The sequence below is a fragment of the Ictidomys tridecemlineatus genome, chromosome 3 (genome assembly GCF_052094955.1).
Source record: "Ictidomys tridecemlineatus isolate mIctTri1 chromosome 3, mIctTri1.hap1, whole genome shotgun sequence".
In the NCBI taxonomy this organism is placed as follows: domain Eukaryota; kingdom Metazoa; phylum Chordata; class Mammalia; order Rodentia; family Sciuridae; genus Ictidomys; species Ictidomys tridecemlineatus.
In genome coordinates this window covers 82681566-82825744 of record NC_135479.1, presented here as the reverse complement: position 1 = coordinate 82825744, position 144179 = coordinate 82681566, and the positions used below count along the sequence as shown (strand labels likewise).

Genomic DNA, 144179 nt, shown 5'->3' with positions numbered 1-144179 from the left:
CATATACTGGCTTTACATAAAACCCACACATACTTCCAGATCTCCCACCACCATGGGCCAGGCACCATCCCTGACATTGATTGTGGGTAAGCCGAGCCATTGCCACGCAAGGCGGCTGAAATAAAATGTGTAATTGTGTTCTAAGACACCTTAATTGTTTATTAATTACTCCATAAATCATAGTGACACCTGTGTTTGTGCTCCTGTTAATTCCCTTTCATGAGGTGGGGGATGGAAGTAAGTCCTGCTTTCCCAAGAAGCACATGGCTGAATAACTAGGCCCATAGCTGAGGGATGGAGGGACTGAATGGGGACAGGGACACCAGGCCTCTCAATGCTTCTCCCTGTCAGCCTCCTTACCTTGCTTTGTTTGTTCACTCAACAAATATATAAGCATTCCTTACCCCCTCTGGCCAAGACTCAGCTCCTTTCAGGAAAACACTACCCACTAACGGAAACTGGAGAGGGCAGGGGTGGGGGTAACCGCTGACTCCATTTAGGTTCATCTTCCCAAAAGCTGGTAAAGAGAGTGGGTACTCATATCACAGGTGAGAAACCCAGGCTTAGAGACTTTTATTCAAGACCCAAGGCCTCAACGCCAATTATGTAGCCCTGCTAGAGTTTGGACCCAGTTTGTTTGACTCCCCAGTGACCTAGTTCCTGGTGGGAGAGAACAGCCTGGGAATGGGCATGGAGCTCTCTCGTTAGTCCCTGATACATCTAATGTGTCTTAACATCCATCCAAGGAAAGGCAGGCTGTTTTCCAAATGGTAACCCTCCTCCATATTTCTTAAGGGTCATATCTAAAAGGGAAGTGTATTTTGGTGTCCTGTCCCTCAGTCTGGCCACTGCCTGAGTCCCCCTCTAACTGACCTCCGTTCCAGACAGTCACTCGTGCCTGTCCCTGGGAGCCTCTCTCTACCCACATCTGTTGGCAGCCATCAGCGACCATGCGCCTGGCCCCGGAGAGCACGCGATTGCTCCAGATGGCTAATAGAACTTTATTGCCACAATCATTCTTAATGTGGCTGTTGCAAAGCCCTGTCTGGAAGCTCAGCTCCCGTGGTGGTGCAGCAGGGCCGGGGCCCCCTGCTCTCTCCCTCGGGCTGACAGCACACTTTTGTGGATGCTAAGAACTGGCTCTTGAGAAGACAAGCGATGCCATAAAACCTAGATTGGGGATAATGCTTTCCCCTCAGTTGAGATCGAGACTGTGAAGACAGAAGGGAGCTCTTCCAGCAGAGGTGGGAGGAGGTTCTGTGCTCTGGGCCCTGAGTGTGTGCAAGAATGAAATGTGCTCTGGTGGGTGAAGAAGGCAGGTGGGAAGTATGATCAGCCTCATCCTCTCCCAGTCAGCCTTTCCCCGCCCAGAGGACTCAGCCCCCAGAAACTTTCCTGACCAGCCAATCATTTTCTCTGCCTTTTGCAATCTGTTACTTTCCTTCCAAGCACTTTTCTCCATTTGCCACAATAAACCTATGGGTCAGTTTGTTTAATGTCTCCCTCGGTCACTAGACTATGCAAGAGTGAGTTTTGCTTTGCTCAGCACTATACCAGGTGTCTACATAGTGCTTGGCACCTGAATTCCCAATAAATATTTGTTGAATGAACAACAAGTGAATAAATTCTATAAATGAGCTAAGGTCACTTCCTCCTCCAGAATGATTCTCTTAGGCCTTCCTGACAGAATGTCTCCTGATGTGCTTCTTCGTAGGTGATCTAAGCTTGGAAGGAAGGAGGAAGGAAACTAAGATGCTTGCAGAGGTTAATAGAGTAGTTAGATTCTGGGCCCTGAAGCTTGAGGCTAAGATGCCCAACTCTGCCCAGCACACAGTAGGTACTGAACACAGTACATGAAGTGAACAAATGAGAAAATGTTAGAAATAATTTCTTGACTCCTATGGATGGTAAAGTAAGTGAGTCTATAGGAGAGAACTTCCCAGGTCTACAAAAAAAGGAGCAGGGTGTTTGAACACTGCTTACCATGTTCATGAGGTAATTTTACTGTGGCAGATGTAGAACACTCAACTTCCCAGCCCTGTGTCTCCCCGCTAAGCTCTAGCTGGGAGGATCTGCTCATGGGTTAGCACCTTCCAGCAGGGAGACAGTGAGATGCCAGGCCAACTGTCTGGGCTCCAGGTACAGAGGACATTACAGGTCAGTGCCATGGTGCAGACAAGGAAAAGCCATGAGTCTTGGAGAAGCCTCCAGCAGAACCATCTCTAGCAGGGAAAGGAGCTAATAGCTTGGGGAAGTGGGAAAGCCTCCCTCCGTGTCCTTCATCCCATGGCTCATTCCTCTGCTGGGGCCAGCTGGACCCAAGAGCAGATAAGTCTTGAAGGGCAGGGCCTCACACAGGTGAGAGCCTCCCAGGAGTCCAGGGAACACACCAAGAGTGGCAGGAAACTGCCCAGGGGGTGTGTGGACTGCAGAGCCTGCTTTGATGCCGTAGGACTGTTTTATTCCATCACTGTGCCTATTGTGGGGCTGGGGAGGCCTCCTGAGGAAGCATGGAGTGGGCTGGCAGAGGGGCAGAGGAGCTTGGAAGTGGGGAGGACTTTGAAGACAGGATAGAGGAGGGGACACAGGAGCTCAGGGGGAAGGGGCAGAGAAGATTTATCAAGAGGAGGCCAGCTGTGCCTGAGGAAGAGTTGTGGAGATGGACTATGGATCAGGAGCCAGGAGCTAGGCAGCTGCCCTACAGGCTGGGGATGGCAAGACCACAGAGAGGAGGGGTGAAGATGGCGCTAGGGACTGAGAGGGGTAAGAGGTGATGAGACTCTCTGTATGCCCTGCTGAGAGAAGTAGGAGATGAGAACCAAGGCCACAGATTTGAAACCAGAAAAATCCCTATAATGGGGTATCAAACACCTGGCATATGAAAACCTAGGAAAGATATTGTGATCTCTAGAACTCATCAGGGATTCACTAAGTTTTGTCAAATTAACCTCATATTTTGATCGGGGCTACTTGCAGTCGTCCAGGTAGAGATCAGGGGACATGACAGACTTTGTGAGCCTGGCTTGAGCAAGTCGGAAACCTTGAAGTCTCACATTATCTCTGTAATTAAGATGAAAAAGAAATGTTGCATATAATCCCCTGGGGAGCTGTGATGGTTGAAGTGGGGGTGATGTTAAGGGCCTTTAGATAGGGCAGACAACTAATTCATCATCTGCATGGGCTCACTTTTAGAGGGTGGAAGGGACATGTGTCAGCTGAGTCTTCTGGGAAGCAAATCCTGAGGTGGAGTTAGGAGGACAAAAGTCTTATTGGGGAGAAACATCTGCAAAAGGAAAAGGAAAGAGGAAGTGGGATTGGGTGTGGGGTGGGGGCTGTGTATTCACAATGCAGACCTGCCAGAGTCTCTTCAGACCAAGGGGCAAATGCCAACTATTAGGAGAGTCCCATGTTGGGGAGATAGCTGGACCCTTGTACTCACTTGTCTAGTCACGGGCCAGAATGACTTTTGCTTAGAAGCTGAAGCAGTCCTGAGAGACCTAATAGCTAGCTGTAGACTGTCAGGAAACCATACTATTTCCCCTGTGGGCAGCACATCCTTCCTGGAGAGTACAGGGCACTCTAATAATGACACCAGGCAACAGTTACAAACTAGGACTGTCCCTCAAAAAACAAGACATCTGGTCAACCATGTTTCGTGTTATGGTTTGGATTTGAGGTGTCCCCCAAAAGCTCACATGTGAGAAAATGCAATAAGGTTTAGAGAAGAAATGATTGGGTTCTAAGGGTCTTAAACCCAATCAGTGATTTAATCCCCCTGATGGGATTAACCAGTGGTAACTGAAGTGGTATGGTGTGGCTGGAGGAGATGGGAATTGGGTTATGGCTTTGGGTATATATTTGTATGTGGAGAGTGGAGTCTGTCTCTCTCTCTCTCTCTCTCTCTCTCTCTCTCTCTCTCCTTCCTTATATGAGCTGGATCCCTCTGCCACCCTCTCTCGCATTGATGTTCTGCCTCACCTCGAGCGCTGAGGAATGAAGCCTACCTTCCATGGACTAAGAACTCTCAAACCGTGAGCCCTCAAATAAACTCTTCTATAGTTGTTCTGGTCAGATCGTTTAGTTACAGCAGTGAAAAAGTTGACTAAAATATTTCCAGAGAACTTTCTTAGGATTCAGTCTTTGATTCTAACTTTATTTTAGTTGGCCTTTTTTTTTTGATGTTGCGATTAAAATTTATTTGGGGGCTCCCAGTTTCAGAGGTCTCAATCCGTAGACAACTGGCTCATTCCTTGGTGCTGTGGTGAGGCAGAACATCAGGGTGGAAGAGAGTGGACTGAGAAAAGCAGCTCATCATGATGATCAGAAAGCAGAGAGAGACTTCACTTGCCAGATACAAAATATATACTCCAAAGTCACGCTCCCATGCCCACCTCCTCCAGTCACACCCCACTTGTCTTCAGTTACCACTCAGTTAATCCCTATGAGGGGATTAATTCACTGATTGGGTTAAGGGTGTCATAAACCAATCATTTCACTTCTGAATATTCTTATACTGCGTCACACATGAGCTTTTGGGAGACACCTAATAGCTAAACCATAACAAACTTATTCTCTCCTGGTCATATGCTGTTAATATTTTTAAAACCAATTTCTTGTCTTGAATAAAATATATAACATTCACTGGCAATTATTTACATGCCAGACCTGAACTGAACTTTTTATGTAAATTTATTAATTTAATATTTCTAACAATCTGATGAGGCAGATACGCTATACTTATATATACACTATACTTATATATTACAAAAATTTAAATATGATATAAAAAACATATATTGTATTCTTATATAGTATAATTACGTGCTTATATAATTATAATACGCTCATGTGATAATAACACTCAATTTACAATTTGATGCACAGAAAGGTTACATGGCTTGTTCAAGGTCGTATGTCATATAAGTGGCAGAGATCGGTTTCACACCCAAAGATTTGTTTATGGGGCCTGAACTCATAAATATTTCACAATTTGTAGAATTTTGAATTGGTATAGTCTATGTACCAGAATCCAGAGAAGTTACATAACTTATATTCCTGGAGGTGGTTAAGACTAGTACCTCGAGCCCTGACTTCTGAGTCCAGGGTTTCTTAACTGCCACATGCTCAGCATGCTTATTCAGTTTGTGGATAATAGAAAGCTGCATAGGAAAAATCTACTACTGAAGATCCCATAGTAGCTCAAAAGTGATTTTGACAGGCTAGAATGAGATTTCAAACCAGTAAGACGAAAATTAGCAGAGATACATGTGAGCATCTACATTTAGGTTCAAAAGCCCTGATGGTACAAATGCTAGGTGGAGAAGAACTTGCAGGTTTTGGTAATAAGATCAGTCAGAGGTGACAGGAGATGAGAATGGGGGACACAGTTTTAGGCTGCATGAATACTGTGGCATTCAGATCACAGTAGGTAAGGGTCCTCCCTGTGCATCCCTTCACCCACACTCAGGAAGTCAATTACTAACTTTTTCCTGGCTACCATGTTTTTACAGGGATGGAGACTAGGTCAAGGACCCCTGGAGAAGGGTGACTGAGGACAGAGACTTTTAAATGTGTTGCACGAGAAACGCTGGAGGTGCTGTGGAATGTGTAACCAAGACCAGGTGCACTGTCCCTTGGGCACTCTTGAGTTGCTCTCTGAATGGTAGGAGGCCAGGGCCACCTGCAGTACCTCCTTGGAAGCCCTGCAGAGCTGGGGAGTTTGAGCTCACCTCCTACGTGCATGCATGCTAACCATAATGCCTTAAGAAATTAAAGTTCAAGAAAGTGCTCAGTACTCCATTGTCTCTTCTCCCAGACTCTCCTGGGACTTTTCACTCTCTCACCCAATGAGCTTTTGTTTTGCCTCCATCTTGAGCACTGGCCGAGCCTCCAAGGGCTTGGCAGAGCATGTTCGAAGTCTTTCTTGGAAACCTCACATACGTGGGGGTGGGGATGTGTCCTTTGTGGGGATCTGGAGTTCCAAAGTAAGGGGATGGGGTAAGAGACTGGGAATTTGGGTTGCCCTTTCGGAATGTCTTCTTATAACTCTGTCCCATTTTAGCCTGAGCACATGATCTTACCTGGCTGGGTGACCAGCCTGACTCAGTAAGGTAGTGAACATAGAGGGTGAGCAGAATGGGGAGGGGTGCACAGGACAAGGTCAGCTCGGGAGATATGAGTTTGAGGTGGATGGGTTCTCACAGGTACAAAGTCAAGAAAGGGGACTGTGGCGAATGTGGCTAACTCACACACACATTGTAGTTGAAGCTCATAATTCAAGGAGACAGGAAAGGTATTCAAAGTGGGGTCTGGAGACAAGCAGAAAGCATTTCGTTCTTAGAGAAGCAGAATTTTGGGTCCCACCAATCACAATCTGCATTTTAATAAGATCTCCAGGGATTCCTGGGCATATTTAAGTCAGAGAAGCACTGCTATAAGCCAGTGATTCTATCTCAATGCTGGGTTCACAGTAGAATCACCAGTCCTGTGCTTACTCTGGGATTCTGATTCAACTGCCCTGTGCTGGGACCCAGGAACATTTCTTTTCTTTTTCCTTTGTTCCCCCACAACAGCTTCCTAGGTGATTTTAATATGTAGCCACAATTGTGTAAATCAGCCATTCTTAAACTCGAGTGAACATCAGAATCATGTGGAGGGCTTCTTGAAGCAGCTCACTGGGCCCCCGCACCCGAGTTCCTGATCCAGTAGGTCAGGAGTAATGACCAAGAATCTGCGCTTCTAACAAGTTCCCAGGTGATGTTATTGCTGCTGGTTCCTGGTCCACACGTTGAGAACCACTGATATAGAGTGAGGAGAGGCCAGCAGAGGGCCCCAGATAGAATCCCAAAGAAACATCGACATTGATGAGTTCAGAAGAGAAAGGGAGAAAGAGAAGGAAAGATTTTAGACAGGAAGGCGAGCCAGGAAGGTTCTTCCTGGTCCTTCCCAAAGACTACTTGTGCCTTGTATCCTCATTTTGTTCCAGATGCCCACTCTGACAATGTCTGAGGTAGAGGACTGTGGAATAGGGAAGGAAGTATTTGTTTGGTATGTTCACCTTGGGTCTTGTTTTAATTATTTTCCTTGTTGATTAGGTTATATGACTTGGTTTTGGTTCTGACACTATGATGACATCTACTTAGGACAGATACAGCTCTTAAGTAATCTTCCCACCAGGCAATCCTTATCTAGCAATTCCCTCTCTCAAGAACCTGCCATGGCTCTCCATTCTCCTTTTAAAAATTGATCCAGCAGCTCCACAGTCTTGCAATTTAGCTGCCTCCTCGGCCACCTCCCTGGCCTGTGTTATCAAGAGTCTTCCACACCATTTGCCTCTGGACTGTCTGTTCTACCCGTGTCTGGAGGCCATGTCTGGTCTTTATTTCTTTCAATCCCATTTGCTCTTATGATATTCTCCTATCTTTCCCAAATTATTCTCCTACCTTAAAAATCCAACTTGAAGCTCCTCTGTAGAACATCACCCAGATGTTTTGGGAAGGACAAATGGAGCATTGTCGTTTGTGCGTGCTGGTTGGATGATGTTCACATACAAACACGGGCATTAGGCATTTTCTGTGGAGGTTTTTGCCTTATTTTGGCAGTAATCTCCTGGCTACCTCTTCTTCCCACCATTGCAGGGCCTGGACCTTCTGTTTGGTAACTAGTGCAGGTCTTTGTACATAGTGTGATGAAGCTGTGAGAGGCAGTTGCAGAATTGAGAACACAGGCCCTGGATCAGGTGTTTCCTGAGGTCAGACTCCATTAGGCTTGTAGTTATAAAGCCTCTTAGGCAACCAGAAAAATATGTCAGAATAAGTAGTGAGGGGATGTAGAAAGTATCTGTGGATTAAAACCCAGGGCAATTGGCCCTGGCACCACAGAGTGGGACTCAGGGACTGGTTGATCTCCCACCTAGACTCTCCAACCCAACACCCAGTGTGCCTCGCCACAACTGCCCGGATCCTCAGCAGGAACCACATCTGTCTTTGTGGACCGCCTTAGCCAGCTCCCATTTTCCCTAAATATTTTCAGGAGCTGCACTAGGACATTACAGTCTCAGAGAGTGGTTTCTGGTGAGGGCTGCCTTCATATCCTAGCTGCTCTACCCAGTTATATGCCTTGGGCAGTCACTAAGCATTTTTTTTTTTTTTTTGGTACTGGGGATTGAACCCAGGGCTGCTTAACCAGTAAGCCACGTCCCCAGCTCTTTTTAATATTTTATTTAGAGACAGGGTCTTGATGAGTTGCTTAGGGCCTCACTAAGTTGCTAAGGCTGGCTTTGAATTTGTGATCCCTCCTGCCTCAGCCCCCTTGAGCCGCTGGAATTACAAGCATGCACCATGGCACCTGGCTCACTCAGCCTCCTTTTTTTTTTTTTAATTTGTTTTTTAGTTGTAGGTGGATATAATACCTTTATTTTATTTATTTATTTTTATGTGGTGCTGAGGGTTGAACCCAGGGCCTTGCACATGTTAGGCGAGCGCTCTACTGCTAGACCACAACCCCAGCCCTCACTCAATCTCCTTAAGCCTCAATTCTGTACCTGAAATAGGGTAACAATGATAGTGGTCTCCACTTTGGGAAGATGTGTGAATTCAGTTGGATAATACCCACAAAGAGCCTAGCACTATGCCTGTAGCACGGTTCATTAATGGGAGCTATTATTATTTTATGTATGGGTTGACTCAAGGCTGGGGTTTTGGAGAAATCCAGTTTAGAAATCCCTCCTCTGTGAAGCCTTCCTGACTTCTCTCTGTGCAGCATGCTCACATCCCTCTCTGGGTCTGCACAGCTCATTATGCTCACCTTTATGGATGTTTATCATTATGTTCTCTAGTCACCTCTTCATGGGCTTGTTTTCTCTACAATCACATCAAGGGCTAGAGCACCAGAACCTGTTCTTTCACATGCAGTGAATGTTTGCAGAAATTAATATATTGAAAGTGGCTTCTTCTGCCCTGCTCTTCTATTTTTAAATTTTAATTTAATTCATTCATTTTTAACATAGGCAGTCCCTCCCCATGGCTCAAAATTCACAGTAAACATACAGTAGAAATTCTCCCTTCTTTGCCTTGCTCTACCCCAGAGGCAAAAATGTTATAATTTTTAAATAGTGTATCCTTCCAGAACTATTATATGTGTATGTGTATACAAAGATATGTAAATATTCTGGTCAGTATTCTTTTTGCATCTCAGATTTTCATGACTCCTCTGGCTTGCTGATGAGGTTCTGGAGCCAGATTGCCTGGGCCTAAGCCCTGACTGTGCCATCGGACACCTTTGTGGTTTGGAGCCAGGTTGCTTCATGGTGTCTTACTTTCCTTTTCTATAAAATGGGTGTGTTAGTCAGCTTTTTATTGCTGTGAGCAAAACACTTGGCAAGACCAATTTAGAAGAGGAACTTCAAGTTGACAGTTTCAAAGATTTAGTCCATGGTGGCTGACTCCTTTCCTCTGGGCTCAAGGTGAGGCAGAACATCATGGCCCAAGGGCACAGCAGAGGAAAGCTTCTCTGCCGCAGTCTGGCTGGGCACAATTCACGAGCCACTTGTCAAGCAGAAACAAACTTTATTTTTATAACACATACTCCAGCACCACACGAGCTCTTCAGGAATTCCCTCAGAGCCCAACCACCACCAGCTTCCGGTGAGCCTCTCAACCCCCCCACTCCTCCTGCTCTTGAGGCCGATTGGCTGGGTCGCGTGGGTGGAGCCAAAAGAATCCCCCAATGAGCAGCTCCGTGGTCTGAAAGGGCGAGGAAACAGCCCAGTGAGCATCACCGCAGAGGAGCCAATCAGCTGGCAGCTGGAAGTTTGCTGGGGCCATGGTGAGCCAATCAGCTGGAAGTTTGCTGGGGCCCCTTTGGCTGTGGCTCTCAACGCTTCTCACCTCCTGGTGACTAGAAAGTAGAAAGGCTAGAAGGGAGAAGGGCTATAGGGAGGGTATGCCCCTAGGGACCACCTCCTCTGTCTCCGCCCCACCTACTTACAGTCTATTCAAACCAGGATGGGCTGATTAGGTTCCAGCTCTCACAGTCCAATCACCTCACCCCTGGATATTCCTGCATTAACACAGGAGCTTTTGGGGGGACACCTCACATCCAAACCATAACAATGGGTAGGTAGCAATGGCTGTCCCATGGAATTATTGTGAGAAAACATGTTAAACATTGCCAACGGTGCTTTTGCATAGAGCAGGGCCCCAGCCCAGTGATGTTGGCCATTATTGTGGGCTACTATTCATTCCGTGCTTACTGTGCGTGAGGACCATATTACTGCTGTCATAGTCCTTGTCCCCTTGATTAAACAACAACCTTGTGAGGCAGGGGCCATGATCTCTATTACACAATCTCAGATTAAATACAGTCAGTATCTGTATCTCACCCAGGCTCCCTCAGGCAGTTAATGTCAGAGATGAGATTGGAGGCTAACCCACAGGCCTAGACCTTCTCTTGAGGCTTCTTGTTGATGTCCCCTTCCTAGGGCTGTGTCCTAGGCATGGCAGCAACCCAATAAAAGCTGGCTCACTTGGGGTTTTCCTTCCCAAGGCCTTTGGCTTTTGTTCTGAGGGCATCTGTTCCCGAGCAGGATCATTGAGGCTGTAGATGTGCCCTGTTCTGACCCTCATGCCAGTCTAGGGCCTTATGCTTCAAATCTGCAGTTTCTATGTGGTTCCATGGTCTAAGGGAGTCTGCCTCCCAATTATCCTTCCTTTTTCCTCCTGTTTATATCAGCAGAAATGAAGGAGAGAGAAACCAGCCTTTAACTAGGATTTTATTACCCATTGACCTCAGCCATCTCCATCTATTACTCCCATGCTCTGCCCATTAGTTGTCAGGGCAACGTGGTGGAACTCCCTGCTGGCTGCAGTTGGCTGAGTTTAATTCTCCCCTGCTGCCCTATCGGCTGGGCATGGCGGCCCCGTGTTCTTGCTCCAGAACCACTGTTGGGCACGGCCTTGGAAGAGTAAATCTGGAAAATGAGATGTGTTTGGGGGAAGAGACAGATAACTGCCTGGGCCCCTTGTTCTCAGAGTGTAATTGCCGCCCAAAGTGTGGTTCGTGGGTCACTGATGGAAATCATGAGGGCTGAGAAGAAGGCAGAGCTGTCCACGAGGGAGAGGGTGAACCAGAGTTATGTCAGCCGGGCTGAAGCTTAGCTCTGGCCTCTCTGGCCTCCTGGCAGCTCCTCTGGGCCTGATGATGGGGTCCCTTCATCACCCCTCTCTGGCTTCCTCTCTGTTTTTGAATTCCCTGGAATAAAGGGCACAATCTTCTTCATACCCCCTCCTCACCTTCTCCCAAAGTTTCCAGGCTCAGATTCTCACTCCCTTCCAAATTGTTCATCTTTCGGCTTACAATTGTCTTTTCTAACCCCTGAAACAACTTGCTTTCTTCTTTTCCAGAGTTAAATTTTTCCCCCAACATTTTCTTTATCATTGGCAAAATTCTTGCCTTCAAATAGACATGCATAGTCCGTCCTCACCTTCACCTGGCTCTGTGGCCTCTAGAGCTGCCTGCCTCATCCCATCTATGTGGACTGACACCTGTAAGTCCAGCCCTGGGAGATGAGGAGGAAGTAGATACAATTCTTGTTTTCAAATAGCTCACAATCGAAGAGTGGGAGAAACAGGTGCCTGATATTAGATTGCACACTATGTGTGTTGGGAAGCAGGGAGCACAGATCTGGTGGGGGCAGAGGGGAACAAATACTATAAGACCAGGTCTTAATAATTTTATTTTTTTGAGATAGATAGATAGAGAGAGAGAGAAAGAGGAAATTTTTAAATATTTAGTTTTTAGTTTTTGGTGAACACAACATCTTTATTTTGTGCTAAGAATTGAACCCAGCGCCCTATGCATGCTACTCGAGCATGCTACCACTTGAGCCACATCCCCAGTCCCCTTAATAATTTTATTTTGAGAGCCAGTTTACCAACACACTTCTGGAACATCACAGAGAACAGATTTATAAGTGAAGAAAGAGGGAGAGTGATGTGTGGAGGACATTTGTTTGCTGGGATTTTTTTCAGTTATAAGTGACAGAAAATCAATTTAGAGAGGGGGGGGAAGACTGTATTAGCTCATGTCATGAGGAAGAGGGCATGATTTCAGGCATGGATGAAACAAAGGGTTCAAATAATGTTATTAGGAATCTCTGCTGTTTTAAAAGTATTTCTGGTTCTCTCTCTTTATCTCTCCCTCCTTTTTTGTCTTAGCTCTTCTTCCCATCTCACGAGGAGAGAGGTCCTTTTGAATTCATCTTTCAGTTGACCCTATGCCACTCATGTGCCCCCTGTACAAGCCAGCTCTGTTCAGCAGGATGGCTGTATGCTAATAAAAAAAAAAGAGAGAGAGAGAGATCTTGTTCCCAGAAGTGAAATGGTTTACTGAGCATCACTCATATGGATTGCATAAACAAGCAGGGGTTTCCATTCTCATTTCAGATAAAGTAGACTTCAAACCAAAGTTAATCAGAAGAGACAAAGAAGGACATTTTATACTTCTTAAGGGAAGTATATATATAAGCAGGACATAACAATTATAAATATTTATTCCCCAAACAATGGAGCTTCTATGTACATCAAACAAACCCTTCTCAATTTCAAGAGTCAAATAGATCACAATACAATAATACTGGGTGACTTTAACGCACCTCTCTCACTGCTGGACAGATCTTCCAAATAAAAACTAAATAAGGAAACTATAGAACTAAATAATACAATCAATAATTTAGACTTAACAGACATATAGAATATTTTATCCATCAACGAGCAAATATACTTTCTTCTCAGCAGCACATGGCTCCTTCTCTAAAATAGACCATATCTTATGCCACAAAGCAACTCTTAGTAAATTCAAAAAAACAGAGATAATACCCTGCATTCTATCAGACCACAATGGAATGAAATTAGAAATCAATGATAAAAAATAGAAAATACTGTAACAAATGGAGACTAAATAATACACAATTCAATGCTGAATGAATAGTAGAAGAAATCAAGGATGAAATAAAAAAGTTCTTAGAAGTAAATGAGAACACTGACACGATATATCAAAATCTCTGGGAGACTATGAAGGCAGTACTAAGAGGAATCTTTATTGCACTGAGCACGTTCATTAAAAGAATAAAAAGTCAACAAATAAATAACCTAACACTATAGCTCAAAGCCCTAAAAAGAAGAACAAATCAACACCAAAAGCAGTAAAAGACAGGAAATAATTAAAATCAGAGCAGAAATCAGTAAAATCAAAACAAAAGAAATGAAAAGTTGGTTCTTTGAAAAAATAAATAAAATAGATAAACCCCTGGCCATGCTAATGCAGAGAAAAAGAGAAAACTCGAATTACTAAAATACAAGATGAAGAAGGAAATATCACAACAGTCACATCTGAAATACAGAAGATAATTAGAAACTATTTTGAAAATTTATATAGCAACAAAATAGAAAATATTGAAGACATCAATAAATTTCTAGAGACATATGACCTACCCAAACTGAATGAGGAGGTCATAAATGATTCAAATAGATCAATTTCAAGTAATGAAATAGAAAATGCCATCAAAAGCCTACCAACCAAGAAAAATCCAGGACTAGATGGATTATCAGCTGAGTACTACAAGACTTTCAAAGAAGAATTAACACTAATACTCCTCAAAGTATTCCATGAAATAGAAAATGAGGGAATCCTTCCAAACTCATTGTATGAGGCTAATATCACCCTGATAGCAAAACCAGATAAAGACACATCAAGGAAAGAAAACTTAAGACCAATATCCTTGATGAATATAGATGCAAAAAATCTCAATAAATTCCTGGCAAATTGCATACAAAAACACATTAAAAAGATAGCTCACCATGATCAAGTGGGGTTCGTCTCAGGGATGCAGGGTTGTTTCAACGTAAGGAAATCAATAAGCGTAATTCATCATATTAATAGACTTAAAAACAAGAATCATATAATCATCTCAATAGATGCAGAAAAAGCATTTGAAAAAATACAGCACAACTTCATGTTCAAAACACTAGAAAAACTAGGGATAGTAGGAACATACCTTAACATTGTAAAAGGTATATATGCTAAACACAAGGCCAGCATCATACTAAATGGAGAAAAATTGAAAGCATTCCTTCTAAAAACTGGAACAAGACAAGGATGTCCTCTTTTACCACTTCTATTCCACATCATACTTGAAACTCTAGCCAGAGCAATTAGACAAAAGAAAAAAATTAAAGGGCTACAAATAGGTAAAGAAGAACTCAAGTTATCACTATTTGCTGATGATATGATTCTAGAAGATCCAAAAATTCCACCAGAAAACTTCTAGAACTAGTAAATGAATTCAGCCAAGTAGCAGGATATAAAAATCAACATCCACAAATCAAATGCATTCCTATACATCAGCAATGAATCCACTGAAAGAGAAATTAGGAAAACTACCCCACTCACAGTAGCCTCAGAAAAAAAAAAGATAAAAAAACTATGGGACTCAATCTACCAAAGAGGTGAAAGACCTCTACAATGAAAACTACAGAATACTAAACAAAGAAATTGAAGAAAACTTCAGAAGATGGAAAGCTCTCCCATACTCCTGGATAGGCAGAATTAATATTGTCAAAATGGCCATACTACCAAAAGTAGTATGCAATTAATTTAATGAAATTCCTATTAAATCCCAATGACATTCTTCATAGAATTAGCAAAGGCAATCATGAAATTTATTTGGAAAAATAAGAGACCTAGAATAGCTAAAGCAATCCTTAGCCATAAAAGTGAAGCAGGAGGCATCACAATACCAGACCTTAAACTGTGCTACAGAGCTATAGTAACGAAAACGGCATGATATTGGCACCAAAATAGATTTGTAGACCAATGGTACAGAATAGAGGACACAGAGACAAACCCATATAAATATAGTTATCTCATACTAGACAAGGGTGCCAAAAACATTCACTGGAGAAAAGATAGCCTATTTAACAAAGGGTGCTGGCAAAACTGGAAATCCATATGGAGCAAAATGAAATTAAACCTCTATCTCTCACCCTGCACAAAAATCAACTCAGAGTGGTCAAAGACTTAGGCACTAGAACAGAGACCCTGCACCTAATAGAAGAAAAAAATAGGCCCCAAAATGCACCACGTTGGCCTAGGATCTGACTTCCTTAACAAGACTCCTAAAGCGCAAGAAGTAAAATCAAGAATCAATAAATGGGATGGATTCAAACTAAAAAGCTTCTTCTCAGCAAAGGAAACAATAATGTGAGGAGAGAGAGCTTACAGATTGGGAGAAAATCTTTACTACATCCACCTCTGATAATGCATTAATCTCTAGGATGTATAAAGAATACCCCCCCACACACACAAATAACCCAATCAATAAATGGGCTAAGGAACTAAACAGACACTTTACAGAAAAAGAAATACAAGCAATCAACAAATATATGAAAAAGTGTTCAACATCTCTAGCAATTAGAGAAATGCAAATCAAAACTACTCTAAGATTTCATCTCACTCCTGTCAGAATGGCAATGATCAAGAATACAGGCAACAATGATTGTTGGCAAAGATGTGGGGAAAAGGCACACTCATATATTGCTGGTGAGAGGGTGCAAATTGTTGCAACCATTATGGAAAGCAGTATGAGAATTCCTCAGAAAACTTGGAATGGAACCACCATTTGACCCAGCTATCCCACTCCAAGGTTTATATCAAAGGACTTAAAATCTGCATACTAAAGCGACACAGCCACATCAATGTTTATAGCAGCTCAATTCACAATAGCTAAACTATGGAACCAACCTAGGTGTCCTTCAATAGATGAATGGATAAAGAAAATGTGGTATATATACTCAATGGAACACTACTCAGCTTTAAAGAAAAGAGAAATTATGCATTTGTCAGTAAATGGATGGAGTTGGAGAATATCATGCTAAGCGAAATAAGCCAATCCCAAAAGAACAAAGGCTGAATGTTTTCTCTAACATTCGGATGCTAATTTACAATAAGGTGGGGGGCACTAAAGAAGAGTAGCTTTACCTTAGATTAGGTAGAGGGAAGTGAGGGGAGGGAAGAGGAGGGGATGTGGGGATAGGAAAGATAGTAGAATGAAACAGACATCATTACTGTATGTATATGTGTGACTGCATGACCAATGTGATTCTGCAACATGTACACTCAGAAAAATGAGAAATTATATCCCATCTATGAATATCAAAGTGCATAAATGCATTCTATTGTCATGTATAACTAAATTAAAACAAATAAAATATTTTTTTTAAAAAAAGAGATTTTGTTCCCAGAATGGAAATGGTTTACTGAGCATGGAAAGAACAAGTTTTTCCAATAAGATTCCAGACAGCAGAGAGAGAGGCATGAGGGCCTGAGGAGCCTAAGGACTGTTGAGGTGCTCATTGTGTTCGACATGTCAGGGTTTTCCTTGCATTGCCAAACCTCCAAGGTGTGGTCCCCACCTGGAGCTCCATCCTATCTTGCACCAACCCTCCACATTCTAGAGTTCTCAGCATTCTACCACGGCTGATCTCAGGTGAGCATTTCTTCTTAGCATTCTCACTTTAGTCCTCAAATCAGGCTGCACTATTTTTCTGGGTACACAACTAAAGAAATCTTTACTTAACCCAATGTCTTTTAATTTAATTCCATTATTTTCAAACAGCATACTTCTTATGACTTGAATATTTATTTTAATGAATTGACATTTATCTTATGACCTATAATATAGTCTAATTTTGTGATTTTTTTGTATACTCAAAACAGTATATACTCTGTTGTTGGTTGAAGGGTTCTATAAATGTCATTTAGGTCCAATTCTTTGGACAATGTTCAAGTCTTCTCTATCCTTACTGATTTTATGTATATTTCCTCTATCAATTATTGAAATAGAGTTATTAAAAGTCTTATTGTGGAAGTGTCTCTTTCTATTGGCAGTTCTATCATTTTGTGCTTTCTATATTTTGAAACCATGTTATCAGGTGCATAAATGTTTAGGCTTATAGTTTTTCTTGACATCTTGACCTCTGCAGCATTATAAAATGGTTGTATTCACCTCTGTTCATATTATTTGCTTTAAACTATTCTTTATGATTTTGCCATTCCACTTTTCTTTTGGATAGTATTATGTATCTTCCTTATATTTAAAGTGAGCTTCTTTTAGTCAATTATAGTTGGTCTTGATATTTTTATCTGATATGATAATCCTTGCCCTTTGCTTGGGGTGTTAGTTTATTTGAATGTAATATGATTATTGATAAAGCTAGGTCTTCTGTGTTTTATTTTGGATTGTTTCATATTTTTTATCTTGAAGTTCACTAATATTTTCTTTTGTCACATCTAATCTATTATTAATCGTACCCATCATTATTATTTCTAAAAATCTTAGGTTTTTATGTTTTCATCTCTGGAAGTTTGATTTGGGTCTTTTAAAATATCTTTCATGATTTATCTTTTTTTCTTTTAGTACCAAGGGTTGAGAACAGGGACATTTAACCACTGAGCCACATTCCCAGCCCATTTTTGAATTTTATGTAGGGATAGGGTCTCTCTAAGTTGCTTAGGGCCTCACTGAGTTGCTGAGATTGGCTTTGAATTTGTGATCCTCCAGCTTCAGCTTCCTGAGCTGCAGGGATTACAGGCGTGCACCATGGCACCTGGCCCAATGATTAATCTTTTACTTTTGCTTTTTAAGTTTACGGAATATAGTTCTAATAACAATTTTAATGTTGTTCTAAGCAAATTCTATTTTAGTTCTGGGACATTTTAATTGACTACTGTTTCTCATCATTATCTCATATTTTCCTGTTTCTTTGCCTGCTTGGTTATTTCTTATTGGGTTGTAAGACATTATAAATTTTACCTTGTTGAATGTTAAATATTTTTATGTTTCTGTAAATATTCTTAACTTTGTCTGCAATGCAATTATATTACTTGTGTAGTTTGATCATTCTTGTTCTAAGATTTGTCAGATAAGACCAGAACAAAACTTAATCTAGTACTATTTTTTCCTAACTACTCAGAAAAGACTTTCCTGAGGACTCTATCAAGTAGTCTGTGAATTATGAATTTTTCCACTCTGCTACTGTTAATAGGCACTATTCTGCCTTGTGGGACCACCAAATACTAGTCCCTCTAATCTTTCTGGAAGGCTCCTTCCTTTACTTTAGGTGGTTTTCTCATATATATTTGCTGATTAGTACTCTTATGAGCACACATGAGGGAACTTCTCTTTTTAAAAGTTTTTTTCTCTGTTGTTTTAGATATATATGACTATAGAATGCATTTTGATATATTATATACACATGGAGTATAACTTCTTATATTTATGGTTGTACACTATGTGGGGTTACACTGGTCATGTATTCATATAGAAACATAGGAAAATTATGTCTGATTCATTCTGCCATCTTTCCTATTCCCATCCCCTCTCCTTTCCCTTCATTCCCCTTTGCCTAATCAATGAACTTCTATTCTCCTCTCCACCTATTATGAGTCAGCATCTGCATATCAGAGGGGACATTTGGTCTTTGGTTTGGGGGGATTGATTTATTTTACTTAGCATGATAGTTTCTAGCTCCATCCATTTACTGGCAAATGCCATCATTTCATTATTTTTTATAGCTGAGTAATATTCCATTGTGCATATGTACCACATTTTCTTTAGGCATTCATTTGCTGAAGGGCACCTAGGTTGATTTCATAGCTTAGTTGCTATAATGTGTTAGGCTGCTATAAACATTGATGTGGCTGCATCCTTGTAGTATGCTGATTTTAGGTTCTTTGTGTATAAACCAAGGACTGGGAAAACTAGGTCAAATGGTGGTTTCATTCCAAGTTTTCTGAGGAATCTCCATACTGCTTTCCATAGTGGTTGCACCAGTTTGCAGTCCCACCAGCAATGTATGAGTGTACCTTTTCCTCCACATCCTCACCAACATTTATTGTTACTCATATTCTTGATAATTGCCATTCTGACTGGAGTGAGCTGGAGTCTCAGTGTAGTTTTAACTTGCATTTCACATGAGGGAACTTATGTGTATCTTTGTGTTCTCTTTTTTGCTGTTTATTCCTCTCCAGTAAAATGAATAATCTGGTACTTTCACTGCGTCTGTCTCGCCAACTTCTAAGTCTGTGTCCTCAACTCAAGGTGTCTAGTGGGCTCTCCTTGTGTTCTCCCTCTTTGCACTGTGTTCTAGAAATGCCTGCTGTAACTTTGGGGACCTTTAGCCACCCCCCACCATGTTTGTCTACTGTCTCACAGGGATCACTGACTTTTGTTGACTCATGTTCAATGTGTTGATAACTGTTGCTTAGTATTTTTGACTATTGATCTAAACTAGTGATCTAGTTTGTAATTGTTTCATCTGGAGAGTTCCCCACTACCCAATTTTATCTGGAAGTGTTAAGTTCTTCATTAGGTTTTTATTTAGGTAGTTGTACTTTAATAACTACCAGTTCTTGTTTCATTAATGTTTTCTCTTATTTCATTGTATACTGGTTCTTTTTCATAAATTCCATTTAAAGTATCTCCTAAAGGGCTTTAAATATATGATATGCTTTATGATATTTATTTCCTTGGGCCTAAGATCTTAAATGTATTGAGTTTTTAAATGTATGTTTCATGTGTTGGTATTCTTCCTATATATAGTAACTTTAGGTCAAATGTTAGTCTTTATGGGTGATTTTCCCTTCATATATTCAGGGTTATGGCAGGCTCTGGGCACAAAAGTTGTTGTTTTTTCATTCCTGATATTTTTGAGGGGATTGATCTTGTCCAGAGCATGCAAAGATCCCTTATGGTGGATCTCTACCTACCTGGTTAATTCTCTTCCATTCCTTGTCTGTGGCAAAGTCCAAACTTTGCTTGGTGAGGCAAAAGTTCCATCTCACTTGTCATATTGCATTGGGTCATATAGGTCTAGTTTTGGACTCTACCCAGGATTTATGACTTTGATGGTTGACTTCTAATCTGTACCCTCATGATGAGGTTCTATGTTCTATGGGTTGCTATCTTGTTCTCTGGCTTAGGAATCCTCTTCATAGTTGGTTTGTGGATATCTACATTCCTATATATTAAATAATGATTCCAGCTAGACTTCAAACCATAGCATAAAGTTCCAAAATGCATTTTTTCCCTATTATTTCTGTGCATTTAGATAAAGAGGGGAGGTTGTAGTGTTGGCTCAATCTGCCATTATAAACGTAAGCTCCCCTTAGTGTTTGTGTCACAGAGGACAGCCACTTTCTTTCATTCCTGGAATCCGCTGCAGTGTTTCAGATTGGAAAGGTCTAGTTCACTCTCCTTGCCGGGACCAATATTTTCTCTTGTACAGATTTCATCTGTGTTAAAACCTCCAGTGAGTCCCTTATTTCTTTCCCTTCCCATCTAGCTCATCTGTATGGCTAGTGGCACTTACTGTTATTTGTCCTTGCTCCACCTATCCAACTTGGGTGACTCAGAGGCAATCTGAAGTAGTCACCTCTATATGATGGTCTCTCCCTAGACAGCAAAGGCTTTAATCTCTGCTTGAAGCCTGATTATTGCACTTCAGACATATTAACTCTAGCTGGACTTACTTTTTAGTTGGATATGTTAAAAAAAATGAAAAACTATAAATTAAGCAGAATTGGCATGAAACACCAGGCAGCAACTAGACAGCACCAATTTATGCACTTTTATCATGTTATCTACCAAACACGCTGGTTTTCTGTGTGGCCTTTCACCATGTTTTCCAACCAGAGTTAGATTCTCCTCCCTCTGCCCGCCCCCTTCCTCATAACCTTTACACTCAATTAGAAAGTCAAGAGTCTTCAGGAAACCCTCCTCATGCAATTTTTTTCCCTTCTTTTTTGGCTCTTTTATTTTTTGGTACTGGATATGGAACCCAGAGGCCGTTAACCACTGAGCCACATCTCCAGTCTTTTAAAAATATTGTTTATTACAGACAGGGTCTTGATCAGTTGCTTAGAGCCTCGCTAAGTTGCCTAGGCTGGCTTTGAACTGGTGATCTTCCTGCCTCAGCCTCCTGAACTACTGGAATTATGGGTGTGCACCCCCGCACGCTGCTTTTATCTCTTTTAATGGCCAGATGTAAGAGACATTGGTTCAACCTCCTTTATATCCACTTTCTACTCTATAAACTGATCTCTCAAGGGAGTACTCCCATCCCACATAGGGAGAGAGAGCACAAAATGGGTCCCTTTACATCTTTCTCAGGCATGATAATCCATCTTCAAAAAATGAAAAGCCAAATTTGGCAAGATGGCAACTCCCAGGTCCCGCTCCTAAGTTATAAAACTCCCTATTCAGTGAAAGTGGGACCGAAGGCAGGTGAATCTGCTTGACTTTGGGGCTGTCTCCTGATGATGGGGCCACCCAAGCAATGACAGAATCATTTCATCTTCCTCTTTCCAAGATTCCCTACCATAGGAGAGCAGAATGAAGGTTCTGTTCATTCACTGGAAAAAAGATGGGTTCTTTTCCCTTTAGGTTTAGGAGAGCAGTAGTTTCCAAACCCAGTGGGGATAGGAAATGGATTTCTACAAGGGTGTCTGCATAGAAGGGGTGCTAATTCTTCCAGATTGTATATTTAAAAACATATAGAAGAGATAAAAACATCTTAAAGGGAAATTCAAAATTAGGTTCTAGACAGTGATTTCATCTGGCTAGCAGAACATTATAGACCAGATCTCCAGTTTAGGTTGGAACTTGTCATTTATTTCTTACCCAAGAATGATCTGCTCGGTTCTTGAGTAATGCTGATGCTCTTTGGTGTTTAAAATAATTTCTTCAGTGTTCTGTTCATTCATTGGGAAAAAAAAATGGATTCTTTTCCCTTTAGGTTTTTGCAGGTAAATGCCTGGGTGGGACAAAAATATGGGACCGTCAGTCTCGAGGCTATAAGAATTCCAGAGAGGAGCACATGTTGGATTCAATCACATATTGATTTTCGGCCCAGTAAATTGTGGCTGCTTGGTACAAGGGTAACAAGTACGCTGCGCTTTTCAGAAAAGATGTGATCAGCTTTTAAACAACAAAGAGGAGCTCTGCTGGGCAGAGTAATTCGATTTAAATCCACATGAAAGCCAGTGGTGAGTTTAAAATAAACAAAGCAACATTAAAAGCCACCGCCACGCCCAGAACCTCATGTCAACAATAAAACCGATAGGAGAGTTTAAGCCAGCCAAGGTGAAGGATAAAGAGATCGAATTCCTTGGAGGACATCAGACTAGATTTAGCTGAAATATCTCAGTGACCGTGCAGTGCATTTAGTCATTCCTTTTCCGGGTAAGAAGGAAGAATTCAATACCAAAAGGTCCTCTAATGTGCACCCAGGGGACATAGTGGGAAGGAGGACTCTTTTTTCCTCTAGAAGATCTATTTGGGCACCTGTGTGGCTTTGGGGCCAGGGCACACAAGGTATTTCTAACTGGGGCACCCCCTTTCTGGGTGTAGTGCCTTACCTCAGGTGTCCTAGGTACTCCTCATCTGTGTCTCAGCTAAACCCTCACCCTTTCTGAGCAGAGAAACTGAGCTCGCACCCCTGAGATCTCTGCTGGCGATGCTCCTGACCCCAACCCACCCTTGCAGTCTTGCCTTCTATTCATTAACGAGGGAGAGCTCTGAATCTCCAGTATTTGTGAACCCTGGGATCTCCATCCTGGAATGCACCCCTGACCACTGGTGGGCCCCGCAGGCCCTGGCCTAGGGACAGAGGGGTCCATGCACAGCCTCTCCTCCTACAATAGGGCAGAACTGGTGGAGCAGTTCTTTCTAAGCCCAGGAAGGTGTTATTGGTGTGTGTCTGGGTAAGATTTTGAGACTCTCATTTATGTCTTTTTCTTTTCTGCATTTTCCCCATCCCTTCCCCGTATTCACACAAGGCTCTGTGTTCATTGCCTCAAGGATGGTGTAGGTCAGAGTAAAAGGCGGATGTCAGCAAAATAATTGCCTTCTAGGTCTTTTCTTAAGAAGCCTAATTCTTAAAGGGAAAGATAGATAAAAAGTCTCTTGGAAAAACACAAGGGCAGAATCTCCCCTACCCCCAGCCACCAGCAACCAACCAACTAGAATTTATGCCCTCAGGCTGAGGAGCAGAAGAGGAAAGGGGCTGATGGAATCCAGCATTAGGAAGAGCCAGGGCCAGCTTCCTGGCTGTGCCTCTGTGAGGCAGTGAGGACTCAGGGAAGGCAGATGTGTCATGCAGGTGGGATGCTGCCGTGTCTAAGGAAGATGCTCACATACCAAACTCAGTAATAGAGTGCTGTAAGTCATCAAGGGACCACTTGGAAACAGGCAGAAGAGGCGCACCTGCAGCGCATCAGGAATTATAGAACCAAGATCTTGTTACAGTGCCTCCTCCAATTTATAGGTGAGAAGCCTGAGGCAGAAACTTGTCGAGGCTCAAACAGGGAACAAGAAGCAGCATCAGGTTCTCCTGCTTTTTCCTCCAACTAGTATGACTCAATCAGGAAGGCACAGTGGAGTTCTTGTGGGGTGACCCTCCCTGACCTCAGGGATGTGACCATGTATCTGACCTCAGGGATATCCCATTAGGAAAAAAACAGATCAAGGTATATGGACAAGAGATGATGGACAAATGGCTATTCGAACTATCATTTTTTCCCCCCTCTGGGCATTTATTTAGAGCCCTAGTAGGTACTGAGCCCTGAACAAAGGTCTAAAGCTAATGCCAAGAATTGGCTAGATCCTGTAGCTCTTGAGGTGAGGTGACTGTTGGCAGGGTTCTCCAAAGAAATGGAACTTATAGGGTACCTCCTCTGGGTGTCTGGACTCTGAGGAGAAAAGGACCTTAAACTAACTATATATAACTATATATCTATATCTATATATATGTGTGTGTGTGTATATATATATAAAATTATGCACACACTAAAGCGTATATGTATATATATAAATACATATCTATACACATATAGATTCTAAACACATATGTATGTGTGAATATATATATATAAAAGGAGATTTGTTCTGAGGAATTGACTCTTCTGATTACAGAAGCTGAAAAGTCCCCCAGTATTCCATCCATAAGCTGGAGACCCAGGCAAGTTGGTGGAGTAATTCAGTCCAAGACTGAGGGCCTGAGGACCAGGGGAGTCTGTATTATAAGTCCTAGTCCAAGTGCAAGCAATGATGAGAGGAGTTGTCCTGGCTCAAGTGGAGTGGGCGGGGGGGGGCAGGGAAAAGTGGGTGAATTCCTCCCTCCTCTGCCTTCTGTTCTCCTCAGGCCCTCAGTGCAGTGGACGGGGCCTGTTCACATTGCTTCATTCAACTACTGATCCCATCTGTAAATACTCTCACAAACACAAATGCACCCAGGTATTGGGGCACTCTGATCAAGCTAAGGGGACACATAATTATCACAATGACCACGGGGGCATTACAGGAGGAACCCTGGATTTAATGGGCAGCTTCTGATGAAATCATAGGCTCATATCAGGAATGTGTACTGGGGCTACTCTAGGGGCAGTAGGGCCAATAGGGCTGGGAGCTCTGCACAGGGGCGGCCATCTGATATCCATTTGTACTTCTAGGGTTGAGGGTGCCATTTACTGTGACTTAACTTGTAGAGTTTTCAGAGGTTGAGGTAACTTTCCTTCCATACCCAAGGGAAGACTGGTGCATGCTTCTCTGGGCTCCTGCTTCCACTGACCTCTCTGGCTTGACTTAGGGAACACTGCTAGAAGTGAGCCTTCTGTGTGGGTATAGGTGGCCCTGTGGAATTCATGTAGCCCTGTGGAATTCATGTGGCTCTGGGCCGGTATTTCTGATCATAATAGATGCCGCTGCTTCATGGCTGCTCCCCAGGAGCATCTGGTTTTCTGAAGCCCCGGAAATTACCATAGAGGATTGCTATGCTTTGGGAATTTTGAAATTGTAAAATACCATTCCTGGTATGCTCCTGACCTCCTGGAGGACACCAGGAGGGAGATATAGACCCAGCCGTGGGAAGAAAACTGGCTTTGGGACATGCCCAGCCAAGAATGCAGGCTTCTTTTCTCAGTTTCTTATAGATTTAATTGGAATCCTGGGACAGATTTTTAAACAGTCATGAAATTCCACATCAACTCTCAAGATTCGTGTCTGAAAGTATAAAGCCAGTGTGAACTTGGAAATTTAGAATGACAGTCGATGTTCAGGCCCTACCACAGCCTTGGGTTCCTGTTTGGACTTGGACATCCATGAGAACTGTTACAATGCTCTGACCTGGGAGAAAACCTGTGGGGTCTGATCACCACCCTGTGTCAACAGCCCAGGCCTCTGGCTCCATTGTGACATCACGCTCTGACTGACTTGACGAGGAGGACTTGGTTGTGCAGGAGGGAACCCAGTGGGGACCAAGCTCAAGGCAGACCATGGTGGAGACAGCCCACCAGGTTTAGCGCAGGGCCCTGGCAGAAATCTCCTTTGTCCAGAACTAGAAGAGAAAGTGGAGTTTCCAGGCTAAGATCTGGATTCTCCAGAAGGGACTAACAGAGACAGACAGGGAAGAGGTTCATGAGCAGTTGAGAGCCAGGGCCTCTGGGAGCCAAGCAGGAGTGCACAGAAAACTGAGGGCTAGAAAATGAGGATGTTTTCCAAGACAATGTTCTGAGATGGGGCAATATCTGGCTTTTCTGCACCCTGCTGTGGAAGATGTGGGCCTCTGGCATTATTCCAAGATAAAGGATGGGGGTGGGGCAGGCAGTGCTGACTCACGGCTGGGACTGGATTCCACAGTCCTTCTACTGGGTGACAGAATCTCAGTGAGGCAGGCTTCTGGGGGTCTGTCTCTTCTTCCTCGTTCCCTGCATCCCCCAACCAGTTTGGGAGAGCCGTGATGGATTCTGGTGCCTGGTGCTGAGGGTTGTGAAGGGTTGCTCCCCACAAGGCAGGTGTTGACTTCTTTTAGAACTTATAAAACTCCATCTGGGCCATCTTCAGCTGCTCCCTAGAGGGTGACATGCGTTGTCGGGTGGCCCCTCCTAAGCTTTATTCCAGTGGGAACTGTGAAGGACACAGTCCTACTTGGTTTGGAGACCATCAGTTCTTGAGGGTTTACTGCTTCAGTGAGGAAGCTCCTTTTCGTAGGTCCCCATTAGAAATGATGGAAGAGAAGAACACCACTCCTAGCTCCTGGACTTGGATTTTGGCTGGTCTGTTTCCTGGCCCAGTGATGTTCTGAGACACCAATGAACCCCTCTGAGATGGAGGGGATCATCTATTTAAAATGGAAAAGGGAGGTAGAGATTCTTTCTTTTAGCTCTTAGGATAACGTCCAAACTCCTTGTCACATCCTCCCTGTTCCTTCACGACCCGGTTTCTGCTCACCTCTAGACTTGGCCACTATTAGGGCAGCTCCTTCATTACCGTCTAGATGCCGGCACTGGCCTTCCTGGTTTTCAGGTGACCCAGCTTTGCCCTGGTCCTGTGGCACTTGCTATTCTTGCTCCTGGAAGCATACCTTCTCCTGCTTGGGCTTGTTTAGTCCTTCACCTCCTGGGGCTCTACCTGATAAATCTCCTGGGAGAGGCTCCCTGATCTCCTTTCTGTAAGAGTTGCCCCTTTCCCCTACTCAATAGATTTCTATCTCATTATTCTATTTTATTTTCTCACTACCATCTAAAACCATCTTATTTATTTACTTTTTTGTGTTCTTGTTTAGTTCTGATTTGACTTCTCTCTCTGTGTATAAGGAATGATAATGGGGGGCCTTGCTTGTTTTATTTGTTGCTGTATCTCTAGCAGTGCCTGGCATATAGTAGGTGCTCAGTAAATATTTGTTGCCTCTTTAAACAGAGGTGGTTAATAACTATCCTACCTGCTTTGCAGGCTGCCTGGGAGAATCAAATGAGGTGGTACCTGCTCTGAATGTTCTGTGGCACTGGCCCACGGATGGGGAGTTGTATCTCTCTGTCTGGAAGTCTCTTACCGTGCATCAGAACCCTGGGAACATGAGGTGATGGAGTAGTACAGCTCAGTGTGCTGGCAAAGCCAAGAAAGGGATGTGGAAGAGCATGGTGCTTGTCTTGGAGGTTGGCATATAAAAAAATTGCCATGGCTATTCACATTCTAGACCTATCTTGGAATCTCCGGAAATCCTAGGTTTGAGATATTGGCTGTGGTCACTAGAGAAGCTCTCTCCCTCCTATAGCAAAAGTTCTCAGTGTTCCTAGATTTCCTGAGGGTAGCTGGGTTAGAGGGAAGATTATTGCTTAAGTCTCAGAGACTCTGTGACCTTGAGCAAGAGTTTAACCAGTCTGGCCTTAGCTTCCTTTCTCCAAAGCATGGACTGAGAAACTTTAAAAACTACTAGAACTACCAGTAAAGGAATGCTGGGTGACCTTGGGCAGCCTGTCTTCTTGCAAACATGAATTCAACAAGCTTCTCCTACATTCTGTGTCCTATTGTGTAAAATGAGAAAGCCAGATAAACAGGTTGCAAACTTCTTTCTGCTTTAACTCTCTAGAATTCTGAGTGGAAGGAAGCTTGAGACATTATCTGTTACAGTTTCCATCCACAAACAGCCACTGGCTCAGCCCAGACAGATCTCAGGCTAGAAGCCATAAATCTGGTGGCTGAACCTGCTGGGAAATAAAAACAGTATCAAAACTCATATTTGCATACAGCAGTATCTGTTTGCATAGAGCGATCAAATGCATTTTCTTGCAATGGGAGGAGGCTTAATGGAGAAGAGGCACACCGCTGGAAGCCTCACACCTCCTACATCTCCCCATTTGCTGGGGCACTCTTGTCCATGGCTGGTGTGTTGAGATGGAGGTACTCTGACCCCTACGCTCACTCCATCCCTTAGGTCCTCAGCAAAAGTGAGGACCATATTGGCAGTGCAGTGGGGGCGGGGTGGGGTAGAAGAGCCCCAGATGTGGACTGCTCAGGGGTGATACCCATAAAAACTGGGCTGGCAAAACTCAGTGGAACAGCAGCGCTGAGGGAGAGGAGAGCTCTCTGCCAGACAGAATGAAGAAGTTCCTCATGGGATACTAAATATTTTCTTCCCTTGGTTATTTGTCACGGGGAGATCTCAGCAGGTCATTATCATGTTACCATTTAGCCATCAATTAACGCAAGTCTACCCCTTTGGGTCATTTCTCATAAATCACTCTCCCCATTCCCCTCATTATTTGGTTGTTTCTTTTAACAGCTTCTCCTGCAAGGTAATTTATGGAGAGCCATCATCCAAGGGCCAGCACCACTCTTGTTCTGAACCCAGGGAAAGCCTTTTGTGGAATTTTAAAGGGCCAGCAAAAGAAAAATCCCACAGGTGAGAAATACTTTGTTAAGATTTAACATTTCCAACTCAGGAGCATGTTCTTTCCCTCTCCAGCCCCATCCCACCCACATCAGGGGCAAGGACTCTGGGGTGAGAGTGGGTGAATCATTACATTGGGCATGGTTTGCATTTTCTCACTCCAATCTCATTGTGTTGTTTCCTCTTCATATTTATTACCACTTAAGGTTCATTTATATTCCCTCTCTGTCCACAGTGATCAGAGCAACACCTCCCAAATTAGCATCATTTGCAAGTTTCATTAACATGCTGTTTACTCTCTCTCTCTCAGAACATTAATAAAGATGACCCCCGTGCACCCTACCTCCCCCACCTCAATATATTTTCATTTGTCATCACCCTTTGTTTGCAGACTTTGAGCTAGTTTTAAATTTATGTGGCAGCACTCCTTACTAAGCCAATTTGAATTAATTTTGAGTGTAACACTTTATACCACTATATCAAATGCTTTTCTTATAGCAGCATGCATTCCATCAATAGAATTCCTGCCACCTTTCTACTTGGTATTCAGGTTGAAGGCTTTCAATTCTGTCTGGTATTTTAGTTCTTTAAAAGTCACTGTATCCTCTGTACCAACCACGGACTTTCTCCTAATTTTTCGGTTATTTTGAAATGATTGATGCTATGAAAGAAAAGATTCGGAGAGCTACTTAGGGCAATCGATAGCTTTCATCTTTCTTTCCCATATCTGCTCTTGTAGTTGAACAAGTAATTTTTGTGAAATCCCTTCCCATTCCAGGATGCACAAGATCTGGGCCTTCCTGGGAAGGCCCAAATATTCCTTGCTCTATTTTGAAACTGAGTATCTATTTTGTAACCTGCCCATTGCTTTGGAAGATATTCTCAGTACTTGGCATATGGTGGGGTTCTCAAGAAAAAACAATTTGCCAGTTAATATTTATTTGCCAGTAATATTCATAATACGATGAATTGATCTCCCAATCATTTATGTTTTTCCCCTAACCTGCACCAGCCTTTCCTATTGTGAGGTAGTGAGCAGTTGCAACAACAATAGCAACAAAAACCCAACAAACAAAAGGCTACCAGAGAATGAGAGGTGTACTCTTGTCATTCATTCATTTACTCGTTTATGGTTATTTATGCTTATTTATATTGCATATACTCATTTATGTTTATTTAGACTTTACCTTCACTACACTGTTTTAGGCTCTGAAGATACTGTGCTGAACAGTTCTCTTACACAGTTTTGAAATCTAGACCATGAGCACACCTACAGATATATAATGTACCATCAGATTGCAATAGTTCATGAAGAAAAAAAAAGAGGAATAAATATAGATAGTGAGAGAGGTTTTATAGCATTCTGAGGTTTTTTATTTGTTTTCTTTTTGGCTGGTTAGCCTTTTAAGCTTTAAATCTGATATCTGGGAAGGTGTACAATTTCCAGAAGCTCAGTGGGTAGAATAATTACCAACACAGCACTCTCATTACAAAAGATGGTTAGTCAGGCCCTATTGGAGACCCATCTTGGGTCCGTGTGTGTGTGTGTGTGTGTGTGTGTGTGTGTGTGTGTGTGTGTGTGTGTGTGTGCGTGTGCGCGTGCGCACACGTGTGGATGAATCCACACTGGGCGAGTCTGAACTAGCTTCTGGGATCCTCCCAGTTCACCTGTCTTTGGGAAGACCTGAGGGGTGTTATCTTTCTGAATTTTATGAAGATGAGCAAGGAATTGGTGGAGAACAGTGACCTCACCCTGTGGACTGTATGAGGCACATGGTCTGAAAGCACCAACACTGGATTACAGATAATATGCAGACCAGGAGGGGAAATCTCAGAGGAGGCTACAGTGAGTCAGGCTGAGGACAGAAGTCCTGACTCAGAGAAGGAGGGCTACAAGGACCTTAGCTGGGACTATGCCTTGGGGGGCCACTACTGGCTCTGCTCTGGATCCCTACCAAAAGGGATCATCATCTTTAAGTGAGGTCATGTGTGTGGCAAGTTTCATGATGGCTTTTTATTGTTTTTTGAGTTACTTTTCCTCCTTTTTAATTTCCTTTTCTCTAATACTTCTTTTGGAAAAATAATTGTTCAATATGCCAAAATAAATATCTTTTTGGAGATGGCACCTCCAGGATGAAGTTCAAATGCTTAGCTCAGCTCCCCAGACTAGAACCTTCCCAGTTGCCAAGCCTCTAGACTGTCCCTGGAACCCACCCCTTGCATAGATGCCAAGAGGAACCAAATTGCCTATATTTCTCTCCTGCACTAGATTCTGTCCTTGTCTTTGTGTTCCATCTGAGTATAATGTCCTTTGTCCTTTATTTTCATCTGCAGACTCCCCTAGACTTATCTGACGTGCTTCTTCTTCTAAGACTCAGCCTTCAGCACCCTGGACATCTCTTGACTGTCATTCTAACACATGACCAGTGGGTTTCCCAGCATGACAGGGAGGGACCACGTCTCATTCACTTGTGCATCTGTGTCACCAGACCAAGGCATGGAGCAGGCTTTCAGGAAAAGCTTTATTAAACTAAACTGAAGTGAAAATAAAGAAAGTGGAGGGCTATTAATTTCAATTTGTTCTCGAGAGGACTGAGGTTAGGGATTGTAGGGGGCATGACTGCGGCTGTCTAAGGAGAGCTGTGGAGGGGCTGGTACTGGAGGTCAGGGCAGTGGGCACCTCATCCACCTGACCTGGAAAGTTTCCCAGTTGCTTTCTAAGCACTATGCACTCAGCTCAGCCATCTCTCAGCTCCCAGGCAGCACATTTTATTCAAGATATTTCTGACTTGCAACTAAAAGACCCCCCCCCCCACAGTTATCAGATGGCCTATTTTTGTTGGTGGAGTTTATTCTGTTTGTGAAAGTTCTTATTCATTTTCAAGTTAAATAAGATCTGACTTTTATCCCCAAAGGAACTTAGATTTCAAACCCCTGATTTGAGCAGGATTTTAGTTTGAGTTTAGGTTTGACTCATCTCTTTGATTAAAGGCTTATCTTCTTCTAAATAACATGTCTTAATAGTTACTCTTTCCCTTTCCAGACCTTCTAAATTTAGATAAATGAGACCAATTATCACTTCCAGAATGTTCAGTTTCTACTCTGGTCCTAGAATTTGGTCTTTAAAAGATGTTGATTTTCTTCCTGTGGCATCATTTCAATTGTGTATTTTCCCTCACTGGAAGAGGGGTCGGTTGTGGGTGGGGCCTGTTGGTTGCTTTTCATCAAGAGCCACAAGTACGGGTGTTCAGCCTTCTGGGACCCTGGATGTGACCCACAGAGACCTCGCTGGCTAAAGGCACAGGGATGTCTTATGCAAAGCAGCTGGTGCATGAAGAAGCTCATGAGAGCATTGTGTCTCTGGACACCCAGGTAAGGGCTTTAGAGGAATCTTTGAAAATATGCTGTGGTGACATGAAACCTGCAAGGAAAGCAGATTTCCCCCCCCCCCCAATTCCTTTTTTTCTTTGCCACTTCTAGAGATGATTTTGAAACTTGAATGAGAGAATCAAAGGATTCATATATGATTTCAATATATGTTTATTAAGTACCTTTTGTGGGCAAGGGTTTGAGGGGCTACACTGTGCACATGGGGTGAGCAGGAGGATATGACCCTGCAGTTATGGGGGCCAGGGAGGTTTGTTGCTGGGAGAAAGGGGCAGGGGAATTGTGCTTTGCAGGACCTCAGAACTTGGGGGAACAGTGCAGGAACAGCTGGTGATATTGTAAGACCCAGAAATGGGAGGAACCAGAAGACTTCCTTCCTCAGATGCCCACCTGCCTGCCTCTCTTCACTGAGTTTCCCAGCCCTGTCCAAAAACCCTAGCTACACCCCCCTGACAAGACATGAGTCTGTGACTCTGGATTCGAGGGCCTCAGCAGATAGAATCTACTTTGGGCAGGTCACAGTCAGAGTCGTATATAGGCCCCCAGTCCAAGTGTTGTTGAGTCTGAGAATGTTCAGATCCACTGCTGAATGATCCAGGCTTGATCCCTGGACTCGAGGCTCACAGCACTAGGGTAAACAGATTTAGAAGAGGAATGATCATTTATCCAATTAAAATAGAGTCATCAGGGTGGCCAGCGGGCCATAACATAAGGTGATTAGGATACACATGGAGGAGCTGTGCTCAGGGAGGAGCCGATCCTTGCTTTAGAGGATTTCTGGATGTGCTCAACTTGTCTGTGAGGTGTGTGTGTGTGTGTGTGTGTGTGTGTGTGTGTGTGTGTGTGTGTGTGTGTATGGGCCCTTTTCCCCCCCTGAAAAGCAGGTTTGTGATTTCCATCAGATTTATAGCAGGGTGCAGAGTCTGGAGTCAGGGGATGCATCCCCTGACTCCTCTCTTTATCAGCTGAAGTGGGGGGAGTCATTTGGGCTCTATCTTCATCTACCAGAGGGTAAAATAACAACCACATTCCTGCCCAGAAAATGCACATGATGTTACAAAGTTAAGATGAGAAGTCATGTGGTTTGCAAGCTATATGCCACTGAATGGATGCCTTTACTTCCCCTACTTCCTTTACCCTCACCCCTACCTAGCCAGCTTGCAGGGTTGCGAGCCACACAACCTAGATAGATTCCCCCCCCCACTTTCTGTATTGGGGATTGAATCCAGGGATGCTCTGCTACTGAGCTCTATCTCCTATTTTGAGATAGGGTGTCATGAGGTTGCTAATATTGGCTTTGAACTTGTGATCCTTCTGCCTCAGTAGCTGGGATTAGCTTTTAATTGTCCTTGAACATCTAGTTCCAGAAACACTTCCCGGGCTGCCAGCCTGCTCTCTCTGGGTAAGCTGCCCCTCCTCAGTGCTTCATTCATTGTCTTCTCTTAGCTGACCTCTAATCCCAGACACTCCTCCCCACCACCAACCATCCGCTTCCTGACCCAGCCCTTCTACCCCAGACTGCACAATCCCTGAGGACAGGGATGGTGAACCGGTTGTTTTCTCTGGCTTGTCACAGTGTCGTTTTAATATGATTTTATTCCATCGATAAAATGCTAATTTATTTTTAAATTGTGCTTTAATGAGCTGGCTCCTGATCATTTTTATCTATTCATCAAAGGCAGACTTAGTTCCTTTTACTATGTGTAAATGAAAGTGATAAAATGGAATCCTTTAAAAGCATCTTACTACTGTCTATTAGTTTGGCCTTCCAGCAAATTAGTCTGAATTAATGAGGGTTCTTTTCCCTCTGTTGAGAGAAGCAAGAATTAAGGCAGCTGCATGCTGTGGTGGTGGCAGCCAGGCTTTGTGACCGGGACACTATGACTGCCCTCCTCACTTGGCCGCATGTCCTCTGCAGCCTTCTACCCATGGCACACGCTGACCAAGATGGATAGATAGGTCTGAGGCCTTGCCTGCACAGCATAGTGCTGTGGTTACTGGCTGGCTTACATCCTCTCTTGGCCCCTTTCAAAGGTACTGTCATTTTCTAATCCTCCTCCAGCCCTTTCTTGCTGGCAAGCCATGAAGCTCTGCCTTGTGAAGTTCCCCTTCCTGGCTTCTCCTCTCTTTTGCCTCCTATTCCCATTCCAGGAAGTGCTCGTATTTTCCATCCTCCCTGCTTTCATTTGTATGACTGGAGGGGAGGAAAGGAATTATGTGCTTCCCACCGACTCGGACTCAGCCGCTAGGAGACATCGCAGCAGACTGATGTAATGTTACCAAGGAGGAAATTATTAAAAGGACGAGGCTAATTTTCTAATTCACACCTGGAAAGCAAATCTTGATGGTGCTTGTACAGATCTTTAATGAAATAACATTGTTTAAGAAGTTTCCAGAGAAATTCATCACTAATTGATTTTTGAACTGTGGCAAAAGATAACACAGAGAGATGAGATATTCACCTCCGTGGGGCCTGCTTGACTCCCCCGCAAGCTTTCCATTTCCTTAGTTCTCTTTTCCCGTGGAAAATCGATAACTGCTTCCCAAATTGGCATTGCAGACAGTAAGGCCCACATACAGGCCTATATTTGGATGGGATGTGTTTTCTTTCTGCTTCGGTTTTTCCTTCATTTGGGCCCTGCTGTGAGTTCTCAGTGGAAGATAAGGGTTTCCTCAGTAGAACTGGAAGCTTCTGTGACTCAAGAAAAAGGAAGTGAGTGGGAGAAATGGGTGTGGGCAACAGGTTGTGTGCCCTCAAAAGTGACAGTTCTGTTAGCAAGGACACATGGGTCCAGCCCTCCCCTCATCTTGGGGGCTTTCTCACCCGACTCCATGCATTCTTTATATATACACATATATTCTTTGATAGATACCGCTGACATTTTCTCATTCTTATATGAAATAGAAATAAAGGCATTTAAAATAAAAATTTTGTTTTAAAGAAGTTAGCTTGAGATATGTCACCTAATTAAACACTGAGCACCAGTTATACAAAGTCAGCTCCGTGGTACATCCTGTCCCCTAGCCCTTCCTCACCCAGGCCGCCATGCACCTGTCCCTCCTCTAGAATTCATGAAGTGGATGCTCCTGAGTTTTGGGCTCCTGGGCTAGTGAGAGAGGCTCCTGTTTTCTCACCCTGCAGCCTTCTTTTCAGCTGTCTCCAACTTTAAAGGAATCCTGAGGATCAGCAGGGTCCCACATTTCAGGAGAAACAGCCTGGGTTTAAAGGGCCTCGCTCTGCTCCAAGTCTGGCTTCCAAATGCAATGAGGCAGATTGACTGAACTTGAGGTGCCTTCCACGATCCATTAGCAGTCTTTGCCAGGTCCCTTCTGCTGCATGGAGCTTCATCAGGACCTGTTTTTGCTCTCCCAGAGCTCACAGCTAGTGGGATGGAAGTGCTGCATGAGGAGGTTCAGAACACTGAAATTCTTGAAGGCAGGAGCCTCCTTTAATCTTGGGGAGCCCAGGGAAGATTTTCTGAGAAGGGTTGTCTTGGGTGAACCTGGGAGGAGGGACAGCTGTGTCTGCTCTTTACTTCTTCCCCCAAACAGTCTCATATGTCCTCCTCTCCTCCTGGAGCTCCCTCCCCCACACTGCTCTTTAATATGAAATGCTTCTTTTTATCATATCCTAAGTATCCTCTGTGAGATCTCCCCTCCCCCCATTACAAACTTTCCTCCTGACTCTTAGAGGTCTGCTGGACTAGCTCAGCATGGTGTTGATGATAATAACAGTTCCAAAGTTCACTTTTAAGTTGTTATTTCCATTTTTAAATTTTCTAAAAAGATTAATATAAGGAGGCAGGAGACTTCAGACCTGGGGGCAGGTGGACGGAAGAGGCACCACTGGGGTGGGCATTTCTTTGACTCATCAAATCATGTGTAAGGAGCCATCAACTCTGGCTCCTGGAAGCCTGGCTTTCTAGGTGGTTTGAATGTTGAGCACATCCATGGGAACATGGCCCAGGCATTGTGGGTGGGAATGGAGACACTGCCTGGCTGGTGAAGGCAAGTGTGAAAGTCTTGCTGTGCCAAGCGGATGTTGCCTGAGCCGGGAACACTAGATTCAAGGTCTGTTGCTGACCATCGTGGCCAAGACCTTGTTCCCTGAGTCCCTGTCTCTGTAACTGTAAGGATTGAAAACCAACTCAGGGTTTTTTGTGGCTCAACCACACTAGGAATGTGTGTTTGCCGTATTATGTATCCTTCCTTTTCAGAGTCACTTAAGGAAACCCACTGATTCCATCCCAGCAAGTGCATTGCATCAAGATTATATCTATGCCTCTTCACTTAGTTGTTGAAATAATATTAATAACTCTGATATTAATAACCCTTTGTAATTTTATGGGATTTTCTCAGTTTATAGGTTTTTTTTCTTTGTTGTTTGTCTCTTGTACTGGGGATTGAAACCAGGGGTGCTCAACCACTGAGCCACATCTCCAGCTCTTTTTTATATTTTATCTAGAGATAGAGTCTTGATGAGTTGCTTATGGCCTTGCTAAGTTGCTGAGCTGGCTTTGAACTCACAATCCTCCCTCAGCTTCCCAAGCCTCTGGGATTACAGGCTTGCGCCACCATGCCCTACTACAGTGTTTTTATTCCTAGGATCTTTGGTTTCCAAGTCATTTCTATAAGCGGGCATCTATTGAGCACTTATTATAGGCACTAGAATATCACCTCACTTAACCCTCTCAACAATTCTGTGAGGCAAATATTATCATTTAAACATTTCAGATGAGTAATCTGAGGCTCAGAGAGGTACAATGTCTTTCCTCGGGTGCTGCAGCTAGCTGAAGTCTTTAGAGTTGATTGAGTTCCATTCCATGAGTTCTGTGCCCTCATGTATGTTCTCCATCTTCATCAAGAACTGGCTGTACTCTGTTGCTGTGCAGTGGCAAAGCTGTGGAGGGGCTTCTGTGATTTTAACTCCTAACAGCTTGTGGTGCCAGATCGCTGCAAGATTCCTTTGTGGTTTGATGATGAGCCAACATGACATCGCCTACCTGGATGAAGCTGGAGGACGTGGGATATTGTTGGTGGGGCAGGTTGCTAAGGAGCTGAACTGGGGAGATAGTGTGGACAGAGAAAATGAAAATGGGTAATCTGGTAGAGAGCAGTGCAAAGAGTGGGACTACTGAAGAGAGGTTTGAAGAACTGACAGAACGGCTTTAGAGGAAACTAAAGCTCCAAGGAGTCCTTGAGGGAGGGAAGGACAAAAAAATTATTACTTCTTCTTTTCTTGTAAATTTATTTATTTATTTTGCACATATTAATAATGGGCATATGTGTATATTATTAAATGTAAGAATCATGAATGTAAATCAAGTTAAACATTTGTCTCTTCATATGCTGATCATTTTTTTATGGTTACAAATTTCAAAACAATTTCTTCTGCTTTTTAAAAATATATAGTACATTATCGCTCTCTCTCCTTACAGTATTGGGCAACAGTGCACCAGAGCTTCTTGCTTTTAACTGTAACTTAGTACACATCGATCCCTATCCATCCCCATATGCACCCCCCAACCCTGTCTTCCCTATACCTTCCCAGGCTCTGCTAGCCATCATTCTGTTCTCAACTTCTATGGAGTCAATATTTGTAAGTTCCACATAAGAGTGAAATCTGGGGGGGCACTTGTCTTTCTGTGCCTGACTTATTTTACTTACTATAACGATCTCCAGTTCCATCCATGTTGTTGCAAATGGCAGGACTTCCTTCTTTTTTATGGCTACAGAGTATTCCAGTATGCATATGTACCACAAATTGTCTTTTAATCCATTTATCAGGTCATGGTCACTTAGGTTGTTTCCATTTGTGGTGCTATGGTTCGGATCTAGAATTTTCCCCAAAGACTCATGTACTTGAAATCTTGGTCCCCAAAGTAGCAATGTACAAAGGTGCTGATTTTAGAATAACTGGGTCATGAGGACACCATTCTCATCAAAGGATTAATTCATCAATGCTGAATGGGGTGGTGGAGGGAATTTAAGGAGGTGAAAGTGGGTTAGTGGAGGCATGTTCTTGGGGACTCTATCTGGTCCCTCACTTTCTCTTTCTCTCTTTCTTTGCTTCCTGGCTCCCATGAGGGGAGCATCTCTGTTCTACCACACTTTCTCCACCATGATCTTCTGCCTCATCCCTGGCCTAGAACAATGGAGCAAGCTGACCATGGATTGAAACCTCTGAAATTGTGAGCCTGAGCAAACCTTTCCCCCTTTAAGTTGTTCGTGTCGGGCGTTTTGGCTGTGGTGACAAAGAGCTGACCAACACACTTGGATATTATGAGTAGTACTACAATGAACATGAGTGTAAGTGTCTTTCAATACATTTCATGTCCTTTGAATATATGCCCAGGAGTAGGGTTGCTGGATCAGATGGTAGTTCTATTTTTAATTTTTTTGAGGAACTTTCATATTGTTTCCCATGAGAGCTGTACTAATTAACATTTCCACCAGTCCTGTGCAAAGATACACTTTTTACACATCCTTACCAGGACTGGTTATTATTGGTCTTTTTGATAACAGCCATTCTTATTGGGTTCCACATAAATTCTAGAATCATTTTTTTCCTGGTTCTTCTAGTAAAGAATGCCATTGGTATTTTGATAGGAATTGCATTGAATCTGTAAATCACTTTAGGTAATATAGATATTTTAACAATATTAATTCTTCCAGTTGTGATTTTCATTTGCATTTCCCTTATGATTGAACACTTTTCCACATACCTTGGCCATTTGTATGCTTTCTTTTGAGAAATGTCTACTTAGATATAATGTCCATTTAAATAAATTTTTTAAATACCTTTATTTATTTCATTTTTATATGATGCTGAGGATCAAACCCAGTGCCTCCCACATGCCAGGCAAGCACTCTACCACTGAGCTACAACCCCAGCCCTTAATGCCCATTTTTTAAAAAATATATTTTTATTTGTAGATGGACACAATACCTTTATTTTATTTATTTTTATGGGGGGATGAGGATCGAAGCCAGTGCCTCACATGGGCTAGACAAATGCTCTACCACTAAGCCACAACCCCAGCTCCCCTAATGCCCATTTTTAAATCGAGTTTTTCTTCTATTGAGCTTTTGGAGTTCCTTATGTGTGCTGGGTATCAACCCCTTGCCAGACTGATATAATTCCATTTGTTTAATTCCGCTTTTGCTTCCTGTGCTTTGGTGGTCTTGTCCCCAAATTCCTTGCCCATTTCAGTGTCCTGAAGCATCTTCCCTATGTTTTCTAGTAATTTTAGTTTCAGGTCTTATATTTCCATCTTTAATCCATTTTGAGTTGGTATTTGTAACTGATAAGATATAGTTTTAGCTTCATTTTTCTGCATGTGGATAGCCAATTTTCCCAGCACAATTTATTGAAGACTATAATTTGCCCAATGCATATGGTTAGCACTTTTGTCAAAAATCAGTTGGTTGAAGAGAAAAATCAGTTGACTGTATATGCATGGCACAACTTCTTAGTTCTCTTTTCTGTTCTACTGGTCTGAGTGTCTGTTTTTATACCAACACTGTGTTATTTTGATTACTACAACTTTCCAGTATATTTTGAATTCAGGTAGTATAATGCCTTATGTTTTGTTCATTTTGCTCATGATGTATTTGAGTATTTGGATTTTTTTAATGGTTCCACCTAAATTTTAGAATTGTTTTTATTTTTATTTTCTGGATCTACTAGTAAAGAATGCCATTGGTATTTTAATAGGGACTGCATTGAATCTGGTAAATTGCTTTAGGTAGTATGGACATTTTAACAATATTAATTCTTCCAATTCATGAACGTGGAATATCTTTCTACGTTTTTTGTGTATTTTTAAATTTCTTTCATCAACGTTTTATAATTTTCACTGTAGAGATCTTTCATCTATTTTGTTAAGTTTACTCCTAGGTGCAATTGCTTTCTCAATTTCCATTTCAGATAATTTTGCCATTGGCATATAGCAATACTACTGATTATCATATGTTGATTTTTATCCTGTAATTTTGCTGAATCCATTTTTTGGTTAAAACAGTTTTTTTTTTGGTGTAGTTTCTGGTGCTTTCTGTATACCAGATCATGTCATCTGCAAACAGTAACAATTTGACTTCTTTTCCAATTTTTTTGTCCCCCTTCCCCCCCCCACCTTTTTTTTCTCTTGCCTGACTCTCAGGCTAGAACTTCCCCCCTATTAGATAAAATGATGAGAGTGGGCATCCTTGTCTTGTTCCAAATCTTTGAAAGAAAGCTTTCAGTTCCCCACACCTTCTGTATAATGTTAGATGTTGGTTTAACATAAATGGCCTTTATTATACTATGTTTTTATGTGCCTAATTTGACTAATATTTCTATCATAAAATGATGGTGAATTTTTCAAGTGATTTTCCCACAGCTATTGAGATGACGATGTAGTTTTGCCCTAAAAAGACATCCTGGTGATATGGTACATCATCTTTATTGATTTGCATATATTGAATCATTCTTTCATCCCTGGGGTGAATCCCACTTGATTGTTGTAAATAAATCTTTTTTTAATGTGCTGTTGGATTTGCTTTATCAATATTTTGTTGAGGATTTTTGCATCTCTATTCATCAAGAACATTGGTCTCTACTTTTTTCTTTTTCTTTTTCTGTACCAAGAATTGTTATTTCTTAACTAGTATAAAGGAAAGTGAAGATGGACTTAATGTTAGTGTCCAGCTCAGAATGTGGTGGCAGGCTCTTGCAGAATTCCAATGAAGATGGCACATTGGTGACTCTAGTTAAATTGGAAGTTTGCAGAAAGTGAGAGCTTGTTAACCTCCAGGAAGGATTTCTTGGATGCAAGGTATTTTTAACATTGTAAGAATTACTTGTAGGAAACAGGGTATTGGTGAAGCCACAGCACTCAGTACTCTCTAAAATTTTTTTCCTTTTTTAGTGCATTATAATTATACATAATAGTTGGTTTCATTTTGACAAAGTCATACATGCTTGGAATTTGATTTATTCCCTTTTAGTCCTCAGTACCCACCCCCATTTCCCTCCCCTCTTCTCCTTCCTCTATTCAACTAGTCTTCTCTTCACTTTGTTTATTTATTTTTGATGGTTGCCTTACAGATATACCTAAAAGTATAATTCACTGTGGTATATTTATATATACACATAACATAATTTTGTTAAATTCATTCCATATTTCTTCCCTTTCCTGTCCCTCTTCCCTTCCTTTCTACATTATTCTACTCCACTGATCTTCCCTATCTCTTTATGATAAGCAATCCCTGCACCTCCCTTTTATTTTGTTCTCGCTCCCACAAGTAGAGCTAGAGCCACTTTATAAGTGACTTATTTCATTCAGCAGGATGTTCTGCAGTTCATTGTGTATATATTGAGCCACATTTTATTAATCCATTCACTATTGATGGGCATCTGGGCTAGTTCTATAACTTGGCTATTGTGAATTGTGCTGCTATAAATATTGATGTGGCTGTATCACTGATTTTAGTGCTTTTGTATAAATATGGAGGAGTGGGATAACAAGGTTATATGGGGCACCCAGTACTCTTGGTCAACCTTTCTAAGTTTGAGAAATTTCTCATCTTTTAAGTCTGTGTCTTCTCAACAGAGAAGCCAGGAGTGATGTTTGAGAGTTCCCAGATTCCCTTGTATAAAGTGCAAGTATGATGTTCTTCTAACCATAGGCACCTGTGTCAGGCTTCTGTTAGGAGGTCAGTGATGCTAGGAGGTGCATGCCCAGAGGTACCTGTTCTGGCTAGAGGCATTCAGCATCCAGGGCCAACTATGGCAGATTTGCTGGTAGCACTGCAAGGTGCACAGTGCTCTTGGTGAGACCTATGGTTCCTGTGTTAGGGAGGTTGATGGTGGGGTCCCCCTGGAAACAGTCTGGAAGGTGGTTTTGATTTGTCTATTGTTTCTACCTGCAGAATCTCTCAGAGATCTCCCAGAGAACTAGTACTATTTTTAAATAAATGTTCTTCTTAACTCAGGGAGAGTTTTTTGTCCACAACTCACAAGAACCTTGACTGGTTCAACAGGTAATTGAGAGAGCTTATAGAGTCTCTGGAGCTATTTGGAAATAAGAAAAGCGCTCAGCTGTCAGATCAGCTTGGTTATTCAGGATTCTTGGTCACAAACAACAGAAAGCAACTCTGTGTTTTAAGCAGAAAAGGAATCTATGGGAGGTGCAGAGATTCAATGGCATGCTAGAAAAGCATCTTTAAATGTGGGCAGGAACTTATAAGAGGGAAGCTGGGCCAGGAAGTGCTGCTGCAGGATACCACTTCTTGAGGCATTAGATACCAGGAATTAGATACCCCTGTGGTTGCCATCAACATATCTGACTGTTCCAGGGTTTTCATACCACTTGTTCAAGTTCAATTCAAGGAGCAAGGCAGAATTCTACTCTCTCGGGCTTCTGAGGTGAAATGCTAGGCACTGTACCCACCAGGGTGACACATAGAAAGCATCATCACAAAGAGAAAGACAATCAGATACAGCAGTAATAGATGTATATATCAGAGTTGTTGATAAAGGCAGTCATATGCAGCCTGTTGGCCTTTGCATGGTCACATACGAGTGTGACCTTAGGCCTAGAGCATTTTCTTAAATACAGATGATTTGTCCTCACAGATAGCTGATTGCCTTATTTGGGAGAAATTTCCCTTTCGGGGTTTTATGTGAAATTTTTTTTTTATTTTTCTGAGGTGTGTGGATCATATCGCATCTAGTAATCCCACTGCCATATCTGAACTAGGTCCTTTGCCTATAACACCAGAGGGGTGCATGGAGACCATCTTCCTGTGTTAGCTGTAGGGCTGACCCTGGGACTGTGGGTGACCATTGCTCACTATTGAAGCTGATGTTGCTATGTCTCTTCTCCATGAGAGCACACCATTGTTTTCCAGTGCTTGTGAGTATCTTTCTTAGTGACCTTAACACCTAGAAACCATGTCGTGGGTTGACCTTCCAGGACAGCTGCTCCTGGTGATATGCAATAGGACTCACATTGTCAAGAGCACATATTATGATGACCTCTTAGCTTGAGCTGCAAGAGATAAAGTTTGGACTAACTTCTAACAGGTGGAATCCTGCAAGCAGTTATCCAAAAGAGCTAAAATCAGCATACTATAGGGATGCATGTATATCAGTGTTTATGGCAATGCAGTTCACATAGCCAAGTTATAGAACCAGGCTAAGTGCCCATCAATAGACAATAAAGAAAATATGCTATACATATACACAATGGAATTTTATTCTTCAATAAAGAACAAAATCATGTCATTTTCTGATAAATGGATAAAATTGGAGAACATCTTGCTAAGTGAAATAAGCCAGACTGAGAAAGTAAAGGGTTGAAAGTTTTCTCTCATATGCAGAAGGTAGAGAGAAATAAGAACTTTTTTTTTTAAAAAAGGGGGGATCTCTTGAAAATAGAAAAGAGAACAGTTGGGTAGAGGAAGGGAATCAAGGGAGGGAAAGGATGGATGAAAAAGGGGGAGGAACTAGAATGAAATTGATCAAACTATGTTATGGACATGTATGAATATATCAAAAGAAATTCTACTTTCATGTATGACTATAATATACCAATTAAAGGAGGAAGACAACAGAGGTATAGGATCAGGAGGAGGTAGAATTGGAGGGGAGTAGTACTAGAAATTGAAAATGGAACAAATTTTATGCATTCATGAATATGTCAAAAAGAACCCCCACATGTATGTAAAACTATACTGCTTAATAAAAACATTATAAAAATCAATGAAGGGGCACAAAACCCACTTTTCCCCACCTAATTTCATTGTTTATTTATATAGTCAGTCTCTCTCTCTCTCTCTCTCTCTCTCTCTCTCTCTTTGCATTTGATCCCCTTTTCCCAACTCTAAAGCAACTGCTTGAAAAAAATGGAATCATATGTGCTAAGATTCATCTATCTATCCATCTGTCTATCCATCTACCCATCTGTCTATCTATCCATTCATTCATCCACACCTCTCCTCCCCCAGCAAGCATTTTACTAAACCCTTCTTCTCAACATGCCCCTAGAAGGTTCTGGTGATTCTGAAATGAATGGGCAGCCTCCATCTTTTTTTTTTTTTTTTTTTTTTTTAAAAACAACCCTTATTTTATTTTTATGTGATGCTGAGGATTGAACCTAGCACTTCACACGTGCTGGGGAGTGATCTACCATTGAGCCATAACCCCAGCCTCCGGCAGCCTCCATCTTTAAGGAACTCAGTCAGTGTGGCAGCTACTAGGCAGACAATTATAATAAAAGGTATACTAGTTTCCTATTATTGTATAACAAATTACCATAAACTTAGTGGGTTAAGACCATTTTATTAGCTCACAGTTTTGTAGATCAGAGTCCAGCATGATATATCTGCTTGGGTGTGTCATCAGGCTCGAATCAAGGTGTTGACTAGACTGAGTTCTTATTTGGAGGCTCTGTGGAATAACTCACTTCCGGGCTCATTTTGGTGGTGGAGTTCAGTTCCTTGACTTCATATGGCCGAAGTCCTTATTGCCTGTCATCTGGAGATTTCTCTCAGCTCCTAGAAGCTGCTCTAAGGTCCTTGCTCAGCTTGGATCTCTTTCATGCTTCAAATTTCTCCAATTTCCTTTTTGTGACCAACTGGAGAAAAAATCTCTGCCTTTAAAGTGTTTTGTAATTAGGTCAAGATTCCTGGTTAATTTCTCTATTTTAAGATCAATCAAATAACATATGTTATTACTATACTATATTGTAATATAGTAGATATAGTCATCTAATTATGGGAGTGAAGTTTACTATATTTACTGTCCTGGGGATCATGTGGGGTATGTACCCTGGGAGAGGGTGTTTGTGTGTGTATGAGAAATCTTAGTGTATGTCATAAACTTCTGTCTACCCATAAGTGACCTGTGCTAAGTATGAATATACACAAACAATTATGGGAGAGTGAGAAGGGACATACTGATCCTAGTTTAGGAGGTGGGGAAAATCTCTTTTGGAGACATATCACCTGGAGGACTGTCTTTGGAAAGTTGTCAAAAATTATTCAGTTAATGAAATTTGGGAAGAATTTGGCCACACAAGGTACAGATCGACCACTAGACATTTCCAGCTGGAAGAAAAGATTTCTGAAAAGCTAGAAATGTGACATAGCATGGTGTACTTAGAAATAAGTTTGGGCTCACTAGAGAGGAAATACTTTCCAAGGAAGGGAATGGTGAGGCAGAGACCTGGAAAGGCCCAGAATCGGAAAGAATCACATCTCTGAGCCCCTGCCTTCAATACCTGATTTTGGGGCAGAGCCCAAGAACTTGCATTTCTAACAAGCTAATGCTACTGGCCTGGGACCACAGTTTAAGAACTGCTGCTTTGGGGAATGAATGGGAAGGGAGAAATTCTGTGGACCCAGTAGGAGGCCATGGTATTAACTAGCAGGAGATAGGGGGACTCTGGACAGGTTCAGAATAAGAATACAGAAGGTGGGAGTAGTGTGGGATAGATGGGATTTGAGAAAAGATTTAGGAGGTAGGTGTGAGAGGTGGGGCAACTGGGGGTGGCCCCCCAGACCATAACAGACCTAGTAATCTTAGCCATTACCCAGACCAGTCCTGTCCTGAGGTTAATTATGAGGTCCAAAGAGAGTAAATTACCCCTCAGGATCACACAAGAGTTGATGTCGGTACTAGCAACCTGGGACCCAGATGCCTTGTCCTCCACGCACAGAATTTGTAAGTTAATTTGGAAACAAGATAAAACAAAGTCAGCTACTGGAAACTCCTTGTCATTTTCATTACGCTGGCTCCCAGCTCTCCTGCCCATTTCTTGGCCAACCATGCTTCTGTGGTAAAGGCCACTACAACCTGCATACAAGAGGGACAGAAAGTCCCTCTCCTGGACACAGACCTGTAGGAGGTTCCTGAAAGCGAGGTCAAACTTATCAATGGTGTCTTAAGTCCTCAATCGGATTTCCTTTTAAGCCCGCCCTGCCTCTTGGTTGCAGGAGAATTTTCATGGCTGAGAGAACCTACCAGTGACAAATTTGCTGAAGCATGGTGACAAGATTGGGAAATTACACCATGCTCCTTGAATCTCCAAGGGGACAGATGCTGAACGCGGACATTCCTTTTCACACTCACAAACACTGGAGAGTGCACACGTGTCTGATGGAGATCAATCTCAACCCCCAGAGGCCCCTTTGTCTCACTGAAGCACTTATTAAATGAATCTGTGTTTCTACCGGCAGCTGAGAGTCATCTAGAAAGGGAACACAATACGATGTCAGTCAGTATTTGTTACTGTCAGAGCTTCCTCGCCGTCCGCCCGGCGTTTATTGTCTTTTTGGGGCTCGTTTTATCCATTTTCTGTGGGCAAAGCCATTAATCTTCCTTCTGGCTCGGGCGCTGCGCATCCCTGACAGCCAGGGTCCTGGCTTCCCGGGCTCCTGGGTAGGGACACCTCTGGGCCTCTCAGTGACGGGGCTTTGATTAGAAAGTGAAGAGCGAGCCAAGCCTTAAAGAAGCTGGAAGAGGAGGGGGTGCAGGCATCTGTGGTCCCAGAAGATACCAGGGATAGGTGGGAAAGGTCACCCTGTATTTGAATCATCTGTAGTGCACCCTGACACCCCAATACACTCACTCCTATGCAGAGTCACTTGATAAAGAGGCTAATGAAGTGGAAAGATGTCAGCAGAGCTAAGCGGGCCAGGCTCTCGGGGATGCGCCATGATTCAACCTCCTGTTACCATGGAAACCGGGGAGGCTTGGCTTCTTTCTTGCTCTCCTTCCTTTTGGAAAGTCTCTCCTTGGTAACCTTGACCCTTTCACATTGGCAGCCAGAGATAAGGAATTCCATTTTCGCTTATCTGGTCATGGTTGGCTGGTAGACTCTGATGGGTCTGTGATGGGGGAGGGGTGCTGGCCAGGGGGCTCCCCGAGTGCCTTCATTCAAATGCATGAAGTGGAGGGTGGGAGGCAATAGAAAAAGAACACAGTTAATTAAGGTTGATATTGCAGAGAAGGTTGTTTTCTGAATAATAAATTCTGTGGGCTTCAGAAAACAAGTGCAATTAAAAGAGTGCAGAAAGGAAAGGCAGCTGAAGGACAGAGGGGCCCCGGTTTAGTCAGAGGGTGGTTTATTTTGTTTTTTTTTTTAGTGGGGGGGGCTGGGGTGGGATGAAGTGGGAGATAGAGGCTGCTAAGAGACCCTCACTATTTGGGGATCTGAACACTCAGAACAAGCACTGTGCTTGACAGCGGCTTGCAACAGTCTGCCCACACGAACGCCCTTTGCTTCTAGCAGTGGAGTCATTTTGTCCTTGGCTAATGGAGTAGGGCTTTGAAGCTGATCTAGATGGGAGAGCTGGACTGAGGTCGCTAAGGAGGAAAGGCGTTTCCCTGTAACACAAGCTCAGAAATGTTGCTCCTGGGCAGATGTCTTCCCCGTCACGTTGTACATGGCTCTTCCGTTCAAGTGCCCAGTATACCGCTAGGTTCTCTGTGCCTTCTAGAATAGAATTATTGGTTGAGGAAAATATACTGGTGCTTATCCAGTCAAAGCTTAGCGCCCCTTGGGACGTCATCTATTCTCAGACAGAGGGATAACTGGCCCATGAAAGATGATACTATCCTGTCCTCTGACCCACCCCTTCATAGTAATTATAAAGTCTTACAGAAAGAAATATAGTGTTAGGCTCCCTCAAACATTTTGCTAAATAGGAACCCTAACCTTCAACTAACAACTTCAGGGAGTGAGTGTGTATATTTTAAGGTTATTATTATTATAAAGGCAAAAATCTTAGTAAGTCTTCTTCCTGTGTTATAAAAGCCGTATATTTTTACAACTGGGAATCCGGAAACATATCCAAGGTGTGTGTGTAGGAACTGGAGGTCTCAAATTCAGTTATGGTACCAGGAAGAAGCTCTCTGTGGTTGGAGAAGGTGGCTAGGTTCTCAGGATTCTCCTTTTCCACTGGGAGATGGGATGGAGGGAAACACATTGCCTTAGTCAGCTAGCTGAACAATGACTTAGGAAAAGATTAAAGGCAGAAGGGATTTTTGCCTAGCTTAACAGAGAATATGGACAGAGATTTCCTGGAATAGGAGTTATCAGTAAGGGGACTGGTCAACTAAACCATGCTACATCTGTACATGGAATACAATGCAGCTATATAAAAGCATGAGGAAATGCTAGAATAGTATGGAAAACTTTCCAATTTCTATTATTAAGTGAAAAGAGTAAAGCCAGAGTAGGATGTGTATATATTTTAACTGCTACTAGAAAAAGGAGAAAAATCGAGAACATATCTTCATATATGCTTCCATCTCCATAAGACACTTTGGCAGTACACCACAATAAAAATTTTTAAAAAAAGAACTTAAAATGACCCATGAAGGGTATGAGAATTAGATTGAAAGGCAGAGTTCATATACTAATTTTAGATGAATTTTAAAAAACTTCCAAGTTAAAATTATGAAATGGAAAATAAAAAGATGACAAAACAGGAAAAAATGAAAAATACAAAAAGTCCAGTGATAGTCTACCACTAACTATACCCCTGCCCCCATTGTAAATTTTTTTTTTTAAAGATAGGCTTTCACTAAGTTGTTGAGGCTGGCCTCCAACTTGTGATCCTCTTGCCTCAGCCTCCAGGAGAACAAGCATGTGCTCCCACACCTGACTCTTTAAAAACTATTTTGCCTATACTTGTGCTTTGGAAATTCTTCCTTTTTTTTTCCTATCTTGCTCCTTTCTGTCTTTTCTTTCTTGTCTACTTTCTCCTGTCTTGTTGGAGAAAGGCTTGTGGGAGAGAGAAAGTACATATAATGTAAAATAGATCTTTAAATGTTTTCTGATTCACTTCTAGTGTGACTGGGGTGTGTGGGTGGCAAGGGAGCAGGGGAGGTCAGTAAACCTCTTCTCCCAGAGCCAGTATAAATCTGGATAAGACAATCAAAAGCAACCATTTAGCTACTGAATACAGAGTTGCTAAAATATGCTATGTTAAGTGTCAAGGATTCAATTACAATTATGAAACATACAAAATAAGCAAGAGAATTTGACTCATTGTCCTTAAAAAGAAAGTAGCCAATAGCAATGGTCTTTGAGTTCCCCTGGGTTTTGAATATAACAGTCAACTGCAAGTAAGCTATTGAAAATATGTTAAAAAATAACTAAGAGAAGTCAAATTTAAGGAATTAAACAGAAGCAGAATAATGAGGACACAGTGAATATATAATCTCAAGAAAAAGGTAGCAATTATTTTTTTGAAAGGGTGGGAATCCAGGAGTTGAAAAGGGGAAAAATTTAAATGGAAAAATTCACTAGCAAGGCTAACTGTCAGGTTTTATATGGCAGAACAAAAGAATTTGAAAATTTAAAAATAAACCAATAGAAATAGAAATTGCTTAGTGTAATAACAGGGAGAAAAAAGACAGTTCAAAGAAAATGGAATAGAGCCTTGCCAACTTACATGTAATGTTTATCCCCAAAAGAAGGGAAATAGGATATTTATCCTATTTATCCTCAAGTAGGATAAAACAATGAAATCCACAATATTTTGAAAACCAAAGACAAGGAGAAAATTGTGAAAGCAGCAAGAGATCTCACAGGCAGCATAATTTTTTATGTTGATTTCTCATCAGAAACAATGGATTCCAAAGAGCAGTGGAAGGACATTTTCAAAAATTTGAAAGAAAAAAAAAATCTAAACTCAATGTAACTGTTCTTAAAAGACAAAGGATTAAAAATATCCTAGATGAACAAACCTTGAATTTGTTGCTCAAAGACCTGCTTTATAAGAAATACTAACAAAAGTCCTTTGGGTTGAAAAGATAAGATAGCAGATGGTTATCTGATTTTATAGAAAGAAATGAAGAGCTGTGGAAAAGGTTAAGTGTTTGGAAATTGAACAAGTACTTCTAAATAGTCCGTGTGTCAAAGAAATAATAAAAAAGGGAAATTAGAAAGTATTTTGAACTGAAAGAAAATGAAAACAGGATGTATAATGATTTCTGGGGTATAAATAAAGCAGCAATTAGAAATTAATAGCACTCAAAGCCAATATTAGAAAAAAAAGAAAGGTCTCAAATCAATAACCCAAGCCTCCACATTAATGTATTAGAAAAAGCAGGAAAAATTAAACTTGAAGCAGAAGGGGGTAAATAATGAATAGAGTGAAATCAATGGAATAGAAAATAGATAATCAGAGAAAAATCAATGGCATAGAGTTCTTTGAAAATATTAACAAAATTAAAAGTTCTTTATTAGTTTTCTATAGCTACTGTCACAAGTTACAACAAATTTAATGGTTAGAAAGCACAATATCATTATTTTACAATTCTAGAGAACAGAAGTCTGACCCAAATCTCACTGAGCTACTATCAAGTTGTTGGTGAAGTACATTCCTTTCCAGAGGCTCCATTGCCTTTTCTTCTCATTGCCTTTTCCAGCTCGAGAGACTGCCTGCTTTCCTTGGCTCATGACTCCCTGAAACCTCATTCTTTTTTGTCATATAACTTGTTTTATTCATGGGTTACAAGGATTAGGACACAAAGGTATTATTCTGCTTGACACAAATCCTTAGCTTGACATATGAATAAAATAAGAGAGAAAACACAAACTATTAAAATTATGAATATGAGAGGTGAAATCACTATCAACCAGAGAGAAGTTAAAAGAATTATGAGAGTATTAAGAATGACTTTGTACCAGTAAATTAGGCAACTTATATGAATAAAATTCCAAGAGGGACACAAATTATGAAAACTAACTAGAGAAAATAGAAAATCTAGATAGATAATAATAAATGAAAAAATATAACTAGTTATTAGAACTCTTCCTGCTGAAGATGGCTTAGATATAGATGGCTTCATTAGTGAGTTTTATCCAACATTTAAAGAAAAAAGGCCATCATTCACAAACTTTCAGAAAATAAAGTAGGAATGATTAATAAATTCCTATGTAAGGCTAATGTTACCTAATACCAAAGCCAGACAAAGACATAAAAAGACTCATGTCCTTCGTGAGCATAAATGAAAACTCTTTAACAGGTTATTAGCAAACTGATTTCAGTAGTATGTAAAATGCATCATACAGCATGACCAAATAGCAATTTGTAAAGGTATGCAAGGATTGTTCAATATCCAAAATCAATTATTCTAATGTAGCTTATTAGTAAAATGCAGTAAAAACTAGATGATCATCTCTGTATATCCAGAAAAAGTGTTTGACAAAATTCTAACACCCTTTCATGATAAAAGCTATTCAACAAAATAGGAATATAAATCTTCAACTATATAATGGGCATCTACCCAAATTAGCTAACTCTGTATTTAATGCTGAGAGGTTGAATGCTTTCCTCCTAAGATCAGGAACAATGCAAGAATGTCAACTTTTGCCATATCTATTCAATGTTTTACTATAGGTGCTAGCCACTGCAATAAGACAAGGGGAAAAAAAGAATAAATGAATGAAGGCCTCTAGACAGGAAAAGAAGTGAAAAGTCTTTATTTGCAGATGATATAATCCCATATGTAAAAATCTTAAAGAATGTACAAGAAATTATTAGAACTAATAAATAAGATGATGGGTTATAGCTCAATATGTAAAAATTAATTGTATTTCTATATATCCTAACAAAAAATAATTCAAAAAATAAAAATTTTCTTAATCCCATTCACAGATGTACCTAAAAGGATGAGATACGTAGGAATAATTAGCAAAGGAATGCAGCATTTGTTCAGTGAATTTTCATGCTCAGGAACTGGAAGACTCAACATTGTTAAGATCTCAGTTCTTACCTAATTGACATATAGATTTCATGTAACTGCAATCAATAGCCCAATACTAAAATTTATTTGGAAATATAATGATCTAGAATAGGAAACATAATTTTGAAAAAAAGAGGACCAAATTGGAGAACCTACACTGCCTGAACTTAATATAAAATTACAGTAATCAAGATATTGCACATTGTTATAAGGATAGGCATATAGATCAATGGAGCATAATTGAGACTTCTTATATTTGTTGTGAATTGATTATAAAAAAAGTGGCAAGATCAAAATTACTCTGAGATACCATCTAACACCAGTCAGAATGGCAGCTATTATGAAGATCAACAATAAGTGTTGGTGAGGATGTGGGGGAAAAGGCACATTCATACATTGCTGATGGATCTGCAAATTGGTTCAGCCAATATGGAAAGCAGTATGGAGATTCTTAGGAAATCTTGAAATGGGACCACCATTTGACCCAGCTATCACTCTCCTCGGTCTATACCCAAAGGACTTAAAAAAGCATACTACATGGACACAGCCACATCAATGTTTATAGCAGCACAATTCATAATAGTTAAACTGTGGAGCCAATTTAGATGCCCTTCAGTGGATGAATGGATAAAAAAATGTGGCATATATACACAATGGAATATCATTCAGCAGTAAAAGAGAATAAAATCATGGCATTTGCAGGTAAATGGATGGAGTTAGAGAAGATAATGCTAAGTGAAGTTAGCCAATTCCCCCCCCCCCAAAAAAAAAACAAATGGCGAGTGTTTTCTCTGATATAAGGTGACTGACTCATAGTTGAGTAGGGAGAGGGAGCATGGGAGAAATTGAAGAACTCTAGATAGGGCAGAGGGGTGGGAGGGGAAGGGAGGGGGCAGGGAGTTAGCAATGATGGAGGAATGTGGTGGACATCATTATCCAAAGTACATGTATGAAGACATGAATTGGTGTCAACATACTTTATATACAACCAGAGATATGAAAAATTGTGCTCTATATGTCTAATAAGAATTGTGATGCATTCTACTGTCATGTATTTAAAAAATAAAAGCAATTTTAAAAAGTGGCAAGATAATTTAATGGAAAAGAATAGTCTTTTTAACAAATGGTGGTGAGAAAACTGAACATCCATCTGAAAAAATAAAAATGGACTTAGACATTAACCTTACATCACACCTAAAAATGACTTGAGATGATCCAATATTTGAAAAGAAATAAATTAATAAACTTCTGGAAGAAAACAGGAGAAAATTTTTATGATGTTGGATTAGGCAACATGTTCTTGAATACATGAAAAGCTTAAGAAAAAAAATTGATAAATTATACATATTTAAGATTTCAACCTTTTGCCCCTCAAGGGACATCATTAAGAGAATGCAAGGACAAGCCCAGACTTGGAGAAAGTATTTGCATATAATATATTTGAAAAAAAAACTTCTAGCCAGAGTACATAAAGAACTTTTAAAATTTATTAATGAGATGATAGATCAGTTTAAAAAATGGACAATAGACTCAAATAGTTATTTCACTAAAGAAAACAGATAAGTGGTTATTAGATGAAAAGTGATCAAAAGGAAAGTACAAATTAAGGATTAACTGTGAGACCGATAAAAGGCCACTAGAATGACTACAATCAAGAAAATAGATGGTATGAGGCGTTGACCAGGATGTGAAGAAACTAGAACCCTCTTACATTGCTAGTGGAAATGGAAAGTGATGCAGCCACTTGGAAAATACTTGGTACTTTAAAAGTTAAACAGAAACTAAACATAGGACCCAGGGTTTCTACTCCTAGGAGTCTACCCAATGAAATGAAAACACGTGTCCACCCAGAGACATATGAGAATGTTCTTAGCAATATTACCATAACCTTGGAAATAATACAAAGGTCTATCTATTGGTCAAATAAAATCCATATATCCACAAAATGAAATACTATTCAGCAATAAAAAGTAATGACAGACCGATTCATGTCACAACATGGTTGAATCTCCAAAGCATTATGAAAGAAGACAATAGCCAAAGACTTCATTTTGTATGATTTCATTTAAAGTGAATATTCAATTAAGACAAATGTTATAGGCAGAAGGTCAAACAGCAGTTATCTGGCACAGGGGGTAGGTATGAGGATTGATGGCAAAAAAACTGGATGGAATTTTTTGTTGGGGGGTGGGTGATGAGAATGTTCTAAAACTGGACTGTGGAAATGCCTGCATAACTCTATAGAAGGACTCAATAATATTGGATTATACATGAACAGTGAGTGAATTGTGTGGTCTGCCAATTATACCTCAATGATGCTGCATTTAAAAAACTGATGCATGTCAAAGCGAAAATAAGAGTAGGGAAAATGAGATGATGATACACAAAATATGTCCTGTGAGAGCTTGTATCTCAGACCAAATGTGTCATAGTTTTTCCTGCTAGGCAAAGCATGACCAAAAATCTAGGAAATCAAAGCACCACCATTCTTGTTATTGTGGTCAGGGGTAAATTTCTCTTGCTGAAGTCATTTTACTTGTTTATTCATAAATATTCATTGTATTTCTATTCACGTGCTAAGCACTATGTGAGGTTCTGGTGATATCCGAGTGAAAAGCCATTCGTGGTTTCTGGAGCTGTGGGTCCAGTGGGTCTTCCTAGGTAGGAGTCCTATTAATTTTGATCACATAATTGAGATATGACATTTTATATTCTGATTTTTTACTGAATATAAAATCATAAATTATAAGCATTCAATCATGCTGTTGAAAGCTCTCTGCAACCTTACCTTTTCTTTTTTTCAAAACTGAGGACCGAACTCAGGGCCTTGTACATGCTAGGCAAGCACTCTGCTATGGAGCTAAATCCCACCCCCCTGCAACCCTTATCTTTATTTACTGCAACCTTTAATATAAGGCGCTTCTGTGTTGAGCATTCAACCTGTTTTCAATTGACTATTATTATATAAATGCTCCAAAGGAAGTTTTTGAGTCTTTGTTTTCTTTCTGTTTTGGACTAGAAGAGATATTATTAGATCAGAGTTGTAAATAAGATCCTGATACCTATGGCAAGTGGTTGCCTGGAAAAGTGGCATCCATTTGCAATGCCACCCACACAGTAGAAGGCTTGTTATCATCTTCCCAGATAGTGGGCTTGATTGGCAGGTAAGCCAAAGCCCCAAGGATGGGCCATGGCCTCCTCTGTGGTGAGCAGGTCCTGATCTCTAAAAAAGAAATCTGGGAGCAAAAAGAGCAGAAATAAATCCTGGCTGAGCTCTAGCCTTACTTGGGTGACAAAAAAGTGACTAAACAAGTAACACTCAGAATTTGAAGTGGGGGAAGGTGAACTGGTCCCAGGTAGAGGAGGGTGTCATGGACGTAGCTCCTCACACTAAGCACGAGCAAGGTAAAGAAATGACAGAGCAACCAGGCAAACTTATACAAGGAAAATCAATTATTCAAAAAGTCAGGCATGCATATGGAAAAGCCAGGTGAAGAACCCAATTTAAAAGAAACATAAATTGGGCGACAGAAATGTTTTCCCTATGAATGTTTTCCTTTTAGAGAATAAATTAGTAGGAATATAAATGTAATAAAACAAGAACTCAAAGATGAGATGATAAAACAACAGAATGAGTTGTAAAAGGAGATTGCAGACCTCAGGAAATGAACCGAATTAAAATAACATAAAATAGTGAGGAACAGAATAGACAGAGCTAAAAACTGAATTAATGGCATGAAAGGAAAGCTAGAGATTATCACACTGAATGCAGCAGGGAAAAAGATTAAATAATTAGAAAGGAGAGACAAAGATGATTCAAAATAAGGTAATTGGGATCCCTACAGTAGAGAATGTAACAAAGGGACAGAGGAAGAATTCAGAGAAGATTCAAATCTGCAGCTAGGAGGGTTACCTCATCTGCCATGAAAAACAGATTCAGAATGACAGACATCAAGGACATTTCGAGGTTAAATTATTAAGCTTAAAGAATAGAGAAGGAATTCCTAAGGCATCTGGGCAGAGAGTAGTCTCTGATAGTGGGAAAGATTAGGGCATCCTCAAAGACACTATGGAAATTTTCCAAGTTTGAATATAATAAAGCAGTGTTTATAAAATTCTGAGGCTGAGAGAGACCTAAGAAAACTGTATTTAGCCAAGTAGTTGTGCATGTATGAAAGTGAAGGTGAGCTGTCTTAAATATGAAATAATAGCAGGATCTGAGGGCCCAGGACACCTGCTTGCATAAAACCGAAGCCCTTTACCAATTGAGATCAGGTTTGGCAAGCTATAAAAAGGGACTGGTGGTGAGCAACAAATTTATTTATACAAAGAACTATTTCAAGGTAGATTAGCCAATTTCAAATTACTACTATGAAATACCGGAGGCACCTAACTTAATAAGGAGAAATGGTTTTCCTAGTTCACAATTTGAGAGATTCAAGTCTCAGATCAGGCAGTTCTGTAAGTTTGAATTTCTGGTAAGGGTGCCAGATGGCAATGGCAGGCATGTGTGTTCAGAGTGGTCTTATCTTGAGCCAGGAAGGAGAGCACCAGAATGAGAATGTGCCTGTAACATCAAGAACGGTCCCTTTGGGCCTTTTGGGGGTATGCCTCCAATGATCTAAGGGCGTCCCACTCGGCTCTGCCTTGTAAAGGTCCATAGCATCTCCCAATACTGCCACCCCAGGGGGGATGAAGCATTTGTACGTGGATCTTTGGGGGACACCCAGATTCTACCCTAACCAAATCCCCAGGTGAATGATGGTTTCAGAAGGCTGTTGTAAGAAGCTCCGGTGAAGCCAAGCCAATGTAAACAGTGACATTGGGGGACAGAGGAGGGAGGAGAGATGTTGACAGCCCATCACCTCCCCACTGCTTCTCACAGTGAGCTGGTCAAGACGATTTAGATTTTCATTTAAAAATTTCAGCTGTAATCTCTAAATGGTTTTTATAACATTTTAATTTTCTTTAACCTCGATTTTTAAGGTGTTGATATTTTCTCTTGGGAAATGAGGAAACTTATTTGATGTACTATGGATCTTTCAATTCCCTTTCTTTCCTGTTAAATAAATTCAAGAAAAATTTCATTTGCAAATAATATTCGCAGAACAATCCCGTTTTTAGAAACCTCTGTCTCTTTTCTCATCCTTTTTTTTCCTTTTCTTCTTCCTCTTGCTTTCCTAACTTCTGTATTAATACTAGGGAGATTCTGTAAGGATGATGACGAAATGTTAACACTGGTCATTTCTGATAGGTGGTGAATTCCTGTGATTTGTTGATTTCTTTGTACTTTTCTGTATTTTGTATTTTAAGTGTCTTGCATTTTAAAAATAATGAGTATAAGTCATTGTATAACATTTATCATTGTTCCAAAATGTTATTTATACTCTTGCAGAAAATGTTAAACAGATTGAAAAAAAACAAAAACAAAAATTAAAAAAAGGAAAATCCCTACCAGCCAGATACAGCTACTGTTGGTGGCTCCCAGGAAACAACACTTCTGGGCATTCATGCCCTCCTGTGACCCCCTCCCACAGTGACTCTGGGCTTGCCTGTGCATGATGGTTAATTTTATGCACCAAGTTAAATTGATTAGGCTGTGGTGTCCCATTGTTTGGTCAAACACCAGTCTAGGAAGTTATTTTCTAGATGTGGTTACCATTTAATTCAGGAGACTGAATAAAGCAGATTGCCCTTCCGAAGGATTACCTTCATCCAAGCCCTTGAAAACAAAGACAGGTTTTCCTAGGAAGAAAGAATCCTCTCAAGGTTGCAGCATAGACACCCTGCTATGCTATGACATTCCTCAGCCTGCCTCCCTGAGGAATTCAGTCTCGAGGCTGCAACTCTTACCAGCCTGTTGGACTGCCCTACACATTTCAGTGTTAGCACCCCCAATCACAAAGCTAATTCCTTACAGGGTATCCCTCCCCCTCAATATACATATGTATATGCATATCCTCCTGGAATCCTTCTTTTTGAATTCCTGAACCACTATGTAAAGAGGCCTGGCTGTCCTGCTGCAGAGCTCATGAAGAGAGAGGAAGGAGAGTGAGAGGTTGTGTTAGGGAACCAGCCACTTGAGAGGCCACCCAGGTGAGTGAAGCTCTCTCGTATTTCTAGTCCCTGTCATGCTACTAGGTGATTGTAGCTGCATAAGTGACCCTAGGAGATCAGCAAAACTACCTAGTCTGTGGGATCATAAACAAATTAAAGGCCATGGTGGTGCATGCCTGCAATTCTGGAGGCTGAGGCAGAAGGATTGCAGTTTAGAGGCCAGCCTCATCTCCATAGCCAAAAAAAAAAAAAAAAAAAAAAAAACTGGGAATATAATGTAACTCAGTAGTAAAGCACCAGTAGATTCAATCTCCAGTACCCTCCTCCTGCCCCAAATAAATAAGCAAATTAAGGGTCATTGTTTTAAGCTACTTGTTTTTGGGGTGATCTGTTCCTTAGCAATAGGTAACTTATATAACTACCCTTGCCATTTTAGCATATGAACTTCTAGTCTTTTTATATAACTTTAAAATTTTAATAAAACTGGAATCCTACTGTATTTATAATTTCATAACATACTTTCAGTGATATTCTAAGCAGTTTCTCATGTTATTAAAAGTTTTTCCTAAAGTTCAGTTTTAGCAGATATATAGGTTTTTGACTACTCTGATTTTCCACGTTTACATGGTTCCTAATATTTTGCTATTATAAACAACACTGTGACAAATGTTGGTATATATTTCTAGAATCACTCAGCTAAGCAGCTCCTGCATTTCAGATCCATAGAAACTGTGTAAATTAATAAATGTTTGTTATTTTATTCCACTAAGTAATGGGATAATTTGGTATGCAGCCATAAGTAGCTAACATTGGGCCCTTGGGACTTTTTATTTTTTTTTAATCTTCAAAGTAGGAAAACATATCACAGATTTGGTTCCTTGTAGCCCAAATCTTAAGACTGACCAACTTCCTTTCCTTTTCTCACCTCACCGGTACTTACAGGAGGGAGAATTGGACAATTTACACCCTATATGCACTTCTTTGGCCTGTTCCTTCAAAACAATACCCTCACTGACCTCCTGTATCCTGTCAACTCATTAGTATATACTGGAGTTCCAGCCCAGTTTTTGTAGACATCACAGGTTCAGATTTCTAAATGCCAACCTCATGCCGTCTCCTTTTAGGCTGTTCTGCAGGGTTCCCGATATGCTCTGCTTCAATCCCTTCTACCTTTCTGTTTACCTTGATTGAGAGGTGGGAAGGGGGGGTCATGACACTGTATTAGTTATTTTTTGCTGCCTAACAACATATCCCAACAAATATTTGTCATTTCACCTAACTTCGTAAGAGTTAGGAGTCTGGGAGTCGATTTTTCTGGTACTTGCTCAGCATCTTTTATGAGGTCAAAGTCAAGGTATTGCCTGGGTTGCAGTGTTCTGAAGACTTCCCCATGAGTGGGCAAAGGGTCTGCTCCCAGTTTAACTTACTCACAGAGTTGATGGCGGGAGGACTCAGGTTTTGCTGGCTGTTGGAAGGAGGCTTCCATTCCTCCTCACATGGACCTCACCACAGAGCTGCTTGGTGGTCCTCACAAAATGTCAGCTAGCTTTTCCCAGAGCAAGTGATACAAGAGAGAAGGCGAGGTAGAAACCACAGTGTCTTTGATAACCTAGCCTTGAAAGTCACATGCCATCACATCTCTCACATTCCATTGGCCAGATGTACAGATCAACACTGAAGTTACATGGGAGGGATTTACACAACGCTGTGAATACTGGGGTGGAGTAGGGGTCAGTGGGAGCCATCTTGGAGACTGGCTATCCTAGACATCATTGGTTTTGGTCTTAGGACATGGCCATCGAGAGTGTCCTGCTTTGAGGTCAGTTGTGCCTGTATAAAAGTGTTTGGAGCCAGGTCATTTGATGAGGTGGTTAAAACCAGAAGAAAGCAGGATGAGACCCAAAGTGGTATGCAGGGACAGTGTACATAACTTTGTGTATTTAACGTGAATTGTTGGTTGTGTGTTTGAGTATTCTCCTGTGTAAAGACACAAATAGAAAAAGACTTTAGGAGGGTCTGGAGTGTTGGCTGTCACTGTTGCAGGGACAGCCTTTCTCTCCTCTACCTCAAGTTCAGCCTTGTCTGGACAATTAATTGCTGTTCGTATCAATGTCCTGCCTCTGTCTGGACTTTTTCATGTTGTTCCCTGTAACTGAAGCACTGGCTTAGTTTGAGTAGTTCAGACACAGATCAGAAGACAAAGACGTTAAGTGCGAGTAGTTCATTTAGGAGGTGATACCATGAGCTACCAGTAAGAGACTGGGGATGTGAATGGGTAAGAGATAGATAAGTGGAGGCAGTCAAGCACACAGCTGATTCCTATAGGAAATTGATTATCCCTCTAGGGAACTCTTGCAAGAAGTGTAGAATCTGCCTCTGAGTTATTCTACCTGTATATACAGGTTCCTGGAATACTTCCCCACCAACTTGAGTCAGTCATTGGTTGAGGGCTGCTCCCAGAACTGTTAACTCTTTGGTACTCCTGGCCTGCTGCTCAGTCAGGCAGAGCTTATGTGGTAGCTGGGTGCTGAGTTGCAGGTGTTGACAGTTGGAAGTTGGGCCTGCTGGGATTTGTTAAATGCCAAGGAGACATGGGAAGAACACCTAAAAGCATTATCTGTAAGTACCTTTAGAATTCAAGTCAATCTTCTCCACCATGGAAGCTTCCACAGCCCCTTGTCTTCTTTTCCTTAGTGGGTTGGGTGACCCTCAGTTTTCTTCTGCCCGCCTCTTGCTCTTTACTGTATTGTAATTCTGCATCTCTCCCAGGATACTTGATCTCATGAAGATATGAATCAGGTCCTTCATCACTAGATGGGTAGATAAGTGCTTAAAGAAAGACCTGGCTCAGAATCTGTCCTACGCCGGGTGCTCAATCAATCTTGAGTGAATGAATAAATGAATGCATAAATAAACAATCTTCTTCCTCATTTAGAATAGCTTTGGTAAGGCTGTCTTGTGTTCCTGTGCCTAAAAGCTTTGTTATAAATTATTATCATTTCGACTCTTGCAGGATTATTTCATGGGAACAATTTTCCACAAAGGGGTCTTCCAGGTGCAGGAAAATCACTAGCATGTTTATAGTATACCTGCTGGCTCGCTGGGCCCTGGTTGATTCACTGCTGAGCACCCTCCAGACTGCTGAAGAAGAGCTGGAAAGAACAGAAACCCCTCATGCGGGGTGAGGCTGAGGGAGGAGGGGTGGCTAGGTTCCTGCACAGCCTGAGAGCTGCCCAGAGATCCCGGCTGGTCCCATCTTGGCTAGTGATGATTTACTTGTTGTCATAGCCACTTAGCACTCTGGGAAGGATATATCATCTGGGTAGAGAGCAGTAGTGAGGATTTGGCTGTTATTATGGATAATAATTGTGTTTGCTGGCTGTGCGGCCCGGCTCTATTCGGGGGCTTTGTTACCACAGCTATAATTTTAAATATTTTAATTAATGATACTTTGCTGTGCTTGTGCCTCGAGGCTCCTTAAGCAAAATGAGCAATTAAACAAAAAATACCGGAAAAGCAAATGAATGAAAATAAAAGAAAGGGCATTTAAAAAAAAACAACAACCCATTCTCTTTCTGTGATGTTTCAGGCTTGAAAAATGCATCTCCCTGTCTGCTTCAGGCAAGAGAAAATTCTCACTGCTTCCTCCTGTTGGCTTTTGCTCCCATAGTCATCCATCTCTCCCAGCTGCTGAGTGACACGGAATGTACATAAAGTATCATCAAAAAGGACAGGAGAGGCAAAGCGGAGGTCTAAAGGTCCTGCAAACTCGGTGCTCCCTGCTTTTAAAAATACTTGATCATCCTCAATCATTATGGTCATCAGTTATTTTCATACTTTCACAATATTGTGGATATGAGTGAGAAGATAGCCCTGGACTGGTTTCTACCTATGAGCTCTTGCAAGGGAATGACTGGAAATGATTCTAGAGAGTAGCTGCAAGCCCCAGAATGGCTGTAAGTTGGGTGGATAAGTGTGTAAGAGAGGCTAGTAGGGTAGTGCTATGATCTGAATATGGCTTGTCCCCAACAAGGCACATATTGAGACTTGGTCCCCAATGAAACAGTGTTAAGAGGTAGCAAGACCCTTAAGAAGTGTTTGGGGCCATGAATAAATCAATCCTTATATATTTATTGATGCTTTGGTTGTGGGAATTGGTTAGTAACACTGTCTGAATTTGATCTCCTTTTTATTCTTCTCCAGGTGCCTGTCTTTCTGCTTTTCTGCCATGTTATAATGAAGCATGAGGCCCTTGCTAGATGTGGCCACCTGATCCTAGATTTTGAAATCCTTCAAAACTGCAAATGTATTTTTTTTCTCTGTATAAATGACCTGGTTTCAAATATTCTGTTATAGAAAATAGACTTCTAAGACAGTAGGGTAATATTCTAAAATATTGACGTTTTAAATTCTGTTTTAGTCAGCTTTTTTACTGCAGCGTATTATACATATACATGGAATATATTTTATTCTAATTAGTATTCCATTCTTGTGGTTGTACATGATGTGGAGTTTCACTGGTTGTATATTCATATATGAACATAGGAAAGTGATGTCTGATTCATTCTATTGTCTTTCCTATTCCGTTCCCCTCCCTTCCCTTCATCCCCCTTTGTGCAATCCAGTGAACTTCTATTTTTCCCTTTTTCTCTGATATTAGAGCCAATTGTTATACACTTACCAGCGCACTGGTGTGGCCACCTCTTTGGATAAGTGTGTCATGCGTGCATTCTTCAGACCAGAGCTTCCCGCCCTCCCACTACAATGAGGCTGAGTTGCTTACCTTATCCCCTGGGCTTAGATTCTGCATTTAGAATCATCTTATGCTACTTGTTTTGTGTTTTAGGGGCCTCTGTGGGGAAAAAAAGAAAAAAGCCAAAGCCCTACCCCAGGACTTTGTTTGAACTGCTGGGTTCATCAAGGCAAAGTGTCTGAAGGGTGAAAAAGAGGAGGGGCTTTGTCCCTGGAGAGGGGGCTTGCCTGGTCTTTGGGGATCAAAGAGTTCACTGAGCTCAGCAAGAGAAGAGATCATTTGGGAGGTGGGAGAGAGATCAGTGCCCTGAATGGCAGACGCTCAGTCTCTGCTTGTGCAGGGTCCTGGTTGTATGCCTTTGGGGATAGACACTGGGAACTGCAGCCTGAGAACCTCAGGAAAGGGTCCCTTCTTACAAAAATAACGCAAAGATGGAGGGAAGTGACATGCTTCTGAATAGACTACTTGTGTCTGGGCTGGGAGCGAGGGAGACACACTCACTGTCGGGGCTGACTTCCTGGGCATGCAACCTAGACAGTGGATCAGGGTTCTCTGCTTAGTTCAAACTAATGATCTGTATCATTTTGAAATTCTTAATACTTTATGAATAAGGGGCCCCACATTTCATTTTGTACTGTGTTTTGCACATTAAATAGTTGATCCATTCCACAAGGAACTGAATGCCAGAGACCTGCCTCAATTGTTCTGGTCTGTATGAACTTTCATAGGGTGTGCAATCTCAAGAATTTAATTAATTAACTGTGCAATCTCAAGAATCTCAAAATTCCCCACCAACCCCTGTGGACGGGGCTGAATCAGATTTATATGGTCAGAAACATGTAAGAGAATGTATTATTTCTTGGGTGGTGCAGAAGTGTCTTGCATTTTTTTTTTCTTTTCTTTTTGAGCCACTGGATGCTGGGGACTAAACTGGGTTCACAATGCCACGTAATGTTCAGTAATATAGGAGTGATTTGACAAGGCTACTGTCAAAGGAAGTTCAGAGTCTGGTGGGATGCATGCAGAGGTAAATTCACAGCTCCTATCCCATGTAGCACATTAGAACTGAAATCTGTAAAAAAAAAAAAAAAATTGTTATGGGGGAACAGAAACTGGAGCAACTGTTTCTGCACAAATAGAACCAGGGGAACCTGTGGCAAGGCCTAAAGGTGAGCGAGAGCTCCCTGGGTGGAGAGCGCAGAGAGGGAGAAGCCAGGTGCTTCACTAGAATCCTTTTGCTTATCAATGTGCTATTTTTGGATGGTGCTGCAGGTTTTAGCAATGTGAGCTTCTTCTAATAGCTTTTTGTCACAACCCTTTGCTGTGGTCATGGTGGAGGCACCAAACCATTTTGGAGGCTGGTTATGATGGCCACTGAGTAACCAGGTCTTTCTTGATTATGTGGTGGAATAAGACTTCTAAACACTAGTACATCTTTGACTTGGGGACCCTTAGCCTTCCTAGGCAGCTGGACTATGTGCCATCCTTGTCTCAGAACTGTCGGGAATGACAACAGAGGCCTTGGCCAGGCCTTGGTTATAAAAGGCTGAGACTGTGGGCTGGGATTGTGGCTCAGAGGAAGAGCACTTGCCCAGCATGTGTCAGGCACTGGGTTCGATCCTTAGCACCACATAAAAATAAAACAAAGATATTGTGTCCACCTATAACTAAAAAATAAATATTAAAATTATATAAATTTAAAAAAGACTGAGACTGTAAAGGGCCTCAGGGAATAGTGGAGTCAGAGAGAGACACAGAAAGGCCCTCCAGACCCTAGACTGAGCAGATCTTTCCAAGTTAGGGGAAGGATAGCCACAGAGGATGTAGGACTGAAGAGCAGGAGTAATGGATAAAGATCCTCAAGAACACAGAGCTCTTTTGCCATCCTTCTTCTGCGTGTCTTGGGGAAGAGGACAGAAAAGCAGTTAGCTGAAAGGGAGGAAATCCTTAGCCCTATTAAAACTAATGACTCCTTTATGTGCTAAATATTTTGTGAAGTTCCCTTTACTATCTTGAAGTAAAATGAAATTCATGGGTAATGTAACTCTCATCATGGTGACAACCAATTATCATTTCTACAAATTCCCAAAATATCCCATGGGGGGATGAGACCAGTTCTGACGGAGAATTCACCAGGTTTCCTTTCCTGGGTAGGAACTGGGGAGGGGCCAGCCCCCCAGATTAGGAGTAACCTTTTGGGGTGGGTGGGAAGCGAGGCAGGGCACATCCATTCCTGAGTGCTCATGAGCCGCAGAACACCGAAAGGTATGTGTGTGTATTGGGGGACAGGCCAGGGCCACCTTGAGTGTCCTGCATCATTGTGAAGCAGATGTGGTGGGGGGGCTGGGTGATAGAAGAGTGAGCCAGACCCAGAGGAGCCCTGTGCTGGAAGTAAATCATGGCCTAGCAAAACCATCCACATGGAGTAAGGGCACCTCAGTAGAAACCAGCATAGATGCCAACCTCGATGCCCCAGCCTGCCCAAAGTCCATTGGTAGAAATAAAGCCATATTTTTTTTTTTTCACACGTGGAGTTTGTGGACCGACATTCCTTTTGGCACCGTTATGTCAGAAGAGTCCCTCATTTGACTGTGTCCAGCCTACTTCCCTCTGGTGGAGAAGTAGCCATTGCTTATAATCTCTCTGCTTAACACAGATCTCTGCTGCTTCAAGTCCAGCTGCAGTTGTCTTTTGGAACATGAAGATTCTGGTGCAAATTAAAGGTATTCTGGGTTTTTTATGAAACAGAAAATGGATCTCAAGTGTAGATTCGGAATGGTATTTAGAGAAAACTCCTGGTTTGATTTTTTAGGCTATTCATTCAATCTCTTCGGAACCCAGTTTCTTCATCTGTAGAGTGGGTGTGAGGATCAGGTGTGATAGTGTTTGGAGAGCCCTTTGCCATTTGCTATGTCATGGTTGCTAATTATTGTCACAAAAATCCTATCAGGAGCAGCTAATTTTTGTCATCCAGTGATCAGATGGGGGTAAATTTCCTTTGGTCTCAATGGCTTCTGCCTCAGCTAATTACAATTTAAGGGTTCTTTGATTGGTACTTGAAGCTGAAAAAGTTATTTTTTTTAAGTAATTTAATCACCCTGTGAATAAACTGGGTGATATATTTCATTATACAGATGAGTGAAATGTAAACTACTAATTGCATATGAGCCAATATTTGTAGTTTGATTTTTTTTCTTTTTAGAAAAATTTTTATTGGTGCCTATTAATTATACAGAATAGTGTATTTGTTTGGTTACAAACACCCTGACAATGTTCTCATTGTTCTCTCACTGTGGTGTATCCTGTAGGTACATAACGTAACTTGATCCATTTCGTTACTTGGTACTTCCTTATCCTCTCCCCTGCCTCTGCCTGGTCTCCTTCCTTCAGCCTAATGGTCTCCCTTCTATTTTAATGAGATCTTCCTTCTTCTTCTTCCCCTCTTTTTTCTCTAAAGTTGAAATTTTATTTTTGATCATTCACTCCTTCTCATTAGTTCTTGGTTAGTTTTCTAGTTGAAGGTGTGTTTGTTAAAGACTTATTTGAAGCTCATCCAACCAACCAACCAGGAAAAGCATACTTATAAAAAGTCTTAATTTATTCAGGTGTTTCTACGGCCTCAACCACGAATCAGTTATCAGATACAGACAATCTTTTGGAGGCCAAGTATCAACCTCCTGGACTTTTAACTGTTTGTTTTCTCTATTTTTGATGCTAGTTTATGTAGCTTCATTAAAAATTCTCTCCTCTGTTTTAGTTCAATGTATTACTGATATTTCCTGACTGATTTTCTTTTTGAGGAAGGAGTAGATTATTTATTCACATATTGTTTAGGCTGAAAAGGGTTAGTTTGTGATACAGTGATATCAAGAAGGCCATGTCTATAGTGTTGCATGTACAAATATGTAACAGCGAATCTCACTATTATGTATAATTATAATGCACCAATAAAAAGTTTAAAAAAGAAGACCGCGTCTCTAGAAACAAGTTAAATGATCCTGTCCAGAGATATCCTGTTTTCTTCATTTTATAGACTTTAACATAGGAAATTAATAAATTAAATTTAATAATGTAAAAATACTCCCAATATTAGAATATATATAACCCTCTGTCTATGTGGAAGATCTTTTAAGCCAGGACACACAAAATTGAAAGAGAAAACATTGACATAGTTGATGAAATAAACATTTAAAACTTTGTATGGCAGATGATAACTATAAACAAAATCTAAACAAAAGACTGGGAGAAAGTGCCCACCCTAGACAAAAGGTTAGTATTTCAAGAGCTCTACGAAGGGGTGAGAAAAGGCATCAAGCCATTAGAAAGAAACACGAAGGCCAGTCACACTGTAGGACACAAAAATGGCAAATAAACATATGAAAAGATGCACAACCTCACCGGAAACTGGAGAAATGCAAATGGGACAAATGAAATGCCATCTTTACTCAGTGGATTGGCAAAGCCTAAAACAAAGATTGCCAAAGCCTGGGGCGGTGTGGGGAGGGGGACTCTTTCATTAGTTTGTTGTTTGTCAGAATGGGAATAGGTATCACATTTTTAGGAGGTAATTTAAATGATTTTATTCAAATAAAAATATACATACTAATCCAATAATCTCACTGTTTCACAGAAATAAAGGTACAAATACATACGGAGGAATATACAAAAGCTGCTGTTGTAGCAGAGATTGTATCAAATAAAGATGGAAAGTTGGGGACCATGCATGTTCATCATTTTGAATATAGTTGAATAACTTGCACTGTATGTATAATAATCATATAAAGCAACTAAAAAGCACAACTTGGATTTATATTTATGGACTTGAAAGGATCTACATAACAGGGGAAAAAATCAAGTGTATATTGTTGAGGCCCAGGAAAAGTTATAAAAACAAATACCTCAAGCTATGGACATTGGTGACTTCAAAGTGGAGTGGGTGAGCTTAAGGTAGGAGGAATCTACTCACTGGCCTTTAGATGCATTTCCGCTTTGTATGAATTGTTCCAAATAATACCTTTATGATTAATAGTCTGTTGGGGGTAGAAGAGAGTTTAGAAAAAACAAAGAGAACAAGAGGAAGGAAGGAAGGCAAAGATGGAAGGAACTGACAGAAAGCAAGGAAGAATTGAAGGTAATCAGTGCATTAATATTTTAGACTCCAGATTTCATGGAAGAAAAGAAAACTATTCCCCCGCCAACTACAGAAAAGAGTGGCCATAAGTCAAAAGCCGTTGGAGCTAGGAGAAATGCCATTGTTGAGTATTGAGCCTTTAGCATGGCACCGTTATTCTTATGAATTCCAGAAATGGATTATTTTTTTCCAGTCTCTCTTATATGGAAGCATCTGTGTCCCTAACTTTTTTGTTTGTTTGTTTAACATCTTAACATTTTAGCTTGTTGAACATTACTTGAGATCTTGTTGTTTAAAAAGAAAAAGGAGGATAAAAGATTGAAAGTGGGAGAATGAAAGAAATATTATTTGTGTCCCTCAGTCGTTTGAAGGTTGCTGTAGTTCATCTTCAAATACAGAGAATCATGAAAGATTTATTTAACCACATTCCTCTTAAGGTCGAAGGGTTTGAGATGATGACTCTCTCATACAGGCTCTTTCTTCATCCAGATCCTCTTATTTATTTCTCTCTTCTCCTGAGCCCAAATCTGAGCTGCCGTGAGAGATTCTTAGACAGTTCCCAATATTCGAAACCACTTTGAGCAATGCCATCCATCTCCTCCCTTGCAAGTGGCATTATCTCCACATCCTTGGAGATGAGCCTCCTCCCTCCCTCTTTTATCACTCTTGAGCTGCGCACGTTTGGTTACAAACACCCTGATAATGTTCTTGTTGGTCTCTCGCAAGTGAAATAACAGATAACCATTCTCCCAGCATTGGCCACGAAATCATCCTGCACCCAGATAACGGGGAAAAGGAGGTATCCGCTCTCATCGCGAGCTGCGATTAAGATCTCCCTGGCAAAGATACAAGTGAGATTGCCTTTATAAAATAATATCCGTGCTCATGTGCTCATATCATTTTACTCAGCTCAGATCACAGCTAGCATCATTTCTTGGGGGCCCTCCCCGCCCTGTACCAATCTGCATTGGCTTTCAAACATGTATGCCACCACCTGCCCTACTGGTGAGATAAGAATAAAAGTATTAGGTGGCATATTAAATTGTGCAGCGTTTTTCATATTACTCATACAAATGAGATAACAGCTGCAGGAGACTCGGCTTCATTCTTGGCAGAGTGCCCAACCACCGTGCTTGCTGCTGAAGTCAGACTAGCCTCACATCTCTGAAATGTGGGCATTTATCTGTGGGTACCATTCAGCAGGGCCAGGAAACAACCCTCTCCAAAGCCCACCTTCCCAGACTGCTGGGTGTGAATTATGAAGGGGTAAATCCTTTTTTCCCCAATCAGATTAGGCTTAATGTGGTTATGTCAAGGAGGTAGTCCACAGTTACCAAGTCCCACAGTGACTTTTTGTTAGATTGAAGTATCACAAATAATATTACCTCATATTTTCCTTAAAATTATTTTAACTGTCTTAGACTTATTTGGACTCATGTAAGTGAAGAAATCACCTTTGTTAGGCTGCTTTTATTTTATGTCTCATTGACATTAAAATAAATATGTAACTTGTATTTTCTGTGCACCACTTACAATTATTTTGAGTGACACTCATGCATGTTTCCACCCGAGAAACATCAGCAGTGAAGTTCTCATTAAAGTCTACACTACTGGTACAGATCATTTCTTGGCACCTGCTTTGATGGGTGAGCTCATGCCTGAAAAGGGCAGGGAGGAAAATCTATGAATATAAAAGGACTCAGAAAGGAGATGTTGGAGGAGAGTAAGGAGCAACATTACATCTTGGCCAGACTCACAGGAGGAAGACAGTCAGCCAAGGATGTCTTTTCATCACCTTTCTCTGTAGGATCTGAGACTGGAGGATGACTGGGCCCTCAGTGAGATCCTGAGCTAAAACTTGTGTTCAGCCATCACTAGGCTGCCCTTGGCCCTTCTGCCCATCCCATGGCTACTCCTGGGGTCTACCAGCGTCACGAAGAAGAGGCAAGGAAGACTAGCACAGAAAGGCAAGTGCCAAGTGCTGCAGAGTTAAACTTTCCACCAAGATTGCCTTGACTGTCTAAGAACAGTGATTTGATTACGAAGGAGTTTTAAATGCACAAACCCCAAAGCAGAACAACAAAAACAATCAAGTGAGTTTGAAACTATGGGGCTGGAAAACTCTACTTTAGAGGTAGTGGAGGCCTCTTGACAGCTGTCGGAGAAACTTCTGTTTGGAGCCTCTCTGGGTGCCTGGAATCCCAGGCTTCTAACTTTATGAGTAACAGTAACCCCTTCCCTTCCATGTGGGTCTTCTGCTCCACATTTCCTGCTCATTGCTCTGAACAAGGACTTGGAGATCTCACGGTGATGACTCAGCCAGCTCAGGCCAGTTCTTTAGGGTTCTGGCATCCTATGATCAGACTGACCGTCCCAAACATGGCTCTAAATGCCTGAGATGTGGCCTCTTCTCTCTAAGACCTGGATGGATATGGAGCAGGATCGAACAGTTAGATGGTGGATGGGCAGACAGACAGGAAGGAGTTAATCTCCAAATCAACCATGATTTAGTGTAGGCTGCCAAGTGTGCAGGCTTAGCCTGGGAGAGCACCACAGGGGAGCGGTTAATCAGACCTCAGTGTCCAGGTGTGTGGATGGCCTGACTGGTGACCAAAGATTGAACTAAGTGTCTGGGAACCGTTCAGGTGGAGGAGCCCAAAGCCCACAAGAGACAACAATCAATCCTCACTTCATCCTTTAATCCACATCCGTTGCTAACAACAATGTAGCAAAAATTAGTGGGGCTTTTATTTGTACTCTGCTAGATGAAGCAGGAAAGTATTCATAGTGTTTTATAAATAATATTCTGCCCAGTTATTCAGTGCTGATTAGCCCATGTTTCCCCTTCTTTCCCCAGACTGACTTCTGCCATCAGTCTGCATGCCCATGAAACTTGGTTTCTGCGGGCCGATGGCTGTTGTATTTGCCTAAAATTCACTGATTGCACCTGTACCCCCCTCCCTGCCTGGCCTTGCCACTCATTGGTCCTCTCAGGGCCCACTTCTGTTCCTGTTCCTTCTCCACCTTCCTTAGCAGAAAAGAGAAAAAGAATTACTCTGAGAGTTTGTACTTTCTTTTTTTTAGTTAGTAAAACCGAATATTTTTCTTTCTGATTTCTTAAACTCAAATTGTTCTTTTTTTTTCTTTGCTCCATTAAAGAAAAAAAATAACAGGAAGGAAGGACAAAGGAGCAAATGTCTACTCTTCACCAGGATTGAATCCTTGCCCAATTAAAAAAAAAAGAAGTTTGAAAATTTGTGTGTAATGTGGCTCATTATAAAGGTAATAGGACAACATTACAGGAAAGTTGAAAAACAAAGGAAAAGAAAACAAAAAAAATACCATAACACTAACCACAGGATTGTCATTAGCATATGGGTATATTTCCTTCTTGGCAGTTGTAAACCCTACAAATGTATATGCAAAATTTCCCCCTTTTTAAACTTAATATTCAGTCATAATCATTTTCTTGGGGCTTCGTGGCCTTTCTAACCACAGTATTTAATGACTGCATAATGTTTCCTCCCATGAAAATACAATAATTTACATAACCATTCCTTGATTGTTTCGATATTTAGATTGCTTGCAATTTAAAATTTTTCACTTTATCATTAGAATGATACTGTTCAAATATGTTTCCACCCACCCCTGTTTTTACATTATTTTATTAGGTTCTATTTGTAGAAGCCAGATGACTAAAACCCAGGGACATTTTCAGGTGTCTGATTCATATTTTAAAGTTGGATCTAAAAGCATTTGCCTCTACTGAGCCCTCATCAGCCAAGTTGGAGGGCCCACTCCACCACATCCTCACTGAAAGCACACTTTTCCTATTCCTCAATGGGAAGAAAAAAGACTTTCTGCACAGATTTCTTACTATATGCCCCCAATATGAAACCAAGGAGGTCTTCTCTGCTCTATTTTTGTTGCTATCAGTGTCCATGATATAGGGAATGTCTTTAAAGGAGAGGGTCTCCAGATCTTTCCCCCATCTAAAACTTGGCAAATGGAGGGTTAATGGGGACAGGAAGAGTTTGCACCAGCCAGAGTCCTGTGAGGGGGATTTAGAGAGTAGAAGCCCATAAACGATGGTATCTGCTCAACATAATATACCAATAACTTATTGAGCACTTACCTATTGTAGCAATGGTGGTTAGTAAGATGGGGCAGGCGGAGGTAAATGTCAAAGGGCCGAGAGCCTATTGTGTGTGTGTGTGTGTGGGAAAGTCCTGAAATAACAGTTATAAAGATTGAAGGAGGGACATGATGGTATCAGGACTGACAGAATAAATGAACTATCAACCCAAGACCCTCATAGAAGAATCTCTGTCCATTAGGCTCCAAGTTTTCAAGCTTCATTTTGGTATAATCAAGGAGTGGGGGGAAGACAGAGTACGGTCAATTGTGGGCAGCTCCTCTGAAACAAAATTCATTCTGGAGACAGGTAAAGGTAAGATTCTATGAGCAGGAATTTGAATGAGGCATTTTCCTTCTTCCTGACCATTCCTGATAGGGTGTGTGTGTACTGAAGACGGGGATGCACCAAGCAACATGTGCTAGCTTTCCCAGTGCAGTTCCTCTGTGGCTCCAAAGACTGAAGGATCATGTTGTGACTTAAGAGGGGGTTTAGAATGAATGGCTGAGTATGAGAGTCAGATTAAGTAACAGAAGACAGGAGGGACTATTAAGGGGAACTAAGCCTCATTTATACCAGGTGTGTATGGCTCTTTTGTTCTTGCTACCTGATGTAAAAGTGATATTGTCTCTTTTACAGTTATTAATTAAAAGTGGGAGTACAGTCAGGCATCTCATATTGACATTTGGTCAATGACAAACCACATACCAGACTATGGTCCCATCAGATTATAATGAAAATGAAAAATTCCTAATGCTAGTGATGTCATAACCATTGCAACATCACAGCTTAACACATTCCTGATGTGTTTGTGGGGGTGGTGGTGTGAGCAGACCTGGTACATTCCCACACTATATAAAAGTATAGCAAATTGAATTATGAACAGTATATAATACTCAATAATGATATTAAATGACTAAGTTACTGGTTTATATATTTACTATAGCATTAATTATTGTTTCAGGGTTTACTGCATATATTTATAAGATAAGTCTACTATAAAACAGCATGCCATGTTACTCTGGCCACAGCCTCATACATTTTGTGTTGATTGCATTTCTTGATTGCTTCAAGAGGCCACACCAAGGGACTGACCTATGTCATTTAGGTTTGTGTCATGTTTGCATAGTGACAGTCACCCAGTGATACATTTCTCAGTATGTATTTCCATAGTTAAGCAATGTATGACTGCATTAGAATAGGAAGTGACCTTAAACACTTTAGAAGACTCCACAACATGACAAAGTTAATTGAATTGATCATTTCTCCTGTTATGGTTTGGATGTGTTTTCTAAAAAGTAAGTGTTGGAAACTCAATCCCTAGCGACGGTGTGGGGAGTGGGGCCTAATGGGAACATTTTGGTCTTGAGGGTTCCAACCTCATGAATGGATTAATTCTGATTTTAAAAGGGCTTGAGGCTGTGAGTTTGATCTCTTGCGCCCTCTCTTGGCTTTTCCACAATGCGAGGACTCAACGATACATTTCTGTTCATATTAAATGACAGGATCTGTGGTATTCTGTTATAGCAGCACAAAACAGACTAAGGCATCTCTTTTAACTTTAAGTACATAGAGATGCTGGATAATGGGATTTTAGTGAAATTGTACTGATGAGTTTGAAAGAAATGATCATCTTGGATATAAGGAGAAACCAGGGAAATGAAAGCTCTTTTGAGGGGCTGGATAAGAGACATCTGATGTCAAGGGGACTCATTAGGGTTTGGGCTTCTCATGAGACATGGTATGAGCCTCTGATGTCCATATGAATATTAGTTATGTGGTCCCCAGGCCACTAGTGATAGGGGAAGGAAGAGCTCTGTCTAAAAGTTGTAAAACTCACAGAGCTGCCCTGCTCATAGAAACAGACACTTTTCAGAAGAAGATATATATTCGATAAATGACATATGAAAAAATGTCCAACTATCTCTAGTAATTAGAGAAATGCAAATCAAAACTACTCTAAGATTTCATCTCACACCAGTCAGAATGGCAGTTATCAAGAATACAGACAATAATAAATGTTGGTGAGGATGTGGGGGGAAAGGCACATTCATACATTGCTGGTGGGACTGCAACCAATATGGAAAGCAGTATGGAGATTCCTTAGAAAACCTGGAATGGAACCACCATTTGACCCAGCTATCCCACTCCTGGGTCTATACTCAAAGGACTTAAAATCAGCATACTATAGTGACATAGCCACATCAATGTTTATAGCTGCTCAATTCACAATAGCTAAACTGTGTGAAAGCAACCTAGATGCCCTTCAATAGATGAATGGATAAAGAAACTGTGTTATATATAAACATAAGGGAATATTACTCAGCATTAAAAGAGAATAAAATTATGGCATTTGCAGGTAAATGGATGGAGTTGGAGAATATCAAGTTAAGCGAAGTAAGCCAATCCCAAAAAACCAAAGCCAAATATTCTCTCTTGTAAGTGGATGCTGATCCATAAGGGGGGTGGTAGGGGAAAAATGGAGGAACTTTGATTGGGCAAAGGGGAGGGAGGAATGGGGAAGGCACATGGGGGCAGGAAAGATGGTGGAATGAGATGGACATCATTACCCTAGGTACATGCATATATGGTGTGAGGCTATATCGTGTACAACCAGAGAAGTGAAAAGTTGTGCTGCAATTGTGTACAATGAATCAAAATGCATTCTGCTGACATATATAGATACCTGATTAAAATAAATCAGCTAATTAATTTAAAAAGACTAAAAAAAAAAGGAGATTGGAAAATAGCACCCATTGGTTAAAGGAAGCATTTAGGAAGCTTGCCATTTGTCCAGAGTCTTAAGTACAAGGGAAAAATCATTTAAAAAAACCCTGAAATCCCAGGCCTGAAATATGTGGAGGTATGTGTTCCAAATTTATACTGCCTGTCTGGCACGGGACATCCAAGCTGAGAATTTATCATAACCTGGTCAAGGACCATTGAAACTCTACAGGCTTCAGTACAAGCAAATATAAAACTTCTCAGCGGGAATCCTTTCACAATCTGGGGCATATAGAATTCCATACACTTAACACCCCTGATGAAGAGGAGCTTACAATAAAAAACAGACAAACCTCATGAATCAAACCACCACACAAATCAGGGTCAGGAGACATCATAAACAGGAATTCCTATCCGCTACTGGCAGGAGTGTAAAATGATAAAGCTACACTAGAGAGCAATCGAGCAATAGCTAGCACAACTGCAGATGGACAAACACCACAGCAAGCAAGCTCAGGTATAGTCATATACCCCAGAAAATTTTCTTCCATTTCACATGAACAAGTCCAATGATGTTCACTGCCCTATTAATTGTAAAAAAAGACAAATTATAATGATAATCAAAAAAGTCAGAATAGGAATGGATAAGTGTGATTTATTCATACACTAGAATACTATCAAGTCATTAAAATGAATGAACACATCCGAGTGTATAAATCTTAAAAACATGATGTTGAGTGAGAAAGCCAAGTTTTCTCAAGGATAAGAATAGCATACTATTTATGTATATTTAAAAAACACAAATCAATATTATATATTATTTAGGAGCACATGTAAAGGTAATCAAAATATAAAAACTTAGAAAAACATATAAATGTAAGAGAAGTGGCCTCTTTCAGTGTGGGAAGGGAGGTGAAGAACTCAATTTAAGCTTAGGTCTCATTCGTAAAACCAGTGCAATAATAAAAGTATACCATATGGACTCCCTATAAACCAATACATTTTATTTTTTACTATGAAAAAAAATAAGCTCTCTTCAAATATCATTTTAAATATATTTTTTTAAAAAAGAATGTATTATATATTCAATGGAAGTTATATATATATTAAGTTATATATATATAAGTTATATATATATGTAATATATATTATATATATATAATCAATCCTATCCCTTCTTCCTCTCCCCATTGTCTCAATGTGTTGTATTGCCTCTTCAAATGCAAACTACCATGGCTTGAATGTGCTTTGCCCCATTAAAACTCATGTGGAAATTTTGTTCCCAGCAAGGTGGTGCTGGGAGGGGGCACCTTTAAGAGGTAATTAGGTACTTCAGAGGGATTAATGCCTCAGCTCTCCCCAGACTGTATTAGTTACCCAGGTGGGGTTAGTGTTATAAAGCAGAGCTGCCTCTCATATTTTCCCGTTTTGCCTGCACTGTTTGCCCTTCCACTTCTTGACATGAGCTGAAGCAGCAGAGGTCCTCAGCAGATGTGGCTGCTTGATCTTGCACTTTCCAGACTCCAGAATTGTGAGCCAAAATAAACCTCTTTTTGTTACAGAGCAGGGACCTGTCATAGAGCTGAGGCAGCCATGGTGGTCCTCTCTCACCAGAAAGATTTTAGACTTGTCACCAGGCATGAATTTATCAGAAGGGATAGAAAAAGAAGAGGGGACACTTTCAAGGAAGAGAATGAATTCTCTCAGAGGGGAGAAGGATGACAGGCTGCTCCTCCCCTTCAGTTTTATTGGGGTTCCCTGGGAAATGTCCAGAGAGCCCTGCTCAGATCCACCTCTTGACTTTTGACTGACAGCAAGATGGCATCAGACTTTCAAGACCCTACCTGGTAAAGGTCCAGGGAAATTCTGGTTCACTTAGGCCCATGCTGACCAGTTCTAATTGAAATTTATTCTTATAGATTTGGTGGTGGGGGAATTATCCTTATCTCCCTGAGTTCTGGAATCTGGTTTGTGTAAGGGTCACTAAAACCTACCTTCAGGGTAACTTGTACATCTTATCAGTATTTCAGGACTGCACTTTTCCCTATAGATAATAGGTTGTTTGCTGAGCAATGTAACATACCCTATTGACTTAAGCCAGGTGGTGCTGCAAGTAAATTGTTCTTTAAAAGAAAGTATGTGACCAGCACAGTGGGTCCTGTTTATAGAATTATCCCCTTAACCTCATGCTCCCCTTAACCGCTGCTCACATCTGTCTGTTACCTATCATTTTCTTTTCTTTATAAATTACCCATCTCAGATATTCTATTATAGCAACAGAAGTCACAAAGCATGGCCAAAATCACATATTTAATCACTCTCAAGAAACCAGGAATGAAGTGGTAGAGGCAAATGACTATAGCCATAATAAGAAATAAATATCGGGCTGGGGATGTGGCTCAAGCGGTAGCTCGCTCGCCTGGCATGCGTGCAGCCCAGGTTCAATCCTCAGCACCACATACCAACAAAGATGTTGTGTCCGCCGAGAACTAAAAAATAAATATTAAAAATTCTCTCTCTCTCTCTCTCTCTCTCTCTCTCCCCTCTCTCACTCTCTCTTAAAAAAAAAGAAATATCTATATCTATAATCTATCTCTCTCTCTATATATAAAATTGTTTTGGAAAAAATAGTGAATAGGAGAAATAATGCTGTTGGCATAGTAAATATCATATACTAAACTTGCCTGGTAGATAAGGGAGTTCCCATGGGGGCAACATAGCCAGCCTTATTCTGCCTTGAGAGCAAGCTCCTGTATCTACTGCTCTCCTCAACCATGTGTGAGATGGGTTGTGGGGTGTATTTACTTTTAGGAACTGTATTTATTGTCCTAGTTCACTTTCTGTTGTAGGGAGTTCTAGGACATTGAAGCTGACCTTAGGGACTGAGGAATCATAGGCCTTTATTTTCAGGACTTGAGCTCGGATCAATTAGCTAGTCAGTTAGCTTTCCAGAAACTTAAGGGATATTAACCAAAGCCAGAGGTCTTATGAAGTCATGGTCCACAAATTTTGACCCTGCTTTTATCATGTCTGTCTCTTAGCAACAGGCTCTGGAGCTCTGAGTGTACCTCTAGCCCCGGGCTTAACTGCTTCCATGCTTCCAGCTTGTCTTCCCAAACAGTGGTTTGAGGCAAGGCTGAGTCACCCAGAACTTTGCTGTGGAGGTGACTGTATTTTTTGAGCAGCAACTGAACAGTAGGAGGTGTTGGTCAGGGCCTGATTCTTTAGTCTTGTTCCTCCTCCTTATTTATTTATTTTGGATGCCAATTTTAATCACCTTTATGTTTCCTTCATAGCTACCTTTATTTACACTAATGTTAACTTTGGGAAGATAATATTTGACTCTTGCTAATCTTAGGTTTCTAATCTTTTCTCTTAGCAAGGCTCTGTCTCCTTCCCTTTTTGTTTTTAGTTTGGACAGCCTATACTGAAATAGCAACACACTCTAATATCAGGATATATTTTTCTCTAAGCTAAGTATTGTGGTGTAGCCTGTGATGATTTAACTGGCTCTTTTGCTAACCCAAAAAAGGAATTACCAGGTTGAGGTTGTATCTCAGTGGTAGAGTGCATGCTTCTCATGAACCAGGCCCTGGGTTTGATCCTCAGTAATGCGCATGCACACATGGTTACAAATTTGCATGTGGGGAGGGAGAATACTTGTTGTACCTAAGTCCATATAAATTTAGCCAATGTGGCCAGGCATGATAGCACAACGCACTTATAATGCCATTGACTCAGGAAGTTAAGGCAGGAGGATCACAAGGTTGAGGCTACTCTCAGCAAATTAGCAAGATCCTGTTGCAAAATAAAATAAACATATAAAGAAAAAGTTCTGTTGATGTAGCTCAGTGGTAAGACATCCCTGGGTTCAATCTCCAGTAACATTAATAAATAAATAAATAAATAATGATAATAATAAATGAATAAATAAATCCAGCTACTTCCATTTGAGATGGTGGGTCTGCCGTTCATAAATTCCCATTTATAATATTGATTTACATATCATCTAGGACACATTTGGTTCTTAGAAAGAAAACAAACTAGCTTAAAAAAAATGCAGGGAAAGTATAAACCCGGGTACCCCAGGAAGTACAAGGGGAACAGGTGGCCTTAGGTGAGGCTGGATTCAGAAGTCCAAACAGCAGCAGCAGGAGCCTGTATATTTTTCTCTTATCTCTTGGCTTCTTTTTTCTCCCTCAGTGCTGGCTTCATTCTCAGGCAGACTCTTCAGGTGGTGGAAAGATGATAAGCTGTAGTTCTCAGTTTATGCTGTTCTCCTAGATGTTAGCCCAGCAAAAATACAATGCCTCTTGTTGATAATTGCATCAGAAGACCTGAGAAGGTTCCCACTAGCCCAGCCTGGCTTGGTGCCCATTTCTGAATGAACCACCAGGGCCAGGGACTAGAGTTCTCTGATTGACTGATTTGGGGCAATGGACCAGATTTGAAATTTAGGGTTTTGTTAGTACTACTTGAATCACAGGGTATGCAGTGAGCAGAGGGGTGCTTCCTCAGAGAGGTCCTAGACAGACCAAAGCCAGGCTCTGGCAATAGCACTGTTCTGAAGGTCTTTATGATCTCTTAGTAAGGAAAGCTATTTTCTCTGGGTGATTTTGTTTTGTTCTGAGCACATTTTTAGTCCAAAGAAGTTTGTATTTATGTTTAAAATCAAATTTATGTTTAAAATCAACCTGAACTGAAAGTGTTTAACTTTCAGTACTGTGGCTCTCCAGCTACTTTTCATCGTTTGGAGAGCACATATGCAACTTTATTTATTTTTGCTGGGGATTCATCCATACATTATTCATAACTGCAAAATACATCAGTGTTTTATGGTGTAGGGCATGGTTCCTAATGTTTCCAAATAAGGTCCCTTTTTGACAGCCCCATGTTGTGGGGATCTCCGGCCAAGTCGTACTTGGGACGCATTAAGACAAACCATGATAAAAATTGCAAAGCAGTCAGTATTGCATTGAGCATAGTACATCAGGAGCACTTGAAAAATAACAGTATACATGGACATTGAACCTAGATTTTAATCAGGCTATAGAAAATGCTTGCATGTGTAAATATTTGGGGGGACTCCTCATGAGATGGTACTTAAAATATTGAGCCCATAGGTTAGAAAACACGGGAGTGGTGAGTAATTAGGAGTATGATTCAATCCCAGCTTTCTCACTTGTCAGCAGTTTGACCTTCGTGACTTATTTCACCTCTTTAAGTCTTCAGTTTTCTCAAATGGGAACTGGAAATGACACTACCTGTTATTTCCCCAAAGATTGCTGTGAGGATTTGAGATAATGTAGATAAAGTGCTTGTCAGAGTCCTTGACACATGATTAGCACTCAATGTGTGGTAGCAATTATTGTTACCACTTTATATTATAATTATCTATTTACTGTAAATCTCCTTGAAGGTAAGGCATTGTGTTTTATGCAGCTTTATACAGTAAAACTTCAGATTTGTAGGGAGATTCATTCTAGAAACCTTTGCAGATACCAAAATGCATGGATGTTCAGGTTCCTTATAGTAAGTTCTATGTAAGTAGTTGTTATACTGTATTCTTTAGGGAATAATAACAAGGAAAAATATGTACATGTTCAGTACAGGTGCTACCGCTGTGAGCGTGTGTGTGTGTGTGTGTGTGTGTGTGTGTGTGTGTATGTGAATACTTTTGATCCATGTTTGGTTGAATCTGTGGATTTGGAAACTGCAGATATGGAGACCTAGTTGTATTTCCAGTGCCTGTCTAGGTCCTGGCTTAGGCAGGATGTTTATTAAATGAATAAGGAAATTATTGGAAAATCAAATGAAATGATATAGCAAAAGTGTCAAGTTCAATGACCACAACAGGGTTGGTACTCATTAAATATGCATTTATTCTTCTCTTCATCATTCCAGGCCTCTATATAGCCTAGATCAGAGGTCCTCAAACTTCAGTGTGCTTGAAAATCACCTGCAGGGTTTGTTAAAGCACAGATGATGACCCCTCCTCAAGTTTCTGATTCAGTAGATCTGGGTGAGGCCTAAAAATTTGCATCTCTAACAGGTTCCCAGGTGATGCTGATGTTGCTGGTCTGTGGCCACATTTTGAGAACCACTGTCCTGGACCAATCACTCTCACTCTTGGCTGCATATCAGAAGCACTAGGAAAGCTCTTAAAAATAATGCTGCCTGGGTCCTTCACACCCCCCCCATGCTGGTTAATATGCAGATAGAGGTGCAAATCATTGGCCTTATCCCTGAACTTAACCCAAATCAAGGCATCATCATCTGCCTGTGGTCAGCTGATGGCCCTGTAGGAAATGCATTCAATAAGAAATAAGCTACTCCAGGTAGTCTGAATTTGTATTTCTAAATTGATTATGTAGATATCATACACCACTCAAATCAGTTAGTAAATTGAGATTCTTCACAGGTATGGTATTATTTCTTCCAGGCCCGCGAGTGCTCGAAAGTTTCCTGGACAGTCTTTTTGATGTTATTAACTCTCTTTGTATGGGTATGTGCGCCCACCTAGCAGGCAGCTAACTTATCTTTAGTGGTTTCCTATAATTCATTATATAATCAGGGGATTAACTCAGCGGGTGATGGGAGTGGGGAGGATGGAGCTGCTTTTCACTTTTAGAAATCAACCACCTCTACTCGGTTATACAATCCTCCCAAGACCCCAAGTCTACAGTTGTGGGCTCATTAGGAACAAGTTGCCATTACAAGCATGTTTCTCTGTTCCTCTCCCTCGTGGTGCCTGTGTCTGGTGATTTTTTTTTTTTTCCTTTGTGAACTTTAATACATGTTTAATGTGAATCTTAATGATTTGATTACAATGGCATAATTACATAATTGGAATGTATTGTGCGCACTGGCGGGAAGGAGTCGGGGAGGTGCTGAGTGAAGTGACATTACATAAACAGAATAGTAATGATGGTGAGATTGAGAACCAGACTAATGAGAAAATGATGAGCAAAACTTGGAAGAAATGGACACTTGTGCAAGTGAGGGGGGACCACTGCTTTTAATTTAGTGATTGGGATTCATTTCACCTCTGAGGCTGAGGATTCTGAGAGTCAGAATTTGGGGGAGAGATGGGTTGGGATGGTGCATTTTTTGAAGGCTACTTTGAAGATGTGTGATGGTCCCAAGTCCACCCTATCTGGACATAGAGAAAATGGGACTCATGCAAGATCGGATACCCTGCTTCTTAAGATCATGAAGGCAGAAACAAGCTTAGTTTTCTTTCCCACCACAGGTCATTGCTTGGAATGTCTTATTTGGCACATTTGTACATCGCGGGAACATTGAACGCCCCATTAATGTGGACAGAGACACCTTCCTCTCCCCGTTGCAGTTCTACCATCTTTCCCTGGTAACGCATTGCTCTTGAAGAGGAATTAGCAGCTAGCCGGTCCTTTTGGGCTCCCAGTTAATGACCGCCATTATTGTGTCACTTGAGCTACAGAAACATGTCTACCTGTTTAGCACCCTTCCCATGGAGAGTGGCCTGTGAGTGTCCTCTTTTCTGATGTTTTCTGTGCTATAATCACAACAAAGATTTCCCCAACCTATTTGTACTATTAACATACAACATATCCACTCATTGATTTAATGAACATCAATATTTACTAAATACCTACATAAATTCTAGTTGCTATGTGTGATTCAGATAACAGAAGAGACAGTGTTTGTGGCTTAGCAGTGGATGTCTAGACAAGGTATTTATGCAAAGTTTATATTACAAATCATTACATGATGAGCCAGAAAAATGATTCAGAATGTTTTCACTAAAACGGTGTCCTCTTTCATCCATCAATTTAAAAAATGCTTAATGAGTGCCTACTATGTGAATGACTCAGAGTAAGGGGCAGAACACTGAGGTTTTTTTTATTTTTGGGTGTGTGCTGGGGCTTGAACAGAGGGCATTGAGCAGGCTGGGTAAGTGCTCTACCACTGAGCAATGTCCCTAGCCCTCGAGATGAATTTGACAAAGATCCTGCCTTCAGGGAAATTTTGGAAGGCCATCTGGCAATATCTATTGAAGTAAATGGAGACACTCTGTTATCCAGTGTTTTGCCATCTTGGTTTATGCTTCAAACAGACATTCATTCACGTGAACAGAAAGAGCATATAAAATTAATGCTTGTAATATGATACTACAAGAAATCTAAATGTTCATTAACAGGACAGCATTCTCATAAACTGAGGCTAAAGTCATACCATGAAAAATTATACAAAGATGAAGAAGAATGAGGTCGATCTATCAATAGATCTTTTGGATACCCTTCAATAAAATAAGTGACAGGTAATTACTTATGGTATCGTATCTCTTATTTAAAATGAAAAGCAGACGAAAAAATATAACACAAAATAATCTCCATTTTCTAGGGGTCATAGATATGTATATAAGCGCACACACACACACCTACACACACACACACCTACACACACCCCAAGGAAGAGAAGTTCAAAAAGCTTCCACCAAGATGATAACAGTGATAACCTCTGAATAGGTTTGGGAGGAGCTAGGATTGAGGATGTTTGTGGAAAGAAACCTTAGCTTAACTTTGGTATTTGATTTTTTTTTTAAAGGAAATAGGTTTTGTTTATTTTCTCGAGTGGTAAATGCCACGGAAGTAGGTAGACAAAGTCTCGTGGGAATTCCCAGTGCTCAGTACATAGTAGGAGTTAAATTAATGTTTATCAAAGTGAACTAAAGTAAAGATAAAGGGGGAGAGAGTTTGAGGCTGGAAGCACAGACTCAGGGCAGGCTTTAGCAAGGGAGATGTATTTGAGCTGATCCTCACAAGGAGAGGCGTTGATGTGGAGCAAGGGGGAGACATCAGGTTCCCTGGGGCAAGACGTGGGAGGAGACAGTCCTGTGTTGATAATCACATCTTCATTGACTAAAGATGTCCTTGTTTTCCAATCTGTAAACCAGTTATCTTGCCTATTGCATGGTCCAGGACACCTCGTACAATGTTAATCAAAGTAACAAGGGCAGACATTCTTGCTTTGTTCACAATCTTGGAGGAAAGCCTGTGTGTGTGTGTGTGTGTGTGTGTGTGTGTGTGTGAGAGAGAGAGAGAGAGAGAGAGAGAGAGAGAGAGAGAGAGTTTTTTTTCTTTAAAATTATGTATATATATATACATAAATATTTATTGGTACATTATAATTATGCATAATAGTGGGATTTGTCGTTACCATCTCCTACACGCACACAATATAACAGTTTTGCTCCCAGGACCTCCTCTTTCTTGCCCCTCCTCCCTCCCTCTGGTTCTGATTCTCCTCCTCTATTCTTCTTGTCTCCCTTCTGTTTTCATGAGGTCTCTTCCCCTTTCCCCCTTATTTCTCTTTAGCTTCTACCCATGAGAGGAAGTATGTTTCTTTTCATTTATGCATAAGCTGGTTCTGGATTTTTTTTTTCAAATGTGTCTCCCAAGTCAGTTATCATATGGGTTTTCTTTCGTATGGTGTTAGGTTGGCGAATAATGAATATTTCCCACTTTTCTGCATTTTTTCCATTTTTTTTTCTCCCTCACTGTGTGTCACTCTGGATATTTTCAATTGATCTCTTGAGGATTACTAATCCTTCTTTTGCCAGGGTGGAAGATTGAACCCAGTCCTTGGAAAGAGCTTAATCCCTTTATGAATTCACCCTTAGGTTGTAGCCCTTCATGTATTGCAATTGAAAGGCGCTTCCTCTTTGGAAGGATCCCCAAGTTTAATCTCCTCTCCCCTCCCTGCAGAGTGAGCCTGCCCTAAACTCTGCTGCTCCTTTCATTCCCGTTTTGCATAGTGGAAGAGTTGGCAAGGCCTTGGGTGGGAAAGTGGTGCCTAATGTTGGATTCACCCCACTGCCTCTCCTTTCTCTCTCTGTTTCTGGGATTATGTGTCCTGGCTATATTGGTATTCCTGGACCCCAACTTTTATCTCCCCAGATCCCTGACATTGCCTATGGGTCTGCTTAGCTTTTCGGGTACTCAGCAGCTGCTTCCAGGTTTACCTGGAGCATCACTTATGAAGTGGCAAGTCCCTTGAGAGAAAAGGGGGACAGAATATTGGGGTTCTTTCTCTCCAGGACCTTGGGCCCTTATGTATGAGGGCCTGATGGGTTTCTGGAGGCTTTAAACAGAGGAGGGTTTTTTTCCATTTATTTTTGGTTGCTCTTGATGGGAGAGTTGGTGAGCTTCAACAAGCTGGTCATTGAGCATCATTCTAAAGGGGTTTCAAGATAAAGGCTGGAATGCTGAATGAGGCCAGTTCAGAGATAGTCCCCTGTAAATGGCCCAGCTGTGCTCCTGGTAGTTGCAGCGATACAGTTAGCCTCTCCTGTTTCCTGAAAGCCAGTGTTTCCAGACCTTTCCCAGGGACCAGGCCTTGGCTCATGTCACTGAGGAAACAGCTTCTCTGGGAAGAGAATATGCATCCTGCATGCTCCTACGTGAAGCTTGTGTTAGGGTCCCAGGAGGGTAAAACTCTTCCCATTGTCCAGCTTTCAGGGAAATACTTAGGTACAACTTGGCCAAAATCTACCCACTATAATGGGGGGATTTTCCTGTCTTTCTAGGTGTATTTCTTTAGGAGTAATAGTTAAGAACTGAAGATTTTATGATATTTTTTTTCTGTTCTTGAATGTTGTATTTCAGTGGATGCAGTTCCTGAGTCCCAGGTACGTCATGCAATCCTTAGACCCATAGATTCTTGTGAATTCCAACTCACTATGTCGGACCCCCAAAGGATCACACCATGTGGAAGGGTGTGGACTAAGGAGGGCCAAGTACAGGTCACTGCCTGAAAGCCAGCTGTGTTAGTCACTGTGACCAAAATCACTGACATGAACAACTTTGGGCTGGGAGAAATGTTTATTTTGTGCCCAAGGTTTCAGAGCTTGAGTCCTTGGGTGACTGACTTCATTGCTGGGAAGGAGGTGAGGCACAACATTATGGCAGAAGGGCATAGTGGAGGAAAGTGCCTCAGTTCTTGGCAGCTGGGAAACAGAGAGACAGCCAGGAGCCAGGGACAAAATATGATTCCCAAGAGCATGTCTCTAGGACCTACTTCCTCAAGCTTCCCCGATCATCTACAGTTATCATCCAGAATGTACATTCAGATTATTAGTTGTCAAATGGATTAATCCACCTCATAATCTAATCTTATCACCTCGAACATTCCTGCGTTGCCTAATACATGAGCTTTTGGGGGAGAAGGGGCGACACCTCATATCCAAACCATAACACCAACTTGCTGGGAAGGTAATGCTTGGTCTACCAGTTCTTAGGGTACAGTCCCTCCTGGTTTGTGGAAGCTAGGGTGGGAGATGAGATTATAAAGAGGGTTGATCTATACCCTCTATATAAGTTTGGCGAAATCCAGAGAGATACCAGAGGGTCACTTCAACAGCTTAGTATCTCTGTTTTGAGAATGGCTTCCTTTGGAGTTGGGAGAGCAACCCTGGGCCTGAGTGAGTGTGGGGTCAGAGCTGCCATTTTCTATCCTTAGCTCCTGCACCTTCTGATCATCTTAAAAACATCCTGGGATAACCCGTAGCAGACTTTCTTAGAAAGGCTCGCCATTCTCCTAGTTAAAGCATGCAGGATTCCTGTGAGTCTTGGACTTGTTGATACCAGATGGGAATTGGAATGCTGAGAGGGTTGGAGTACAGAAGTCACAGGGCATCCAAAGCTAATGGAAGCGAGGGCCTCCCCCAGAACACTTCCTGGGGGGTTCGAGGTGGGCCTGAAGGTCCCTGATGTTTCTCGGTATGTGTGCTTGAAGAGGTCTAAATTGGGAGAGGACTGACAAATGTTGTCTCAGGGAAAGGGCATTTCTATTTCCTAAGGCAGCCTTATTTGTAGTATCTATTTTGGAGCTCAACTACAGATATCCGGTGCCTCTTATGTCAACCAGATGGACACTACAATATTAATAAAATCTACATTTCTGGAAGCCAGACATGCTTTTCCCTTCTTGTTCCAGGACCCCAAAGACTATAACTGCTGAAAAGAGGTCCTGGCATTAATTAGAACTCAAGATGTCCAGGCACCAACATTTATTGAATGCTGCCTATGTGCCAGCATGTATGAGGTCCTCTGTGTGGGTTGCCTTGTTAAACAAGCTTAGGTCTTTGGCATGTATGCTTTCTGACTATACCTTCTTGCTTCATGCTTGTCTTAAACATTGCCTTAACAACATTGCTCTGTGTCCTGCTCTTTTAAAATCTGTGTATTTCATGTGTCTGCAAAATTGTAACCTGGCTTCTGCAGTCTTCCTGTTTCCCCTGAGTCTGGTGTGGATTGGGGACTCCATAAGCATTAAATGAATGCTCAGTGAATGAATGGATCTCCATGGCAGTGAAACTGACAGTGACAGAGAAGCCCAGCCTTCTGCTTCCAGCTCTCTGGTCCTTCTGATCCCAACTAGGTTGTGTCTGTGAAGATAAGCATACTGGGGAGGATCTCAGCCAAGTTTTTCCCAGACACATTCTACTTGCCTGGGTGTTTGGGGCCACCATGAAAAAGTTATCCTATTCATGTGAAAATCACAAGCACTTAAATGAGGAAGACAGTTCAATGACAATAAAATGGGGACCCTGTCATTTAACACTCCAGTGGCTTCCATTGACTAAAGCAGGGATACTCAAACTTGGTCAACAGACTGGGGACAAATGGGACTTTTTAATCATGTAAGTTTCTATTTCATCTTATTTGTCAGGCCTGGGTGGGGGCCAAAGAATCCAGATTTTCTGTGGTGGCACACACCTGCGATACCAGCTACTCAGGAGGTTGAGGCAGGAGAATCACAAGTCCAAGGCCTGCTTGGCAATTTAGCGAAGCCCTAAGCAACTTAGCGAGGTCCTATGTCAAATTAAAAAAAAATGATATGAAAGCAAAGCCCCTCAGCATGGCAGATGAATTTCTCTATGAGCCAGTTCTACTTGCCCACCTCTGCAGGCTCACCTGCTCTCTCCTGCTACATATCACTGCTTCTGTATTTCTTTTCCCCTCCCCCAATGTAGGCACGTGTGTACTTGCATGCACACATACACGCGCATGTGAGCACACATACATATGCACACACACACATACGTGAACCTTCACATTTACAGTTCCTTTGCCTGGATATGCTGCCTCTCCTCCAACCCAACGAGGATGGTAGTTTTATGTGTCAGCTTGCTGAGGCTCTTATGCTGAGCTCTTCATTTAAACACTAACCTACGTGTGGCTGTGATGGTGTTTTGTAGATGGAGTTAATGTCGATAACATATGATCTTAAAAGGAGATGACCTTTGATAATTGGGTAGGTTTCATCCAGTGGGTTGGACGGCCCAACGAGAAAAACAGAGAATTCCTTGAGGATGAAGAAACCATACCTGTGAACTGCAGGGTTAACTCCTGCCCCAGAGAGTCCAGCCTGTCAGCTTGCCTGATGGATTTGGCCTGATGGATTTTGGACTTTGCTAGCCCACACAATCAACATAAGCCAATTCCTGGAAATAAATTTCTTTCTCTCTCTTTCCATCTATCCACACACACTCATGAGTGGATATGTGTGTGTGTGTGTGTGTGTGTGTGTGTGTGTGTGTGTGTGTGTATGTGTGTGTGTATGTACACATGTCCTATTAGTTCTGTTCCTCTGGTAGAGCCTTCTTGGCTTGGATGGCAGTTTAGGTACCACACCTCTGAAGCCACCCTCACTCTCTCTGGCCATGCTACTGCTGGGTAAGTGCCCCTTCCTTCAGCTCCTCTAGCAATCATGTGACTGCCAACACCCCTGTCCCCCTGTAACCCTGCAGATCCCTGATCTATTTGCCTTTGGGGACGAAGCTCCTGGCTTGGGGTCTGGCACAGCTGGGTGCTGCACATGTGAGTAAGGACTGAAGAAGTGGTGCCCCTATTAGTGATGTGTCCAGAGGGTGGGGGTCGCTCCCCTGACCTACGCGCCAGTCCTGAATTTGAGGCAGCCTTTGCAGCATCCACTGCTGCTGCAAGTCACAGGCTTTGCCATTGGGCTCCCAGGTCCTAACCTGGCTCAGAAAGATGCTGGCAGGAGCATCCCAGGTCAGAGATCCATCTTTCACATGACCTTTCAATGTATCCTCACAACACACAACACTAGAGAATGGTTTTGAGAGTAGATAAACACCAATCATTAAATATAATCCAGTAAAGCAAAACTTGAGCCCTACTTCTCTGCAGCCTGATCCCACTTCCCAGAGGCAACTTTCTAGAAAACTTTTTGTGACTGTACGGTGTATATACAGAAAATGCCCATAAGCTCTCACACCCATGTGCACTGCAATCCTATCAAGAAATAAAATATTAACAGCAGCTCTGAAAGCTCCTCCTTTTGGTTCCTAAGTCACTCTCCTCCAATCATAACCGCTATCCTGACCCTTGACTATAGCCATGTGCTTGTTACTGGGGGGTCAAAATTCTGTCACAAACATCTCCAAGCATCAGAGCTACTTAAAAAATTGTTCATAATTCTTCCAGCAAATATAATTTTCATGAGTATTCTTATACTTGTATTTTTTGATGTAGTTAATTTAGACAAGGATTATTGGCTCTTCTAATAAATAAAGATTTCTTTTACATTCTCCTTTTGCTTCTCTACCCCTTCTTTACTTCCCAGAGTAGTGCCACGAGTATGTATGTATACACACACACACACACACACACACACACGCACGCAACACACTCTCACATAATTATTTGTAGAATAAATTAAATATGAATTTTAATAGGAATAAATCAAATATATAAATACCAATTTATATATTTATATTTAATCTGTATTTATGTTTAATTTAATTTATATTTAATCTATTCTATTAATCATACTTAATTGCCAGTAATAATAGCTAATAGTTAATTGATATCTGGCATTTATTATTTCACCATATGTCAAGCTCTTTTCCAAGGGCATCAACACATTAAATTCTTACACAACTCTATAGGCGGATATCTCTGCTTTATAGATGAGAAAAAAATGAGACACAGACACATCAACTAAGGTCAGGATTTATACCTGGGCAATCTAACTCCAGAGCCTATGGTTTTAGCCATTCTGCTATAATTTTAAATAATAAACCTTTATTTCTTATTGCCTCTTCTTTCGTCAGTACCTTTGAGAGTAATTTCAGCTATAATCCTTTCTAGAACAACTTCAGGTAAGGAAAGTTACTTACTGGAAAATCCATTTGCTTTACCTTTTCAAAATTCTAAACTAAATATTAGTTAAAAATGACAGTGATGCATGGGCCTAATGCCTCCATTATGAAAATTGCTCTAAAACTTTTGCATAATCCTACACTTAGAAACTTGCTCTTATTTTGCCCTGTTTCTATCTTATAATTTATTGTAAAATGCATGTTATAGCTACGTTTTGCTCTATAAGATTTATAGTAGTACTTGGCTGTAAGCCATACAATTTTGGTCTGACCTTATTGATTCATATTTGGTGTCCCCCGCTGGGAGAGGCTCCAGTGGAAATGTAGCAGCCTAAAGACCAACCTAGCACTCAGCCTGTCATTATTCCCTAAAGACTTTGTGTGCGATCTATTCCTTGAGGTGACTTGCCACTTAAAGACCCAGAACAAGAAAGAAACAACAAAACCCCAGATGTCTGTGTGCCCAACTCTCCCTGCAGGCTTGGAAGCCAGTCCCCACTCAGTGTCCAGTAGTGGGACTCCCATACAGGTCACCCCTGTACTCCCTTCTTATTCAGGCTGGATAGTGGTCAATATGCTCTCTTCCCCAGCCTGCCCACCATCCCTTGTCCTAGCCAGCATGACCTGTGTGCTGCCTTTGCAGGTTTGCCATCTTCACCACCCCAATGGAGTATCAGGATACCTTTGTAATTGTGCCCCAGACTTATGAGACAGACACTACAAAGGTGACCCAGTGTGGTCACCGAACATGCACATCAGGTTTGACTCTGGACTCTGAGATTTAGTAGTGTTCAGTGTTGGGAAGGCTCCTTGACTTTTCCACATCTGTAAAAACAGAGCTAGGACTCACGTGCCAGGATGTTAGGTCTAAATTAGATTAGTGCTGTGGCACACCACGGACTCCCACCAAGAACTAGAGGGAAGCCCAGACGTGGATGTCTCATTCAGCCTGACAGGGGGACTCAGAAAGTTCTTCCTGTAGGAAATTATACCTAAACAGAGTCTTAAAAATAACAAATAAAATTTCTGGTCAAAACTGTGTTGGTGTGTGTGTGTGTGTGTGTGTTTGTGCACATGGTTGAATAAAGGATGATAGACAGATGATAGAGGAAGGGCTTGGATGAAAAAAATCAATGATTTATATATGAGATAGCCATACCTAGGACTGTGGGCTGGAGGGTAAATCTATGAAACAAAGAGCCCTGAGCCCTGACTGGAGAAGTACCCAGGGCCCCGAATGACAAATGTTAATGAAGAGGCTGGGAACACTCAGGGGTACTCGACCACTGAGCCACATTCCCAGCCCTTTTTTGGATTTTATTGAGAGACAGGGGCTCACTAAGTTACTTAGGGCCTCATTAAGTTGCTGAGGCTGGCTTTGAACTCTCGATCCTCCTGCTTTAACCTCCCAAACCACTGGGATTACAGGCGTGTGCACCACCACGCTGGGTTCATAAAATCTTTACTTCTGATCAAAGTGAATTTACCGTTCATGTAGCATCATTGGATATAAAACTTCACCTTACAAATAGAAAAATAGAAGCCCAAAGAGTGCACTTGTTGAAGATGACAGCCTTAATCAGTGGCAGGTCACTACTCACAGCTTCTTGCCCCTCATACAGTGGACCAGTCCTGCCGGTCATGACTTGCCTCCCTATAGCACATTTCCAACGTCTGTTGTGTATATGTAGTTTGCCCACAGCCCTGACAGTCCATAGTCTGCATTCTTCTTTTCTTTCTGTTTATCTTCTTTTCTGTTTTATCAAAATCATACGTGATCTTGGTTTTAAAAGTCAAAGGGTACATGATGCTCGCAGTGAACCACAGCTGTGGAAGCCCCCATGGGCAGTGCTCCCAGGGCACAGATGGGCTGTAGCTCCGGGGTGTGCCTTCCTCTTTCTCTCAGGATGGGGATACTTGGGAGGAAGCTGGTGGGGCTTCCTCAGATCTGAGTGGCAGTGTGGTATTAGGGGGCAGTCTTTAGGGCCAGATTTCCTAAGTCCAAAGCCTAACCTGACACTTTCTAACAAGGTGATACCTCGACTCCTCATGTTGGTGACCTCTGCACTATGCTGGGTCCTGTAGGGACAAGAGGGCTTGAAGAGCTCTTAGTGGGGAGGAACAAAGATGCAAACACAGAGAAGGACCCTCATGAGTAGATGAAGAGAATAGTTATAGCCTCCCCTGGGGTCAGGTGAGCCCTGGTCAAGTTCCAGCACTACCCTGTTCTAACTATGGCAGCTTCGAGAAGTCAAATCTAATCTCTCTAGGCCTCAGTTTTCCTGTTGGAAAAAATGCCAATAATTAGTATCTTTTCCACTTTGTTGTTGTGGAAGTCAAATAAGATAAGTAAATGAAAGGAGGAGGAGGTAAAGGAATCCATGACAGTGTTCCTGTTGGGTTGTCCAGTCGAAGTCCAGGTTCTCCGTGTCCCTAACAAAGAATTGCACAAGACACACAGAAGTAACATATAGAGAACAGGTTTATTGAAGGTGAATATAGCACTCTACTAGGGGGAACAGAGGGGGCCCACTGAGAGAGAGGCTCAAGGCCCCAAATTCTGAAAATTAGGGTCTGGTCTTATATCCTGTTCTGTGGGGGCATTCTCTTCCCTATATGGGCCTGATTGAAGACCTTACCCCATTTTCTCCCATTGGTTATCTTATGACAGCTGGTTAGAACATTTTCTGATTTCCCCCTCTATTGCTTACTTTAGAAAACCCAATTAGAATACTGCCCACTTTACTTCCATTTGGTCATTTTAAAATTTGAACCTGTGGCAGGGGTTGTCCTGGTGATGTTCTCAGTGGCAGGAGTTGTCCTGGTGATGGGATTTACTGTGAACAGGAACAGGACTGGTCTCCTCATCAATCATGTCCTCCAATGGCTTCTTTCTAGTACCCGGTCTCTGCCATCTTGGTGTCCCTGAACTCTTACCTAATGATAGGGTGGTGAAACTTTGGGATCGATCCTTAGACAGATTTTTTAAAAAGCGGAAAGATAGAAAGCAGATTGGTTCAGACGGTAGAGAAAAAGGCAGGGGGTAGGTGAGTGGGAAGCCATAGCCCTAAACATAGACAATAGAACACCATCACAGAAGTAACAGAAATCCCAGAAATATTTTTAAGTTTAGACTTTAGGGGCTTTTGGACCATCATCAGGTTAATTACTAAAGCATTGTATGAACAGCTGAGCCCACCAGCCAGCCCGCTCCTGAGCAGAGAGCAGGGTGATGTGTAGATCCAGGATAGACCCTCCAGATGGGAGAAATAACCCAGAGAGAGCTGGAAGTAACTTCAGTCAGGCAAGAAAGAAGTGTGTGTGTGTGTGTGTGTGTGTGTGTGTGTGTGTGTGTGTAAAGTAAAGGAAGAGGCCTGGTTCATGAATTTGCCCCCAGAATCAACTCTACAGTGAGCAAAGAGGAACTAAAAATATACCGTACAGCTGTCTGAAGGAGGAATCCTGACCCAGGAAACTCAGATAGACATTCAGGCTGGAGAAAGTGAAAAATGAGTCCAGATGACTCCCACTTCCTGTGAAAGGGGACAGCCTTGCAGGAGGAAGGCTACTTCCTGAGACACTGCCTTCCCTACACCCTAGGCCAGTCGCCCCAGACAGCTGCAGTGGGTGTTTACATACCGGAGCAAACAGGAATTTCACATCCAAAGGCAAACAATAGTTAAGAATGTCCAAACATTTAAGGAAAACAAACATCATTAAAAAGAGGAATCAAAATCAACAAATAAAACAGCTAATGTCCATGGAAAAGGGAAAAGGAAGTCTAAGATGAGTGTAATTAAAATTGAACTTTGAAGGACAGGTTACATCAGTAAAGAATAAATGGTATGAAAAAGAATTGATTAGGATTCTGTGATCATCAAATGCTTTCGATCATTTGATAACTGTGCTGGAAAGGAAGATGGGCATAGATAAAGAATGAACTCAAGAACCAGATTGGGAGGAGAGGGGCACAAGTGAGCAAAGAGGAACTAAAAATATACAGGAAAACATAAAACTGAAAAAATCCACAAGTTTTTCAGAGTGGAAAAGGATCACGGAAAGACACACAAAATGAATGACCCCAAACACAATTGGATACACACTGCTGAAATCACAGAACCTCAAGAATAACAATAAAAAAACCCCAAAGTTTCCAGAAAGAGAAATAACAGGTTACCAGCAAAGGAACAGGAATCAGGTGGGTGCGGATTTCTTTAGTAATCCTGGGAGCTCAAAGCCAATGGACCAGTATCTTGTGGTTTGTAAGGGGAAGTCATTTGGAAATAACAGCTCTGCATTGTGTGGATTCCTGTGGTACCCACAGCATCTCTTGGCCGCTCTGTGAATGCTTCCATGTGAACTTTCCTGCCTTCTGGTAATAACCTCCCTCCTCAACTCAGGTTGTGCATTTTTCTTGTTTCAGCTCCTGCATCTTCTCAAGTGACCACCTTGAAGCTGACCAGCCTGATGACGGTGGATACTGCCCCTGGGGACACTCCCCCCCACACCAATTCTTGGCTGGTTGGTGTTGGGAACTGGTGGAATGCCGAGCCTAGTGTCTTTTACAAGGGGGACAATTCTAGAAGGGCATCTGCACTCCATTCAGGTGGAGCTCCCAACCTGCGGTGGCTTCTTCAATAACACACTCTTAGATTGACTTTCTTCCCTTTGCTGTCTGTTTCGGGGGATGACCTTACAATAAACTATGTGCATCCCAAGCCTTGTCTCAGAGTTGGTTTTTGGAAGAACCCAAATGAAAACTTATGCTGCCTAGCTACATTCAAAACACAAGAGCAACATGAAGATACACGCAGACATGCAGGAACTCTGGGTTTTTCACGCGTGCTCAGGTGGATCAACTCCTCTCCCCCATATTCACAGGTTGAATAAGCCCTGCCTTTGCATGCACTAGCATCATTATGGGGAATGGAAAGGGGAAGGGAACACGTATTAAAAATGGATCTTTTCCTCCTTAAAGACTGAGTCATTTAAGAGAACATAAACAGTGCAACAGAAATGGTAGAAAAACCTATGAATTGGCAAGTTTTGAGTTTTGCGTTCTCCTCTTTCCCACAACCATCTTGCAGTGAGAATAATTTTGTGGGAGATAGGGACTGCTTCTCCAGGGGGATGCCATCAACCTTTGGGTCAAGCAGTTCTTCCTCATGTAGGGATATTTAGCATTCTTGGCCTTGGTATATAAGGCTGGTGGTAGCTCCCAGGCACTGTGACAACCAGAGATCAAACTACTCCAAGGGATACAGGATCTTCAGGAACTACCATTCAATAAGAAGAAGACTATAGATGCTTTTTAGCATCTGAGTGTACTGTGCATAGATTTGTGACCCATTTACACCTGTCTGGTTTGTCTCTCTGGCAGGCTGAGTTTCCACTACCCTCTGCCCTTGGTATTATAGGCTAGCTGAATTATAGACACATATTATGGAATGCAGAGGTGAAGGTGGCTGCAGGCATAGGATTAGAGCTGTTAGCATGGGAAGGGGGATGCTATGGTCTGAATTTGTCCCTCCAAATTCAAGTGTTGGAAATTTAACCTCCAGTGCAACTGTGGATGGGAGGGGAGGCTTGATGGGAGGTGGTTAGATTTTAGAGCTTGCAGGAGTGGGTTTGCTTCCTTGGTTCGTCTTCTATATGAGGACTCAGCCACCTTGTCCTTCCACCTTTTGCCAGGTGAGGATGCAGTAAGAAGGACTTTTCCAGATGTTTGCACTTTGATCTTCGACTTACCGGCATCCAGAACTGTGAGAAATAGATTTCTGCTGCTTATGAATGATCCAATCGCAGGGACTATGTTATATAGTCTCTACAAAATAGACTAAAATGGCAAGAGGAATGTCAAGCCTGTTATTACCTCTGAGGAGTGAGACACATCTGGGTCCTGCAGCACAACTGCCCCCTGGCTTGCTTGGCTAAGTGGTGAATGAAGCTGGCCATTCTGAAGCCCATGCAGAAGATGCACCCTTTGTGTTCTTGGAGAGGATCAGGGAGGGCAGTGCTGTCCAAAAAAGGGGAGACCAGAGTGCCTCCTGAGTCTGGATTCCTTGGTCCTTCCCCATCTTCTGCATCATGGCAGCTGAATGTTCTCCTAGAGCTAGACTTTCCCTCCATTCCCCCACACAAACATATTCGTCAGGGCTTCCTGCTTATGCGTTGCTCTCTCATCCTCTCTGCATCCTGAAGCACAGAAGCCCCAGGACTAAGCTGCACACATACCTGCCTGATCTTTCCACTTGATCCTGACCACCTCTTTCTGAAAACACACACCTATGACTTCCCAGGCAAGGGAGGTGACCCGGATAAGGCTGGAAAGGGAAGGTACCCTAAAAGGGTAGATTCCTTGAAGGTCAGGTTCTAGAGAGAGAGAAAGGAAGACAGGTGTATTTATTTCCACACTGGAAAAGGGAGGTCGGCAGGGTTTTTAAAAAAAATTTATTCATTAATTTATTTTTATTTCTGGTGCTCCTCAGCCTGTCACCAGGAGTTGTCATCTCAGCTCTGGAAATCATTATCCTAAAGGTCCTTCCCCCATCTTCCCATGTGCATCTTCCCTTCTCCCCAGAAGCACCTGCGGACTCCTCTCGCTGGCACCCAGGGCTTCCTTGGGGTCTTTGGAACTCTGCAGGGAAGACAGAGCAGGAGTGGGCAGGAGGGCAGATTCAGTACAGTTTGGATCTTCTGGTGCTTGTTTCCAAAACTGCCTCTGTGGCCTCTACCTCCATGGGCTTTCTGTGTGGATGTGGCTGGAGAAGAGGGGCCAGCATAGGCCATCTGCCCCAGCGGCACTGTCCTGGGCTTCCTCCTGGAACACTGGCATGACCTCCACGAGGAAGCTGCCCTGGTGAGAAGGGGTATCAGTCTCTGCTTTTGGTCCTCCTTCTTGGCAGCACTTTGATACCATCCTCCTTCTGCAAGGGAAAGCATTGCTACAAAACACCAACACTGATTCTTGTGAAGCCAATTGATCTCCTGGGCCAGAAGGGGAAACTGAGACTCACTGGTAATGTTGAGAAAGGGCTAACCATGAGTCTCAAATCTGAGCCTCCGCCCCTCTCTGAGAAGCTTACTAAAGGCCAGTGAATTTCAGTTTTCTCATCAATAAGATAAATTTGAGTATCTCATATAGGTTACTATGGGGCTAGAAGGTGATTATCATTCAGAGAGTTGTCAGATAATACATGGATGTCAAGCTAAAGTTGAACACTTAAAGAACACTTCATCTTTTAGTATACATGTGTCCCAACTTTTGCAAGGGGCATACTTAACATTTTAAAAAAGAAGTTGTTTGTTTGAAGTTTTAATTTGACTGAGTGATCTGTATGTTTATTTTCTAAATCGTACAACCTTAACCGTTAACATAACAAGGATAATAAAATCTACCTCTTGGGGAAGGCCCACAATGTGCCATACAGAGCACTAATCTAATTTAAACCTAACATCCTGGCAAGTAAACATTAGCTCTGTTTTTACAGATGTGAAAACGAAGACTCAGTGGGATTAAAGAGCCCTCCCAACACCACACACCACCAGAGTCCAGAGTCAAACCTGGTGTGCGTGCTCGGTGACCACACTGGGCCACATTTGAAGGATCTGCCACATAAGTCTGGGGCACAATTACAATGAAGCCCCAACACCCCTTCAAAGGCCAGTGTACAGGTCATGCTGGCTAGAACAAGGGTTGGGAGGCAGGTTGGGGCTGAGAGCATATTAAGCCATCGTCCAGCCTTGAATGGGAAAGGAATACAGGTGTGGCCTTTAAGTGGCCCTTGGTGGGCAATGAGTAGGAACTGGCTTCCAAACTTGCAGGCAGAGCTGAGCACGGAGACATCTGGGGTGTTTGTTGTTTCTTCTGAAACTTTTGGTTCCAAGTCAACTCAGGGACCATTCACCCATGGTCTTTGTACGTTAACTAACAATATTATAATTGCTATTTATGCATTCATTTGTCCAATTAGAACTCAGAGGCCACACTGCAAGTATCTTGGGAGAACAGGTGATGATTTGTTTACTCTGTGTCCTCAGCAGAAAGCCTGACATGTAGCAGATGATCAATCAGTATTTGCTAGACAAATGGAAAGAATTGCTGTGGATAAGGCCCAGTGCATGACATTTATTCCCTGGGAGGAAGAGAGGTAAAGAAGCGATAGGCCAAGAGGAATAATCAAAAGCAATAGCTGTGGGAACCACGGACTGCACCCTGTCTTGAGAGAGGACTGGGCATCGTAGTCTCAAGCTTTTCCTTTCCATGAGCGTTCGGTGTGTTTGAGCTGTGCACACAAGGGTTACTGCTCATGGCAATAGAAGAGGCTCAGTTCCCAAGCACACAGCCAGCTGGGAGGGAGCCGCATCTGAGCACAAGCTCTGCAGCTGTGCTTTACAAGGGCATGGACACCATGGGGCTTGCGGTGGGGGAGAGGATACCAACTGTGACAGTCTGTCTTTTGCCTAAGGGAATAGGGGAAGGGCAGGAGGGGGTTTCTTGTTATGAAAGAGGCAGGCATCCATGTCTCCAGCTAGTTCATTCCCTCGTCTTCCAGATTATAATGAACATTTATTCATGTGTTCAACAAACAGACATATTTTGTTCTTGCCTTGTGCAATTACATTACTGTAAACTATCATGACATACTGTATTCCTGGCAGTGTGGGCAATTGAGATATTTTGAGTAAGATATTATTCTACCTAACTGAAAATTTGGAATTTTGATGGGTGTTGAAGGGGGTCTTTGACCCTCCTCCCCTTCTTTGTTGTTCTATACTCTCTTCTCTTTAGTCCAGCTGCTTTGATGTATAGAGTCAGTGGCAGAGTTGCCCTGGGACTTCTGAGCCTAGCTCAGAGAAGGCGCCGCAGCTTCTGCTGTGTTGACTGGAGTCCCGAGCTGCCACCTAAGAAGTCTTGCTACTTTTTATCTTCCATGCTATACTGCCCTTGAGAAGGCCTTAAGGTCAAGGGTTCTAGCTGGGCCCAGCTTCCCACTCATCCATACCTAGGTTCCAGGCCTGAGTGAAGCTGCCTTGAACCCTCCAGACCATCCACTGCTTGAAACCAAGTGACCTGGTGAAGGCTGTGCAGGAGAAGGATCACCTAGCAAACCCTGTCCAAACCCCAACTCTTCAAAAGCATTTGACATAATAAAATGGTGCTTATTTCAAGCCACTAAGTTTTGGGATAATTATCCCAACCTGCAGAGGCAGTTACTATGGAGTAATTGTGGAAATATTTAACTGTTAGAAGTTTGCCCAGAAATTGTTCTATGATTACTTTTGGTCTTTACTTGGCTATGGAGGTCATGGAGTCCTGCCCAAGTCCCGCACCGGTGGTGGGAATGGGCTTCCCCTCAGTGGAAAGCGCTGGCGGAGAAATAAAAGCTAAGAGAATTAAAATGACTCAAAAAACACAAGAATGTTTCAAGGCGGGGGCAGAACCGGCAAGCTGATCAGACAGATCGAGCTTCTAGACAAAATGGGGCTTGTGCCTGCTATATTTATATTGGGAAACATTAAAGAGATTCTATAGAATGTTCTTCTCCAAAAAAAGGTCAAGGTTGTTCTGTTCAGTTCCTAATGGGTGATCTCTGGAGCTACTACGAGGAAACTTCTAGCAGAAAGGAGGGAAAGATCATGTGCATTGGGCAATCTATTGCCATGGGAGAGCCACAGAAAGGTTCTGGTGCCAGGTCTCCCTCTCCCTGGATCCATGCAGAGAGAAAATCCTCATGTATTTCATGGATGACTTCCTGCAATGGAGGTGTACCACTTGGATCCCCTTCAAGAGAACCTTCTGCAGGGAGTGGAGGTTGCCTGACAGCTTCTACCTACTGCCTTCTGTGAATGCAGAGGCAGCAGTCTGGCTGGATGGAGATCCCTCCTTTAAGATGCAATATGCATAGTAAACCAGAGACTTCTATTTGGTGCTAAGTAGGAAAAATATGTGTGTCCAGAAATCAAGGAGTAATTAGCAGAAACAACCCCATTTACCATTGATAAGCAACCTGTTGGGAATTTCATGTTTCCAGCAACTGCAATAGGCACTGCAGGATTGGAGGCCTTTGTCCCCAGAGGAAGTGCATTCTTGTCCCGGGACAGGGTGAGGATCCCATTAAATTACAATTAGGCTGCAGCCAGGACTGTGGATGGTTTAGATTCCTTATATCTAGGGACCAGCAGAAGGAAAAAGAGTTCACTGGCAGTGGTAATTGATCCTAATCAGTAGGAAGATTGTTTATATACCACCAGGGCAGGGAGGATAGCTTGTAGAATCCAGGTGATGCACATAGGTGCTTCTTGGTGTTCCTTTGTCCCACTGTTCTGTGTATAAACATGTGAAGTAACTCCAGCTTGACAGGTGTGTGAGTGACTAGCTTGAGCTCAGTTTGTGTCATATCACCATGTAATCCAGCAAGACTTGCCAAGATAATAGCTGAGGATGGGAGGACTTCAGGATGCATAGTGAAGAAGTGAGAGAATGACTACTTTTTTTTTGTGACCCTGAGATCAACAGTAGTGTTGGGCCTATGTTTCATCCCACTAACATTCCTATTCTGAGTTTTCTTATGAAGAGAAAGCTCAGGGGACCATGGATGATCCTTTAATATGAATGGAGAAGCAAATCTCTGTGGTTAAGGGATGAACCGTAGTGGCCATGGGGAATGTCATTCAGATTTCCTTCAAGTGAACCTACTATAAGAGGCACAGCTGATTGATAGCCTCCAGCTGTTGTCCCTGTGAATAATGGCTCCATTGTTCCTTTACTCTGCTCCCAACCAATGCATGAGCATGGCAGGTTCCCTCCTGTCCCACATGCAATGAGAATTGAGTAATAGTTCCAGCCCATTCCTGTGCAAAGTGGGATTTTTCTGAAGGGCAGCTTTGCTAAAGGACTCCCATTGACCCGGGGGAATTTTTCCCAGATACGTGCTATGTTCTAGGACTCTTCCATTCCTGTGCTTCCTTTCTTCTCTCCTAACATAGGAGTTAGACTGGCACCATGGTCTGAAAGTTCTTCTGCATTCTTCTGATCCTCTTTCCTTTTATCCTTCACAAATCTTGGACACACTTAATTCTATCTAGGTGTCTTCTCTGTGGAAGATCACACTGTGTTAGTAGGTAGCTTGTACAGACATCATTCATGCCTTTCTTGTTGACATAAGGACTGTTATGAACATGAAAGTAGCAGACTTAAAAAAAAATGACTGTGTTGGGGCTGGGGTTGTGGCTCAGTGGTAGCATGCTTGCCTAGCATGTGTGAGGCACTGAGTTTGAGTCTCAGCACCACATACAAATAAATAAAATAAATAAATAAAGGCCCATCATTAAAAAGTATTTAAAAAATTATTGTGTTGCCATCAGAAGTTTTCCATCTTAAACTTTCCTCTACTCCAACCAATCAGATTTTCTTTTTAGAGATTTGGAATCTGTTGATGGTTGTCTCTGGAATTGGAAGGTCATATTGCAAAAGGGGCTGGGAAGGCTCTTCAAATTGAAGGCATGTTATGATGGATAGAAAAAGCCACTCTGAGCCAGGAAACAACATAATGGAGCAGCAGGCAGTGATGGAAGGGAGGGCCGAATCTGACCCACAGAGTGAATTCAGGTCCTCCTCGTTAGTATAATATTCGCTCATATCCTGCCATTTTAAAACTTTCAAACTTCTTATTCTTGTGTGTGTGTCTCTGTGTGTGTGTGTGTGTTAATTGAAAGAAGCCTAGAGCTCATTAAAAAAATCACATTTTGATACTATTTGGCCTTTAACTGATAAATTGAAAATGACTATATATGTAGTCATTATTGATCTATGGTATATTTGGATTTATTTTAAAATTCCATTTTGTGCTTTCTATTTATCATGATTTTGATTGGCATCATTTTTCTCTTTTCTTTCCTTATTTTGTGTGTGTGTGTGTGTGTGTATATATATATATATATATATATATATATATATATATATATATATATATATATTTGTTCATTTCTGCCCTCATGACATTTGTGCAGTCTCTTTCTATTAGGTTGGTCGTTCTTAAGTTTTAATATGTGTTCTTGCCTGGTCAAAGCCTTAGAGTCCTTAACATGAGGATCATAGAATGTTTAGCCTGATCATCCCACTCTGATCTTATGTTGTGGTCAGAACTGTGGTCCTGCCTTGGTTTGTAACTCTCTCCATCACGACTGCTGTTGTTTTTTTCATACTGTTAATATGAATGCTGATTTATAACCATGATTACTAATTCCTTTGCTCACGATCCTGTTTTTACATCCATTCCTTCGGGTTTCAATTTCCTGTTTCCTGAAGTTATATCCTTTAGAATTACCTTCAGTGAGGGTCTATGAGTGGCAACCTCTCTAATTTATTCTTATTTTTTCATTTGTGTATGGAAGTTGGGGGAAAACAGAAGCGAGCAGTTGCTAACATCTGGGACCTGATTTTATCTCACAGCTAGGCCTCAATGTGATTACACATGGATATGATGTTTACAGCTAACCCGTGTTGTTCTCTTATTGAACATAAATAGTCTCAGAACTGACATTTGGAATTAGTCACTGTACAATCCACAAAATGCCAAACCTTTAATAAATGAGTGATGGCAGTTTTTTTTTTTTAAAAAAGCCAATTAAAGCTTATCCTCATTCTAGTCTTACCTTTCTATAGTTATTAGACTGTCCAATCATAGAAAGACTTCTATTTTCTGGTAATGCCCCATCTAACATAAATTCCTTGATTTCTTAAGCCCTTCCCCAAATTACCGAACCAAAGTCCAAATTCCATAGTGGATTATACCCAACACTCTTTTACTGAATCTCACCGCAGTGTCAATTTATCCCGTTCAACACGGACCATTTATTAATGTAATACATCCAACATGTTCAACTATGGGCACATCCCTGGTGATCTTTGATTGAAGGACATTGACAAGGTTAGCATGGTTCAAAATTTAAGCTGAGAGTTATTTTCCTTTAGCACTTTGGAAATATTAAATTTATGGTCTCTGACTTCTATTTCTGCTGTTGGGAAATGTTGTCTATATTTCTTGCTTGCTTTTGTAGGTAAACTCTCTTTTTCTTCCCATGGGCTTAAGATCTTTTTTCTTTCACTCTACACTTTCCCTTTGAACGGTCTACCTGTGGATTAATTATTTATTTTGATTGAAATAAATTATGCTTCCTGAATATGAGATGTAATGTTTTTCATCAGTTCTAGAAAATTTTAAGCCATTATCTCTTTGAGTGTTGCCTTTCCCCAGTCTTTCTCTTCTCAAATATGATACTCCTTTAGAGGTGTGTTAGATTCTGTCATTCTATCCTCCATTACTCTTAAATTCTCTTCTAATATATCCACTTAATGACTTCTCTGGGTTAATTCTGGGTAATTTTCTTAGATTTACCGTCTACTTCATTATTTCCCTGTAATTTGTCATTTAAATTTTTAATTTAAATAATTTTTAATTTCCAAAGTGCCTTTAATTCTTCTAAAAGTTTAGTATTTTTAATATCTTGTTTTTATTTCTTAAAGTTCTGTCTTTTATTTCTTTCATTATTCTAAACTTGCCTTTTCTACAAGTCCATAGTCCACAACACTTTAAGCTATATTGCTAGGTTATCTAAATCTAGTGATTTTTATTTCTTGATAAATGATTCTTATAAGTTGTGGTACATTTCCTTGTGTGAACTTTTATTTGGTGAGACGACTTAAATATAGTATAACTCCAACATTGCTCACTGGGTTAACCTTGTCTTCCCCTAGAGATGTATGTGTACTTTGCTTCAACAATCTAGTGATTTTTCCCCCTTTCTAACTCTTGTAGAAGAAATCACTGTATATTTATTTTGATTCAGGTTCAATGGCCAAGATTTGTCTCACTTTTGTCTGGAAACATTTTCATTTCACATTAATTTTGAGTGGATGTTTTCTCAAGGTTTATAATTGTAAGTTGGCTATTATTTACTTGCCTTTTTCCTTCTGATACAATTTAAAATTGTTCCACTGTCTTCAAACTTCTATCATTTCTGTTTCAAAATCACATGTCCATCTTATTGGTCTTCTTGTGAAGGTATGTGTAGCTCTTCTCGGGTCATTTTTACCATTCTCTCTCTTTCTGTCTCTCTTCCTCTCTCTTTTCTTCTCTCCAATCCCTTCTTTACTCCTTCCCTCCCACCTTCTCTTTTCAGCAGTCTTACTTGGACTTTTTTTCTGTTTAGTGTTAATAGAGCTCACAGAACCTGTGGGATTGTGTTTGTCTTTTGTCACTTTGGAAAATTTTGGTTATTATCTCTTCTCATATGTCTTCTGTCCCATCCTCTTTCCTTTCTCCTCTAATTGTATGCAGATGGAACATTCTCACCAATACCCTTATTTCTTTGTCTTTTTGTAGTTTCCAGTCTCCTTTTTTCTTTATTTACTTCAGTTTGGATTTTCTATTGACCTATATTCAGTTTTCTAAGCCTTTCTTATTTTTATCTTCAAGCTCTAGTCATATTGTCTATTCTATCTTCTAATTTACTGATCCTTTCTTCTATTGTGTGCAATTTTTTTTGTCATCCTAGCCAATGGGTTCTGAATTTTAAGATTGTGCATTTTCTAATTCCAGTCTTAATTTGTATTGATTCTTCTTGATAGATTATAATGTTTTAGTGAATATATTCTGATATCATGTTTCTTCAGAGAGGATTTATCTTCCTTTCTGATAAAGTGGTGGCTGGTCACCTTAATAAAAGCAGGAATTGTGCAAAGTTGTAACTATGTTACAAATATTTTCTACTAAAACTGAATTTAATAAGAATATTAATCAAAATTGCTTATTTTAAATTTTAATTATCAAATAAAAAAACTTTTTAATTAATACACAAAGAAATCTACTAAATATTTAGGTATACTTTAGTGTCTTTTATCTAACTATAGACACATTCATTGTCTATGTAACTGGGAGTTTTGTTATACCAACTAGTAATTGATTTATATTCACCCAGAATATTAATTTATTATTTAATTTAACTGAATATATATTAACTCTAGTATCATCCACTTCTTATGACACTCTAAGCTAGATGAAAAAACAAACCACCTATTTTTTCAGTACTGGAATGAAGCCATGTCTTTGCACATGCTTAGTAAGTTCCTTATAGCTGAACTGCATCTCCAGCCCCAAGGCACTCAAAGTTTAGAGAAGGAAATGACATACATAATTACAATACTTGGTAAAATTTAATTAGTTTCATAAAGCAGGGGTTTCAACCTCTCTCCTTTGGCCACCACTAGCATATGACCTGGACATAGCAGACTATAGGATCCAGGTAATTTCATATAGTAACTCGCTGTCAGTCTACCATTGCTTTTGCACTCAGCAGAATGCACTGGATCATAAGTGTTGCAGAGACCATTTAGAGGTGCCACTTATCTCATAATGGTTATCTTTTCTCAGGTAATGGGCCTAAAAAAATAAAGAGTGGGTTTCTAGGGGTTCTGTCTGTCCTATGTAGGGAGATAGCCATGGCTCAAAGTTCATGGTGATTTAAAAATTTGTAAAGTCATCAATAGCTCCTCTCATCAGGAGAAGGGTACAGACATTTATCCCCCATTTACTACATGTTCTCCCTGCTCTCTGGATGAAGCCCATCTACAAGAGAGAGGAAGAAAATATATCAACATGCAAAAAGCAGTGAGTCTACTCCGTGTTTGAGTCTTTTGTCCCCACAATTACACAAGATAGTCCAGTGTGGTGGTTTAAAATCATGTCTACAAATTATTTTGACACTCCTGCCACTGAAGGTTAGAGTATATTTCTACTGCCTTTGAATCCAAGTGGGCATATGACTTAACTATACCTGAAAGAGTGCAGTAGAGAGAACATTATGAGTTTTCCAACAGTAGGTCATAAAAGGTGAATCAATTTGAACCTTATTAACTGGAAAAATCACACTGGTGTCCTGAGACCTGTTAAAAGCTCCATTACTGCAGGACTACCATGAGGAAGCTCAGATGACAAGGAGAGGCCATGCATAAATACTCTGACAGTCCCAGCTAAGCTCCCAGGTGACAAGGAGCATCAGTCACCTAGGCAGGCTTGAGATAATTCTAGCCTATCACCACTGAGTTCCCCCCAGTCATTGAATTTTCCCAGATGAAGCCCCAAACATCATGGAGCAGAGCCATTCCCATTATGCCCTACCCAAATTCTCAGCCCATGATAAAATACATGATCTAAGCCTCTGGGAACAATTTGTTATGGATTCGCTAGTGTTTTAGTCGTTTTTTTTTTTTTTTTTTTTGCTGTGACCAAAAGATCCGACAAGAACAACCAGAGGAGATAAAGTTTATTTTGCGGCTCACAGTTTCAGAGGTCTCATTCCATAGCCCACATTGTACATGGCCAATATTGTTCTGGGTCCAAGGTGAGACAGAACATTATGGTGGAAGGGAATGAAGGAGGAAAGCTGCTCAAAACAGGACAACCAGGAAGGAGAGGGTGAAGGAGAGAAAGAGAGAGAGAGAGAGAGAGAGAGAGAGAGAGAGAGAGAGAGAGAGAGAGAGAGCGCACTAGCTCTCTGCTCACCAAGAACAAAATATATACCCCAAAAGGCATGCCCTCAATGATCCATCTCCTCTAACCTCACCTTACTTGTCTATAGTTACCACCCAGATAATCCCTATTAGGGTATTAATGCCCTGATTAGATCAAAACTCTCATGATCCAATCATCTCACCTCTAAACTTTCTTGCCTTGTCTCACACATGAGCTTTTGGGGGACACCTAATATTTAAACCATAACAAGAAGTAACTGGGACATTTCAGAACCTTCCAATAAATTCTCCTTTGGGCTCAAGTTAGTGTGAATTTGACATTTGTCTTTTCTAACCAGCAAAACCCCCGCAGGACATGATGAATCTAACAAGGCAGTGCCATAATGGCATTGTGGAAAGAAACTTGGTCTCCTTCAATGTAAGAACACACATGTGCTTAGGTACTCTGATGTTACTAACAAATACTTCCTACTCACCCTATAGCTGACAGTATCTATTGGCATATGGTAGTATAGACTGAGAACCACTGACTTAAGGAAGAGAGAGACAAAGGGAAGAAATTCTGGGGAGACCTAGAGATGGTGAAGAGTGATCATATTCTGACGGTCATTAGGGGACCTAGGCTGTGTAGCTGTTGCCCAAGCAGTTAAAGCACCAAGTTCTTGCCACAGGCCAGCTTGGCTTTGTGTTCAGGCTTATTCTTCTGTCCTGCTTTGCTGGCTTCCACTCTGTAAGGGGGCAGTCAGTCCTGGTCCTGTGCCTCCTGCTGCTGCTCTCATTACTCTTCTAGGAAACCCGATCCTTGTGTGTAGCTCTCGTTGCCTAGACGGTTCCCAAATTGTTATTTTAGCTCTGATCCGTCCTTGACCAGAAAAGAAGACCTGATGGAGAAAAAGACCGTGCTGCATTTCTGCAGGCCTGTCTCCAGTCCTTGATGGTTTCCTCCAATCAGGGTCGATTTCTTGGAGAACATGCAGTTAGTTAGTCACCCGCTAGGCATCTTTGAGTCCTGCCAGTAGCTGAGAACTGTTTGCATGAACTGCTCAGGGTGACTAATTAAATGATCCTTAGAGAACTGTAAGTTTTCCCAGAGCCAGAGTCCATTGCAATGCTTCTTTCTGATCTCAGTAAAAACATTTTGAATTCCTGTTGTCAGACGTTGAACCTGATAGCATGGTAGTGGGTGCCCAGCCTTCAGTGTGGTCCTGAGCTGCCTCACAGAGGACGAGGATGGCAGATTGACCTCCCTTCCTGAAACCTGCACTGTGCTGCTGCAAACATCTTTTTCATAACTTCGATCTCCAATTCTCACTTCTAATGTTGCTATGGTTCATTTTGTATCCATCTCTCCCCCTCTATTTTATCCATTTGTCTTTTCATTTTTCATTCTGAAAATATTTTTAGGCCCCTGTGTCCTGCTTGAAACTCCACAGAGAGTTGACCCCATGTGCATCAGAGGTATATTCTGGCCCCCAATTTAGATAAATGTAAGGAAACAACCTATGATAGACACACACACACACACACAACTTCAGAAAAAAACTGATTTGTGACATAATTATCTCTGAAGCAGATGAATTTTCAGGTTAGGAAGAGACCTCAATGTCCCTGATGGGTTTCTTTGGTCAAGGAAGTAAAGGTCTGCAGAGGAGGTGCAGAGAAATAAACCTTCTCTAATCTAGAGATGTCTTCAGGCTTAAAGACTCAGAATCCGGGCTATGGGGCCAAATCATGTCTTGGCCCAGGTCCCCAGTTCTACACAGTTGCGGGTGGTAAGGGTGGCATTGGGGACACTGCAGAGAGCTGTGCTCCAAATTCTAAGGGCCAAGGACCCCAACATATGGGCACTAGGTGGGACTGAACTCTCATACTTGGGACCCACGAGGTGGGGCTGGTGGATTGGCAGTTCCTGAAGACAGCAACAGGACTGGCAAGAAAAGTCCCAAGGGTTTTGGCAGTGGGGCTTGTGCAGGCCTGCAGCCACCAGAACAGAAAAAGTACAAGGGAACAGGGAAGAGAGCAGGATGAGGAAGGGGAAGGAAGAGTCTGGTTCTGGGAGCAAAAAGCCATTGGGGGCTGCTGAGTGGCTCTTTCACTGTAGGCAAGAGGTTGGTACTCTGGAATTCTGATGGCATAGAGATCTGTCCCTTCTTACCAAGGGCCTTTATTTGTGTCCAGGGCTTCTGCCAGGTGTAGTACAGGGCAAAGGGATAACCAGAGCAGGGAGATAGCCATGACTCAAGTTCATGTTGATTTGCAAATTTGCAAAGTCATCAATAACTCCTCTCATGGAGAGAAGGGTACAGAATTTATCCCCCATTTACAGGAAAAGTAGTAGAGGTTGGGAACACGAGTAGGTTATGTCTCACCTTACTCTGTTGTGGAAATAAGCCAGAGTCCTCAAAATATTTGATTCAGCTTTGATTACAGCCACATTTCTGCCAGTGTGCAGACACTAGGAAAATGACAAGCTCTTGATGTGTATTTTTGGAAATGCAGATCAATGGATAAACCACAAGCTTTCATTCAAAAAGATAGGAAACTTAGCGAGTATTTATATGCCAGTTATCAACATTTTGAGTGAAGCAGTATCTTATCATAAAGTTTGAGTTTCTAAATAAGTTTATTTACGGAAAGAGGCAAAGACTCGAATTATCACATTAAAAGGTTTGTTCAATAGTTCCAAGGCTTGTTGACTCCTAACTGGTAACCTTGAAAAATATACACTCAGAATGTTAGAGCATTTACTACAAAACATTGAATTTAAAGTTATATTGTTTCTTTCAAGTTGTAATTTATGATGGCTATGGAAGTTGATTTTATTCACCAACCTTGTGATAATTAACCTATGACCATGACCTTATTGATCAAATTATAATGAACTCAACTAGTATAAAAGTTTCTTTTAGAATCAGGAATGCACCTAAGGGCTTTTCTCTTTGAAAACATTATCTTACAAGGAAAGAGTAAAAATGTCTGATAGATTCATTTTCAAACTCACACAGATTCTTGATTTTTTCCATAACACGAAATACTCCCCAGGCCCGGGCCTCAGTGTTTGGTTTTCTCCTCCTCTTCTGGATTGTTCTTAAGATCCTTCAAGCTCACCCGTTTCTCCAGGAAGTCCTTTCCCATCTCCATCCCAGGAGGGTCCTACCTCTGCATTCCCACAGCATTCTTAACTTGTCTCTGTCACTTTCTGAAGTCACATCAGATTGGCTCTTTCCACCTCACTGTGAGACCCTAGAGGATGGTGATGGACTTATTTGTTTCCTGTCACAGTATCCAATGGTCGAGGCGGTCACTGAACTGCAGCAGGAATGACATCGGGACTTCCTGGTACCATGTTCTTCTCATCCCTGCTCCAAGCTGTCTCTTGAAGTTACAGCTCCTGCATGTGCCTGGATGCATGTGCGCACGAGTGACTATGTGTGTGTGTGAGAGAGGAAGGGAGGCCAGAAACATAGATGAGTTCATGACTTCAGTCTGAATCTCTGAATTCTTTTATAAGACAGGCGAGCAGGACTAGGCACCAAAGGACCCTCCATCCTGGTGACATGGGCTCTTCTCTTCTTAGGGTAGGCACACGGGTTGATACTCTACCAGCAGATCTCTCTGTCCCATTGACACCCATCATCTACTGAATCGCTACTGTGATCCAGGCCACTTATTAAGCGTTTGACACACGTTAACTCTGAAGCTCTAGCCCCTACTAATTAGAAGACTAGGGTGAGTGGTAAAGCCTTAATCAACAAGGTCTACTGGCAGACTCACACTTCATTCGAGGCATTCATTTTTACCTCCTCTTCCATCAACCCACTCTCAGTGACTAATATGCTCTTTTTCTCCCTGCCCCAATTTGTCTTTCTGTGGAGCTACTAATGAGCAGGGAGCGGCCATAGAGGGATGTTAAAGAGGACCAGTTGGAGGAAGAGGAAGAAATGGAGGAGGGGGAGGGGCTGGCAGCCAAGGGCGTGGATACTCTACAAACCGGGTCATTTATCTTGCATGTCCCTGAGTGGGTGTCCCAATTACTTAAGGCAGTTTAGGTTCAAAGATCTGTCAAGACACTTTTCTTTTTTTCTAAAGGACCTGCTGTATGCCCTATATCTGTCTTGTTTCTCAGCAGGAGATAATGATGTATGGTGCATAAATCTTTGCAGAGTGCCAATTAATGCCTGGACTGCTTCTTTGAAGTGATGTGAGGATTGATTCCTCAGGCTGGCTTCTGCTTAGATGCCAGGAGAAAAGCTGCTCCTTTGGCTATGTGAGCTCCCATCAACTGAGAGTGAGGGTTGGAGAAAGGCTGCGTTTTTGGGGTGACCGGTTTGCCAGGCAAACCCGCCCTGTCAATAGCAGGGGAAGCCATGCTGGGTTTTAGTTATAGTTATGGGGAAGGACCCTATTAATCAAGAGTCTAATCAGCTGGCTCTGGGATATGATGGTGAGGGTGACCATATAATTTATTGTCCAATCTAGGATACTTTGAAACTGAAAAGAGAGTGCTATTAATAATTATGTCGGGAGAACAGGCGTAAATTGGGAGTGTCCCAAGCAAACCAGGACATATGGTTACCCTAAGGTAATATATTAACTTTATCAATTAAATTCCTAGAAGTCTGTAGCATAGGCTCACTCCACATATCATGTTCTTTGGGGAAGGCAGGTCTCACCTGACTGTCCCTCTCCTACACGTACCTGCTCTTTGCACAGAACTATATATAATATTTTACAAGATGGTACTTTGAAAGAACAATGGTGTGACTGCTGGGTAGACCTGGATTTGTGTCACAGTCCTGTTACTTGTGGATTGACCTTATCTGGTAGCCAACCATCCTGGGTTTCCCAGCCCTGTCCCAGGTTTAGCACTGAAAATCTTATGACCCAGGAAGCCCTCGAGTCCCAGGAAAACTGGAACAGATGTTGTTTTCGTCAGCTTTTTCACAGTTGTGACTAAAAAAAATCTGACCAGAACAATTTTAGGGAAGGAAAAGTTTATTCAGGGGATCATGATTTCAGAGGTCTTCATCCATAGACAGCAGGCTCCATTCCTTGGGGCTCAAGGTGAGGCTGAACATCATGGTGGAGTGTGGAAGAGGGAAGCATCTCACATGCTGAATCAGGAGGCAGAGAGAGGTCTCCACTTGCCAGATGCAAATATATACCCCAAAGTGCATATTCCCAACTCCTCCAGCCCCACCCTCCCACTTCAATTACAGCTCAGTTAATTCCTATCAGGGGATTGATTCAATGATTGGGTTAAGACTCTTATAACTCAATCATTTCTCCTCTGAACCTTCTTGCATTGTCTCATACTTGATTTGGTGGGGGGACACCTCACCTCCAGGCCATCACAGTTGGTGACCCTATTTGGCAACCTCGCTGAGCATATCCCATGGGCATGGAGAACTTTAAGCAGTTACATTTAGGATCCAGACATGGTCTGGGATATTTAAGGAACAGTGATGGGGATTGGCAGTGGACGGTCAGGGTGGTGAGGATCCATAGGCAGGCGAGAAGGGTCTCTAGGAGAGGAGGAAGGTGAGGAGGAAGGTGAGAAGGGAGGTGATCCAACAGTTTCATTGGTCAAGTGGAGTGTTGGTGGTAAAGTGAGAAAATATGGACAGAATCAAAGAGGAGAATGACCCCAAGGTAATCAAGAAGGAGGGTTGGAGTGGCAGCTAGAGTGAAGGGCAGAGAGAGAGAGAAGTATAGACCGTGGTCCAAATTGCATGCAAGAACCTCATTTCACAATTGGAGGTCACCCCTGAGACAAAAGAAAGGAAGGTCTAGGGTTTGTCACTTGGTAAGGGGTCCAATAAGCAAGTAAATCGGTGACAGATTACTACAGTGACCCCCCAGCAGTGGTACTGAGGATGTAAGTCCAGTGCTTGTGGAGTGGCTGACTGAGATGTTGCTCCGTAAGTGAATCTGTTCTCTTTCTATCTTGCCCTACCCCTGTGTAACGTTCTTCCCCTCTTTACTTTATAGACATGCTGTTTTTCTCCAAAGACCACATTTAGAATAAGGATGAAAAAAGAATGGAAGTGTCAGGACAATATGACAGCAAGAACCACGAAGCCCATTACAACACCAGATAGATGATGCCAGGAAAAGTCCTCCCTACTTCTTCTTTGTCTGTTTCACTCTCTTGTTCTTTTGTCTGTCTGTCTGTCTGTATGTCTGTCGGTCTATCTATCTATCTGTCTATCTATCTATCTATCTATCTATCTATCTATCTATCTATCTATCTATCTAGTACAGTTTGGTTTGGTTTGAGGTGTCTTCAGAGTTCACGTGTTGGAACTTTATCCTCAGGATGACATCACTGGGAGGAAGAGTAGACTCTTTAAGAAGTGGGGCCTACTGCAAAGTGTTTGGGTCATTCGGCACCTGCCTTCAGAAGGAATTGTTATAAAAGTAAGTCTGAACCTTGAACCTCTCTGACTTCCTGTCTTGTCTCTTCCTTTAGCATGTGTTACCTCCATGGTTTTATATATTATAATATGATGCATCAGAAAGGCCTTGTCAGAGTCTTGGATTTTCAGCCTCAAAAAAACTGTGAGCTCAGTAAACTTCTTTATAATTTGCCTAATCTCAGTTATTTCATTATAGCAATGGAAAATGGATTAATACATTATGTATGTATGTATGTATGCATTATCATCTACTCGTCTTCTCTCGTAGATATAACTGTGCGGGACAGGGCAAATAAACTTGCTTCCCCGAGAATCTATAAAATATGTGGGTTTTTCGAGGTAGACTCTAATATTTCATTTGACTCTCAGAGTTTTTGATTTCCAAATTGTATGCTTCCTAGAGGAATTTTCTTTCCAGTGCCTCTGAATTCCGGAAGCACTCTTAATTTGAGCTAAGGGTGGCAGTAAAACTGTGGCCCAGGGATCACCAGCAGGACAACTGCAGCCTTGGGAGATATTTCAGAAGAGTGCCAAGAGAATCTCTGGTCTGTGGGAGAATAAGCAGTAGTATTGTACTTGAGGGTGCATGAACTAGACTACTAAATCCTGTGCAATATGGCTGCTCCAGCTCAAGGCCAACTGAAGCCAGAGCGGACATGCTGAGTGTGGGAAGCCCACTGTCCTGGCCTGTTTTCCTTTGAGAAAGGAGAGCCCTTTCTCCTCCTTGTTCTATTTTTTTCATGGTTTTCTGGTCCCAGTGATGATTCCCCAGGCTGGTGGTGTTCATAGTGAGAAAAAAAATGGACCATGAAGACAAGATAAGCTTGCCAGTCAGGTCTGATGGACAACGGGGTGCTCCAGGTGGGCGCACAGTGGAAAGCCCTTGTACAGGCTAAGGGAGCAGATTTCAGGGCTCAGGATCTTCCTAGCAGAAAGAGATAGCTCTGCCTAGGTCCCAGGCAGTTTAGACCCTCTCGCTGCATCTCTTTTGACATGAAGGGGAGGAATAAAAAGGGAGAGGAGAGGCAGCCAGGAGAACTTAATGCAGCCCAGGTCCTGAAATCTTTGTGTGTGAGGTGGGAGTGTGGGTAGGCTTGGGGGAGGGGGTAGGGTGTTCTCAGTTTTTGCATCTGCAAAATGAATCCTTAATTTTTAGCTTTCTTTCTTTCTTTTCTTTTTTTTTTTTGTAAACCCCTTTGAAAACCAATTGCAAACTATAGACACATGCCCCAGAATGGTACACAATATGTATATGTGTATGTGTGTGTGTGTGTGTGTGTGTGTGTGTGTGTGTGTGTGTAGTTTCTTTCCTATAATTTTAGGAGATTCATAGACTCTGTAGATTTCTCCATAGACCTTATTTTTAAGACCTCAGCATCAGGAAGTATATATTCATCCCAAATTCCACCTTCTCTGATTCTCCTGTAGAGAAAAGGTGGGAAGGAGTTGGTGGGGGTGGGACTTAGGTCCATTGATGATGGAAGCCAGTGTCTGCAGCCAGAATCCTGAGCGTCTGGCCCTGGCAGCAGCTCCACCTCCAAACGAGTTACTGGAATGTAAGAATGCAGATTGATGAGAGCAATAAACCATTTTCAGATTCTCTGGGCATGGAGACAGCAGGTGTGCGGAACAGGCAGCATTCTCTGCCAGCGTGGGAGGAAGAACACCTTGGAGACTGGGCATGCACCAGTGTTGGCTGCATTTGAACCAGCGGTGGCGAGACTGCCTGCCTCCAGTTTCTATCTGCTGCCTGTGTCTGGAGGCCAGTGACGCCCTGCATGGATTGCTCCCAGCAGTCGATGTCCTGGGACCTTATCTGACCTTGCTTGGGCACAGATACTGAGTGGGTGTAATAAGATACTTAGGAAACTTACAGGGCCATCATCATTTGAGCCGTGTACTAGATATTGGTTGAACACATGTGGTAGCCAATGAGGTAGACCAAAGAAGGGTGGGACAAGCTAGAATGGAATCTCTGTTTCCCAGCCTTCCAGATTATTAGCCAGGCTGGGAAAATTCTCAGAAGGCTGCACCCCTCAATGTACTTGCAGGGGTTAAGATTCTGGTTCCTTCTTTTTTCTTTTTTCAAGAAATGTAGGAAGAGAGCCAAGGTCCTACTGCCATCCCATGGATTGACAGCCCTTGCTAGTTTTGTCTAGGAAGCATTCATCTTTTGGAGGAGCTAGGATCAGGATCAAAAAGAGGGTGAGGTGGGAGAGAAGTAAAGGTAAACTAGATGCTGAGCCAGAGTCCTGGTGGAAATGCAGGGATCAAAATCAGGGCAGAGGGTCAATGTCAGGCCATCAAGGACAGATGCAAGCATGGGAACCTAAAGATAGGGACTGAGCTAGCTCTGTGATAGAGCCAGAACACTGTGGTCACACAGGATAGAGGCTCAGGCAAACCAGTGTGTTTCTCTGAGATGGGACTAATAACTTATGCCAGGCAAAGGATTTGTTAGAATGAATATTGAATGCAAATCACTTAACACATTCATGGCACAATGAAGCAGCTTAATTAACAGTAGCTCATTATCACTATGTGCCAGCTACCAAGCAAGGTCCTAAGATAGGTTGGGGGAGGGAGGCTTATGAAAACGAGTGAGAAATACTCTCAGCTCTCGATTTGCTCATGGCTTCACAATTATCATATAAGTTGGACTGTGATGAGTGCTATAATAAATGGAATGACTGTTGCTGAGTTTCTCCTGTGACCCCATAATTGCTCACTTGTGGAAAACCTCTCAAGTGACCGAAATCCTCCCAGACAAAGATGTTACAGAACCATGCTTCCAATTAATGTCTCCTAACTTGAATTACAAATGTGGGCTAGAATTTCTCAGGGTCACTGCCAACTGTTTCTCAGGTAACTAGAACCAAAGAATATGCACAATGACATTCTTTAAAAGGGTGTTTTAAAAATATAGGGATATGTGTATAAGAAGAACTTTTTCTAGCATGGGCCATTGGATCACATTGGGAAAAAATTGAAGATTACAGAACTAAAGAGTAATCATATTTTCTTTCTTTTCTTTTTTTTTACCCCCAGAGAATACAAAGCTCCTACTCATTCTCTTTCATAATTAAAATAAGTCTCTGAGTAAGTTCAACAAATGAGAAAACAACATCCCTTTATATGTCATCAATTATTCATGGACATACATAAGGCAGAGAGAGGTAGTGAGAAATCATCCCAAGGAGGGGCAGAGATGGAAAAATAAAGACTGATAAGGATACACACAAGGACTGGGAGATAAGAGAGAGACTCAGTCAAGAAGCAAAGACAAGCCATGGCACAGACGTGGAAGGGCCGGAGAGAGGTGTGTGTGTGTGTGTGTGTGTGTGTATGTGAGAGAGAGAGAGAGAGAGAGAGAGAGAGAGAGAGAGAGAGAGAGAGAGAGAGAGAGATGGCTGGGAGTGGGGGCAGGAAGAGGAAGGGCAGGGACCTTCTAAATCATACCTTACAAATCTGTGGAGAACCAGATAGTGAATATTTTAGGCTTTGTGGACCACACAGTTTCTATTGCAATTATTCAATTGTTGTAGGGCCAAAGAAGCCATAGACACTATATTAATGAATGAGCATCCTGTGTTCCAATAAAACTTTATTTATAAAGACAGTTGGCAGACCCAATTTAGCCCATGGGTCATAATTTGTGAACTCAGTGCTTTAAATCATGCCTTTTAAATAGTCAACAAGTGGTTATGTCTCTCCTGGGTTCTCGAGGCTATGATTCATTAAGGTAGCTCTAACTAGCTCAGCAAGTTCTGTAAGATCATGGCTGCTGGGAGGCCCATATCCTGAGGCCCTTTCCCTCTTTACCATAGAAACAGACACCATTTTGACCAGAAAGAAGGAGAAGCCAAGAAGGAGCTGCTTCATCTTGAGTGGTGTGGGGTGAGACTGGTAGCAAATGTACACAGGTCACCAAGACCCAGCCAACCAAGCGCAGGGCTGCAGCCTGTGCTTGGGGGGCTCTCCTGGTCCCTGGTGAACACCACTTTCAGGGCCAAGCCTTCCCCTCCAGCCCCTGGCCCTGTTTTTCATCCCAGCACACAATGATTCTGACCTCTGGCACTTCAAGAGTCTGCCATTCAAAAAATACAGCACTCTGATCCTTCCATTGTTGAAAATTTTGGAAAGAGAAATAAATAATCTGAGCCACATGGTGGAGTCATCAAGAAAAGCCCTGGGAGAGAAGCAAAGGGCAGCAGAAGTAGAGAAGGGAAGAATGCTCTCAAGCAGGTATTTATCTTTTTTTGCTCTTCTTCCTGAGAGGGCTGGGGTGGGGTGGGGGTGGGCGGCCTGCTGGAGGAGGTTCTGAGACAGACCAGATGTGGGCTGACCTCATGGTCGTGGCTAGTTCCAGCTGTCGAGGGTGTTTAACATTCCTGACGTTTAGATTTATATAATGCCATTCCCCTGCAGAGTTCAAGGCATTTGGTGTGATATATTGGAAAAACGCTGTGCTAATTGTTAGGAGATCTGGGACATCATTCTGCTTCTGCTGGGGTTTGGCTGGGCCAATGTGTCTCTGAGTGCGCTCTGGGTCCTGTAAGGGGAGGAGATGCTGTGTTTCCTGAGCTTGGGAAAAGCAATACTAAACCAAATAAAACCAGTTTCTTTGTCGCTGTACCTCTGACAGCCTTTGATATGCAAATGTGCTTTGTGAATGACCAGCAACTGCCATAGGTATGTGTGACAGGTTCTACTAGTGTCCCTCATGCACCTTTCCTCTTCCTAGGTTTCTAGCATGGCAATATCTATTTCATTTCCCCTTGGGCTATGTTTTGTGTCTTCTTTTCCTCCTCTCACCCAGAATGGTGGTGTTGAAGTGATAGACCCTTTAAGAGGTAATTAGGCTCTGTAAGGCCAGTCTCCTGGGACAGATTAGTTCTCCCAACAATGGGCTGTTATGGGGGAGCTTGGTACCTTCCCTGAGTCTCCTCTCTATACGTGCTGCTTGCCACTCTTGTACATGTTCTACCATGTGATGCCGTCTGCCATGAGTATCTTACCAGAGCTGAGTAGGTGCTAGCGCCGTGTTTCTGGACCTCCAGACTATTAGCTTAAAAACCCCTCTTTTCTTTATAAAGGATCCAACCTCAGATATTTTGTTAAAGCAATACAAAATGAGGTAGGACATCTTCCTTTTCCCCACAGAACCAAGTGCAAACATCATGCGTGGCTTCTCCTGGACCAGGATTCACGCCATCTAGATCTTCACATGGCTTCTCTGGTTCAGGCTAAGATAAGACCCTCCAGTTTGATCCAAATAGTAGAACTTGAAAGCCCATTGTAAAGCCCTTTCCTCTGGGAGATTCATACTAGTTGTCTCTTCTCTGACCATCCCCCAGAGTTTAGCATCACTACACGTTTGGACATGCCCATTGTCACCTGCAGTGTTCATGGGTCTTAGCTCACTAACCAGGTCTTTCATGTCCCCTATAAGGTCTAGGAAGGATGGGAATACTTGGGGCATCTTATACTTATTTCGAGGTTGACTGTAATTTTTTTAATTGACTGTTTGTTATTAAATAGCATCAAGAGCTACAAAATAAGCAGCAGACATCATGGGCCACATTGTTCAGGACATAAGAAGTATGGCACTGTTATTGTCCCAACCCCCTCAGAAGTGTTCTTATTGGTCAGGGTTCTGCAGAGACTCAGAATGAGTACCACATGCACACACACATACAAGCACATGTAGGTGGCATTGTGTATATTATATATATTAATATATGCATAATTATATATATTAGTATATGCATATATGTATATATGGTATTTTATAATATTCATATAAATGTAATGTGTGTGTATGTATATTATGTGTGTGTTGTGAAAGAGAAAGAGAGAGTGACTGAGATTTATTTTAAGGAATTGGCTTATGGCTTGTGCAATTGTGGTGGCTGGTAAATCCAAAATCTATAAGGCATGTCTGCAAACTGGATATTGAAGAAAAAAGTTGATCATGGTCTTGAGCCTGAATTCCTCGGGGCATCAGGCTGAAAACTCAGTCAGGGTTCCTTCCTTCCAATCCTAAAAACAGATTTTCTTCTTCTTAGGGAAACCTCAGTCTCTTCTGTTAACGGCATTCTACTGGTTGGATGGGGATTTATTCAAAGTCTGTTGATTTAAATGTTGATCATGTCTTTAAAAATAGCTTCCTGGCAACATTTAGACTGATGTTTGACCTAACACCTGGGGACTGTATCCTAGCCAAGTTGACATATAAAGTTACCTATTGCAGATACTCTTGGAGTCCTCCTGCTAGTGTAGGCATATTATTATATGGCTTCTTTGGCTTGGAAGGAACTTCAGGCTGAGCAGACTGGCATTTTAGGCCTGTTGCTTGTCATCCTACTGGGCCAAGCACTGGATGGTTCCTCTGATAGATGCTGTGACCTGAATTCATTGTCCCTAAATGATGCTAACTAAGTTTTCTTTAGCTCTGACTTTCCACACCTGAACATCATGTAGTCCCTGCACCTAGAAGATGAGAGCAGCAATAAGGAATGTATAACAAAACGTGACTGTGTCATCAAGTACCATTAACAAGCTTTATGTATAACGAGCAATTGAATCTTCCCAACAACCCTATTAGAGTGCAGCTGCTCCTGTCCCCATTATATAGACAAGAGAACTGAGGCGCAGAGAGGTTAAGTAACTTTGGCCAAAAATAGTCAGTGGCAGAGCCAGGCTTTGAACCCATATAGTCTGGATTCAGAATTTCAGCTCTTAACCACCACACAATACCTCCTTCCTGCCTTGGGACCACCTCACGGGGCTCTGGAGAATAAATGGGGTCATTTATTTGCAAACACTTCGTGGACACTGAAGACCTAGACAGCTTTAAGGTGGCATTGCTCTTAATAGTTTGCCCCTTGATTTCTTCCATAAGCAACCTCCAGGGTGGAGTGTCATAAAGGAATTCCACCGGGAAGCCACTAGCACATTGTCAAGTATACCACAAACTCAGCCGATATGCAAAGAACATTGGAGCATCAGAGTTAATCGAGAATGTGCAAACAAACCACTGCTTGATGAGATTTTAGTTTTGAGTCCACTCCTCTGGTGAGTGTGATTGGAGGAAGTCAGCCTTTGCCCTTCTTATCTTTGTGAAAATAATCAGAAGAACATTTCCCAGCAGTTTATATTTACCCATTCATGTTCCTCGATCAATTTATTGAAAAGTAAAGTACTACTTACATTTTTTCTTTCTTTCTTTCTTTCTTTCTTTCTTTCTTTCTTTCTTTCTTTCTTTCTTTCTTTCTTTCTTTCTTTCTTTCTTCTTTCTTTCTTCTTTCTCTCTTTCTTTCTCTTTCTTTCTCTCTTTCTCTCTTTCTTTCTTTCTTTCCTGTGCACAAACACTTGAAACAGGGCAGCAGATCTCCCTGGTGATGGGAAGCCCGTGTGCTGTTTTTGAGTTTCTAGGTGTGAGAATCTATGGCTGTACAGCAGTCCTCAGCAACAAGCTGAGGAGATGAGAGATCTGCTGTCCTTGGGAGTCCTCCCTTGATGGCTCTTATGACTCCAAGATTGCCACACAGAGCCCATTCCTGGGTTGGTTAGCTCTCGGCTTCAGATCTTACTGTGGCCAAATGAGTGCTTTTAGTGTAAGGGACTGGGGAAGCCAAGGGGGAAGTCAAGGGAATTTGAAGGCTTTTGTTAAATACCTTGCTTTGGTTTTTCCATCTATTCTTTACTATCCTTCATGGTTTCCCAGGAGATGCTCTTCCAGGCTGGTACCCCAGTTCCAACAGCACTGTCTCTGGGGAAAGGGGGAACTGCTGGAGATCTTTCCAGGATCTATCCCTCTGGAGACACAGTCTCTGTGTGCTAACATGGTGGAAGGGGGAACAGACTTTTAGTTGTGCTGTCTGGGACATCCACAGTCAGGGTAGGCCTGTGTGCCAGGATGTATAGGTACAAGCTTCCAAATGCAGAGTTTATGTAGCAACCTTTGTTTTCTCATCGCTCCCACCTTACTCCCAGTGGATAACTGACTGGAGAAGCCTCCTTCCTGCCTGACCAATTCATTCTACTATTTTCCTGTCCCTCATCTTGATTGCTGTCTCCGAGGCTCACACTGCTCCTTGTCTGCTCTGCATCCGTGTCCTTCTTTTCCTCTACTGACCCATTCCCAGTTAGTGACAGGTAGTGGACATGTCCAGTTAGCATTAGAGATGGCCATGGGACTTGGTTTTGTCTAATGAGATGTAAGCAGCCTCTTGCTGGCTGAGACTTTGGGGAAAGCTTTTGTTCCCTATCAGTAGGGGGCGAACAACTTATCTTCCCTTTCCACCAGCCTGGAACCCAGAGGTTGAGCTGCTTCTTTTGACAATCACAAGCTGAAACTGGGGGAGCCAGATGCAGCCTGAGTCCTTGAAAGCTTTTTGAATCAGCAGCACTGGCTCATCTATGTAGGTACTCCACGTTGCCAGAGACAGAGATTCTGCTGCCTGCAGTCAAATGGAATGCAAATGGGTTCAACTTCTTTCATAAAACCCTCAAGTTTCTTGTTGATAATGATTAATATCTTGCTTGTCTCTCCTTGGCCAGCTCCTTTTCTTCCCTCTTCATTCTCTTCCTAAAGCTCTGCTGGGGCCCAGATATGGCTCCTGCAGGCAGCTCCCTAGCCTCTTTTCTGGGCTGACACATCTTGCCCTAATGTGGGAGATGATTTAAGACCATCTCTATGTGTAGGGAATGACTGCATTCTGTACAGAGAAATAGCATGTCCTTCACACAAATGCATTTGTCCTGCTGTCTCACTTTACCCAGTAATAAAAGCAAACCAGAGTCATTTCTAATGAAACATTTTATTTCGGGGATCCCTGTTCTGTATCTCAAATAGTTTGCATACTGGCTTTGGCCATAAATCTCTGGTTGCCCTAGGATAGAAATGACAAATAACCTGGTCCTTTTTGAAACCCTTCTCCATTCTGGCCGAAGGGAGCAGAGATCATGACTCAATTGTGCTACTCTTGAATGTCTGTTGGTTTTGAGCCCAAAGCATTTCAGGATCTTGCTGGAAGGGGTGCTCAAGGGAGCTGTTTCTATGTCTCTGAGTTGCTCTGAAAAAAAAAAAAAACCCCAAAACCAGACATGTAATGAAGGTATCTATGTTTTTTCTAAAGGATCCCAGGGCTCCTTGGGGCCTGGAATGCAAGGATGTTAAGCCCTTGGGGTGGCCACGGTACTTCTCTTGGGATAAGACCAAGGCAAAATTTGCTTGGACACACCAGCGGAAATGAGGGGATAATGACATTCTTTTCTAACCTCTCTTTTTTTAATCCTTTTATCTAATCCTCCTAAAGCCCCAAACGAAAGGGTCTGTGTCTACTGTCCTGAGCTGATGTAGGGAGATGAGCGGGGATGGAAGTCAAGAGGAAGCTCACCAGAGACAGCACATTCTGAAGATCGGCGAGAAGGAAGTGTGACAGCCAACTTCTTGGAAGGGGACGGCAGAACTGTAATTAAATTTTCTGATCTTGTTAGCCAATTTCTTCACTCACTGCCCCTGAACCAGAGAACGGGGAGGGAGGAAGGACACTGGTATCAGTGGCGGCGGGGAGGGAAATGAGCTTTTCACGGATTATTGGGTTAGTTCCACTTCTCCCACTTTTTAATTTATTTGTCTGCATGTTCTCCAGAGCTGAAAAGGCTCCGAGTCCTTTTCCATTTTCTTTTAATTAGATCTGATTTTGGAGTCGGAAAACTTGGGAGGAGCTCAGGTTACAATAGCAGGATGATAACAGTTGGAAGGTCCTCTTGTCCCCATTCCATCTTTTTGAACTCTTTTTTAGAATTTGAGATTCCTAGTCCTCTTCCCCCCCCCACCCTGCTTCATTTCTTTCCCTCTTGCTCTTTAACAGTTATTGTACTGTTCACATTATTACCTTATCCCAGTTTGCCATTTTATGGTTAAAAATCATGAATATTCCTCCCAAGTTGCAAACAAAGAGCGTGCATTTATTTCCACAGTCCTCTCCTCCGTGGTTCTCTTTGGCGTCATGGAACAAGAAGGAGGCAAGTTAGTTGGGGTCACTCTGGGCATTTAGGAGCATGAACGCTGACTGTATTCTGTCTTCTTTGAAGCACAAAAGAAAAGAAAGCAAAAGAAAACAAAGCAACAATAACAAACTAGTCAGAAAATAGAGCCAAGAGAGGCTATGGTCGATACCCTATGGTTGACCATAGGGAGGGATTCTGCTTGGGAAACATAAGGGTACTTGATGGCCAGTGGGACAAAAAGGACTGAGATGGTAGTCAGAGCTAAAACAGAGCGCGCTACATCCTGGGATTAAGGGCATTTAAGATTCCAGGTGAGAAAACCAAACCTAGGATGCTTGGTGGCTTGTAAAGAAACAAGAATCACTTCTTTGCTCTGGCCCAGACATGGCATCGGCAGCAGAGAGGGTGAGGTGTGCTGGTGCCGGGACAGTCAGTCTATCTACTGTCCATGGAGTCCTTCTGTGGCCTGCAGAATGGGGGAGCCTTCATTTCACCATTTTTCCAGGGCAGGAGGTAGTCTCCAAAGTTCTGTGGGATTTATGATGCTAGAAGGCATGTTTGGGATGGTCTGACTTAACACATAGGCTGTGCTATAGATGCCAAGAGCACTTGGCACTTCCAATAAATGGGTGGCCACTTCCAGAGAGGCTGAACTGAGGTTCCAAAGAGGCTTTTCTGCTGACTGGGAGAAACAAGACATATATATTCAGGATTGTGGACCAAGAAAAATGATTCAAATACAGGCCTAAATTGAAAGCCACAAGGCACAAAGTGAATTATAGGTTTTGCTTTGAAGTCAAGCTGCTTCATGCAAGGACAACCCAAAGGGGAGACACAGATATATGTGTGTGTGTGTGTGTGTGTGTGTGTGTCTTGAAGCAGTCTCCTTTTGGCTGTCCATGTATGAAGTAGCTTGACTTCAAACATTATATGTATGTGTGTGTGTGTGTGTGTGTGTGTGTGTGAGTGTGTGTGTGTGTGTGTGTGTGTGTGTGTTTGCTGATAGTTCATGGATTTTGGAGACTCTCCAGAGAGCTCTGCTGAAGGCTATCATGGAAATGCCAACATGTCACAAAACAGGACAGCATACAGTTTAACTCTGAGTCCTCCAACCTCAGCATTGGGTCTGGCCTGTGTCCAAAGGATGCAATGTGATTTTCCAGGGAGTCTGAGAGGGATCTCAAAAGGTCTTTGAAAGACAAGGCATTTGACTTGGACTTTGGGGAGTGAGATGAAGAAAGTTACAACCTGAGGCCAGATGTGTGGTAAACACTGCATTTCCCAGGTACTCAGGAGGCTGAGGCAGGAGAAATGCAAGTTTGAGGCCAGCCTTAGCAACTGACTGAGACCCTGACTCAAAATAAAAATAAAAAGGGCTGGGGCATCATAGCTCAGTGTGGAGCACTTGCATAGCATACATGAGGGCCTGGATTCAATGCACAGAGCTGTTCTTCACTCTAAAAGAAGAAAGTTAAAATTTGAGAAAGTGGGGAAGAGGAAGGTTGCTTCTATCAGAGAGAAACTTTTTAATTGTGGCATGGAAAGAGAAAGTATGTAGGTATGTGAGGTATAGGAAGAGATTCTGCTTGGGAAACATAATGGTGCTTGATGGCCTGTGGGACGAAAAGGACTGAGATGAAACAGAGAGCCCCATGTGTGACTTGCCTGTGTGCTTTACAGAGTAGGAAATGTGGACATAGGAGCTGTGAGCAGGGAAGGATGGGAATAATAATAAAGGAACAGCGACTTCTCCAAACTGTTTATCTGTCAAAAGAGGATGCTGGACAAATTGCTGTTTCAGAGTCTTTCTCTCAGCTGCTAATAAAACAGAACAAATGGCTTACAAATTCTGGTTCCCCTTGTTCTGAGCAACTCTGTCTTTCTCCTTTTCCTTGAAATGACAAGAAAGAAGGAAAGCAAGGGATGGAGAGAGAAAGCGGGGGAGAGAGACTCAAAATAAAGATATTCTGGAATTCACAGATGCATTTATGAAGAACAAAAATCTTTTTTTTTAAAGAGAGACAGAGAATTTTTTAATATTTATTTTTTAGTTTTCGGTGGACACAACATCTTCATTTTATTTTTATGTGGTGCTGAGGATCGAACCCAGCGCCCCGCGCACGCCAGGCGAGCGTGCTACTGCTTAAGCCACATCCTCAGCCCAAGGACAAAAATCTTTTAAAAAATTATATGGAGAGCAAATCCATAATTATTATTGCTGTTACTACTTTTGTTTGATAGAAGTGATGCTGCCCAAGTGCTCTTGCTGAAAGAAAGCAAAAGGAATTCTGGAATTTTGCAATAAACCTCTGGAGAGCTATATGATTTCCAGAACAGTTGGGAAGCAGATTTTCTTCTACTCAGACTGAAGAAGGCTCTGACGCAGTGGTCCCATGGACTGCAGATTCTCCCGACTGCCCCGACCCAACCCTGGCAGCCCTCTCTTCTGAAGGGTTTGGTGGGGAGAAAATGGCAGAAAAACCTCTTCGTGTAATCCTTCAATCATAAAACCATAGATAGCATTTTAGGGCTAAGAGAAGATATAGAGTTATTTTTACATATAAAAAAAGTATTTCTAGAAATTCAAACTACACCAGGAAATCTGGTGTTGAGGGCCACAGCCCAGTTGGGATGACGCATGGCATCTTGCCAGAAGGGAGTGGTTGAGAGGTGCTGCCAGCGAGCCATTGAGATGATGATGGTTATGTTAAGCTGTGTATTCAATTGTATATTAGACCTTTACTGTCCGGGCAATAGGGCGGCTCTTGCTGTGGGGTTCCATGAGAGTGAGAGTGAGTGCGAGTGAGCAGCCTGGTGGAGTGGGAGAGTTCCCAGGGAGTGTGTGTGGAGTGCTGGTGGAGTTTGGGCAATGAAGTTTCCTGTTTGAACATACAAGTGCTTTGTGGTGGCTCGGTGGTTATTTGTGCCCAGGTAGACTGCGGCAATCTGGAGCGGTGAGATCCAGGCGCTGGTTATATAACCAAGGTGAGAAGCAGGAATAATGTTCAAATATTAATAAATATGAGTAAATCTTCCTTCAATTGTTTTTGCCATGATATGCTGACCTCCCTCACCACCTCTATGGTTGCAAATGGGCACTTCAACTTGGGAACCAGGAAGGTCTGAGCCTCTGGCTTGGGGTGAGGCAGGGAAGAGGGGGAGGGAAGAGGGTGCTGTGTGGTCTTTCAGATCTGTCCAGTTCCATGTGGCTACTCTCAGGCTGGGCTACTGTGAGGTAGTGAACTTGAAGGAGGGTGTCATTCTCCTTCTTCTGGGAGAGACTTCTCTCAAGGTGTTGAGCTCCTCCAGGTAGGTGACATCGCTCTGCCTGCAATGTCTCCTGGGGGGAGAATGGGGGAGTGGGGGAATAGAAATGTGCAGAATTTCCAGCCAGGTTAGACCTGGCCTTGGAGACTTGGCTGAACGGAGCCCCAGGGCGTCCAGACTATGGCTACAGCTCTCCACAGCCCCAGCTCAAACATAGGTGGGAAAAACTCATTGAAATCAATATGTGGAATTGCCTGTTGTGGATATCAATAATTTATTATGGACATGAAGCTGAATGAAAGCACAAATAAGGGCAACAGTGATTTTCGAACAAATATTAACCAGGTAGTCTCTGATGTCAGACTGATATATTACAAAAATAGGTCTCGAACACCTCCAGAGCTAATAAAGACATATCAGGTTTTCATTAGAACAGATATTAGAATGAAAGTACAGCTTCCACACATTTTTATACAGTGAAATATAGCACCAGTCTTTCATTAGGGATGGAGAAATCAAATCTTAACACCAATCTCAAGTTAGAAGTTTTTCTACTGCTCATCAATTCAGCCCTCAGTTCCAATATTAATAACTTAGCTAAGCACCTGGCAGGAGATTTTTCTCTGCTGAGTTAATACATTTTTCTGTGAATCTTTATTTGATTGATTACATCATAGTAAGTATAAACCACGTAAGAAGTTGCTGTGGAAATGATTATCTGAAGCAAAGGTTTAAAAGCAAGGAGTCCTGAGGAGGAAAAAATTCTAGTTTAGAATTGTTTATGACAATTCTTAGAGAAACAGTCAAAATAGATACAGAAGTGGGATTGTTGGCAATGTTTAACACAAAGTTGAAAAGTTTTTTTTATTTTTGTATATTAGACATTCATTTTTTGGGGGAAATATTTTCAACTTAAAAATTCTGATCAAATATTCTTGCCTAGCAAGGAAAATAATTATAATAGATAAATCCAGTCAGCAAAGTTGAGAGAGCAGGTGTGTCAACTTCTCTGTTCTCCATCAAATTCTGTGGGTATAAGGAATCAGTTCCATAAAATGACTCTAAGGTTCAAGCTCAAAGATACCAAAGGGAGGTGGTGGTAATCTAGGGATGCCCCCAGAGAAAACCAAGGAAGTCAACAGACTCCTGAAATGTCCTTGTTGGGAGAAACCTTCAAATCAGTCCCCCTACCACCCCAGATCACCATGCTCTCCTGTAATCAGAAGCAACGACAACATTTTACAAGGCTCCCCAAATAAGTAAAAAAATGCATTGCAGGGTACCTTATTACACCATTATTAAGAATTTCAAGAAGCTAACACAAAGCATGAAGCCAAGTATAGGGCCCTGCTAGATGTCAGGCTCTGTGAAACTACAGGTCACATGCCCTTGCAATCAGCCCTGGTTATAAATGGAGGAGCAGAGACCACAACGGCTCCAGGTTATCCACACCAGGCCCTGCTTTGGCAGTAGGGCTGGTCATGCCCTTCCCTCTTGATTATCTCTTAATCAGCTAATATATAGCCATCTCCTCTGTGAGCCCATGATCCTTTAGTTATTCATGTCATCTCAAATAGTAAACATAGACAGGGACGAGACTAAAGACGACAGACAAGAACAGGACAAGGTATTTGTCTTTGAGAAGCTCCATCCGCTGAGGAAAAGAACTTAACTTTATCATCCGAGAAATGGCCGAGCTGCATTTTGTGTGAGGAAGTGGCGAACCGTGAGCTGTCATTTTTCAGATAGAGAAAATAAAGTGTAAGCTCAGTGTCTCAGTCTTTGTTTACTATTTTCCAGTGAAGGAGGTCATGTAGGAAGGCAAGAATTATGCCTACGATTCAGTAAATGAACCTATCTTCGTTTAGCAGAGATGTTGGGTGGCCAGAGGAAGTCGAACTGCTCTTAGCAAGCCAGGATGATGGGGACTGCAGAGGGTGGTGGGATCAGCCTGAGGAATGAGCTAGACTCTCTGGAACTTTCTAGAACTCACAGGGTTGATACCTTGACTCCTAGCAGTAAGCACAAGGCCACTTGTAAAAATAAAAACAAAAACAAAAACAAAAAAACCAAGAGAATATGCCCTCTTTGATGTGACCTGTACCTCAGGACAGTTGTTCTTGGCAAGTTGGTAGGAGTGGGGGTGGGGGGGAAGGTAGTTTTTATGTCATAGGCCTGTGCAGAAAAATGGCCAATAACCTTGATTTCGTTATAATCCAAATCTTACAGACAATTCCCAGAAGGGAACTGAGTCCCTTTCATAGCTTTAATCACTGTCTTAGTTCCTTTTACCTCAGAAAGAAAAAACTTTGCTGAGGAGGAAACTTTCCTCCAATTCTCTGAGGGATGCGCCTCATGGTTCCTGGCTTCAGAACAGTGGTTTTTTTTTTTTTTCTCTTTGTGTTTAGTTGTGACAGACTTTTTCTTTTCCCTTCTGTGATTCTTAACTACAACACAACAGATTTCTTCTGGGTATGGTTGAAAAACATTCTGATTTTCATCTCTCCCGTAAATATTTGGAAGATGGGTACAGACAATCTATAAAAGCTGCTCTTAGCAATATTTTCCCCTCAAACTGTGTTTATGGCATATTAAACCAAATAAACATTCTAAAAGACACAGATGTTGGTTTGTGATCTGAATTATGTCAATCATATCAAGTTGTAGGTTGGAAAATAGGACATGTGGTTGGTTTGCTTCCTGGTCTGGTCTCCGTGGGGGTCCCAGCAGCAGGCATAGCCACCGGCTCTCCGACAGCTCATTTCAACGTGGCATGTGAATTCATTCTTCTCTAGTCCTTATGTGGAATTTTGGGTAAATTCCATAATTTTCAAGGTCACTTTCAGACGATAAAATGTCCCCTGATCAGTTCTAGTCCCCAGAAGTTCTGATTTCAATAGTGACAAAGTCTTTTCCAATGCCATAATCATATAACTCTTTTTTTAATATTTATTTTTTAGTTGTAGTTGGACACAATACCTTTATTTTACTTTTTATTTTTATGTGGTGCTGAGGATTGAACCTAGTGCCTCACACATGCTTGGCAAGCACTTTACCACTGAGCTATAATCCCAGCTCCTATCATTCCATATCTTATCAAATTCAAAGCAGCTTTACATTCTCTGAGCACTTCTGGAATTTCTTAGTTCATGAGGTCTGGAACAGGCATGAGGATGCCAACTGCTTCTTTTCTCCTTTGATTACTAGATTATTAACATTATTCTTTGAATTGTACTATTTTTAAAAAATTACATATTTTTATTGATTCTTATTTGTTATACATGATAGTAGAATGTATTTTCACATATTATACATATATGGAGTACAATTTCTCATTCTTCTGGTTGTACATGATGTACATTGGTCATGTAACCATATATGCACATAGGATAGTAATATCTGATTCATTCTACAATCTTTCCTGGTACTGATTTTCCCTTCACAGTGTGCTCTTTCTGTGCATTAGAATGGACAGAGTGTACTTTGTTACCCCATTGATTTTGGACTTGGCCAGTGGAATGATGGGAGTTAGACACAGCAGAACCTGATAAGTGCCTGAGTTGTTTGGCTTCGTCTCTTGTGAGGGCGGTGATAAGGCCATGCCTCAGGTAACCACAGTCCCTCCAGCCAGAATGCAGGCAGACCTGGTTTAATGATAGCTTAGCATTTCCTGCAAAAGCACTGAATGCCAGCTTTGTAATGTGAGGATAACTGGCATCAAGTGTTTGGTTTCCCACCTTTGGACATCAGGAAGAATTGAGACAAAAAAAATAGTTCATTTTTACATCCTGATGCATAATATGTATTTTCTCCTGTGAAACTGAGAAAAAGCAAAAAGTCATACTGGTTTATAATTTCTGTGAAGCACTCTGCACAGGGCCTGACACACGGTCAGCATTCAGTAAAGAGAAACTTATCATGCTTATTCATGTGATTAGTTGATAATTTTCTGCAGGAATTAAAATACTGTTTTTGAATAAAGGGGAATGCCCAGGAGTTTCCCAGCTTCGAATACTCCTCTGAGCAAATCAAATGCTGTGGTTCACATTTCTCACTGGATGTTAATCCAGAGCTCGGGACTGGAGAGACGGAGGATCTACAGCCTGTCTGTATTCAGTGCGGCTCCTGTAAGGGGCTATGGATTTTATCTGTGGGCTTTTTCTTCACTTATTCCCAGGTCATTCCATTTGCTCCTTCAAATCCACTTTCAACTCTTTCCAAGTTTGTTTGTTCTTTCCAGTTGGGGAATCAAAGGCAGGAAGAGAGAGGAGTGAGGGTGTCTTCTTTCCTACTGCTTTTGAGTCATCCTCGTTCTGCTAAAGACCACAGCTCCTGTCAGGCAGCTCTCTTTATAAAACTACCCAGAAGAGGGATTATGTTCCTGCAACCATTCCTTCCCCTTGTCCTTGGGAGTACTAACAGCTCCCTGCTCTTACCAGTCACTGGCTACTGCATGGTCTCTTATGATTCCTCTGAAATGGGCTTCTCAGTCTTGGGTGCACATCAGAATTGCCTGGGGAGTTTCCAGAATCTTCAAGCTCATGCTTGGGCTGCACTCTGGACCAGTGCTATCCATCAGAAATATCTTTTGAACCACATAATGTAATCTTAAATTTTCTAAGAGCTATATTTTTAAGAGTGGCCTATAGATCTCTGGAAAGCACTTCACTTACATTCACTGGTTTGTCATCATAAAGAATATCACGCAGGACAGAGATGAGCAGTCAGATTAAGAGATACATAGGGTGAGATCCAGAGGGGTCTCAAGAGAAGGAGCTTCTGTCCTGTGGACTGGGGCATGCCACCCTCCCAGAACCTAATTGCATTCACCAACCTGGAAGCTCTCCAAATCTCATTCAAGAATTTTTATCTAGCACTCACTCAGAGCCTTTCCTGGAGGTCTAGGATGGGGACCAATGTTCCAACTCTTTAATGACTTGATCTTTCTGGTGACTAGCCAGGTAGGGGTTCTACTCTTCTACTATAAATGACTGCATTAGCATAAATTTAGGTGTGATCAGAAGAGTCCCTTTATGAATGACAAAAGATGTCCCTAATACTCAGCAAATTCCAACGGGTGCTGTGCCAGAAACCCTGTAGACAAAGACCAAATATATTTCTCATTATGCCATAGGGACAGATTGATATGTGTCCCCTGATAGGACACTCTGGGAAAGACACATTACCTCTGTGATATTTCAGCCCAAAATGCATTACTTGGGTTAATAATGAGGAAACATCAGACAAACCTAGATTTGAGGGACAATCTACAAGGCAAATGGCCTGTGATATTTAAAAATGCTGATGTTATGGAGGTGGGAGTATAGGGTTAAATGTTGGTGGCAGTCAACAGAAGGGTACTGCATGTACTATGCATAAGATAGATGGCAGGGATAGGAGAAGAGAGCAAGAAGTTTGAGTTGGAGATGTTAAAAGAGAAAGCACTGCATTCTTATGCATAACATAAATGGTAAAAATCTTCCAACCAACTCCATCCTTGTTCCAGACAAAGAGCCAGAAACATAGAAACCCAGGCAAGTAGCTCTGACCCCAGGCCTTTGATGGAAAGTGACTGGGACCCTCATTTAAATGCATTTCTATGTTAAAAGATATGCCTAGGGGTGGGGGAGTTAACAGAATTTTAGGGATTTTTGGACCCTCTGCCAATTGGCACAGGTGCAATGAGAAATTACCCCTTGGTTTATGGCTGTCAATTTTTAATCCAAAAATGTACAATATATGCTGTTCAGCCCTTGACTTCTTGGCTACTCTGTCTGTGGGCCAGTCATCTTGCTGTACTAATCAGTGCAATAAATGATTCTTTCTAACCCTCTCTTTGTTAGCTGTGTTTGATTTCTATCCTGCCTGAGCTAAAGGACCCACTGAGCTGGTGACATGATGATGGACAAAGACAAAGATTAAGGATTAAAGTGTTCGACTTCATCTATTCAAGTTGAAGGTGACATGGGATGATCCATAGTCCCCGAGGGAGCAGAATTTACAATGCAAGGTTCTTCTGTGGTCTGTGCACATCATGTCAGCTGGAAGTCTATAACCCTTGGTCAGTCTGTCCCTAGGATGGCAATGGAAGCAGCAGCTGGCCAAAAGATCATCCCACCCAAGGCTGGTTTCTCTGCCTGGCACCCATGTCCCGCTCTGATAGCTCAGGATGCAGTTATGTGCACCTGTGTTTGCAGGTGTGGAAACATACCTCCTACCTCAGAACCTATACACTGGCTGCTCCCTCTGTCTGGAATGCCCAGCCCTCCCTTCAATACTCCCCTTAGTGATGTCCAACCTAGGCCCCTCCAGGACATTCCCTGTGTTCTTTGCTGTATTTCTCCCTATCACACTTCTAACACTTCGCACACTACCGTTTTTATTTATTTATTGTCAGTCTGTCCTCATGTGTATAAGGAATGTCACATTCTTTACTCACAGTAATTGGTTTAGGGATGGTCACATGATCCAGTCAAAGTCAATAAGAAGAAATAACATTTAGCTGGAATATCGAGAGACAAGCGCATTCTCTTTTCCATGAGCCTGTGAGGACAGAAAGCTGGCATTGCTGGGGACCCAGGGGCTGCTGAAGAACTGAGCAGAAGAAGGCAGAGCTGGAGGGCAAAGAGGACCATGCTCTGAAGGCATTATTTGTGCTCCTGGGTCACAAGAGGCCTGAACCAGACCTACACAAATGTGTGGTGTGAACAGATTTTTTTTGGCTTCAGTTTGGTCTCATTTTTTCTACCAGTGGTAACTGAAAAAGTCCTACGTGATGATACACAAAGCAAACTTTTGGTTCTGTATTATCTTCCCATGTCTCTGCTTATAGGGCTGACCCCAAGGTCTGTAGCTGGTTACATGTCCTGTGTAAGGGAATTGATTAGCCTTTGTGAGTTGGCGGGTATCAGCCAGGCCCAAGATTACCTTTGTAGGGCCGGCAGGATGGGGTTTTGATCCTGTCAACGTGGAGAATCCATTACAGCCCACCATGGCAGGAGGCCTTGAGTACCCTTCTCTGTGAATCTCTTAGAATGGCTCCACTCATGCATGAGCTCACGAATGGTTTGGAGACTAATGCTAGGCTGCCTGCACTTGGCCCAGTAGGGCAGATGCATGGTATATAGAGCACAAAAATGGTCCTCAGTCTTCCCTCCAGCTAGCCCCTGGACTTCTTGCTATTGGATGTCTCAGGTCCTCCCATGAAAACATGGAGTCTATTCCCTTTCCCCCCGACCAATATGGGCTGGCCTTGCAAAGTGCTTTGGCTAATGGGACAAGGTAGGTAGAAGTGACGATGTGCCTGTTCTAAGCCCCAGGAGGTCTTGTTTGCTTCAGTTCTCTCAGAACATCTGAGAACAAGCCCAGACTAGCCTCTGGAAGGGAACAGACCACGAGGATGGGAGTCCAGTAGACCTGGCCAACCTTGTCAAAGACCAGCCTCCTGTCAGTCAAACCTATGAAAGTGAGGGAGCCCAGCCCTGCCTACCTAAAGTACAGAACCACCTACTTAAAGTACAGATGACCACACAGGCTGAATGAGCCCACCTGAAACCAAAAGGAGTGTTTCGATAACCCAAAGTTCATGAGAAAAAAAAAAATGTTTGTTGCTTTTAGCCACCGAGTTTTGGGGTGATTTGATGAGAACTAGTAACTAGAAACTGATGCCCAGGCTCTATCGACTGACTTTCTAATGCCATTAGCCTAGGGTGGGACTTTGAATTTGTGTTTTTAAAAAGATTTTGATGCTGCTGCCCACGCCAGTTCTGCAAGTAGTTATCAACACCACCCCACCCCAACCTCGGCCCAGAAGTTCAACAGGTGTATTGTATATAAAATACAAACAACAATAAACAAGTAACAAAAAGCCAGCCCTTCAAACAACTTGTCTTGGAACTGTTTTAAAACAACAGGCAAAAACTTCAGTAGTGGTAGGTTCCTCAGGTGAGGAAGTCATGAGATGTGGTCAGAGAGTGAGCCCGGGGAGTTCCGGGAGCGGGAAATAAAAAGCATCAAGGTTTCTAGACAACTCCATTTGAACTCTATTAAATGAAACACAGGCCCTTTGAGAGAGGTGTTTGTTCTGGATTCAGCTGTGTTCTGCTCAGAGAATGGCCTGTGGGGACAGATCTGTCACAGGCACGCAAGTGTCGGTTTAAGACAGAGGACTCCCTCCAGCCTGCTTGTGAGCCAGAGATTTTGTAATTGAAGGTAAGACTGACCTGAGCCTTCGTTGGCTCTGAAGAGAAGGCCACTGCGCCTGGCCTCTGAGCAAGCTCGCTCGTGAGTGAGTGACAGTGAATACATGCAGTGCTGGCTCCATTTTATTCCCCCTCCCGTTTGGCCTCATGGGATGATGTCAGGGTCCCCCACGTCCACAGGATGTATGTCCACAAGCAAACAGCAAACAAACAACCACAATAAACTACACACAGGCTCACAGGGTGTCTTTGGAAGATGTTTCATCTTGAAACAGCTCTACCCTGCAAAAAAAATTATATAGGAGACACTGCAGAAGGCACTCCATTAAAGGGACCAAGAGAAAAGATTATCGCTGTTATTTCAGCATTGATCTAGAGGCAACGGCCAATGCGATCATGAGAAAAGAGAAATAAGTATCAATATTAGAAAGGAGAAAACAAAATTATCATCATATGCGGTTGATTTTATCACATAGAAACCAAGAGAATTGATGAAAAAATTATTAGAAACAATGAGAATAGTCACATGGTTCTTTATAAAATCAATACATAAAAATCAATAGGTTTTTTTTATCTTCAACATTTTATTGTGAAATGTATCATAACACAAAGTTGTGTGTGTATATATACATAATTTAAAGATAATATAATTAAAATGAAGAGAGTAACCAATACTCCGTGACCACATCCCTTTCTTCCCTTCAGAAACATCTACTTTTAATATCACCTTGCTTTATTTACTTTATAATGGTGCTGCTGTTCTATGGGTCCCTAATTAATGTATTACTAGTTTTGCTATTTTTTTATTTGCTCCTTTCTCTGATTATTTTCTGAGTCAATATTGATCACGCAGCTATAGTTTATTAATTTTCTTTGCTCTATAGTATTTTGTTATGCGAATGCATACATCCCATCCTATCAAAATTCAAGTATGCATTTGTACATACAAAATACATGTTCAAAATTCAGACACATAAAACATTAAATAGATGCACACATTCAAATTACAATCTCATCTCTTGTTTCCTTTTGGTGTCTTAATGAAACGATTCCTACCCTTGATGTCCTAATGACTGCTTTTCTGATGAAATTTTAGTTTACCTTTTACAGTTGGTTTTTTTTTAATTTACCTGGAAATAAGCTTTGTATATGATATGAGCTAGATGTTAAGTTTCTTTTCTCTCTCTCTCTCTCTCTCTCTCTCTCTCTCTCTCTCTCTCTCTCTCTCTCTCTCTCTCTCTCTCTCTCTCTTTTAATAAGGATAACCAAGTTATGGAACTGGCCCAGGTTTCTGTCAACAAAAGGGTAAAGAAAATGTGGTATATATACACAACGGAGTCCTACTCAGACATAAAGAAGGATAAAATTGTGGCATTTGCTGGTAACTGGATGGAACTAGAGAATATCATGCAAAGTGAAATAAACCAGATTTGAAAGTCAAGGGTTGGATGTTTTCTCGCCTATGTGGAAACTAGACAAAAGATAAGGAAAAAAAAAAGGGGGAGGAGAACCCCATGAAATAGAAGGGAGATCATTGAAGTAGGGGAGGGGGGTTGAGGAGGAGGGAAGAGGAACAGTGGAATGAAATTGACCAAATTATATTATATGCATATAACACAGTGATTTTTCCCCTTTTATGTATATCTGTGATGCACTAATTTAAAAACAACAACTGTAAGTTAATAAAAAGAAGACCAGTGGAGTGGAGGAAAGGGAACAACGGGAACTGAGGGAGAGGAAAAGTACTGGGGACTGAAGTGGGAGCAAATGACATTCTATGCATGCATGATGATGTCAAAATGAACTTGCACTAATGTCAACATAAAGAATCAGAATAGCCCATTGCTCCAGCTCTATCTACAAAGGAATCTCTTTCCCCTCTAGTTTGCAACATCTCTATAATAAGGTACACACTCATCACCAGGTCCATTTCTGTGTTACTGTACTATTTCTTTGATGTATTTATTTTTCTGTGTCAATTCAATACTTTAATGATTATTGTGATTTTTTTAGATAGATATAGAGAGAGAGAGAGAGAGAGAGAGAGAGAGAGAGAGAGAGAGAGAAAGAGAATTTTTAATATTTTTTTTTTTTAGTTTTTGGTGGACACAACATCTTTGTTTGTATATGGTGCTGAGGATCGAACCTGGGCCACACGTATGCCAGACAAGCACGCTACCGCTTGAGCCACATCTCCAGCCCTATTATGATTTCTTGATAGTTAATGGCACTTTGTTTTTCCTTAAACTTTCTTGGTTATTTATACTTTCATATAAACTAGAGTCATCTGTCAATTTGCGCATGCGCGCAAGCAAACACACACACACAAAAACACACACACACACACACTCACACACACACTCACAAATATAATGGAAGAACTGACATCTCTATCATGCTGAGTCTTCCAAATTATGAAATTATGAGCAAACATCTTTTCACATATTCAAATCTCATTTGCTGTCTTTCAGTTAATTTTTATAATTTTCTCCATAGATAGCTTAGCATATTTTGTTAGGTACATGATCATTTTAAATGCCAGTTTAAATGAATCATATCATTAAAAAATTTTAGTTTCTTGCTATTTACGGCTGGTGATTTTGCAAATTATTATTTTAATTTTTTGTTACTGAGGGCTGAACCCAGGGGTGCTTTACCACTGATCTACATTTCCAGTCCTTTTATTTCATTTAAAAAATTTTTTAATTTCCTTTTTTAAAAAAAATTTATTCTAATTTGTTATTTATGACAGCAGATATCATTACAATTCATATTACACAAAAACAGCACAATTTTCCATATCTCTGGTTGTACACAAAGTAGAGTCACACCATTCCTGTCTTTATACATGTACTTAGGGTAGTGATGTCCATTTCATTCCACTGTCTTTCCTAACCCATGTCCCCTCCTTTGCCCTCCCTCCCCTTTGCTCTATATAGAGTTCATCTAATCCACCCATGCTCCCCCAGCCAACTCCATTATAAATCAGCTTCCTTATATCAGAGAAAACATTTCTTACTTGTTTTTTTGGGGATTGGCTAACTTCACTTAGCATTATTTTCTCTAGCTCCATCCATTTATCTGCAAATGACATAATTTTATTTTCTTTTAATGCTGAATAGTATTCCATTGTGTATATGCACACCACATATTCTTTATCCATTAATCAACTGAAGGGCATCTAGGTTGGTTTCATGGTTTAGCTATTTTGAATTGTGCTGCTATAAACATTGATGTGTCTCTGTAGTATGCTATTTTTAGGTCCTTTAGGTATAGACCTAGAAGTGGAATAGCTGGGTCAAATGGTAGTTCCATTCCCAGTTTTCCATGGAATCTCCATACTGCTTTCCATATTGGCTGCACCAATTTGCATTTCCAGTAGCAATGTATGAGTGTGTCTTTTCCCCACATCATTGCCAACATTTATTGTTGTTTGTAGACATAATAACTGCCATTCTGACTGGAGTGAGATGAAATCTTAGCGTAGTTTTGATGTGCTGCAGTCTGGCTAGGCACAAAATCAAGCCACTCAAGCAGGAACAAACTTTATTTCCAAAACTCCCGCTAACGCCACACACGCAGCCTTCTCCCTGGACACACCACACCAACCGGAAATCCCTCCTCCGGAAATCCCTCCTCCCGCACTTCCCCAACCAATGGGAACTCTCCGGGAATCCCCAGGCGGACAGCAGGGGTCTAATATCCAATTGAATGCACATCTCAACATAACCGTTATCATTTCAATGGCTTGCTGGCCAAAAATGCCATGCGTCATTCCTACTGGCTATAGCCCTCAGCATGACGTGCATTTCTCTAATTGCTAGAGACATTTAACATTTTTTCATGTATTTGTTGATTGATTGTATATTGTCTTCTGAGAAGTGTCTGTTCAAGTCCTTGGCCCATTTATTAATTGGATTATTTGGATTTTTGGTGTTAAAATTTTTGAGTTCTTTATATATCCTAGAGATTAGTGCTCTGTCTGATGTGTGTGTGTGGTAAAAATTTGTTCCTAAATTTTAGGCTCTCTAACCACCTACTGTTTGTTTTGCTGAGAAGAAGCTTTTTAGCTTAAATCCATCCCATTTATTAATTCTTGATTTTAATTCTTGCACTATAGGAGTCTTATTAAGGAGGTTGGGGCCTAATCTGACATGATGGTGATTTGGGCCTACATTTTTTTTTTCTATTAGGTGCAGTGTCTCTGGTTTAATTCCTTCCTAGGTCTTTGATCCACTATGAGTTGAGTTTTGTGCATGTTGATAGATAGGGGTTTAATTTCATTTTGTTGCATATGGATTTCCAGTTTTCTCAGTGCCATTTGTTGAAGAAGCTATCTTTTCTCCAATGTATGTTTTTGGCCACTTTGTCTAATAAAAGATAACTGTAGTTATGTGGGTTTCTTTCTGTGTCCTCTATTCTGTACCATTGGTCTACCAGTCTATTTTGGTGACAATGCCATGCTGTTTTTGTTACTATTGCTCTGTAGTATAGCTTAAAGTCTGGTATAGTGGTGCCACCTGCTTCACTCTTCTTGATAAGGATTGCTTTAGCTATTCTGGGTCTCTTATTTTTCCAGATGAATTTCATGATTTTTTTTTCTATTTCAATGAGGAATGTCATTGGAATTTTGATCTAAATTACATTAAATCTATATAGTGCTTTTGGTAGTATGGTCATTTTGACAATATTAATTCTGCCTATCCAAAAACAAGGGCAATTTTTTCCATCTTCCAAGGTCTTCTTTAATTTCTTTCTTTAGTATTCTGAAGTTTTTCTGGTAGAGGTCTTTCACCTCTTTCATTAGGTTCATTCCTAAGGTTTTTTTTTAAAGGCTATTATAAATGTGGTAGTTTTCCTCATTTCCCTTTCAGAGGATTTGTCACTGATATACAGAAATTATTTGATTTATGGGTATTAATTTTATATAATGCTACTTTGCTGAATTCATTTATCAGTTCTAGAAGTTTTATGGTGAAATTTTTTGGGTCTTCTAGGTATAGAATCATATCATTAGCAAATAGTGCTAATTTGAATTCTTTTTTTCCTATGTGTACTCCTTTAATTTCTTTTGTCTATCTAATTGCTCTGGCCAGTGTTTCAAGAACTATGTTAATAGAAGTGATGAAAGAAGTTATCCCTGTCTTCCAGTTTTTAGAGGGAATGCTTTCAATTTATATCTATTTAGAATGATGTTGGCCTGGGGTGTAGCATAGATAGCTTTTACTATGTCGGGATATGTTCCTATCATCCCTAGTTTTTCTAGGGATTTTGAACATGAAGGGTTCTGTATTTTGTCGAATGCTTTTTCTGCATCTATTGAGATGATCATATGATTCTTTAAGTCTACTGATGTGATGAATTACACTTATTGATTTCTATATGTTGAGCCAACCTTGCATCCCTGGGATGAAACCCATTTGATCATTGTGCACTATCTTTTTGATATGTTTTGGTATTCTATTTGCCAAAATTTTATTGAGAATTTTTGCATCTATGTTCATAGAGATATTGGTCTAAAGTTTTCTTTCTTTGATGTGTCTTTGCGTGGTTTTGGAATCAGGGTGATACTGGCCTCATAGAATGAGTTTGGAGGTGCTCTCTCTTCTTCTATTTCACGAAATAATTTGATGAGTATTAGTATTAGTTTTTCATTAAACGTCTTGTAGAACTCAGCTGTGTATCCATCCAGTCCTGGGCTTTTCTTGGTTGGTAGGCTTCTGATGGTGTCTTCTGTTTCATTGCTTGATATTGATCTGCTTAAATTGTGTATATTATCCTGACTCAATTTGGGCAGATCATATAACTCTAGAAATTTTTTGATGCCTTTTATATTTTCTATTTTATTGGAGTACAAGTTTTCAAAATAATTTCTAATTATCTTCTATATTTCTATAGTGTCTATTGTGATATTACCTTTTTCATCACATATGTTAATAATTTGAGTTTTCTCCCTCCTTCTCTTTGTTAGCATTGCTAAGGGTTTGTCAATTTTATTTATTTTTTCAACTTTTTGTTTTGTCAAATTTTTCAATTGTTTCTTTTGTTTCAATTTCATTGATTTCAGCTCTAATATTAATTATTTCCTGTTGCTACTAATTTTGGTGTTGGTTTTTTTTCCAAGGGCTTTGAGATATAATGTTAGGTCATTTATTTGTTGACTTTTTCTTCTTTTAAGGAATGAACTTCAGGAAATGAACTTTCTTCTTAGTACCGCCTTCATAGTCACCCAGAAATTTTGATATGTTATATCAGTGTTCTCATTTACCTCTAAAATTTTTTTTAATATTCCCTTGATGTCTTTTGCAAACCATTGTTCATTCAGTAACATATTATTTAGTCTCCAGGTGTTGGAGTTGCTTTTATTTTTTATTTTACCATTGTTTTCTAGTTTCATTCCATTATGATCTGATACAATGCAGGGTAGTATCTTTACTTTTTTTGTATTTGCTAAGAGTTGCTTTGTGGCATAATATGTGTTGTATTTTAGAAAAGGATTCATGTTCTGCTGAGAAGAATGTGTATTCACTTGTTGAAGGATGAAGTATTCTATATATGTCAGTTAAGTCTAAGTTATTGATTGTATTATTGAGTTCTATACTTTCTTTGTTCAGCTTTTGTTTGGAAGATCTATCCAGTGATGAAAGAGGTGTGTTAAAGTCACCCAGAATTATTGTGTTGTTGTCTATTTGACTCTTGAACTTAAGAAGAGTTTGTTTGATGAATGTAGATGCTCTATTGTTTGGGGCATATATATTTATAATTGTTATGTCTTGTTGGTGTGTGGTTCCCTTGAACAGTGTGTAGTGTCTTTCTTTATCCCTTTTGATTAACTTCAGCTTGAAGTCTACTTTATTTGATATGAAGATGGAAACCCCTGCTTTCTTCTGCAGTCCATGTGAGTGGTATGATTTTTCCCAACTTTTCACCTCAGTCTGTGGATGTCTTTTCCCATGAGATGAATCTCTTAAAGGCAGCATATTATGTTTTTTTAAAATTTTTTTAATTTTTATTCAATCTGCTAGTTATGTCTTTTGATTGGTGAGTTCAGGTCATTAACATTCAGGGTTATTATTGAGATATTATTTGTACTCCTAGATATTTTTATTTATTTTTGGTACTTGACTTGGTTTCTCCTTTGATTAGTTTTTCCTCTAGTATAATACCTCCCTCTTCTAATTTTCATCATTGTTTTTCATTTCCTCTTCGTGGAATATTTTGCCAAGGATGTTCTGTAGTGCAGGCTTTCTAGTTGTAAATTCTTTTAACTTTTGTTTATCATGGAAGGTTTTTATTTCATCATTAAATTTAAAGCTTAATTTTGCTGATGTAACATTCGTGGTTGGCATCCATTTACTTTCAGAGCTTGATATATGTTGTACCATGATCTCCTGTCTTGAGAGTCTAGGTTGAAAAAATCTGCTGACATACGAACTGGTCTCTCCCTATATATAATTGGATGCCTCTCTCTTGCAGCCTTTAAGATTCTATCCCTATTCTGTATGCTAGACATTTTTATTATAATGTGCCTTGGTGTAGATCTGCTGTAATTTTGTACATTTTGTGTCCTGTAAACCTCTTGTATTTGATTTTCCAATTCTTTCTTCATGCTTGGGAAATTTTCTGATATTATCTCATTGAAGAGATTGTGCATTCATTTGGTTTGAAACTCTGTGCCTTCCTCTATCCCAGTAACTCTTAGATTTTGTCTTTTGACTGTGCCATAATTCTTGTATGTTCTGTCTTCACTGTGTGGTCAACTTTATTTTCCAGATTGTATACTTTGACTTCATTATCTGATGTTGAGTCCTCCAATTGATCTAGTCTGTTGGTGATGCTTTCTTCGGAGTATTTATTTTATTTTATTTTATTTTGGTTTTCAACGATATTAGTTTTTTTTAAGAGTCTCTATTTTTTTCTTGAAGTGATCTTTTGCTACCTGTATTTGCTCTCTTATCTCTTTGTTGGAGTGATCAATTTTTGCCTGTATTTGCTCATTTAGGTCATTTCTTAGTTCACAGATTATTTTAATCATGAACATTCTAGACTCCTTCTCTGACATTTTATCAACTTTGCTGTCCATGGGTTCTGTTATTATAGTATCCTCGTTTTGGGGGCACATTCCTCTCTTGTTTTTCTCATGTTGTCTGTGTATCTTCCTTTCTTGCATTGTGGATCTGAGATATTATAGTTTCTAACCTATAATCTTGTAGTATCTGTTCAGATGATCTGTGCCTCACCTTGATGTTGGGCTTCCAGACCCTGCAGGTGTCCCTTGATGTATGATACTACAACTAAATGTGGTGGCAGCAATAGGGGAGGTATCTCAAGATAGCAGTGGAGGTCCCCCAAGATGGATGCAATGTCTTTCAGAGATGGGGCTAAAAGGGTAGGCCTTACATTGTCATTGGAATGACTGCTCACAGATGTAGCTGCTTCTAGGTCTGTCTGTTGTTGAAAGGTAGAGGCTACTTCATGGGGAAGGCTATGGAGATGTCTTCAGTGTCCCAACATGGATGTGGGTTAGGACTGGGCTCCCAGGTGGGGAGCAGGTGGCAGACTCAGATTTACCCTGTGCTTGGTCCATTGGAGGTGGTCCAGTGCCAGACCCTGAGCTCCTGGTGGCAGGATGGACCTGGGCATACCCTGGGTCTGGGTACCACGCCAGTCAGTGTGGGCGGATCTGAGTGGAGCCTGAGCTCAGGCAGAGTCTGCTGGTCAGAGGCAGTCCTGTGCCAGATCCTGAGGTCCAGGGGGTGTCTCTGGGTGGTGGGATGGTCCTGGGCTTACCCTGGGCCTCTTAATATAATTTTAAATTTTGAGACAGTGTCTTGCTAAGTTGCTGATTTTCCTGCCTTAGCAATTTTTTTAACCTAACAAAATTAACAGACTTGATTTAATATAGATAGTTTTAGAAAGCTTTACCAATTAAAGTATGCATATTTTTCTAAAGTACACATAGACTATCCAAAAAAATATTAAGAATATTTTAGGTAGCAAAATAATTCTGAAATACCATGAGTTGCATCATATATACCACCTTATGTGTCCATAATTCAAGGTCAATTATGAAAAACAGCTTGAATAAAAATAAAACAAACTTCTTTTGGAAAATGCATGGCACTTCTAAATTGAATAGAGAAAACACCACAAGGAGAAGCAAAATATTATGTTAGAATAATCTAATAACAAAAGTACTATACATAAAAAACTTGAGATAATTCAAATAGTTCTTAAGGAGAAATTATATAAACCTTCTCTTAATATTCCTAAAAATTCTATTTGAAAGGTTGAAATTTAATGTGTTAAGTATGGAAGTTAAGGACAAGAAAAATAATAGGAAAAAAGGAGATAAAAATAAGAGCAAAAACTAAAGAAGCACAAAACAAATAGATGATGAAACAGATCTACAGAACTAAAAGCTTGTCCTTTGAAATGGATCCAGAAAATGATAAAACACACATATGCACACAAATTCAGGAATGAAAAAGGGAGAATTTAAAGACACAGCATGCATATAAAAACACATTAAGAGACTAAATGGACCACCTATCTACCTAACTAAAAACTTTCTAAAACATCTAGAAAAATATAACTAAACATATCAACCTACTGAATACAGAAAATAATATTTACACAAAATGCAAAACTAGACAAGTAGATTCAGGCAGTTGTATTGGTGAATTTAAATTTTTTAAAGTAACATAAAATTAACTATAGACAATAAAAAATGGAATATCTTCCATTTTAATTTCTAATACTGAAGTAACCACAATTAAAAAATGTGACAGAGTAAAAACAACAGTAAACTATAGCTAGTCAGCTCATGAATTTAGGTACAAGAAACACAACAAGATCAAATAATATTATATATATACAATATATATGAATATATAAAATATGTACAAATATACAATTTATATATAAAATACATACAAATTATATGCTTTATATAATATACTCATGATATAATATATAAAATTATTATATTAAAGCAGAATATTATATAACATATATGAATTATAATTATTATATAGTATATATGAATTTTTATATTACATATAATTATATACATACATATATATGCAAACTGAAAATAAAAATATAGCACATAATGTCAAAATTGCTACATTCTGAGAGCTCATGATTGGCTTAAAGTTAGAAATTCCATTAGTGAATTCATTATATTAGTAATTCAAGGGGAAACAAGATGATCATCTTCAAAGATGCAGAAATATCATTTGACAGAATTCAAAATCCTTTTATCATAGAGACTATAGGTAGATTAGGAATAGAGGAATGTTTTCTTTAGATATTTCAAGTTGCATGTTTAATTTATAAGTCTAATATTA

The 144179-nt window shown here is 41.4% G+C and overlaps 1 long non-coding RNA gene across 1 annotated transcript; it reads left to right on the top strand.

Moving 5' to 3' along the window:
- The first annotated feature begins 28176 nt into the window (after positions 1 to 28176).
- LOC120884302 (uncharacterized) lies at positions 28177 to 94104 on the top strand. Its single transcript, XR_005726690.2, has 2 exons — positions 28177 to 28292; positions 93810 to 94104. It is a non-coding gene; the product is annotated as an uncharacterized LOC120884302 (long non-coding RNA).
- The last annotated feature ends 50075 nt before the right edge of the window (positions 94105 to 144179 follow it).